At 41.0% G+C, this 144,179-nt stretch overlaps 1 protein-coding gene and 2 long non-coding RNA genes across 9 annotated transcripts; 1 reads left to right on the top strand and 2 right to left on the bottom strand.

The window, feature by feature from the left end:
* Positions 1-24,425: 24,425 nt before the first annotated feature.
* Positions 24,426-32,042, bottom strand: LOC132398054 (uncharacterized). The gene is made up of 2 exons (XR_009513532.1): positions 31,898-32,042; positions 24,426-28,192 (listed from the first exon to the last, which is right to left on the bottom strand). It is a non-coding gene; the product is annotated as an uncharacterized LOC132398054 (long non-coding RNA).
* On the top strand, positions 30,126-35,115 carry LOC132398053 (uncharacterized). 4 transcript variants are annotated; one of them, XR_009513529.1, is made up of 4 exons: positions 30,126-31,260; positions 31,352-31,481; positions 32,034-32,278; positions 34,768-35,115. It is a non-coding gene; the product is annotated as an uncharacterized LOC132398053 (long non-coding RNA). The 4 variants fall into 4 exon arrangements; XR_009513530.1 differs by lacking the exon at positions 31,352-31,481 and having other exon boundaries at positions 30,850-31,260; XR_009513528.1 differs by having other exon boundaries at positions 30,854-31,481.
* Positions 35,116-44,575: 9,460 nt separating this feature from the next.
* LOC132398052 (uncharacterized protein C8orf48-like) lies at positions 44,576-123,302 on the bottom strand. Of its 4 annotated transcripts, none has more exons than XM_059976975.1 (6): positions 123,221-123,302; positions 116,131-116,422; positions 104,094-104,243; positions 78,111-78,343; positions 51,555-51,707; positions 44,576-47,011 (listed from the first exon to the last, which is right to left on the bottom strand). In XM_059976975.1, exons 2-6 carry the CDS (start codon positions 116,387-116,389, stop codon positions 46,907-46,909), a joined length of 900 nt encoding a protein of 299 aa, XP_059832958.1. In that variant the 5' UTR covers positions 116,390-116,422; positions 123,221-123,302; the 3' UTR covers positions 44,576-46,906. The 4 variants fall into 4 exon arrangements, with proteins under 4 accessions (XP_059832958.1, XP_059832959.1, XP_059832957.1 ...); XM_059976976.1 differs by lacking the exon at positions 123,221-123,302 and adding an exon at positions 122,817-123,094; XM_059976974.1 differs by lacking the exon at positions 123,221-123,302 and adding an exon at positions 122,869-123,093.
* Positions 123,303-144,179: the final 20,877 nt, after the last annotated feature.

The raw sequence follows: 144,179 nt of genomic DNA, 5'->3' as shown, positions 1-144,179 counted from the left end.
TCTTTCTCTTTTGGTTTAAGTTGTGGGCTTCATACGATATATACTGGATAATTAAACCTCAAGCTAAAACTTAGAGCTAAACGTGGCTGAAATTTCAAGTTAACACAGAATTGTCTTTGTGCACCAAAATCACAGTGAAATTGACAGAAGGAGTGTGAAATCAGGTCCCTCCCTGACTCACCAGTTCAGCGCAGCCAGCAAATGTGAGACCTTCAGTCCTTCCTGCCATTCAGAAAGCGAGTCAGACGTCAGGTAAATTTCATCTCCAGATTGATGTAAAAATCCATTCTAAAAGTGTCCAGTTGGATTAGCAAGAAAATTTTAAATGTTGTGTGCCATTTTTTAAAACTTAAGAAATGATATGCGCTTCTACAACACTCAAATAATAATAAAACTATAAATGTTAGCAAAACAAAGCTTTCATGTGTCAAAACAAATATATATACAGTACTTCAATGCAAGAATGCACTATGGGCATAATTCTCAACTCAGCCGAGTGACTGCCCTTCACACTAGCTGGATACCAATTTAAAACCAATAGTTCAATAGGAGTCCAAAGAGTTATGCAACTATTATTTGGATATGTTTTCTCTCTTTGACAAATAAAGCTGAGTAGAAAACCATTATTTAATGGAGTGTACTCCGTATAAGAAAGTGATACTATGTTGTTCTGAAGTGGGATGGCATATTGGTGGCTCCCATATGAAGTTCAAGTTCTCTCTTGAAAGGTGATTGGCTGACAATCAGCGTACTGGTTTGAATCTATTCCAAGAAGAGATGAAAGTATGCTCCCTTTCAATAAATTTGGCTAATGTTGACACAACTTTCTTCACAGTTTTTCAAATCCAGATTCAAAATGTTATATTAATTCTGTAGCTTTACTCTATGAGAACAGAAAGAAGATAAATGTAGAAAAATAAGAAATTACCCTGAAGCATTGAAATTTAGTCTTCAGAAACTGAAATTGAGGCATTCGGATACTCTGAGGGAATATTAATTTAACTTATGTTGTTCCAGTAGCAGAAGAATGTAAGAGTTCAGATAGCTTACAAATTCAAGAACACAATTGGATTTTCTGTCCGAACTGTCTTTCTGTTGGCATATTTAACCAAATTGCCACCTGCAAGCTCATTGAAAAGTATTTAAGAGCCTCAAAGGTAAGATTAATCAATATTTCTCCCTCAGACAAGTCAGATTTGATCATGCTGGTCATTCATTCATTCATTACATTTGTGGAGTCTTGCTGCATGTAAATCTGCTGCCTTTTTTCTTTCATAGCAATACAACTCTGGATATTAACATGAGATTATATGGTGAAATGTAGGAATCAAGCTTTGGAAAAAAAAAGTAGAAGCTGCATTAACAGCTTCCACTCAGAAGCAGGCAGTTAAAACAGATAGATCCAATCTGTAATCTAGGCTCATGCAGGAGGACTGAGAATTGTGAATTGATCCCAGAGGAACAGTCCACTTTGCAAATTCTAAACTCAGGAAAGCACTTCAGGCTGGAGAATCTTGGGGCTATTAGAATCAAAATCAGAATCAGGTTTATTATCACCGGCATGTGACATGAAATTTGTTAACTGAGCAGCAGCAGTTCAATGCAATACATAATATAGATGAAGAAGGGAAAATAATCATAATAATAAATAAATAAATTACAGTGCAATTACAGTATACGTATATTGAATTAGATTAAAGATTGTGCAAAAACAGAAATAATATATATTGAAAAGTGAGGTAGTGTTCACGGGATCAATGTCCATTTAGGAATCAGATGGCAGAGGGGCAGAAGCTGTTCCTGGATCACTGAGTGTGTGCCTTCAGGCTTCAGTACCTCTGACCTGATGGTAACAGTGAGAAAAGGCCATGCCCTGGGTACTGGAGGTCTTCAATAATGGATGCCGCTCCTTGAAGGTGTCCTGAGTACTTTGCAGGCTAGTACCCAAGATGGAAGCAACTAAATTTACGAACCTCTGCAGCTTCTTTCTGTCCTATGCAATAGTCTGAACCCCCACCCCTTACCAGACAATGATGCAGACTGTCAGAATGCTCTCCACAGTACATTAATAGAAGTTTTTGAGTGTATTTATTGACAAAACAAATCTCTTTAAACTCCTAATAAGGTATAGTTGCTGTCTTGCCTTCTTTATAGTTGCATCGGTATGTTGGAACCAGGTTAGGTCCTCAGAGATCTTGACTCCCTGGAACTTGAAACTACTCACCCTCTCCACTTCTGATCCCTCTCTGAGGATTGGTACATGTTCCTTTGTCATACCCTTCCTGAAATTGGCAATCAATTCTTTCATCTTACTGATGTTGAGTGCCAGGATGTTGCTGCGACGTCACTCCACTAGTTGGCATATCTTGCTCCTGTACGTCCTCTCATCACCACCTGAGATTCACAGACAATAGTTGCATCATCAGCAAGTTTATAGATTATATTTGTGCTATGCCTAGCCACACAGTCAAGGGTATCGAGAGACTAGGGCAGTGGGCTAAGCACACTCCCCTGAGGTGCACCAGTGTTGATCGTCTGCGAGGAGGAGATATTATCATCAATCTGCACAGATTGTGGTCTTCCGATTAGGAAGTCGAGGATCCAATTGCAGAGGGAGGTACAGAGACCTGGGTTCTGCAACTTCTCAATCAGGTTTCTGGGAATTATGGTGTTAAGTGCTGAGCTACAGTCGATGAACAGCATCCTGCCATAGGTGTTTGTATAGTCCAGGTGGTCTAAGGCCGTATGAACAGCCACTGAGATTGCATCTGCCATTGACCTATTATAACGATAGGCAAACTGCAATGGGTCTAGGTCCTTGCTGAGGCAGGAGTTCAGTCTCGTTATGACCACCCTCTCAAAGCATTTCATCACTGTAGATGTGAATGCTACCGGGCGATAGTCATTAAGGCAGCTTACATTATTCTTCTTAGGCACTGGTATAATTGTTAACTTTTTGAAGCAGGTGGGAACTTCCACCCGTAGCAGTGAGAGGTTCCAAATGTTCTTGAATACTCCTGCCAGTTGGTCGGCACAAGGTTTCAGAGACTTACCAGGTACTGCATCAGGGCCTTCCGCCTTGCAAGAGTTCACCCTCTTTAAAGACAGCCTAACATTGCCCTCTGAGACACAGGTCACAGTGTCACCAGATGCAGCAGGGATTTTCATGGCTGCAGTAATATTGTCCCTTTCAAAGCTGGCATAGAAGCCATTTAGTTCATCTGGTAGAGAAGCATTGCTGCCATTCATGCTATTGAGCTTCGCTTTGTAGGAAGAAATGTCTTGCAAACCCTGCCAGAGTTGTCGTACGTCCAATGTTGCCTCCATCTTCATTTGAAATTGTCTCTTCCCCTTTGAAATAGCCCTCTGCAAATCATCCCTAGTTTTCTGGTACACACCTGGGTCGCCAGACTTGAATGCCGCAGATCTAGTCTTCAGCAGATGACGTATCTGCTGGTTCATCCAAGGGAATGACCACCTCTTAATATTAAGGCACCATTTCAGGTCACACTTCCCAAGTCAGTCAGTAATTTACTGCATGGAAAGCTAAGAATTGCCACTCTCAACCTGATGCGGAGATAGATATTTGCAGAGTTGGAGTAAAGCAGTTGTGCTACTTCTGATCCATGCATAATAATAAACAGGACTTCCTTGTAAACCTTCTTTGAGCTGGGAGTTTGCTAGGCCTGAAAGCCCTCCTTCCAATTAGAAAGACTGTGATGTAGATTAAATGAGAAGTTACTGTCTTGCTTATTTATTTGAAATTACAATTAACTTAATTTAATGTTATTATTTAATAAATAATTAAATTTAAATACATTTAAATTTGTAACCACCTCCTGGACCAGATTTCTCACCAGACCTTCAGTATTGATGCTGAAGATAGGTTGTTCTGGGACTGAGTGTCTGACTTCTTAAAAAACTTGAATCACACAGCTAAAAAAAAAATTCAGCCCCATAATTCTGGCTTCAAAATTATCTGTTGGTTGTATAAAGAAGCTTGGTCACTTCTCAGAACATTAGATAGTTTGTGGTTACTGGGTCATTCTACCTCATCTCAGAATCAGATATATTATCACTGGCATATGTCATGAAATTTGTTTGTTTTGTGGCAGCAGGTCATTGCAATATGCAATAATAAAACATGGACCAAAGGGCTAAATACCAGAGGTGATGGGAGAGTGATAGCCCTTGACATCGAGGCAGCATTTGACTGAATATTGCATCAAGGTACCGTAGCTAAAAGGGAGTCTATGATTATTAGGGGGAAAACCCTCCACTGCTTGGAAACATACCTGACATAAGATGGTTGTGGTGGTTGGAGGTCAATCATCTCATCCTCAGGATGTCACTGCAGGATTTCCTCAGGGAAGTTTCCGAGGACCAACCATCTTCAGCCGCTTCATCAATGACCTTCCTTCCACCATAAGGTCAGAAGTGGATATGTTTGCAGATGTCTACGCAATGTTCTGCACCATTCGTGGCTCCATCCAATACAAGACAGCCAACATAATTGGTACCCTTTCCACAAGCCTCCAATCCCTCCACCACTGACGAACAGTTGCAGTAGTGTGTACTCTCTGTAAATGCACTGTAACAACACATGGAAGCTCCTAAGGCAGCACCTCCCTCCAAATCACTCACCATCCTGAATTGGAAACATATCGCTGTTCTTCATTGTGTTACATATCCCGTAACTGGATAACTCACCAGCAAAGATAGAGAGGTCCGTTGGAGTCTGATGGCACTATTTTCGAACTTTTATTCATAAAGGGGGCACAAAATTAAGGTTAAACCAAACATTCAGAACATATACATCGGCAAAACTTAATCTAAAGCGCGGGTATAGCAATAATCATCATTAAGAAATAATCTCGACTGTTGTCTAGGGGATAATATATTGTCCATTGGGACTATAAAAGTCACTCAGAAGTCTGCAGCCTTCAGTCTCTTGGGGAATCGCTGGGTTTCACGTGTTTCAGAGAGAGTGAGGAGAAAACGGGAAAACTTGCCCGGGTCTTTGACGAAGCAACTCCGTTGAATCAGGGGAGCGTTGTTTCCCTGTTATTAGTTTGAAGTCCTTCTCAGTATTATCAGCCACCCGCTCCCCAGGCAGAGAAGTTACGGAGCGCACGTGGCTTTTGACTGGCTTCCAGCTATCACGGGAGCGCTGAGTGATCGAGTCCTTCTGGTGCGTCTCTCTCTGGGGTACCGCCTTCTGCAGTCCCCTTTTATCTTGACTTGCAGAGTTGTAGATGTCCATCAAAGTAGGGTGATGCAATCCCCACCCCCACATTGCCCGAGGGAGTCCATATCCGTGGTAGCTGTCACGTAGCAGGGACATGCCCTTAGCACAGGTGTCTCTAAGAGCAATGGCCAAAACCGTTACATTGTCTCTCATTTTCCTGGGTCCGAGACCCGAATTAATAGTGCTCTTGCGATTCTCCGGAAGGAGGGGGCTGCTCCCGCCCCTTTGGCCCCTCAGAGCTGTGGTACATTCATAACAATTGTCACTGGGACAAAATCAGGAATTGCCCCCCCCCCCACCCCGAACAGCACTGCGAGTATACCTACACCTCAGGGACTGCAGCGGTTCAAGAAGGCAGCTCATCACCACCTTCTCAAGGGCAATTAGGGAGGGGCAATAAATACTGGCTTAGCCTGTAATGCCCACATCCTGTAAATGAACAAATAAAAAATTGATTAAATAAAATCTATAAATTACAATGAGTTATATATAGAAATTAAATAAGTAGTCCAAAAAAGAGGGAAAAAGTACTGAGGAAGGGTTCATGGGTTCATTGAAACTTTAGAAATGTCATGACAGAGGGGAAGAAACTGCTTCTGAAACACTGAGAGTGTGTCTTCAAGCTCCTGTACCTCCTCCTTGACAGTAGCAATAAGAAGAGGGCATGTTTTGGGTGATGGGGGTCCTTAATGATAGATGCTGCCATTTTGAGGTATTGCCTTTTGAAAGTGTCCTGGATGCTGAGGAGGTTAGTGTCCATGATGGAACTGATTGGGTTTATAACTTTCTGCAGCTTATTCCAATCCTGTGCAGTGTCCCGTATGAGCCAATTACGTTTTTTAAAATCTGTTTTAGCTCGATCATCTATTGAGGAGCGAGTCAGAACTGGCATTGGAAAGTTCCTGGGGGGGGGGGGGGGGGCGGGTGAATGTGTAAACTATGTATACCTGTCTGGACACGCCCCTCTGCTGACTGCTCCTGTGGCTCCTCCCACAGACCCCGGTATGAAGGCGATTGGAGGCACTGCTCCTCCCTCAGTCTGCAGAATGTTGTGGTCACGTTTGCAGCTAATAAAAGCCTATCTTTTGCCTCCCGTCTCCAAGAGTTATTGATGGTGCATCATGGTGAAACATTCAAAAGCAGCTTCACTTCAGGCTATCTGGGAGCATCAACAATTCAGAGATACAATGGTTACTCGTGATGAATCGTTGGCCCTGACTGGATGAGATCCTCAACAGTACAGCAAAGTTTTGGGCAGAAATCCCACTACAACACATCCTTGCCCTTCAAAACAATGTACAGAATAGTAGCAAGATGGTTCTATTTGAGCTCAGTAATGCAAATAACATCACACCTCATTTTTATTACATTTTCCAGTTTGCACAATTGCAATGATTGAAGCTTTACGATGTAAGTATTGTCCTGATTGGTAGAATGAACATAACCTGAGCTCTTTTTAAATTAAATATAAGGATAATGAGCTGACTGGAGCATAGTCTTTGGGTGGCTTTGCAATGTATCTAGTCACACCTCCAAAGACAATCTGAGCACATTAGGGAGCAGCTGAGGGCTATCCCTTTCTGAGGACAACTTAATTTAAATGTAGATAAATGTGAAGAGCATTTTGAAAACATAACAGGCTTACTGATCAAATGAACAGAATTCCTGATAGAAAATAACAAAGAACAAATAAAGGTGTGAAATTCTAAGTTGGTGGTGTGCTTGGTCATGGCAGCCTCTCTGGGTCCAACAAAGGTGCAAGTGTTTGTCTTAAATGTTTTTCTTGTGATTGCAAGGCCCTGATGGACACTGGTAATACAAAGTACTGCAAGACTGGTTCATTGGTGAGCTGGGTGGGTTTGGTTGTTGCACAGAATGGGTCGTCACTTGTTACAAGCACCCAGTGGAGGAGGCACTGGGGGCGCTGTGGGAGGGAACAAGGTCGCAGTAGGTGTGCTGGAACTTGTGCCCAGGGACCAGGCCCCTCATGCTGTGGCGTCAGCTGTTACAGCCACCCAAGGGAGGTGGCACTGGAGACGGTGTGGGTGCGGACAGAGGCCACGTTGGGATCCATGCTGGGCTGGGGGCTGGTCTCTGTCATCAGTGTTGCTCTCTGTCGGTTGCTGCTTGGAAGACAAGCTGGTTTACCTTCAGCTGCGGGAGTTCAGGAACTGCTTCATGCTTGCTCTTGCAGGAATGTGGCTCCAGGCCAAAATCCCAGGCACCATCCATCTTCAGGCCATGCCATCCAGGGACTTGTGCTAATATTGTTTAGTGACTGTGTGACTGTGTATACTGTGTTTTGCACCTTGGCCCTGGAGAAATGCTGTTTTATTTTGCTTTATACATGTGTATAATGAATGATAATGAAACGTGAACTTGACCTTCTTATATATAGAACAGGGAAAACAAAGACAAGGAGACAAAATGAATCTGTATAAAAGACTCGTTAGACTACATTTTGGAGCAGGTAGGTAACACAGCGTTAACGGGAATGCTCCCTCTAAAGTGTGAGCATGCACACATCTTCTGCTACTAGCGCACAAAGGAATTTAAACTGTGCACAGAAGGTTGTCACCCTCTACCTTGATGGCATGTTAATAAAATCTCAGGATGGTACACAATCACATTTCCCTTTCCGGTATCTATGCAGACTGTGCTGACAACGTGGAATTTGCGATGATTTGTCGTAAGGTTTTAGATCTGGATTATTCATACAGCTTTTATTAAAGAAGTTACTGATTCACTACGTCGAATTCCTAAGAAGCAAAGGGTGTGAAGTGCAAAAGAACTGCTTGTTCACTTAAAGCGGAATGAAGCAGTTGAAACTGCTACCCTGAAATCTCATGAGGTCAGGCATGTTCAGCTACAAGAAATATTTAGGTACAATACAGAAAATGGTGTTAGCCACACGTATTGTTGCAAAGAAAAAGTTGCTAGAGAATTTGCAAGTGGGAAGAAATGGGGTGATTTTTGGAAACTTGACTTTTTAAAGCATTATTTAGCAAGCAAATCACATATGGATGGTGTGCAAAAGCTCGGTCGACAAAATTCCTTATTTCCCACCACAGGCTTGCTACGTTTGTTTTATCAGAGTGCAGATGAACGAGAGTGAAAACGATTAAACCCAGAGGAGATCAAAGTTCTTTTTGACAGCGTTTTGTTAGCTGTTAAAATTAATACCCCTGTATATAAAATTCAGTGCGCACATGTTGTTGTCATTAAGCAAAAAACTGCACAGTGCAATATTTTTGGTCATTACAAACTAGAGGAAGCATTGGAAAACAGCAGGATCGGGATGATAAAACTCTGATGAGAATGTTGAAAATTGAGGGTGAAGTATCTGATGCAGAGAAGGCACTACAAACATAATTTAATATGAATGTTATGGAAATAACAGAAGTGTTTGTAAATGCGAAGAGTAAACGTTATTTAATGTGTTGTGGAACTGGTGACAAGGAAACAAAATGGTCTTACTGGTACTGAAAGCACCAAGAGGCAAATAAGTATTTTCTTTTTCATTTAGAAGGAAAAGATTTGAAGAGGAGGATGATGACTAGGAGGATGAGCAGGAAGAGGAGGAGGAGGAGGAGGAGGGGAGGGAGAGAGAGCTAGAGAGAGAGAAGCAGTAGATTTAGACTTCTTATTGCTTCGGCATTAGCTAGGATGGAGACATTAGTTCACAAGTGGGTTGCTTCCTTTTGTGCTTCTATTTTTAATGGATTACTAGAAATGGCATTTGAAGTTGAATCGATCACAAAGTTAAGAGGGAATTAGATAACCACTTGAAGAAAATAAATAATATAAGTAAGGCTAAAGAGCAGCAAACTTGAGTGGAATATAAAGTAACAAATCTATACGTTTGACTGATTGAATTTCCTTTGAGTTTAATTTCAAAAAAAGGGAAAGAAATTGAGATATCGACCATTAGTATACTTCATAGATTTGAGTTGAGCTGGAATCAGAAATCCATGAAGGCCACGCTGCTGAACTGATTAGTTGACATCAGGAAATCTCTGTTAAAATCCACCTAAAATGAAAGTCCTGGGAGTCTCTTCCTTGTGGGGCCCAGAGGGAAAAGCATTTTATCAGTCCAGTTCATGTAAATAAAGGACCATTGCACTAAAATATGGCAATCTTGGTTGAAGAGTCACAAAACGCCTACTGCTTAAAATGGAATGGTAATCTGATAAGACTATAAGACATCGGAGTAAAATTTGGCCATTCAGTTGGCTCTGCCTTTCCATCATAGCCGATTTCAAAGTACATTTATTATCGAAGTATTTATACAGTATACAACACTGAGATTCATCATCTTCAGAGACAGTCATAAAAGAAAGAAAATAAAGAAAACCAAGAAACCTATTCAAAGAAAAAAATATCAAACCAAATCACTCAAACGGCAAGAAGAACATCAAACCACCTGCACGCAATAAAACAAATTGTGCAAACAACAACAAAAACATCAACCACCCCCTCTCAAGCCCATTCTCATATAACCATATAACCATATAACAATCACAGCACGGAAACAGGCCATCTTGGCCCTCCTAGTCCGTGCCGAACCCTTAATCTCACCTAGTCCCACCTACCCGCACTCAGCCCATAACCCTCCACTCCTTTCCTGTCCATATACCTATCCAATTTTACCTTAAATGACACAACTGAACTGGCCTCTACTACTTCTACAGGAAGCTCATTCCACACAGCTATCACTCTCTGAGTAAAGAAATACCCCCTCGTGTTTCCCTTAAACTTCTGCCCCCTAACTCTCAAATCATGTCCTCTAGTTTGAATCTCCCCTACTCTCAATGGAAACAGCCTGTTCACGTCAACTCTATCTATCCCTCTCAAAATTTTAAATACCTCGATCAAATCCCCCCTCAACCTTCTACGCTCCAATGAATAGAGACCTAACTTGTTCAACCTTTCTCTGTAACTTAATTGCTGAAACCCAGGTAACATCCTAGTAAATTGTCTCTGCACTCTCTCTAATTTATTGATATCTTTCCTTTAATTCGGTGACCAGAACTGCACACAATATTCCAAATTTGGCCTTACCAATGCCTTGTACAACTTCTCCTATCTTCTTCATGTAGTGTTTGAAGCCCTGGCTAATCAGGAACCTATGAACCTCCACTTTCAATATATCCAATGACTTAGCCTCCACAAACACCTGTGACAATGAATTCCACAGATTCACTATCATCTGGCTAAAGAAATTCCTCATCATTTCTAATCTAAATGGACATGCTCTGGTCTGAGGCTGTTCTCTCTGGTCCTTTAGGAAACATCCCCTCCACATCCACTCTGTCTAGGCTTTTCAACATTTGATAGATTTCAATGAGATCCTCCCTCAGTCTTACAAACTACAGTGAGTACAGGCACATAGCCATCAAACTCTCCTCATGTGTTAACCCCTTAATTCCCAGAATCATTCTTGGACACCTCGTCTGAAACTTCTCCAATGCCAGCACGTCTTTTCTTACATAAAGGACCTAACACTGCTCACATACTCCAAGTGGGGTCTGACCAGTGCTTTATAAAGCCTCAGCATTTAATCTTTGCTCTTATATTCTAGTCCTTTCGAAATGAATGCTAACATTGCATTTGCTTTCCATACCGCCGACTCAACCTGCAATTTAACTTTTAGGGACTCCTGCATAAGGACTCCCAGGTCCCTTTGCAGCTCAGATTTTTGAATTTTCTCCCCACTTAGAAAAAAGTCTACACTTTTATTCTTTCTACTGTAACCCTCTACTGTATGATCATATACTTCCCGACACAGTATTCCATCTGCCAATTCTTTGCCCATTCTCCAAATCTGTCCAGGTCCTTCTGCAGGCACCCTGCTTCCTCAACACTGCATGTCCCTCCACTTATCTTTATGTCACCCACAAATGAGGCCACAAAGCCACCAATTCTGTCAGCCAAATTATTTCAACACCAACTCCCGCGGAACACCGGCAGCCAACCTAAAAAGGCCCCGTTTATTTCCACTCTTTGCCTTCAGCCAGTTTTTAAATCTTCAGTCCCTGCTAGTATCTTTCCTGTAATACCATGGGCTCTTACCCTGTAAAGCAGCCTCATGAGCGGCACCTTGTCAAAGGCCTTCTGGAAATCCAAGTGCACAGCATCTACTGACCTCCTTTGTCTATTCTGCCTGTTATTTCCTCAAAGAATTCCAACAGATCTGTCATCCAAGATTTCCAATCAAGGAAAGCCATGTTGACTTTGGCCTTTTTTTTATCATGTGTCTCCAAGAACCCCAAACCACCATGCTTAACAATGGACTGCAACATCTTCCCAGCCACTGAAGTCAGGACAACTGGCTTATAATTTCCTTTCATCTGCCTCCCTTCCTGCTTAAAGAATGGAATGACATTTGTAATTTTGCTGTCCTCTGGGATTACTTCAGAATCTAGTGATCCTTGAAAGTTCATAACTAATGCTGCCACAATTTCTTCAGCTGCTTCTTTCAGAACCCTGGGGTGTAGTCCATATGGTCCAGGTGATCAATCTACCTTCAGCCGTTTCACATTCCCATGCACCTTCTCTTTAGTAATAGCAACAACACTCACTTCTGCCTCTGACACACTTGAATTTCAGGCATACTGCTAATGTCTTCCACAGTGAAGCCTGTTACAAGATACTTATTAAGTTTCTCTGCCATTTCTTTGTTCCCTATTACTAGCTCTCCAGCATCATTTATCAGCAGGCCAAAATCCACTCTTGCCTCTCTTTTAATGTTTATATATTTGAAAAGAAAACTTATGGTATCCTCTTTTATATTATTGGCTAGCTTCTTTTTCATCTTTTCTCTCCTTATAGTTTTTTTTAGTTAGCTCCTGTTGGTTTTTAAAAGCTTCCCGATCTTCTAACATCTCATTAGTTTTTACTAGGTATCTGCCTCCTATGTTACAGGTGACAACCTCCCTGTAGCAGTCTGATGGTGCAGACTGGGGTGGTCTAAGAGGAGAGGCACGCAGCCATTTGGTGAGCTAAAAATTCAACATACATTTATTATCAAAGTACAGGGCCTATAAAATGTATTCACCCCCTCAAAAGTTTTAATGTAATATTGTTTTACAATATTGAATCACAGTTGATTTAACATGGCTTTTTTGACACTGATCAACAGAAAAAGACTGTTTCGGTCAAAATGAAAACAGATCTCTACAAGTGATCTAAATTAATTACAGACATAAATCGTTAAATATTTGATTGCTTAAGTATTCAATTCCCTTTAATATGACACATCAAATTATCACTGGTGCAGTCGATTGGTTTTAGATGTCACATTATTGGTTAGATGGAAATCCATGTAGTGTCCCCTGTTTTTAGAGACCTGTGTGCAGTCAAGGTGTTCAACTGACTGTAGTAAAAAATACACTTGTAGCTGTAGAAGGTCCAACTGCTGGTGAGTCAGTATCCTGGCAAAAACTACACCATGAAGGCAAAAGAACACTCCAACCAATTCCATGAAAATGTTATGGGAACTCACAAGTCGAGAGATAGATACAAGTAAATTCCCAAGTCACTGAATATCCCTTGGAGTACAGTTAAGTCAATTATCAAGGGATGGAAAGAATATGGCACAGCTGTAAATCTACCTAGAGCAGTCCCTCCTCAAAAACTGAGTGACTGTGCAAGAAGGGAACAAGTGAGGGAGGCCACCAAGAGACCTATGACAACTCTGCAGGAATTACAGGCTTCAGTGACTGAGGTGGGAGAGACTGTGCATACAACTTTTGCCTGGGTGCTTCACCAGTCACAGCTGTAAGGAATCGTGGCAAAGTGAAAGCCACTGTTCAAACAAAAAACCTCACATGACACCTCAGCTAGAATTTGCCATGAAGTCAGCTGGAAGAAGGTTTTATGGTCTGATGAAACAATTGAGCTTTTTGGCTTTCAGACTAAATGTTATGTTTGGCATAAGCTGAATACTGCACATCATCAAAAACACACCATTCTGCCCATGAAGTATGGTGGTGGCTGCATCATGCTGTGGGGGTACCTCACTGCAGCAGCCCCTGGAAGGTAGAGGGTAAAATGACAAGGAATACCTGGAGGGAAACCTGATGCCGTCGCAAGAGAACTGCGACTTGGGAGAAGATTTGTTTTCCAGCAAGACAGCAACACCAAGCATAAAGCCAAAGATACTCAGGTATGGCTTTAAAACAACAAAGCTAATGTCCTGGAGTGGTCAAGTCAGAATCCAGACCTCAATCTCATTGAGAATTTTGTGGCTGGATTTGAAAAGGGCTGTTTATTCATGATCCCCATGCAATCAGACAGAGCTTGAAAAATTGCAGTATCTGGACGTGCAAAGCTGATAGAGACCAATCCACACAGACTCAGGCTGTAATTACTGCCAAGATGAATCTACTAAATACTGACTTGAAGGAGGTAAATATTTATGCAATCAATTATTTTGTGTTTTATACTTGTAGTTAATTTAGATCACTTCGGTTTTCACTTTGACACGAAGATGTCTTTTTCTGTTGATCAGTGTCAAAAAAGCCAAATTAAATCCACTGTGATTCAACGTTGTAAAACAATAAAACATGAAAACTTCCAGGGAGAATGAATACTTTTTCTAGGCACTGTGTGCATACCACAAAACCTTAAGATTCATTTTCTTTCAGGCACACATAGGAAAATAAAGAAATTAATGAAAAGCCATACAAAACGAAGGCAGAGTTCCTGAAGGTGAATCTAGGCTGTGGATTCAGTTTGGTGCTCATGTGAGTGAAGCCATTCAGGCTCGAAGATCAATATCCTTCAGTATCTAATTGAACTATCCACATCCAGGACTGGGTGATTCTGATAGTGGGAATCTGACAAGGGCAGAGTTTTGCATCACAATTTTAGCACTCTCATTAAATGAGCACATTATGAATTTTAAACCTAACATTTGCAAAGTGAAAACTCTGCAGCTAAAACTACAGGAGAGAGATTACATATAATGTTAAATTCAAAGCTATATTGATCTCTTGATCTATGAGTTCATACCATTATCAGCACAATGATGAAAGGGTGATATATTTTATTGATTCAGATCAGTTATACATCACATAATTGTCAAGTATAATTGTTCCTCATTTACAGCTCCAATATTATCTGTGTTCGAATCTATATAGTGTCCTCAAGGCATCTTATATCTTTTTGAAGTTATAATCTGTCCATTGCCAAATTCTCCACTAAATTTTATTTTAATTAATTTGCACATAAAATTATATAGTAATTTACTTATTTAGTGGTGCATATAGTAGATTGACATTTTTTCTAGCTCTGTTTCATTAAAACATGGAATTTATAGAAAGGCAACACTAATGTAATACTTTTGAAGTGGATGATTAATATTAATCATTTATCTAGCTTAAGCTTTGGATGACAGCTTGTTAGCTGTCCTGATCTTTACAACATGGTAAAAAATTCAAATGTGACATTTTCTGCATGAGGTATTGAAACAAAGAGAATTGCTTCTATTTTGCTGATTTAAACCAGGGGAAAGAACTGCAGAAGGAGCAAAATATGAAAGAAAATAGAAAGTTGTTGTTGCAAGTTTTCTGAGTCTCAATTGCTCAACTGGTATAAGCATTATTTCAATGTTCTCTCTCCTTTCTCTTCCTATCTCCCCATTGCTAAAATTCCCCACGATTTTATTTTTGGCCATTTTGGCCTGCCATCATGGGCTCCTCATTACAGTTTGCATGAAGGGTATTTGAAATATTCTGAGTTTTCTATGATTTTCTCCTTTTTTATACATGTTTGTAAGCAATTTTGCTGTTTCAGTTATGATAACATGAACAAGCCTGGTACTTGTTCCCATGCAACAAACTATTTCTTGTATTCAGTTGAACACATCTGCCGTTTTGATACCTCTCAGCCTTTTAATGCAAGCTGCACAAAAGTGCTAAATGAATTCTTTCCTTCATTAAGGATTAGGAAATCATGATCAGCTCTGGATTCATCAAATTATTGCACCTTTCATTGAAGCAGCAATATACACTCAGTGGCCACTTTATTAGGTACAGGTGGTAGCTAATAAGTGAACATTGAGTGTATGTCCATGGCCTTCTGTTACTGTGGCCAATCCATTTCAAGGTCTGATGTCTTGTGCAGTCAAAGATGCTTTTCCGTACACCACTGTCCTGACACATGGTTATTAGATTTACTGTCTCCTCCCCACCAGTTCGAATCAATCCAGCCATTTTCCTCTGACCTCCCTCATTAACAATGCATTTGCACCCACAGAACTGCTGCTGCTCACTTGTTTTGCTTTTCTGTGAAGTCTTGAGACTATTCTGCAGGAAGAACTCAGGAGGTCTGCAGTTTTTGCGATACTCAAACCACACCATCTGGCATCAACAATCATTCCATGGTTGGAGTCACTTAGTCAGCATTTCTCCCCCATTCTGATGTTTGGTCTGAACAACTGGCCCTCTTGACCACGTCTTCATGCTGTTATGCAGTTGAGTTGCTGCCACATGGTTAACTGATTTGCATTTACAAGCAAGTGTACGAGTTTACCTAATAAAGTAGCCACTGAGTGTAGTTGCTCAGGTGAGTTCCACTCAGCCAGCTCATTGTCTTTTGCATTATCTTCAGAAAATTTACTCGTGTCCCTGGAATTTACTTTCATATCCTGGTAGGTTTGGAGCAATGAGATAGTCTTCCTTACCGAGTTTTGGCATATAGTTAGCTCACAGTACCAGACCAAAAAACACTTGTTAAGAATATGAAAAGTTGACCAAGAACCAATTAAACAATAGCTACAAAGTTCTTTCTGAATTCTGCTTGATGTCATCCCCCTATCATCGCTGCTCATCGGACCTATTCCAACAACCTTCAACTCATTTGCGCAGAACTCCAAGCCTTATCTACATTTTTGGGTACTTCCAAAGCCCTCACAGTACTGCCATGTTCTGATACTTGGCCATCTCTTTCTCAAAAAGGTGCCAGCTGTCAGTTGACATAAGGACACACGAACATGCTAAGCAAGGATCAAAAGGCAGTTTTCCAAAAATATTCAGGGAGATTGACATCATACACCATAAAGAGGCCTGAGCCCATTTCCTGTCATCAGACCGTAAACATCAGCCACATGTTATAGATTGTTACTTATTTTGTTGCAGTTTCAGAATTTGGCACTGGATTAACTTTTTAGACTTTGTGAAAAATGATTTCCTTTATTTTTATGAAGTATGACACAGAGCTTGTGCCAGAATACTTCAGATAAGAAATACTGCAAATGAGAAATGTGATATATAGGAATAAACACTAGTTACAGCCTTTCCTATCACAAGTCGATTTTCCAATATAGGGACTCAGAAAACAAAGCTTTACCCAGTTGCACTCCAAAAGCAAGCAACCATTCGAAAGAAGCATATTAACACACAGGTTGTGTCATTAGCAGCATCAGCTTTTCCACCCATTTGCACCCTGTTTCCCTTGGTACCAGTATGTGATTTCATATTAATGACTAATCTAATCCTAGCTGCTATTAGAGGGGGATCAGATTCTGCAGATTGTTATTGTTAACCATTTGGGCTTCAGTGGATGTTGCCACCTGGTCCTCAATTCTTGAGAAGGTGCCAAGCTGCATCTCCAGCACTGAAGCCAATTGTAGCCTGGTCCTCTTAATTTATTATCATCTGTGTGGGCATGACCTGTCGTTTGTGACTGGCGTCAGATCTTATGAACAGCCATCTGACAATGCAGAGATGTGTTACACAGGCTTCAGTAGAGCACTGATTTAAGGGAGCTAATCAAATGTAATAAAAATATACTTGAGAATCCCTGCTTTATGATTTTAAATAAACAACCCAAACCTGAAAAGATATATTTCGTTGAACTCTCACGTAAAGCCTCAATGCCATCAGTCCGAGTTGGCACTGAAGAAACTCATCTTGTAGCAGAGCTCTTTGTTGTGATTTCACTTGTTAATCCCTTCTGAAGCTGCTTTATGCTTAAAACAATCACAGAACAGTTATCACAGGATCGGGTAGCTGAGATATCAGGTACAAGTTATTCCTGCCTTTCTGAGCTGGATATCAAAGAAGCTTGTGAAGTGTTTGATTCAGATTTCTCCACCGAATTCCCCTGTTATAAGGGCAGCAATTAATATGGGACCACATATTAAATAGTGGCAAAGGCATAATTCTAACTATTGGAACTAGACAAATTATTCATCTGTGAATTGATATTGGGCTTTATATCATAAGTTTGTATTAAATCTAAACATACCCCATTTCCTAAACTATTACAGAACACTCTGATAAGAACACTCTGGTAGCTCTGAATTAAATTTCTTTGAAATCTACAATCCATCACACCATGAGACTTCTCAAGTAAGTTTTATGGTCGTATAACGTAATCAATACCTATTCTGCTTTTTTTTCATTTCTGCAGTCTCCTCATATTATCACCATATCTTCAAACCACCTTTCCATCTTATTTTCATTTAAACATGTGAGGTCTTTATTGTGTAATAATTTTATCCAAAAATTGAAAAGCTATGATTTCACCAAATGAACCTTAAATACTTTCCTTAGTTTATTTGGGTCTTATTTGCAGTTTCTGAAAATAATATTGTCCATTTTATATTCAAGGTGCCATTTTATATTCTGTCATGTCTGCTGTTTTTCCTGATTTTAAAGTCATACAGCACAGACACAGGCCTCTTGGCTTAACTTGTCTATGAACCAAAATGCCACCTCAATTATTAAACAAAATCCTATTTGCCTGTACTTAGCCTATATTCCTTTAAACCTTTCCTTTTCATGTACCTGTTCATTATTTTTAACATGGTAATTGTACCTGTGCTACCACTAGACTTTGCTATCATGACAATAAGATTGTGGCCATCCATCCTATCAAAAGCCATCAATATTTTATGAACATTTATTAGGTCACAACTCAATCTCGTTTGCTCCAGGGAAAACAGTTCCAGTCTACACTCATCACTCAAACCATCTGGCCCAGGCAACACACTTGTGGATCTTTACTGTACTCTCGAACTTAATCATCCCTTTCCTATCTGACCAGAACTGCACACAATACTCCAAGTCTAACCAAAATCTTTTACAAATGTAATGTGATGTCCCAATTCTTGTAGTCAATGCCATAGCCAGTGAAGGCAAGCATGCCCACTTGGCTTCTTCATTACAATGTCTACCTGTGCTGTCACACTTAGGGAACTATATACTTCTATGCCTAGGCTTCCTGCCATTCACTGTATATGTCCCGTCCTGGTTTAACTTCCCAAAATGCATTGCTTTGCATATGCCTGAGTTAAATACCATTAGTCAATCCTTTGCTCCTTTCTCAATTGACTATTGCCCCATTATAGCCTGAGACAACATTCTTCTTTGTCCACTATACCATCAATTTTGGCAACATCTGTGAAGGTACAGTACTAATCATGCCAGCTCCACTTCGTTCCATTCACTTTTTCTTGATGATTTGAGGAATGCGGCTAATGATTTAACAAAGTGCATTGCATGTTACTTACTGGGAGATCTCAGAGAGAGCCATACACAAACTACTTGAGTACTTTAAAGCAATGACATTACAGCTCATACCTTTTAACATTTTGTCGTGCAGTCGTCCTGTTTTCAGAAAGGATGGGACAGGTGCCATGCTGCGGGTGCCTCAAACCCCTTATACAAACAAAAGTGGCAAACTTTCTTTACGGAAGTGCAACGTGGATGTATATCCATGTGTACATGTGGATGTGGAAGCTTGGTAAAAGGTGCTGAAGACTTTTACTAGGATGCTCTTTGGATTGGAATATATGAGCTATAAGAACAAGTTGGACAGATTTGTGTTGCTTTCTCTGGAGTGTTGGATGAATTGGTTATTATTGTCACATGTACCAAGATACAGCAAAAAGCTTATCTTGCATCCTGTTCATGCAAATCAAATCATTACACAGTACTTTGAGGTAGTTGAAAACAAAACAGTAACAGAGTGCAGATTAAATGTAACAGCTACTAAGTATAGTGCAGGTGTACAATGAAGTGCAGAATCACAACAAGGTTGATTGTGGGGTCAAGAGACTATTGTAGGAAACCATATAATAATCTTATAATAGTTGGGTAGAGGGTGTCCTTGAACCTGGTGGCACATGCTCTCACGGTTTTGTATCTCCTGCCCAATGGAAGAGGGAAGAAGAGAGAAGAGAGCATAGACCCTGATTGAAGATAAGATTATGAGAAGCATAGATAGGGTATATAGACAGAATTTTTCTTCTTGGTAAAAATGCCAAGTACTAGATATGCACTTACAATGTGAAGCAGAAAGTTTAAAGGAGATGTGCCAGATAAGTTATTTTACTTTACAAAGTGTGGGAGCTGCCTGGAGCAGGCAATCAGAAAGAATAAAAGATGCAGATATGATATTCATGATTAAAAGGTGGACATAAATATGCAGGGAATGGAATATGCATCATGTACAAGCATAAGATATTCACTTTAAGTCAGCATCATGTTTGGAACAGACATTGTGGGCTAAAGGTGACTCAGAAGAAGGTTCACAGACCTGACTTTGGTCCTCTCCTTAGCCTAAATTTGCCTCGTGATAAATGGCTATGTTCCTCCTGAACTGAGTTTGCAAACCTTACATAAAGCTTAGTGTTGGATAGGGTATGAGTGGAATTTAGATCTAAGTATTCCATTAAATCATAAATAATGCAAGAGTGTAATGTGTTACGTTCCTTGTTCCTTGTGACAGTACTGCTGGAGCTTTGTGTGGATTTTGAACTTCAATTTACAGCAATATGGGCTGAAGCCACACTGGGGGCGACATAGTAGCTTAGTAACTAAGACGTTACACACAAGCAGTAGGGGTTCAATCCTTGATGCTGTCTGTAAGAAGCTTGTACATTCTACCCGTGACCGCATGGGTGTTCTCTTGCTGTTCTGCTTTCTTCCCATATAAATTGCAAAGAGGTTGTACCCATGCTATTTTGCACTGGAAGCATGGTGATCCTTGTGAGCTATTCTTCAACTGTGTTTGTCGTTGATGCAGACGATACATTTTATCATACTGTGCTTTGATGTAGATGTGACAGATAAAGCTAATCTAATCTGAACCTTATGTTGATGACAGGGTTCATCAGTTGAGTGCCTGACATTAGGAAAATATCAGATTCACAAACATGAGAAGTCACTAGAAATGATTAATCGACTTTTAGAATTTGTATGCTTTATTCAGAAATGATTGCTAGTACAAGTGTAACCCTCAGGTTTAGCCAGCATGCGTTTGTCTAGGGGAAGACAGCCTCTGGTCCAGCCAAACAGAGAAATCTCGTTTGTGTGGATGCTATGTGTGAAGTGTTGCCGGGTTACAAATCCAAACCACAAAACATCAGACAGTACACAATATGCAATTAAATGATTGAAATTTATAAATCTTAATCTGACTGTAGGATTAGTAAAGAAAAAGATAAAAAGCTGGTTTTAATGCAACAGTCTAGTGCGCATGTTGGAGCTCACGGAATCGTCCATTCGATCCCCATTGACCTCCTCCAAGCTCCAAGTCTACTCTGTCCAGCGGTCTACCAACTCTTTCCATTTGCGTCCTTTCTCTTCATCTCTCGCCGACAAAAGGCTATGAAATCCCTGCTTCCAGACTCACAAGAGAGATCAACATGCCTCTGATTGCCCAACATACATTCCATTGGTCCCGTTAGCTCTAGTCATAACCCAAACATTGCTGCTGCAGAGAACCCATTACTTTTGCAGTGGAACATTACAGAGTGTTACACAAGTTAGTCAAATTTAAACCTCTTTTGGAGTGTATAGTGTTTAAAAACATTTTGGCAGTCCAATGGATTGTTCCCATATAATTACTTAATTAGAGCAGGAACTATCTTTTAAAGCTTAAAATCACAATTATTGTTCTTTATTTTTGTTAGCAATTACAGTAAATTTGTAATGTTTCTAAAACAGAATATTCATACTACACATCTGATGGTAGTTTCAAATATATCTTTGAAAGAAAGGAACACACACAAAATGCTGGAGGAACTCAGCAGGCCAGGCAGCACCTATGGAAAAAAGTACAGTCGACGTTTCAGGTCGAGACCTGTTCCAAGAAAGGTTTCAACATTCGTTCAAAAATGAATTGTCACCTTCAAAAGGAGCAAGTTTGTATGAAGAAAAAGTGGAGAAAAGAGCAAATAATAACACAGATGTACCAGAAAGAAAGATTATGTTTTATTGCCTGGAGAGAAAATGTTAAATAAAGAATATCTCATTTAGTTGAATAAACCATTGGGTAATACAGATGAAGTAAAGCAATATCACTGAAATATTCAAGGATATCAGGAACAGAAATACTTAACAGAATGTATTAGCAAAAATGCACTACAAATCCATGACCCAGCTTTGCACCCCATCATATACCAATTGAAGAACGGGAATAGAATTGATAAGATCAGCAAGGGGGTGAAGGAATAGTGTTGAAGTTTAACGTAGCAGAAATCATAAGAAAAGAAAGAAAGTGAACAGAGAGTTCAAAATAAGAGTAAAATGACAAGGATTATCTGGAGATCAATGATCATTAGCAGAGTTTTGGGTATGAGGTTAGTGACTGTGGGAAGTGAGAGATTGCAGACGGAGAAAATCAGGGGGTTACAAATAATAATAATAAGAATGCCCTTAACTCCTGGTGGAGTCTTCGGGGCGCCATCATGACAAGCTTTATGCACCGATCTTTTGGGTGATAGCTCATCATCTGGCATTTCTGTAGCATTCTCCAGTTTTTTTTATGAGGTCGAGTTGCTAGCTCGACGCTCAACCCTGCATGGATGGAAAGCATGCAAGGGAGCCAGCTGCATTCGAACTTGGGACCATTCGTACTGGAGCCCAGTGCTGATGCTACTACACCACCAGGTGCCAGTTACAAATAATAGGGAAGGTATAATTGTGGAGAGGAAAGGATTGCAAGGTGGAAAGATCATATGTATAGTAGGCGAGAGAAATTAGCAAGGGAAAGACTGCAGAACATGATTCTGTGAAGAATAAAGTTCATGTTGGGAGAGAGATTAATAGAGTAATTGCAAAGGTTAGGAAGGAATCACCTGGAAGCAGCTTTAAGTTCTAGGGCATCAATATCTCAGAAGACATATCCTGGCCCAACAGATTGATGCAGTTAATGAAGAAGACATGTCAGCAGCTCTACTTCATTAGGAGTTTGAGGAGATTTGGTATATCACCAAAGAGGCTTGCGAATTTCTACAGGTGAACAGTGGAAGGCATTCTGACCGGATGTGTCACAGCCTGGTATGGAGCCTCCAATTCACAGGATTGCAAGAGGGTGCAGAGGATTGTAGACTTGGCTATCTCCATCATGGGCATAACACTCCTCACTATTATGGACATCCTCAAGCGGTGGTGCCTCAGAAAGGTAGCATCCACACTAAAGACCCTTCCTATCCAGGACATGCCCTCTCTTCATTACTATTATTAGGGAGGAGATACAGCAACCTGAAGACCAACACTCAGTAATTTAGAAACAGCTTCTTCCCCTGTGCAATCAGATTTCTGAACAATCCATGAGCCCATGAATGCTACCTAATTATTCAAACTATTTTTATACTGTTTATTTATTTTGTAGTTTATAGTAATTTTTTTGTCTTGCACTGTACAGCTGCCACAAAAACAACAAATTTCATGCCAGTGATAATAAACCTGATTCTATTCATTAAATCATTGGGAGAGAGAGATCTGAAACATCATAGAGAGAGATCATTTGAACTATAGAAAATACTGTGCAAAGGGATGCAGAAAGATTTAAGACTCAGCAACAGGGCAAGGAAGTGACCTTTCATGTAGAGGTAGTTCATGATAGGGATCCTCACCTTCACTGCCCACAAATAGAGCTTGAAATCCACTAAGCAATTGAATTTGGTAGCTCCAATCAACCATCAGTTTCCAGGTATTTTGATCACAAGGGAATTGAAAAAGCTAAACAGTCAAAGTTTCCAAAGCTCAGGGTCTTAAACTAGGATTAACTAGTCTCTGAGATTGTGTATAGGGATCCCAAGGAGTCAGCAGAGTCATGAGAATTATCTCTGATGCCAGAGCATATGCAGAGGCTTGAGAATTACATAGTCTATAAATGCTCATATTTTGTTGGTAGCAGCATTTTATGTTGATGTTGTTGGTAGTTAAATAAAAATGTCTCCAATAGTCTATTCCATTGCATAATTAAGAAATACTTCTTGCATGTTGGAAGAACTGTGGCAATATATCATTTTCTGGAAGGAAATTCCAAAGGACATTGTCAATATTTGCACTGGGTCCAAGGAATAAAATAAGGTGCAGTGGAGGTGGTGCTGGGAGGGGTGCTTCTGGGAGCAATCCACATGCCTAAGTGGCCTGTTCCTGCATCAGTAATATTTGTCAGGATTGTTAGAGCATGTGCAATGTGCTTCTCATGTGGAAAAATTTAATTAGTTGGTCAAAGGCTCTGCAGCAAGTGGAATGCTGCAAATAGGCGTTCAGCAGTCCAGGGCCAGTGAGTGAAACTGTAGCCAACTATTAGCAATTACACACATTGGTATACTAGATCAGGTAGTCCATTGTTATAGATCACACATGCAGGGCTACCTAGATGAGTTTCAAGAATGGTAGTGGTATCTAGAACTCCATGGAAAAGAAAAAAAATCATATTGAAGAATGATTATTGAACACTTCCACATTGTTCTTTAAAGAGCCAACATATCCTTATCATCTGTCTAGATTTGTAAGGAGTTAGGTGTATTTTTGTCATTTTCTATAACACAAAACATGCAGTGCCCAAACTCATTTGTGAATCTGCTTATACAGTTCCTGTAAACCGCTCGCAAAATAATTTTCTTTTGTTCCTTTGATGAATAAATTATTTTGAACTCTCACAGATGTTAGTGCAGTCATTTTGTATCAGAAACTTACCATTAGTTCAGAGAAAATGAATGAAATAAATAATTTACATGCCTCAGAATCCCGTTACAAGTTATTTTGCACCTGGATCCCACCAATGTTAGAAACTTGGTCTCAAACTCAAAGACATTGAATTTCATTGGTCCTGTACATTAACTTTCAATATCAAACCAATTTACTTGCAGGGCTGAAATCTGCAACTGCATTGATTATTTTATATCTAAAAAATGTAGAAAAACAAGTTGAATTTAATCTTGTTTAATGTACATTATTAATTTACATTATGTATCTAGGTCTTCCTTAAATCTTGCCTTTCTTGACTGTAAGATTTCTGCTTTTCCTATCTTTTATTATGGCTCAACCTCTTTACAATTATGGTTAGTCTTGTGAAAAGGAAACAAAAAACAGAAATCAGAAACAAAGTGGAAATTTTTCAAGAACAAGGCATCAGGAACAGTGCTGCACTGAGCAAATTCCTCTCATCATTTTCTTTGAAGTAGAACAGACAATCCAATGCTTCTGCAACAAGAGAACACAACATATAAACCGTAATAAAGTCAAGGTCAGCATCCTTGCCAGACTCTCACAAAATGCTGGATAATTGACATAATGATGTACAATGACAACAGTTGAGAAATCAAGCTTGCTAAACCACTGAGTTCCTGAGTGTGAACAGTGAAGAGTCTCTTTCACAGTTTCTGGATGTAACTTTTCAGACTTGCAAAGCACAGCAATGAGAACAGTAAAAAAATGGAGAGCGCAGAGATTTATAGACAGTTCATAACGTGACAAATCACTTACCATTACATGAACTGGATGAATAAATAAATCAGTCACAATCACTTCAAAATCACCCAAAGAAAGCTTTCTTCTCTGTGGGAAATGAATTTCATTGTTGTATTCTCAAGTCTGGTGCAATGTGGATGAGGCCCATCACAGAAAATTGCACCTAATTTTAGACTAAATTAGTAACCTCATTCAGAGGGACCAAGTGATAGTTGCTTGTACACTTCAGTGCTCATCTCCTGAGTGCTACAATTGACCAAATTTTCAAATAGTAAACAAAAGATTTTCACCATCTATAAACTAACCCATTCTTAAAATTTAGATTTATGCTTCATTTTGGCATATTTGTAATGTTTGTATAAATTTCTGCCTGTTAACAATTTAATTGCCAGCTGAGTGGTACCAACCGTATCGGTCTCTGCCAGTCCTTTCGGTTTATCAAATGCATGGAGAGGCGGAGCTTGCTACAGGGGCAACAGCTTGTTTTCCATATCGTACTGCCCAGGCTTGCGTATCTAAACAGCTGGGACGCAACATCCATGGTCAACACTGTCTGACTCACTCACTCACTGGTTCTAAGAAACCTAAAACAGTGTTAAGGCAGAACAGATACACATTTACCTGCATATTGGGGGGCAGCACTTAAAATGATGAATTGACTGAAATGAAATTAAGTCTTGTTTGAACACATTACAGGAAGATGTGATTTTAGCCCACACGAAACTATTATTTCTGAAGACCATTCTGGATTAGTTTTCTGTGGATTTTATGGTACAATGACTCAGTCAGGGATGTGACACAGTCCCAAAATGCTAACATTAGGTGAACAGCTTTAGATTATCATTGTGGAACAGCTATCAATTGTATGGACATGCAAGGGTAAATTTGCATTATTCATCAGATTGTTAGATCTGTTTTTCCTCTGTGGTCATACTTGTAATCCACACATGGTCTAAATGATATGCTGTCAACCGTTCTGTGTTCATTTTCTATGTATTTATTCAGTTAGAAGGACCTAATTGACTACTGATAACAGCTGTGCACTTTGGCTGAAGGATTACCAGTGAGATTCTACATTATTTTTCTACAAACTGGAATGCGTAATGCACTGTTCTTGATGTCAGAGTAAGCTTTCTCTGGAGAGCGTCAACTCATCATAATAGTCTGGTCTTCAAGATTGCAATGAAAACTGACAAAATGAATCTGGGTAAATTTGTTTTTATTTAGTTATTTTGGGATACCGCACGGAGTAAGCCCCTCTGGTCCTTTGAGACATGCCGTCTCCGCAACCCCCGACAAACCAATTAATCCTAACCTAATCACGAGACAATTCACAATGGCTAATTAACCTACCTGGTACCTCTTTGACTGCGAGAGGAAACTAGAGCATCTGGAAAAAACCGATTTTGAAGTGTTTTGAACCAAAGGATCAAAAAGCCACCCCATTATCAATTTCACAAGAATTCAAATATAAATGCATACACATGCACATAAACTTCTGATGGAAACTTTGCAAAAGCTTGATAAGTTTGGTTAGGCATGGACAGGAGTGGATATCCAAAATTTCCTAATGTAGCTCTGGATATTTTGGTTCACAGCATTGAGGGGAGAAATACCCTTATGAAGCCCTCCTAATCCACTATAAAGCAGCAATGAGAGAAGATTATGTTCATCTGGACCCAAACTCAGTACAGTTGGCTCCAAATCTTTGTTGCCATTATTAACACTACTACACTCGTACACACAAACTCCGTGCAACATGTCCTTATTACTCAGGTGAGAATAACCTATCAGTTAGGGTTTTTACCCAAATCTCTTGATTCCATATTCCTCTCCAATCTGATTCCATCATCTTTGACCCTATGTTACTTTTAATTATTTCTTCCCAGCTTCCTCCACTCTCCCCTATCTGCCTATCACCCCTCCTCACTTGGATCCACCCATCCCTTGCTAGCTCTTGCTCTACCCTTCCCCTTCACATTTTTATACTGGCTATATATATCTTGGTCCAGAATAATAGCTATTCATTTCTCACAACAGGTGCTGCCCAAAGACTTCCATCACCTTGTTTTTCACTCCAGTTTTTAGCATCAGCAGTTTGTGTCTTCTTTTTACCAATATCATTCACCATTGCTCCATAATTGCATCCACATCTGATAACTATCGCATTTCACCTGCTATTTAAATATAATCTGTATTTCATCGAGGCAGACTGCAGGACATTGAACACCCTCTTTCTTGTAGAAGAGGATGCTTAACTGATACTACAAACAGAAGAATGATGGGGAACAAGCTGGGATGAATCAGCTCAGAAGACTTTTTGAGCAGAACTTCTGGGTAACATAAACCATAAGACAAGGGGTAATGAATACACAGAATGGTTTGTGTGTTTATGAAGTTAACTTTCCACATTTCTGTTGTAGTTCCACATTCTTGACTGACTATACCTTGAATTAACCACACTAACCATGATGAAGCCTGAAATATCTCTTTGAGGAAGTATCAAACTGTAAGACTGTGTGATTTTATCAAATACACAGCAGCTATGGTCCACAGTGATTTTAGCTGAAGATGTTCCAATGACTTCTACTAAATCTAGCACACACTAGGCTTTCCCTGTGTTAGACACACAAAGACGTGCATCTCAAACAAAATAACACACCTCATGCTGTTGTTGGCCTGGGGATAATTCCTCTCCATTTTGAAGAGTGAAGTGATAATTCTGTTAACCAATTAATTAAATTAACAGCCTCTGGTGTGACCTTTATGTGGGCTGCACTTTGAATTCCATGAGAATGGTAACGGAAACAACTCCACCTCTAAACTTTCTGTCCAAGTTACAAACTATCCTGACTTGGAAATAGAATAGCATTCATTCATTGTCACTGGATCAAAATCCTATTACTCCTCAACCAATAATAACATGGGAAGATATTCACCACGCTGCTCTTAAGAATGCAGTTCAATATCAAATTTCAAGGGTTATTAGAGATCACTTCAGATGTATGAATACAAGAAAACCCAGTACACTTTGCTGCTCTGACTAGACCATTCAAGCAGTTACTGGAATGAATCTTGGTCATGGGCATAGTGCTACAACAATTAACCAGCTCGTTCCAAAAGTACCGTGGACTATACTTAACCACTTGAAGCATTAGCTGAGAAGGGCACTAACTCCTTTTTTTCTCTTTCACTTTTTCCACCAGCACTTCAACAACTGCACCTGTGACACAAGATAAAACAGAGAGGGCTTGAAATAGTCTCTCGTCAGGCAGCATTTGGAGAGCAAGAGAAAAAGTGAGAATTAGCATTTAGTTTACTCTAGCATGTATCAGAATACCATAAATGAATCTTTTGGATAAAGTAATTTGGAGTTACCAACAACATGAATGCAACCTCCCTTTAAGAAGTGCAAGTCACACTATAAATAGTGAGTGGGCAGTCCTCAGGAAATCTTGGATTCCAAGTGTGTAGGCTGCCTGTACTCAATTCAATTGTGTGGGTAGTTCACCAGTCATATTAAAATAATGTCTGGCTTTCTACCTACCAGAAATCATAATGGTTTAGATTCTCCACCTTTGCTTTCACTCTCATTCCTACTTGTTCACATGTTCATTAAATGCACCTGATGAACAAAGTACTTTGCTATAGCTATCATAGATACTGTACAATAGATGGAATTTGCTCCACAGAAACAGGTTATTCATACTAAAAGGTGTGTGTGACTGCTTATGCTCCATGAAGACCTTTTTCCTCTTCCTTTTCATCGTCCTAATAAAATACCCTCCCATTCCTTTCTTCTTCACTTACTTATCTGATGAAATTAAATGTACGCTAATTCATTTCAACTACTTCTTGTGCTACCAATTTACATAACCATTCTGCAAAATTAAGTATTGTTTATTTCTATTTGGATTTATTTTGAATTCTTTATTTTCCCTTCTCAGTTCTCAATGTAAAGGTGAATCCCTGATCATGCCACTTCTGGTACTGTATTAACAAATTTCACATTCCATTGCCCACATCAATAGAGTTGAATCTTAATTTACCAGGATCTGCCCTAATTGACCCAAAGAGTAGCCATTGGCTCCAAAGTTTGTAGCCTGTAGCAAAGGGAAAAGAAAAAAATGTCTTCTTCTATGCCCTTGTTGAATATTTTCAAATCAGTATCACTTTAGTAGTAGGAGTAAATGTACAGACTATTTTCTAAATGGGGAGAAAATCTAAAACTCTGAGATGCGAAGGGACTTGTGAGTCCTTATGCAGAACCCCCTAAAGGTTAACTTGTAGGAAGAGTCAGTGGTGAGGAAAACAAATGCAATGTTAGCAGTCATTTCAAGACGTCTAGAAAACGACAGCAGGGATATGCTGTTGAGGCTTTACAGGGCACCGGTGAGGCCTCACCTTAAGAACTGTGAACAGTTTTGGGCTCCTCATGTAAGGAAATGTGCTGGCATTCAAGAGGACTCAGAGGAGGTTCACGGGAATGAAAGTGTTGTCATACAAGGAACATTTAACGGTTCATGGCCTGACTCGCTGGAATTTAGAAAGGTGAGGGGGGATCTCATTGAAATCTTCAAATGTTGAAAGGCCTAGACAGAATAGGTGTAGAAAGGATGTTTTGCTGAGTGGGGGAGTTTAGGACAAGAGGCCACAGCCTAGGATAGAGGGGTGTCCATTTAAAACAGAGATGCAGCCAAATTTATTTATTTAGTGGTGAATTTGTGGAATTTATTACCACAGGCAGGTGTGGAGGCCAGGTCTTTGGGTGTATTTAAGGCAGAGATTTATAGGTTCTTGATTGGGCACATTATCAAAGGTTATGGGGAAAAGATTGGGGCATGGGATAGAGGAGGGGAGATAGGATCAGCCACGATTGAATGGTGGAACTGACTTGATGTGCCAAAATGGCTTAATTCTGCATATGTCTTATGGACATTTTGTCACAAAAGTGCCATTCTCAAAGCTGATTAACTAATCAATTGTTCTCTCTTTTAAGATCAAGACTTTGAGGGATGCTTCTTTGTCAAATTCTGTAGTCCCACAAATCATAGTTGAGATCTCCCTCTTTGGGCATTTTCTCTATACACAGGCAGCATTCAGAAAAGAAGGAAGAACTGGCTGTAATACACTCAGCACAAAGTTAGCTCTACTTTCCTTGTACAGATGTGTTGGTCTAAAAAGATGAACATTTTTTCCCAGCAGATTTAGATATGAAAAATGTTCTGTGCTCTATGAAGCCCTGCAGATCAGCGTTAATTGGCTACAGAAGCAAAAGGAATTTTACAAACAAGAGAAAAATCTGCAGATGTTGGAAATCCAAGCAACGCACGCAAAAGGGTCTTGCTGAAGGACCTCAGCCCGAAACATCGACTGTACTTTTTCTCCATAGATGCTGCCTGGCCTGTTGAGTTGCTTCAGCGTTTTGTGTGTGTTGAAAAGGAACTTTATTATGTTCTCAACATAATAGGATTAAGATTTTATTTCTTTTATCTCTACTTAGATTACATGCCTCTAGATGGGCAGGTAGAATTTATATTGCTTTGAATAAGAGATTATGACAGAATTAGGGATTTTTTGTTGTATATTTTCATATGTTCATTTTTGCCACGCGCAGTCACACCATTTAGTAACTCCCGAGAACGGCCAATCATACCGATGTTAACTGTATATTTTCTCTCAGATATTCTGGGCGGCTTTGTACCTCGGCTGTAGTTTTGACCGGCTCGGCGGCACCGGCATTCTGACTGTACTCAGGTTATTGGAACGCTAATCAGATTAGCAGTGACTAAATACTTGCTCAACCTTTCCTGTCTAACGCACCACTCCGCCTCTCTTGCGCAATAGTGTGCTCAGAATATAAATGCTATCTAAATATCATTCTTCTTGTGGACTTTTGAGGGCATCTCGCTGATAGTGAATACTAGTGGGGAGCAGAATCCTTTGTATTTTAGCACCCCGTGATGGAATCAAGTATCCCTGGTCGGGTATAATCTACCCCGGCGTAAATAAAACCCGTTTGCATTGAACAGTAATTTATCCCGGTACTAACTAAAGAAGAGCACCCCCATTCATACCAAATAGCGCAACGTAATAGTAACTCTGGTCTCGTAATTAATTTTATCCCAAAAGCATTACGACACATCTATGTGAAGTGTCACCGTACGCTGATGAGGATTCTGTTCACATCGCCAGCTCTGAACTGACTGGAACAAGACAAAAGCTCCGACGTCCTAACGAGAACCGCGCTGGAGGGAGGCTGCGGCGACCAGATTAGCAACACTTCTCAGGGTTCATGAATTACTATCTTCTACTAGACAATTTAATCGGTTGTATGTTCAAGTGGGGGATTGATTACCCAGGTTCTATTTTTATCCCCCAGTTTACAGCGTGTTGCGTTACCGCAGAATGGGCCATTAAAGAACAGTGTAAAACAGGATCAGTCTCCTTAATGATGTTCCCGATGACTGAGCAGCCAACACCCACTGCCACTACTAGCATATCAAAAGCAGGTACTTCTGGGGGCACAGACATGGTAGAGACTGAGTCAATATCTTTAGAAAGGGGGTGGGTAGAAATACTCAAGATTTCTCAAAGCAAAGTGTGTACTGACATGTTCGATTGACCGGCTTTTGTCATAGAATGCTGGGTTTACTTAATACTTCAAGGGTTTCCCACCAAGCTCTTCTTAAACCTTCCTGCCAGGGCTTGATTTGCAAAACAATTATTGTGTGGTGCATATTTAGCTAAAGTATGCTGCTCTCGCATATTTATGTCAGTTATCCAAATTCACGATCACAGAGAAGTGTAGAGGAGCTCCGTAACCTTGGCATTTCCTCGGGGCTTGTCCTAACAGCCTTTGAATTAAAAAAACACGTAAATCCTGGAAATATACTTTACTGTTTAGTTTGAGTTAATTAAACTTTACCCTCCTCTCAATGTGAGTACCGTTTGGCATCGACGAATAAATAGTCCTGGTTCGTGGCGTTTCTCACCGCATCCCTATTTTTCTGAGCTCTGTCTCCACCTCCCTTGTTTTCTGAATCGTATCATTTCTTCCCAAGATCTCGTATTGGACCGTACCATTCCGTTCACGTGACGTGATTCTGAATAAAGTAAAGTAAAGTTGAAGAGAGAAGGGAGATACCGGCAGGGTTCATCGCTGAATGTTGATCAAACTGGAATAATGCTGGGTCATTTTAACGCCAGCGCGGAAACCTGTGATACTGCAGCAAGGGAGAGCGCCCGTTCGGCACTGGCTCCCCATTATTAAACATTCTTCCATCTGCGGCAGATCTTTCAAAAACAGGTAACGGTTTTAACCATTCCGAGGCTATCACATTAAATAAAGAAATCAGGCATCATTACTGTTTTTACATAGAATTCTGTAAAAGAATAAGCCGGAGTTTACAATATAAAAATGCGATGATTTCTAATTTTATGAAATGAAAAACTATGCTTAAGGAAAGATGGTATTGCAGTTTGCGATTTGCGAATCCCGCTTTTGTACATAAAACGACAGATTCCAGTTCAAATATGTCGAGGCTTCTGTAAATCCTCAGTAATCACTTAAAAGCATCATCGTTGCCCCTGGGATTAACTACCTCTACAATTCAGTCAATGCATAGCTTTAAATTATCTTCCTAATATTTAAGTTCCTGCAGGGCTTCGGTCATTTTATTTCCTATTATGTATTCATCGCCAGCCTATATATAAATGTAGATTTGCCTTGGTTTTTTTAAAACGTGATATAGAACTGCTAAATGTATCGACACATATCTATAAGTCTGAATAAGTTTGTTTCAGTATATATATCCATGTGCATATGCTATTTTGTTTCCCATGCAATCATGAGTTAGTTTCCATAGATATCTAATGGCCATATATTAATAAATAGATTCAGTAATTAAAAGGTTAATATATGGCCCACTAAATGATTTCTGTCTGGGAGAATAGTTTAGCTATGTCTCACTAGACACTGGGTATTTGTAAATGTACTGAAATAAATGCATTTGCACCACAGTTGTTCACTCCACTCATCTATTCCCTTAGTGCTACCAACGAAACCAGACTGTACAAAACTGCAATAGAATTTATTCTGCATAACTATCTGAGCAAATAAGGTCACATAGGAATTACCAGTACAGTCATTATGTAAATAAAAATGTAATGGATTTTTACAAGAATATACCCCATGAATTTAAGATGATCAAACCATGATTTTCTATGCAATAAATGTTTAAAGGGAAAATAGTTCCTTTCCTATCCTTGTGGAGATGCTCCTTTCCAAAAATGTTATTTGGTTCATTGACTTCAAATTTGACTTAACTAGGTTTCAAACTTTTCAGTCAGTGCTTTCAATACCAACTGGTTAAATAATTGAATGCCCGCATTTGTAGTGAAAGGAGAGCCTGATTTTCAATATTTATCAAAAAATTAAAAGCCAGCATTTAGAAAAAGAACATCCCAATGTAGCATTGGGTTATAATACACTGACACTACATAACTGAACATGGTCCATATCGGTGCCATATATATAATGATAGTCTTAAAATAACCTTTCCAAACTGTCTATTCATAATATTTGGCTGTGTATACCATACCACTACATTTACAATTCAACCATTTAGAGTGAAGTAATCACAATTTCTATTAAACTACTTCCTAATAACTGTCTTGAAATTTAAGTAAAATTTGTGCATAAACTTAACTCAGGGTAAAAGATTGTTTTTAGAAAAAGGTATAACAATGTAGTATATTCTAAGTGTTGTCCTCCGTTCAAACATTTTGTCAAAATGTTGTTACACAGAAGAATACTGGCAAAACAGGATGTTTTGTCTTTGTATTGCTTCGCGTAGAGACTCTTTCAATCAAACATGGGCCAAAGTAATAACTTGGGTTTATTCAAAAACAACCTTTTACAGTAAAACAATGTTTTGTGCAAAACAAAACAATCACAAGTTTATCTCATAATTTTAAGCCTAATCCCAATTTCCTTATTCTGTACTTTATTTACAGATGTAATTTTTGCTTGAAATTCTTACATTTCCATATCTTTTTCCTGTACTGCACCAGTATATAATTCACCCTAAAGCAACTGTACACAGCAGAATCTATATTTTAAAAATCAGTAAATACATAAAATCATTAATGCTGTGAAAGATTTTCATATATGATTACATAAATGTTTACTGTTAAAATAATTCAACTGTCCAACAAAAATAAACATCCAAAAGTACAGATATATGAAATTAATTACAACTTCCATGAATCTAGATTGATCAAGCTGGTTTGTTATTAGTAATATACTGTATATTACGTCAATTTTCTTCGACTTGATTAAACCTATTGAGCCTCTGATACTTGTCTTAATTGGAGCATCTTTATAGTTTACCAGTGCACCATTAAGTGTCAATTCCCACATTCTCTACCCTGGGACTTTACTGATTGCAATGCCAAGATGATTTCATTTAGATTGTATGCACAACTACCAGAAAATGCATTGAAACTATGCAAAATCATTGTGTTAAATCAGAAGTAATCATTTGAGGAATAGACAACAATGGAAGTAATTTTATTTTGGACATTATTAATGACTCTTTTCAGATGTCTGCAACATGAAATAATATGGTTGATATAAATGCCAATAGAATTTTACAAATAAATTACTCAGCATTGCTATTAAGATATTCCACCTGTCAGCTTCCCATTCCATCAAAGAAAGACATTAATGATTTTATCTATGCTTGAAATACAGAATTAAGCCTATGCTTTAAATAGAAATGTTTCTTTCTCTAGACTGCCTCCTGATGCACCATATTTGAAATACAGCAGTTTTCCTAAAAAGGGCTTTGAAACTACGTGTGAACCTAACTGCAAGATCACTTAAAACCAACTAGAAAATAACTGAAGATACCAGCACTTTGACAAAGCTAGCTTGTGAGACAATGGATGTTCATGTTTGCTGACCATATCATCCTATCATGAACAGTTCTTGATCTCTTAACGTTATCTATGTTAATTCTTTAACATTAAATATAACCTTACACTATGTTAATGGAGACCCATTTTTGAAATTAGAATTTCATGGTAAATCCCAAGCTCATGTTCATGCTTCATGAAGAATCGGTGAAATAGATATTTTGAGCTTTAATTTCAAAATGAATTCTAAGTTTCATAAAGTTTTAATGCCAACATTGCTGCCAAGTAATCAGAATGAAAACATTTCAAAATTTAACTCAACTAATGAAGGGGACCCAAAACGTCTGGAGGAAAGTATCTCTTCATTTGTGGCACTGCTTATCCTGCTGGCTTTAATAATTACCTTGTTATCTACATCTCTTGCAACCTTTCACTTCCATAAATGGAAACTGAAAAGCAAAAAAATTCAACGAGCCCAGGAGGAATATGAAAGAGACCAAGGGAATTCCAAGCTACACCATTCCACCTGAATAATCCTAAAACTCGGTCAATGGAAATTCTAGAAGACTCTTTTTTTCCACCAGGAATAGTTGAAGACAAAACTGGCCTGTTTACAATAAAGACATTTAAGATTATAAACTCTTTTGAAAATAAACCATTTAGTCTTAAGCTTGCCTGCACAGACATAGTAAGGGTAACCTATTTTTACAGATGGAGGGGAGAAAATATAAGTACTGACAAGTGGTAAGATGAAAAAAATATTTACTGCATTTACATTGTTTTGCCTTGCATAATCTGTAACTTTTTGCATGAATGTAAGTTTATAGTCCTTAGTTCTTGTTTCTATATTGGACTGGTCACTTGAAAAGTCCACAGAGCTGATCAACTCCTGTCAACAATGATATCAATCTAACTTACAGAGTACATCTATTTTCATGAGGCAAACATTTTCCAGGATAGAACTCCATTAAACCCACCATCATCCATGAAAAGAACAATTTTATTTTGCAGGCAATTTTTGGTCAATATTTTTTGTTTCATTAATGACAATTTTCAGTAAGAGAAGCTGCAATACAAACAAAACTATCTGTAAATTTCCTTTTTTTGCTCTAGTGGGTTATTTTACTTATGGTCTAATGATAGAGATAAGAATGTAAAATTATCATATATAAATATATATCTATATATAAACAATAGTACTTTTGCACACAACATTGTTTATACGGAGGTAGTATTGAATTACTTTTTCCTCAATTACCTTAACAATACTTAACATTTGTTATGATTTTAAAGAATATATGCTTCTTGCAAACGCAAAATAACAGATATTATCTACTTTGCTACAAGACATACTGTTCTTTGATTAAAATGTGAATATTTCTCTTTATTGAAAGCTTAAGCAATAAGATCAAATGATAATTTAAGTGATAATAGATCATGGTTTCTTGAATCTGCTTATACAAGGTCATAAAAGGTGTATGGAACATATGAATGTACTTATCCCTAAAGAAAATTAAATTGATCTTAAAATGTCCTCTGTGAATTCTTGTGAGGTGATGGTCAGTGTTTCAATTCCAATACTTTTTTCAAAAGTTATATTCAGTATATATCTTTCTGAAGTAACTACATAGCGAATAGTGCAGAGGTGTAGTATTCAATTTAACTTAAGTGTATTATATTTAAATAAAATTATTACAATTTTTAGCCTTTAGCTTCTTCTCATTGCTATTTGTCTGCTATGTATTTGTGGTATTAAATGCTAATATTTGGCACCACTATCCATTTTCTGTAATTGAAAGCCAGAATTAAACAAAGATCTAAGAATTACACAGTAGTTCCAGAAATGGCTGGAGAGGAAAAAAATAATGCCTGCTTAATATTTTTCCATCATCTAAATGATCTCACTTTAGGTGTGTCCATTTTGAGATACTGACCTAAACAACATCCAGGAAACTCCATTTTGAATGGAAGCCAGATTTGAGTGGTCAGAAAATAAAACTAACAGTTCCTAATTGGCTTTACTCTGACCTTTCACAACCCAAATGCTTTCTCCCAATTACTGTCAATCCACCTTCAACAATCATTGTCTCAATCTTTTCTCTCTGCTAACTACAGCTTCCCATATTCTCTCCCCACCCACCCAACCACCACCCCAACCCTACCTCCCAAAGCTGTTTTCCTGGAATATCCATGAGAAACCACCATTGATGAAATGAAGCCTTAAGTTTACATCTATTCCAATGGTAAACTACCTGGATACAACAGTTCTACACATTTTGTCAGCCTGGTTTAAAATAAAAGTTAAGTGTGCCCAAGTTTGGACTACTACCTTCAATACTCCCACCAGAATGACACTATTTAGCTTCAACTTCATAGTTTTCTGATAATTATTGCAAAGTTACAAATTATCCTGCCATATGAACAAAAGAACATAAAGAAAAAAAGCAAGACTAGGTAAATTAGTCCCATATGCCTGCTCCACATTCAGTAAGATCATAAACTGATCTTTAGTTTCACTCTGCCACTAACCTGTGCAAACTCCATAACCTTTGGGTCTCTGAATATCTAAACATTTATAAATTACTATCATGAATAAACTTGGCAGCTGAGGCTCCACAGTCCTTTTGGTCAGAGAATTCCAAAGATTCACAGTTTACCGGGTGAAGAAATTTCTTCTGAACTCTTGAATAATATTTCTTCTTGAATAACTAATCATTACTTTTAGATTGCATATACTCCAACCAGGGGAAACATTACACATCTACACTGGAAAACCCTTAAACAACTTCTGATACTTCAATGAGATGAACGCTCATTGTTCTAAGACAAAAAGCATGCAGCTCCAGTCTGCTTAATCTCTCCTCATATGTTGTACCCATCGTACCAGGAAACAAACTGGTGGCACTTCACTGCAATCCTTATATGGTAAATGTGTATATCCTTCTTCAGGCCGGGAGACCAGACCTCTATATAAACTCCAAGATGCTGTCTCACTAGGACTCTCCAGAACTGGATCACAGCATCTCTATTTTCTAGTTATTTTCTCTTTTAATTGTTTACTTAATCCGTATGTTAAACTTCAATTAGTCACATACAAGAACACCCATGAGTTCTTTTGAACTCCAATATCTATCACATTTAAATAAAGTACGCTGTTTCCCTATTTTCAATATCACATTGTCCAGATTATATGCTCTGTAATACCTTTTGTCATTTACTTGGCTTATTCATATAACCATAGTGTCATAGATTACTACAGCACAGAAACAGGCCTTTCAGCCTATCTAGTCTGTGCCAAACAATTATTCTGCCTAGTACCATCCATCATCATCAGGGCCATAGCCCTTAAAACCCATCCCATCCACGTACTTATCCAAACTTCTCTTAAATAGTGAAATCGAACCCACATCCACCATTTCTACAGGCAACTTTTCCACATTCTCATCACCCTCTGAGTGAGGAAGTTTCCCCTCATGTTCCCCTTAAACATTCCACCTTTTACCCATAAACCCTCTAGTTCTAGTCCTACACAACTTAAAAGGAAAAAAAAACAGCTTGAATTTACCCTATTTACACTCTTCATAACTGTGTTTCCTCCTAAAACCTCTGTATCCTTCCTGCAGCCCACATTACCATCTAAATTTATATCATCTACAAATTTATATATTGTCCTTGATTTTCTCATCTAAATCATAAACACGAAATGTGAACAGATTGGGAATCGGCACCAATCCCTGCAGTACTCCAATGGTTACACCCTCCTAACCATTCAAGACAATTATATTCACTATGCATTGTCCATCCACTAACCTATCCTCAATGTACACCAGTATATTATTTTTAATATTGCACACTCCAATTTTGTTTAATAACTTCATGTGGCATCTCATCAAAGGGCTTTGACAAACCCAAATACAACTCATGAACTGGTTTAGCCTTAAACTAAAGAATCAAAAAATTCCAAAAGGTTTGTCAAACACAATTTCCCCCTCAGTAAATCCATGTTGATTCTGTTCAATCTTACTAGTATTCTCCATGTCCTATTGATTACTTATGGATTCCAACATTTTCCCTACTATGATGTCAGGCTAGTTATTCTACACATTATCTCAATTTGGAAATATATTAGAAATACATTGTGTTGTATCAAAAAGCTGCTATGTCCAATGTAGCAGCTTTATGGGAGCATGATCAGTCGAGGGACTGCAGGAAATTAAACAGGCAACACTCCATTATTTTATCAGGCATATTCAGAGGTGGGCATTAAATGGTGGTCTTACCAACATGAAACATACTGGACAAATAAAGGACAATAGAACAACACTGACTTGATAAAGAGCTTGGCAACAATAGCACCAGACATTCTCAATACTGGCAGGTCCCAAATTAAGCTAATGAGTCTGCAAACAACTTCACTCAAAAGTGCTTTGTGGATAATTCATCGCTACTTTGTCTTCAGACATCCCTCAATCACAGAAAAGTTCAGAGCACTTAATAGGATACCAAGAACAACGGATAGAGGAAACAAATCAGAGATATTAATCCGAAGAACTATCAGTGCATTGAGCCAGTGGTATATATTTGGCAACATGGCAAAATCCTAGGTGTGTCTTGTAGACAATAACAACACATAAGTGCAATCCAGCTAATTATGTACTTTCCATCAGGCTACTGTCCGTTATCAAGTGATGGAAGGTATCATGAGCATTGGAAACAAACATCACTTAATTACCTGCTCACAAATGTCCGAGCTTCAATTGCAACAGAGCCACGAAACTCCAGACCTCATTGGAGCTTTTGTGAATTTCAGCCATGAACTGAAGTAAAAATAACTGCTCTTGGCGTCAAAGATCCTTGTTGAAAATGAAGTCAATGGGCATTAGTGGGAAACTCTTACCTTGATGGAGTCGTTCCAATTACAGGGGAAAGATGGTTCCGATTGTTTAAGAATACATCTAAATTGAAGAAGATCTTCATGATAGCTTCCTGCCCACAACCATGTTCAGTTGTTACATTAATCACCCTAACTCGGTCATAAGGCGTGCTCCTTTCCCATTCTTACTGGTCCACCTAATTTCTCTCTTCCTTTGTTCACAATTTCCGCCTCCACCCTCTAACCTAGATTCAATTCCCACCTGATTCCATCTGCACTATCCACCTGATGTTCTTCTCCTTTAGTCTTACTTTCCTTCCCCCTCTCCCATGTGGCTCCACCTGTCCATAATCTTCCCTCTAACCCCTGCCACATCATGTTCTACATAACACCTTCCCAACTTTGTCTGAAACTTTTCCTTAGTTTCCCTCACCAGATCCATCTGCCTGATTCGATTGCCCTATCTGTTTCCATCTATCTCCTACCAGCCTCTGTCTTGAAATAGCTTCCTGAAATTGATACCATAGGTTGGGACAGTAGTCATAAAAATATTTGGAATCTGTTTTTCATAAATCCAAGAGTAAAAAAGACATGATAAATATTTATAAAACATTAGTTCAGACTTTGTTGGGGTACCATGCCTGTTTTTGGGTACCACTCTTTCATAAGATGTGAATTATTCCAGGACTGAGAAATTCTAGTTATGTAGATAAACTGCAGAAAGATGGGATAATTCTAACCTAGAATGGAGAAAGTTGTAAGAAGTTATAATATATGTATTTAAATCACAATGGGTATTTACAGAGCTAATAAAGCGAAACTAGTGGAGAAGCCAAAAGCTAGGAGACACAGGAAGAAAATGCTTGGCAAAAGAACCAAATAGAAACATGAGGAAAAATAATGTACTGAGAAATTAGTTAGTGTCATGGGGTTGTGAAAGCAGAGGCAACTGCAGTATTAAAAAAAAGGAACAAAACCATAAAAGAGTATATGAACATGCCATATGGCTCGCAATTTTGTGCTGATCTTAACACCTATTTATACTAAATGACCTTCTCCTTTAAATTATCCAAATCCATTCTATTTACTTCATATTCATGTGTCTATTTAAAAGCCTCTTAAACTCCACCGAACTGCCTGCTTCCATTGATACCTCTGAACAAATACAGTACAAAGTACAAATAAACTACAAAGCTTGGGCACAAAGCAGGAGGCGGGACTCAGTTGGATGAATAGCTGGAACCACTCTGAAGTTATGAGATTCTGAGCAGCAATACATCTCTCCTTAGAGTTATTCTGAAACAATTTGTTAATTTTTCTGACAACTTTTTCATTACCCTGTCAAATGTGCTACCTGTTGAGTTCTTTAATTCAGCATGTCATGGGGCCAATATTATATTCAAATTCACGGAGATGGTACTGACAAAAATACAAGTCTCTGACCTTGAGTGTCTGTACCCACAGCCCCACACAGTATTCTTGCCCTTCTCATATATTCAGGAGCGCAGTGTTTACACGTAACAGTTTAGAACTTGAAACATAATTAAATTTGACTGGATCATCCTTCAGCAACAGGCTAAAATTATGTTTTCAAAACACTGGCATGACAGATTCACTTCAATGTCAAAATTTATGAACCAGCAATTGCTTTGATCAAATGTGCCTTGATGCATGGGATACAATTTTCTGTATGGCGGTAAGCCAGCAATGGAAACGAGTGACCTGCAAAATATAGTCCAATGGAAAGCTTGATTGACTTTTTACTTGCAGCAGACCGGTTTCTAAACCTGGCAAAAATAATATGAGTTTTATAATATAAGGTTTCACGCAATGGTTTTAACACGAAGAGGGATCTTATGCTTCAGTCCTACAGAGAAAGCACTTTTTGACTGTAGAGAGAGGTCTACTTTCATTGGCAAGTTCAATCTTCATTTCATTGATAAAGAAAGCACTTTGTAAATAAGACATTCAATGACCCTAACATATCCTACTGTACATGCTTGTACTTACTGAGGGTTTTTGGTCAGGCACTAAACAGGTCATGTCTTCAAATAAATGTGCTTCAAGCCATCAGCTGAGCTATTGTACAGATACAGTATTGGACATAATCATTGCATTTAATAAGAGGCCTAAGGGAAAAACAGGTAAGGTTACATTCTGAAAGTAGCCTTAAAACTCTTAAACAGGTCATGTGGTGTAGCAAATTGACTGAAAGGGAGAAGTGTAAATTAATCAAATATAATTAAGTTAAATCATAGACATAAGAGATTCGGCAGATGCTGGAAATCTTGAGCAACACACACAACATGCTCAAGTGACTCAGGCATCTAAGGAGGGGAATGAATAGTTGACAATTTTGGCCAGGATCCTTCATCAGGACTGCTAAATCAAGCTTAATGAAGCAGCCATAATGGTTAAATGCTCTAATCCTATTCCTAAATGTCTTCTTGCTATGTTTTAAAATGTTAACACACATTACACAATCCAAATTCTACAGTACTTTGGAGATCTTTTTTGACAAATATGTTTTATCCTAGAATCATTTCTGAATTTGTGTTAACCCTTCATTGTTTCCTCAACAAGCTTGTTCCAATATTCAAAGGACATTATATCTAACCTGCAGTTCTGTTCGCTATCATCCAGGTTTTAAAATAACTCTAAAATGCAAGGCAAATACGCTTCTTATAGAACAGAAATAATGTGAAGACATCAGTTGCTATAATTAATAAAAAGCTTCAACATATATTCATTAGCAGCAACGAAAAAGACACAAGTGTGATTGCACCTCCTCCTTCGTGTAGGGATTGGAGTTATCAAAATGTAGTAAATCAATCTATAATTGCCATCAATACACAGCTACAAAAAACTTGCAAGCGTCTGAAATTGTAGAACGCCGGGACAGTTCTTTTAAAGTAAGGCCATATTCAATGACATTCAAACCAAGTCCCTACAGTTCAATAGATGCATGAAGCTCTTCCCAAATGCACGAAACTCATGTGACATCTCTTTTATGGATAATGATTATAAGAACCTTTATAATATAAGAACGTTAGCCTGCAATTAGATACTATTCCATTCAGGCTTGTCCAACCTGATCAAACAGATTTGGCACAGAAACAGCACTTAGATTGTATTATAAACTCTTTGTTAAGTACTGGAGACTGTTAGTCCTCTGTTAGCTCTTATAGCTGCTCAAGACAAGTGATTGGATGAAATTGAAATGCCTTTATCGGTTTCAACTACCCTAATGTCTGCCAAATCCATTAAGCTGGATATAGGCTCTTAATTATAATAAGCTGTCCTTGGTCTGCCTAACATAAAAATATTAAATTAAATTTGGCTATTACCCAAGAAGTCAAAACAGCAAGAGTCGCATTAGGTCATGGAACACTGAAGAATCTTGGGGGTGGTTCTTCATTATAACTAATAATGGTAACCATCTTAACTGAAAGTGAAAATTAAAATGCTCATGAGTTCTCCGATGAGCCCAACATGTAGCCGTTCTGTGCACGATCAAGTTCCATCTAGTCATATTGAAGATTAATGCTTGCAGTTAATTTGTACTTTTCTTCCACTGTTTGCTTTTTAATTGTTTTATTATACATAGTTCAAATTTTGTACACACTTTGTCTGCACTTCCCTTATAAATCTACCATACTTTTGTATGTAAACAGCTTGCAAAGTACATTGTGTTCAGATTATTACAAAAAAAGGCGAACAATCCCAGTACTGCCAGTAAGAAGACTTTCTCTACCCACATATTTACCTTTAGAAAAACAGTGCATGGGTGTAATTCTCTGTTCTAAATGTCAAATAGTTCCACTTTTATAGCTGTGATATATTTTTAAACTAATTGTAGGGATTTACATATAAACTCCTCTTGGCTAATATTCTACCACAGCGTCTTACCCAAATTTCATCAGTTCAAACCATTAGCTAAGTTACAGTAATTCACATGTACAGTAGGTATTTTCAGTGGATAATTGACAGTATTTTTAATCACAGTGGAGTTCAAATATGACAACAAAATTTTTTTTGAAAATTGCAGATGCTGGAAATCTAAAATAAAAATAGAAAATATTCAGCAGGTCAACTTGCACCTGTGGGAAGAGAAAGATAATTATTTCTTCAGATGTTAAGACACATTGTCATTACCCTAGCCCATAAAAACATTTATTTTGCATCTTAAGCAGTTCTAGAATGAAGATCATTTGCTTCCACGCCATTTTGTTTGCTCTGAGAGGACCGACGAAGTTAACATGGGAACTGCAGACTCTTCACCAGATAGGACAGGTGAACAAGTAGGCACGTGGAGAGCTTGAGGGGTGTTCTGTTTGTTCCATTGTTTGAACATGGGTTTCATGTTCTTAATACCATTGTCCATGCTCTTACTCCATTTGAAAAGGTCATAAGCTCGAGATTCCCAGAAGTCCTTGTACTTCTTCAAGGAAACTTTGAGCATATCCTTGAATCTTCTCCTGTCTACAGGGTCATCACTTTGTGTGACAGAGCCAGAATAGAGTGCAAACTGGTGTGCAAACATCAATTCTTGCCCAGCATAAATAGAACCTCCACTGGGGTGCTGGCCTAGGAGAAGACAGTGAATTTGGAGGAATTTGCAGAAATAGCATTGGTGGTATCTTTCCATTGCCCTGATTAGCTCAAATCTAAAGTATAGGATAAAGGATCATTGTTGGCCAGCAAGTCATATATTTTGAAACAGGTATAACATTCCAACTGCTGCCCTGTTAATTTGCTGGCTTTGGTATCCAGTAGCTGCATCCAGCAGAGGAGATATTAGAGACCCTAACCCTCACTGATTTCACCTTGTCCACGAGACTCATCTTCTGCTCTCTTGACCCCATTTCCAGAAAAATACTAGCAATTTAATTAACCTTCCTGGGACCAATGCCAACTGAATTTCTTTGGACTGTTTCAGTCCCTATACCCTTGTCCTTTAGTTTCTCACAAATAAATACTAAGTTCAGTTAAGTTCTTTCCTCAAGTATCATTTTCTGAATCTTTTCTACTAGTTAAAGGAAAATTTGGTCACTTTTAGAACTAAGGGATATTTATAGTCAGTGTCATGCAGCATAAAAACAGGTCCTGTGGCCCAACTGGTCCATGCAGACCAAGATTCCCAACTAAGCTCGTCCTGTTTGTCCGCATTTAGCCAATTTCCCTCTAAGCCTGTCCAAGAACTTTTCCAAATACCAGCTCTTATAGTGTAACACTCATTAGTTTCCACCTCTGTGGCCTTTTCACACAGGTATCCACATTATTCTAAACAAAAGCGCAGTGTAATGCTGGTCCTCACTTCCATCCATTTTCCTACTAGATTGGAGCTAACTTACAGGAAGAATATGAAAATATGAAAAAGTGTGGCTCTGATAGTCCAGAACAAAGGTCAGTGTAATCTCAGCATTCAAGCTACAATTTTAAAAAAGCAAATGCATTTGGAGACTAAACTACAAATTCTTGACTCATCTGCTGAAGAATACAAGAGGATTGGCCTATCTTTTAATATCTTCAAGACAAAGGTTTCTTATTAACTTGCACTCCAACAATAAGGATTCAGGAAAAATGTGAACCACTTCTCACAGAAAACATAGAACAGTACATCGCAGGAACAGGCCCCCTCAGCCCACTACACCTGCATTGACCACAATGCCAATCTACACCAATCCTATCTGCCTGCACATGATCCATATCCCTCTATTCCTTGCCTGTTCATGTGTCCATTTAATGCCCCTTGAAAGCATTGTTGTATTTCTGCCAGCTCCTCCTATATATCATGTCCTGTATTTTAAAAAATTGTCTCACAACTCTCCTTTAAATGTTTCCTCTCACATTAAAACTATGCCTTTTAGAATTTGGTATTTCCACACTGAGAAAATAATATAATTATCAACCTCACATAATTTTATATACTTCTATCAGATTACCTTTCAGACTCTGAAATTTTAATCCAGGCAATATACCAGTGAATTCATTGGTGTAATGGTGATCAGAACTGCGTACAATAAGCTATTTTAGCCTAATAGTTTTTATACAGTTGCAGCAGGACTTTCACTCATACTCACTTCCTCAACCAATGAAGGCAAGTATGCCAAACACCTTCTTCACCACCCTACCTACATGTGTTCTCACTTTCAGAAAACTACTCTTGCACCGCAAGATCCCTCATTAATGATTCACTTGCACGACCTCCCAAATGCATCATGACAAGAGTAACCTCTCAGCAAGGGCACATACCAATGGAAATTTAACCAACTGAGTAAAATATTGCTTGAAGATTAAGGTCTCAAACCTAGCACAAATCTCTTCTTCCACTGGCTTCCAATAATCCCTGATCTCCTATATGTTTCATGAGATTTAGATTGCCTACAGCAGGCACCTCAAAACAAGGGAAGTCCCAATAAAATCTTCTGGATCTACTGGAAGAGTAAACAAACTATCACCGGTGTCCTCTCTCAGGCCAACTCTAACACTGCGATCCTAATTACATTTAGTCATCTCTGTTGGGCTGTAGCATATTCAGAAAACAAAGGCTCTGGTCAAAATCATCAATGGACATGAATGATTCAAGAATGTTTGGAAATTCTCCTGAGAAAACACAACACTTCAACAGTCACCTCAGAATGCAATGAACTGGAGTGGAAGCAAGTTAAAGCAAGTTATCTTCAGGATGCCAAAAAAACTAAAAAAGATGAAATAGACATTGCAAAACCTTTCTACCTGAAGGGACAGATGGAGAAATAGCACAGGGTGGGAGGAAAAATAAATTGGCAATGTGAACTTGAAGCAGTGAGAGCATATGTAATAATATGCTGTGAGATGTTGTTGTGAGATGCTTTGAAGTATAAATAGTGTGAAGTAGAAGATAAAACATTCTAATGAAATACAATTTCTAATGAAGAAACTGAAATTCAATTTCATCACTTGTTTATAAATATGACTTCTCTGCTGTTTATTCACCATCTAGACTATGTGGCAAGTGATGTTGTTGTCTGATGCAGGATTAGTTCAACAACCTTTATTTAAGTGTTTGGAAAAGATGACTTTGGTTCAGTAACCATTTCTTATTATACTTTGACCGTTTTCAAAGGTCTTCTTGCTTTGACAGGTTCAATCATTACATCATTATTTTAGATTTATTTTATCAAATAATCTCTTCCAGACCAAAGAAGCAGCATCGGAATACTTTGGAAGGCTGCTGTGTATTTCTCCAATCAATGTAATTCCATCCTACAAAAGAAACAAATGAAAGCAAAATTAAGGAAAACTTACAAATGATGAAAACGTAATGCAGATCAGCCAGCATAATTATATGAAAAAGGAAATATTATGACATTGCAGCTACATCTTTCCTTTGAACTTAGGCAGGCCTGGACAAAAACCAGAATCCTAATAAGAACAGCAGTTTGTTCACATGATACAATGATAAAATCGCTCGTACCTTAAATTCTGATACAGAGGTATATCTAAAATATTAGTCTGTCACAGAGATACATACATATCATACCTGTTTTAAACATATAAAGTATGCCAGAGTCCCTAAAACACTGAAGGTTTCCCTTTACCTGCTGCAGAACAAAGCAAGTGACTGATTGATAATGGCCATCCTTTACTGGATTCATTTTCTGCCCTGGATGTGCCACTGGAGTCACAGCTGGCACTAATATTATATAAATGAAACTGACAGACCAATTTTGCAATCTCCATCAGACAACTTTAATGCATATTCTTTCGGGATATTTACTTTACATACAGTATGCTAACAACATATAGTAAAACAACCAGGTTTTCCTTACAAATGCTGCAAAGGCAAGAATTTAAAGATAAGTAATTCTTCATATTATTGAATCAAAACAAGTACTCTCTCTCATGGGAAGACAAATGGAGCAACAGGTTTGGGCTTCATGCAGCTTATGAGACTAGAGCATAGAATTCAACAGAATGCCTAAATCAGTTTAATTTACCACTCTTATCATTAAGCTTTAGAACCCTACAAAACTGTAGTGACTTAGAATCACCAACGATTGAAGGGATGAAATTTCATGTTCTGGAAAATAATGAATCTATGATTTGCAACACGAGTGAATCTGCAGATGCTGGAAATAAATAAAAAACACTAAATGCTGGCAGAACTCAGCAGGCCAGACAGCATCTATGGGAGGAGGTGGTGACGGCATTTCGGGCTGAAGCAATTGCTATTATTTCATATTGATCTGTTGCAGGTTTCGCCTGCAATATAATGCTTATTGATCAACCTTTGGCTGTGGTGAAGGCGGGATCCAGCTTGGTTTACTCTCTGTGCCTCCATTCAGTTGGAATTAAAAAACAGTACAGACACTAATTTATGGGCATGCAGAGGCAAGGGTGTTTCTGCAGAGGTATTTTTGGATAGGCATCCGAATAACTTAGCCTTATATTTCCCCAACTATTCCCTCTTGAACCAACACTGAAAAAAACCACTGAAAGAAAATACTGGAAATAGAATATCAAATAACATTGAAAATATAAGGTACAGCTTTTACCAAAGACAATTCTTAAAATCAACTGAGAAATCAAGAATTTTCTGTTTCATCAAAATAAGAAAAAATATTTTTGTTTCTGTTAGGCTATTGCTAGCTAGCCGTTGGGGATTGGAGCTGTGTTGTTTGGAGGTGGGCATCACATTTTTCTGAAATAACAAATCGGGAGTATTGAAGCAGATCTCCCTTCATATATGGTGTGAATCATCATTCACTTTTGAACACTTTCAACATTTTGTAAGGGAAGGAACATGGCATGGATACCAAGGAGAAAGAAATAACAGAAAATGTGATACATCAGCTCACAGCATTTGGGCTGCTTCAAGTCTATATAACCACTTCAAACGACTGAGTTTGCTACAACCAAAAGAAATTCAGTTAGTCGTATACACATCACTCGAGTAAGATTTTGCTGCAGAAGAATGTGAAAAGGTGTGAATCAGAAGTTACAGAATGAATTGGACAGTCTAAATAGTCAGTAATTTAGCACAGACAATGTAAACAATCCAGGTGGTCACTTTTGCCTTTGAAATAATTGAGGATGACTTTGGAAAGGCCCAAGAATTTTCAGTGCTAAATAATTAAATCCAAAACAGACCATTAAACTAGCAAATGATAAAATATGCAGCTCAAACCATAGAACATAAGCCAGAGGAATTTGTACTTTGACTGCTGCATCCAATTCAGAATACTTAAGAGAAAATTGAATCACTCAGTTCAGATAGTAGTATAGAGAAACAGAACTGCTCCTTAGTTTGAGATGTCTATGTTAAGAGGTAAGACTTTGGCTTTGCAAAGTGGAAAGGTGACACTTCAAAGGTAATTTCAGAGTTGGTTAAGGAACATAAAATGTGTAACTGATTAGGGATAGAATTCAAATTAGCGAAAAACAAATATTTGATTTGTGTTCTGAAACTTTAAAGTGTAATCAACACATGAAGCAGTGAGTGAGAAAACCTTTGAATTCCATAAGAACCAATTATTTGTAGACATGGAGAATGTCAGGACTGTTTTGAATGGATGAACTAAAATGGATTGAAGATTCCAATATTTCTTTACTTTCCACTGAAATTGTGATGATGAATGACTTTTGCTATCCTTTCCTGGTCACTCATTTTATATATTTTTTGTAAATAGGAGATGGGCATTACTGACAATTCAGAATTCATTCCCCATTCCTAACTGCCCTTGAGAAAGTGGTAGCAATCCACATTCCTGAACTACTGCAGTACTTCTGATAAAGGTACTTTCAGAATGTTCGGGGCAAGAGACTATCATTATTTAAAACCAGTGATGATAAAGAGGTGGCAATATACTTCCACATCAAGATTCAAGTTTCAAAATTGTTTAATGTCATTTCCAGAACACAAATGTAAAGGAGAACAAAATAATTGTTACTCCAAATCTGATGCAGCACAAAAAGAAACACGATAAGATAAAGAAGACAATAATAAAAAACACAATAAATATAAATACATAAGATAGCTTATATATAGAGGCTGATTGTATATTCATAAATTAACACTAGGCTCAGAAATATCGTACATACAAGGGGACTCTGACAGGAAATAATAAATTAGTGGTGGTGGGGTGGAGGGATGGTTAAGTGGGTGGAGATGTTGATTAGCCTTACTGCTTGGGGGAAAGTAAGTGTTTTTGAGACTGATAGTCCCGGTGTGGATGCTACAAAGCATCCTCCCTGATAGGAGTGGGACAAACATTCCATCAGCAAGGTCAACAAGATTCTTCAAGGTTGTTACTAGTGCCTTTCTGTATACTTGTTCTTGATTACTTGTAGGTTGGTGCAGGTGATGCATTGAGCTGTTTAGACTACCCATTGTAGAGCCTCCCTGTCTGATACTGTGCAGTTTCCATGACGTGCGGTGATACAGCTTGTTAGGATGCTTTTCTCTACACATCTGTCAAAGAACATGGTCACTGATGTCAGCCTCCTCAGAAAGCAAATGCGTGGGTGAGCTTTCCTGATTGTGCAAGATGAGTTCTGGAACCATGGGAGGTTATGTGGGATGTGCTCTCCCAAGAGTTTGAAACGGCTTGCAGTCTCCACTGCTGTGCTGCCGATGTAAAGAGGGGATATGAGTGGTGTGAGTTCTCCTGCAGTTAATAACCGTCTCCTTTATCATGTTGACAAAGAGGAAGAGCTTATTTGTCTGATACCAGTGAGTAACTTGGAGGGGAAGGTGGAGATACAAGTATTTCTGAAATCTGGTGCTCCTACCCTTTTTGTTGGCAAAACTTGTAGATTTGTGAGGTATTATTGGATTAACCTTGCAAAGTAACTGAAATATATGTGCTGGGTGAACAGATTACAGCCAGTGATATAGAGAATGAAGATACTGGATGGGAATGCATATCAAATGGGCAGCTTTGGATTGAGTGACAATGATTTTATTCAGAGTTGTTAGAACTGCATTAATCAGGCTCTGTAGGAAAGGACAAAATCTAGATCTAAATCACAGAACATCAGTGGGTAGTTCCAACAAGTAGTTCATAAGGTAAAGGGAATGTAAGCCTTTATGGCAAAGGGGTTGGAGTTTAAGAATAGAGATGATTTGTAACTTTTGTGCAGTATGCTAGTGAGGTCACATCTAGAATATTGTGCACAGTTTTGGTACTCTGACCAAAATGGGATGAATAAGGTAGCATTGGAAACATTCCATAGGAGTTTAACCAGACTAATTCCTGGATGAGAGGGTTGTCCTGTTTAGAGAGGCTAGACAGTTTGAATCAGTATTCTTTGGAGGTTAGAAGTATGATGAGTGACCTTATTTAAGGATATAAGATCCTAAGGGAGCTTGACAGGATTGATATTGGGATGTTTTCACTAGTGGGAAAGTCACAAACAAGGATAACTGGCAATAAGGTAAAAGGGCTAGTCATTTAGAACAGGCATTTTGAAACTTCGCTCAATGGATGGCCAATGTTGGGAATTTTCTGCCTTCAAGAGATATGGAGGCCAGATTATTAGATATACTTAAGGTGGAGACAGATAAATATTTAAACGATCTAAGAACTAAGGGTCATGAGGAACTGGCTCTAAAGCAGAGTTGTGGCCAGCATAGATCAGGTATATTCATAATAAATGGTGGGGCTGAGTGGCGTACTCCTGTTCCTCTTTTCTCATGAATCAAACCTGGGATTTTCTGATCATCTAATGATAGAAGAAAGAAAACTGTTCTTAAAAGACAGAAATTGATGAGAATATGCAAAAAAGCAAACAAAATACTGTGTACCTTGGTATAAATATGTTCTTCTATTTTCTCCTGTAGAGAAGCTTCTTCCAATTGTATCTGCTTGACACGGAAAAAATTGTGTTCTGCCAGTTTACTGATCTCTTTCAAACAAGCAGCACATCTGGAGGGTTGGTGCACATTTGTCTGAACAATCTATGATCAACATAATAGGCAATTAAGTAAGTAGGCAAGATCTTCTACCACCTTCTTCTTTACTGATTCACTGTTTCACAAGCACCACTGAACTTCTAACTGTACAAACAAGTACAGTTCAGTGTGCAAGGGCAGTCAGTAAACTATTCAACCACCAGAGGTATTGCTAGCCAACTGTCCACATATGCATTCACCTACCAGTAGGTCCCAATAAATAAACTTGTAAATCTGGTAAATTGGTTTATCATTGTCACGTGTACCAAGGTATAGTGAAAAACTTTGTTTTGTATGCCATCCATACAGATCATTTCACGTTAATACACTTAGGTAGTACAAGAACTAATGAAATGCAGAATGGAGACACAAGACAGACTGCAGATGGTGGAAATCTGGATCAATGCACACAAGATGCTGAAGGAACCCAACAGGACAGGCAGCATTTATGGAAAGAAATGAACAGTCAATGTTTCAAGCTGAGACCTTCAGAAGAGGGCAGAAGTCAGAACAAAAGGGTAGGGGAAGGGGAAGGGGAAGGAGTGCATGCTGGCAGACAAGTGAATTCAGGTGAGAGGGTGGGAGGGGGACCAGGAGTAATGCGAGTTGGGAGATGACAGGGAGGAGAGGCAAAGCACTGGAGGAGGAGGAATCTGATGCAAGAGGCATTGAAGTGGGAGTGATGTAAATGTAGCTAGATACAATTAGAATATAAAATCTTGGCTGATTACCTTTTATCTCAATGGTGCTCCTTTGCATATGTTTTAATTGTTAAATCATATGAGAATGACATGTGGAAATCACAGGTGGAAGGAGAAACTGAATATATATCCAGCAAGCCTTATAATCTATGAAATATGCTATGTGACAGCAATATGAAAAACATGCTGTTAAGGTGAAACTAATGGGCCTAAAAACAAATCAGATGGCCCAACAAGCCAAAGCTCAAAGCACATTTATGATCAAAGTGCGTACGCCTGAAATTCGTCTTCTTGCCGGCAGCTGCTAAACAAAGAAACATAATCGAATTCACAAAAAAACCCACAAAGCAAAGATGGTCACACATCCAAAGTGCAAACAGAACAAGTCATACAAACAATAAATAAACAAATAACACAGAACCTCATCTGCAGAGTCCTTGAAAGTGAGTCCACAGTAACAGAGCCAGTTCAATGCCGAGGTGAGTGCCGTCGTTAGTTCAGCTCTGAGGTGAGTAAAGCCTCACAGAGTAGTGAGCTGAACACTGATTTGTCCTTCGCCCTTGGTCTCAATGCTTTTAATGTTTTAATCAGGCTCAGCGTTTTTAGTTTTCTGCTCTCAGGCCGTGCCACGTCAATCCAGCCTGGAATCCGCTCCCGCGATGGCCACCGCGACCGTACCTGCATTCTCAAAAGACCAATTCGCCAAATCCTTCAGGATACAGCAAAACGCCAGGTCGCACAAACGAATCAAAAGCACAACTTGCAAAGGGCAATTATAGGCTGAGGATTAGTGACTATAGTCCAGGAAAAATATATTTAATGGAATAGTCAATAGTGTCTTGACAGCACCATCTTGAGAGGCCCTTGGGAGGTATCGTGGGATTCAGCATCTCTGATCCATCTCAGCTCATGTACTCTTGTTGAGAAGAAGTTACAACGTGTTTAAGTTATCTTGTATGTAATACCCCAGTTAACTTAAATGGGTTGAAACTTTAGTTAATATATTGGTCCAATTTTTAATATAATTATTAAACACAAAAGTAAACATTGTGGCAACCCACTTTCTGTGCAGGCGAACCGGCTCACAAATAGCCAGCATGCGGGGAGAGACTTTGGTAATGCAGCTCTGATGTTGTTTCCGCTCGGAGAGGGCGGACGCTAGGGATTAAATTCCAGTGCCGCGAAGTTTGAATAAACTAGTCTCTAAACGGCTTACCGACTGCGTGTCGTTATTACAGCGCTGTTTGTAGAACATCGCTACATTGGTGACCCCGATGGTCCAAACGGGATTTGGACCAATGATGACTGACTCTTCATCTGTTCATGCAGTTTCACTAAAACTGCTGACTTTCTGGACGCTGCGACCACGCGTGTGGTTTAGCCAAGCAGAAGCCCAGTTCCAGTTTCAGCAGATATCCCTGATTCCACGCATTACTATCACGTGGTGAGCGCCCTTGACCAGGAGACGGCCACCCAGGTTGAGGATTTCATACAGTCGCCCCCGGAAGAAGGCAAATATGAAGCATTCAAAGCGCTGCTCATTGGGACCTTTGGCCTCTCACGGCGTGAGCGGGGTGCCCGCCTACTTCACCTGGACGGTTTGGGAGACAGGCTGCTGTCAGCATTGATGAACGAGATGCTGGCCCTGGCTGACAAACACAAGCTCTGCCTCATGTTCGAGCAAGTGTTCCTAGAGCAACTGCCCGAGGACATACATCTGCTGCTGGCCGATGCAGATTTCAGCGACCCCCAGAAGGTGGCGGCCTGGGCAGACATGCTGTGGAAAGCCAAGAGGGAGAGTGTGGTGTCCGTCGGTCAGATTACCAGGCCATGCGCCCAACAGCAGACCAGACCAGGTCCGGCAGGGGGGCGCACACAACACAGAGGCAGGAGTGAGGAGGACAGTGAATAGTGGTGTTTCTACCACTAGCGGTGGGGCACAAAAGCCCGCCATTGTCGCCCACCCTGCAAGGGCCAGGGCCAGCTGCCGCTAATGACTATGGCGGCTGGCCACCAGGACAGCCTCTTGTACGTCTGGGATAAACAGTCGGGACGCCGCTTCTTGGTTGACGCCAGAGCGGAAATCAGCGTCTTGCCCCCGACGGGGTACAACACCCGCAACAGGAAGCCAGGACCCACCCTGAGGGCAGCAAATGGCAGCACGATATGGACCTAAGGCACCCGCACAGTGCAGCTGCAGTTCGGCACCAGCGGTTCACATGGGACTTCACACTGACCTCCATGGCCCAACCACTCCTGGGGGCGGACTTATTGCGAGCTCACAGCCTGCTGGTCGACTTGCAAGGGTAAAGACTGGTACATGCCGAGACTTTCCAGACGTTCTCCCTGGGTGAAGCCAAGTTGTCGGCCCCACACCTGGATGCCATCACGCTGATGGACAACGAATTCACCAGAACCCTGGCGGACTTTCCATCGATTCTGGCACTGCAGTTCATGGCAGCCATGCCCAGACAAGGAGTACAGCACCACATTCCGACCCAGGGACCACTCCTCCACACCCGTGCACGAAGGCTCCCCCTGGAAAAGCTCTGCCTGGTGAAGGAGGAGTTCAAGAGGATGGAGGAATTGGGGATCGTACGGAGGTCCATCAACCCATGGGCCTCCCCCCTGCACATGGTGCCCAAAGCAGCCGGGGGTTGGAGACCATGCGGCGACTACCGCAGACTGAACGAGGCTACCACTCCAGACTGCTACCCCGTGCCACCCATACAGGACTTTGCAGCAAACCTGCACGGTGCAAGAATCTTTTCCAAAGTAGACCTCGTCCGGGGATATCATCAAATCCCGGTGCACCCTGAAAACATCCCCAAAATAGCACTCATCACCCCGTTCAGCCTGTTCGAGTTCCTCTGAATGCCGTTCGGCCTGAAGAATGCCACACAGATGTTCCAGCGGCTAATGGATGTGGTGGGATGTGACCTGGACTTTGCCTTCATCTATTTGGACGACATCCTTATAGCCAGCAGTAGTCGTCAGGAGCATCTGTCCCACCTCCGCCAGCTCTACTCCCGCCTGAGTGATTTTGGCCTCACAATCAACCCGGCCAAATGCCAGTTTGGTCTCGATACCATCGACTTCCTGGGCCACAGGATTACCAAAGACGGAGCAATACCTCTGCCTGCCAAGGTAGATGCGATCCACCATTTTGCCCGGCCCAACACGGTCAAAGGCCTGCAGGAGTTCCTTGGTATGGTGAACTTCTACCACCATTTCCTCCCCTCAGCAGCCCGTATCATGCGCCCTTTGTACACCCTGATGTTGGGTAAAGGCAAGGACATTACTTGGGACGAGGAGGCCGCTGCCACTTTGGTTAAAGCCATGGACGCCTTGGCAGATGCCGCGATGCTGGTGCACCCCAGAACGGACGTTCCGACCGCCCTCACGGTGGACGCATCTGACACAGCAGTCGGTGGGGTGCTGGAGCAGCTCATCGAGGGGCGCTGGCACCCCTGGCGTTCTTCAGCAAGCATGTATGACCACCGGAACTCAAGTACAATGCTTTCGACCGGGAGCTGTTGGCACTCTATCTGGCAATCCCGCATTTCAGGTACTTCTTAGAAGGCAGGCCGTTCACCGCGTTCATGGACCACAAACCGTTGACTTTCACATTCACGAAGGTGTCTGATCCCTGGTCGGCTCGCCAGCAGTGACATCTGTCCTACATCTCCGAGTACACGTCATGGCAGACGCACTCTCCAGACCAGCTGTCTACCCTGTCCCTGGGGGTGGACTATGCAGCACTGGCAGAGACGCAGCAGGCAGACGACGAGATGCCCAGCTACAGGACTGCAGTCTCGGGTTTGCAGCTGCAGGACTTTCTCGTAGGCCCAGGTGAGAGGACCCTCCTGTGCGACGTGGCTACCGGCCAACCTCGCCCCATCGTCCCAGCAGCCTGGAGGCGGCGAGTTTTAGACTCCATACACGGTTTGGTGCACCCATCTAACACAACAACCGTCCGGCTGGTCTCCAGCAAGTTCGCGTGGCACGGACTTCGCAAACAGGTAAGTGAATGGGCCAGAACATGTGTGCAGTGCCAAATAGCCAAGGTGCAGCGGCACACTAAAGCCCCACCGCAGCAGTTCGACCACATTCATGTGGATATCGTGGGCCCCTACCAGTGTCCCAAGGAGCACGGTACCTCCTAACTATGGTAGACTGATTCATGAGGTGGCCAGAGGTGGTCCCGCTCACCGACACATCTGCCGATTCCTGCGCCCGAGCACTGATCGCAACCTGGGTAGCACGCTTCGGGGTACTGGCCCACATTACCTCCGACAGAGGCACCCAGTTCACCTCCAGCCTGTGGTCGGCTGTGGCCAGCCTGTTGGGAACGCAGCTATACCACACAACTGCCTAACACCCACAGTTGAACGGACTAGTGGTACGCTTCCACCGTCACTTGAAGTCGGCTCTCATGGCCCACCTGAGAGGACCTAACTGGGTGGACGAGCTTCCCTGGGTCCTGCTTGGAATTCGCACAGCGTCCAAAGAGGATCTGCACACCTCGTCAGCCGAGTTGGTGTACGGCGGGCCCCTGGCCGTCCCAGGAGAGTTCATACCAGCCCCAAGGGGGCAAGAGGAAGAACCCGCAGCAGTCCTGGACAGGCTAAGCAAAAGGCTCGGCAACCTGGCCCCCATACCGACTTCACAGCACAGATGGACCCCGACCCATGTACCCAAAGACCTGCAGACCTGTAAGTTTGTGTTTGTACGAAGGGGTGGACACCGGGCACCGCTACAGCAACCGTACGAGGGGCCGTTCAAGGTGATCAACAACAACAGGTCCACGTACGTTCTGGACATTGGGGGGAAAGAGGAGGTTTTCATGGTGAGCCGACTCAAACCAGCCCATGTGGACTTGGCGCAGCTGGTCGAGGTTCAGGCACCGCAGCACAGAGGCAGACCTCCCAAAAACAGAGGCTGATCCAGACTGTGGACATTGGGGGGTGTATCGCCAGATCTGGGGGGGGGGGGGGGGTTATGTGGCAACCCACTTTCTGCGCAGGCGAACCGGCCCACAAATAGCCAGCATGTGGGGGAGACTTTGGTAATGCACCTCTGACGTCATTTCTGCCAGGAGAAGGCGGGCGCTAGGGATTAAATGCCAGCGCCATGAAGTTTGAATAAATTAGTCTCGAAACGGCTTACCGACTGCGTGTCGTTATTTCAGCGCTGTGTGTAGCACATCGCTACAGTATTTGAAACTTTTCACTTAGTAATATTTCTATGTCTATGAGGATAAGTCATAATTCTTCAAACATCTTCATTTCAAGAAAAAGAATTGTGATAAAGAGAACCATAACTCAATAAAAAAATTTTAAAAATAGCATAGATTCCAACATTTTCATTATGGTAAAGATACAACAACTTAAAAATGAAAAATTGTAGATACAGTAAGGCAGAACACTAAATTTTGATCTTGCTTTGTTTTAACCTGTTCTTTCCTATTTCAACAGCAAGATCCTTGACACAAGAAAGAGTATGGGCAAACAAAGCAGAGGACAGGTTCCAAGAACAATTATTCATGGAATGTCATGTCAGCTTAAACAAGATGGAAGATGATTGGTGTTACATAGAGCCTACAGCACAAAAAGATATCAGTTGGCACAATGAGCTAGCACGGGCATGGGCAAACTACGGCCCGCGGGCCATATGCGGCCCGTTAAGCTTTTTAATCCGGCCCGCAGAACTTGATGAAATTATATTAATAAACCTTGTTAACGTTTTTTCCCCGCAATTCTGGCGTTTTCCCAATAGATGACGCACTCTATATACATTGACCTTTGTTGAGGTGCAGCGTATTACTCCACATTTGCGCTTTACTCTTTGTTAGGCACGACCTATTTGTGTGAACAGGCATTCAGTGTCATGAACATCAACAAAGCCAGCCACAAATCCAAGTTAACTGACCAACACCTCAGATCCATCCTGAGAATCGCCACAACAAAACTAAATCCAGACTTTGATGCGCTGGCTAAAAAGGGAGACCAACAACACTGTTCCCACTGAAATTAAAAATAAGTTTCTTCGTTGTGTTATGTAAAAAATGCATTTGAAAATATTTTTTTCAATAAGCCTTACATGTTACATGTCATTTCTGTTAAGTGATGGTCATGAGTAGTGCACAGGTGCACGTACGTTCTCAAAATAAAAAATGCGCTCCAGATCAAATAACGCGCTCCGCATACTGGCGTGCTGTCAGTGTTCTGTCTTTGTGCTGGTCATTGTTGAGTTTTGGCACAGGGGACAATTGAATAAGAAAGAGCAGGACAAGTAGACCTGCATCTCCTACCGTTTTTGAAATAAAGACAAGTCAGGAGGAGAGTGATGATGATAATATCTTGAAGGATAACAGAATTTTCAGTGCTTTTAAATAATAACTGTTACTATTAAAAAAAGCTGTATTTTATTCGTTTAATTTTCAGTGTTTTAAAAGTCATTTCAATAAATAGCTAAATACCATGGGACTTCAAAGACAGATATTTTGTTGTAATGCATTTGTTCATTTTCAATTGAAATTAAAGCACATGTTTTCTACATATCCCATGATATTTTATTTTCTCTTATGAGGTGTATTATCAAAACACTCCGTCCATCTGCTCCTGGTCCGGCCCCCCTGTCAAATTTTAGAACCCTTTGTGGCCCACAAGTCAAAAAGTTTGCCCACCCCTGAGCTACCATCTCTATTCCAGATCAGCACAAAAGCATTAGAGAAATGATGTGTAGGTTACAACGTGATTCACTACTTTTGTACTGGCAGCAAAGTGACTGTTAGTGTTTTGAATCTATAGTTCTTTCATATGGCTTTAGATACTTCAAAAAGCATGTTACAAATCAAAACAAGCTTTTTTCAGTCTGGCTCTGAACTTGATTCAAAGTTAGACATCAAGATCAATTTTCAAGATGTTAACCCATGAAACTTTGCCCATCTCTGGTAACTTTCATGGAATTCTGCCCACGCCCCCCCCCCCCCCGCAACTTGTCTTTTAACCTATTCTTTCCTATCCTTCTATCCTTTGTTTCCTTCAATCGATATTTTCAGCCTCACTGTAAATCCAGTTCTAAACACTCAGAACTATGGTGTAAATTTAACTGTTTACACATCAGGAGCTGGCATCACATACTGAGGCTTCATATAAGTGACCTTCACATACTTAAATAGAAACTTTGTGGAGATATCTTGTGCATTAAGAGCAATAATTATGCCCGTTTTTAAGCAATCACAGAACACTATTGTAACAAAGATTTTAAAGTTGGAGAGGGTGAACAAAATGAAGCAAGTTCACTGAAACAATAATTGTGAAAAGTACTTTGAGAACTTTCCACTGGAACAGGAAAAACTGAAAGCAGAGCTAAATGGAGCATTTTAAAATTGGAGAAATCTTTGACAAATTGATAGAAATTTAACCAGTACATACCCATTGTTGGGAATAAACAGTATTTATTGTTCTTCAGATTTTCCCTTAATTTCCATGAGACATGGCCATCAAGTTGGTGTTAGTGAAAATTGGAAAATGTGTACTAGTCCCTCTGAGGCATCGGTAATCGTGTATACAAGGAAAACAATTACTTTCTAGAAATAAAATGATGAAGCAGTACTTCTGAGGGATCTATACAACTCCATTTCAATAAAACTAAAACATAATTGATAATGGGATCTTTCCATGTGGATTGTAAAGTCAGTTTTTGTTCTATAGTAATGCTGATGTATTAAAGAATGGAGACGCACAAGCAGGCACAAGAGTTCAGTGACACACCCCAACACCATCGCAACAATTTTCATTGATGTATGGATGACCCTCATCATCCAATGACCACTCCTACAGAAGCCAGCTGCAATGTCATGAGGCATCTGTTACACATCTGAACATTCCTTTGGCACATTTCTCATCTTCATACCCACCATTGAAATTCTCACAAGTACTACTCCCTCCATCCCTAAACCAGAACCATCCTCTTTTAACTATTCACCCTGTACCACAATTGCTACTCATCTAATCCCTAGCCCTAATTTTTCTTATCAGTTGTCACACCTAATATTAACTTCCTCCACCATTTATAACTGCACCAATCCCCCAATTAACTGCTGACCCCATACAACTGTACACATTGGCAATAAGAGCCTCCTTGACTACCCTTTCTATCCGTCAACTATCACCCTATAATCAATCCTTACCCCTCTGATTCTTAACCCGCTGGCCCAAATTATGATCTTCCCGTGCACCTGCAAGCTCTTGTCCTTCATGGTGGCAGAGGTTATGGGCTTAGAAGTTACTGTCAGAATAGCCTCGGTGAGCAACTGCAGTTCATTTTGCACATGGCACACATTACAACTACTTCGGCCTTTTTTCCTTGGAGTGATGGAGGAAGAGAAGTGACCTGATAAAGGTTTTATAAGATGACGAAAGGCACTGATCATGTGGATAGTCAGAGGCTTTTTCCCAGGGCTGAAATGGCCAGCATGAGAGGGCACAGTTTTAGGGTGCTTGGAAGTAGGTACAGAGGAGATGTAAGTTTTTTTACGCAGAGTGTTGAGTGTGTGGAATGGGCTGCCAGCAACGATAGTGGAGGCGGATATGATAGAGTCTTTTAAGAGACTCCTGGACATGTTCATGGAGCTCAGAAAAATAGAAAGCTATGGGTAAGCCTAGGTAGTTCTAAGGTAAGGACATGTTCGGCACAGCTTTGTGGACCAAAGGGACTGTACTGTGCTGTAGGTTTTCTATGTTTCTACTTCACAGCTGTAATGAAGGGAATGATTATTTAGCATGGTTGATAGGATGCTGATTAAATAGGCTACTTGGTTCCAGACGGTGGTTAGATTCTTGTGAGTTATTGGGGCAAGTGGAGAGTATTTTAATCACCCTCTAGATTAGTGGTTGCCAACTCATCAATTGCGATCGACTGGTCGATTTTGGAGACTTTCCCAGTAGATCCGAAAAAAAGTTCCATCAGTTCCATTCTTTCTGCCCAGAGCGCATGTGTGCAGCTCCCCCGCACTACACAGTGTAATTCAGTGGTCCCCAACCACCAGGCCATGAGGAAATTATATGAGTCAGCTGCACTTTTCTTCAATCCCTGTCATGCCCACTGTTGAACTTGAACCCACGCGAGGTCATCAGTCGCCTAAACGCCGTGATACCCTCGCGCCAGGGATCACTGCCCGCCTCGTGCGGCCGGTGGGAAATGCCGTTGCCAGTGGCCTGGAGTGTGGATAGATGGGCGCTGCCCCTAAACCTGTTTAGCACACTAACTGTTCGTGGGGAACTCGGTGCTAAAACATTCGCAGACGACCTAATTCGGGCTCAGGGTTTCGTAAGTAGCAGAGCAGCTACCTTGCTGTGATCTACTGAAAGTCATCCCTCGAGCCAAACTTTTGTCAGCTGTTAGATCCTACCTACCTACAAGGAGGGGCGGGCACACGTCGTGTCGTGCTCCTCGCTCGGTCGCTCTCTCTGGACTGTGACCGCCACAGCCCCGGTATGGGGATCTCCAGCCCTGACCTTGTTCTCACCCCACCCATGACCAGATGCACCTGGCCAAGGTGGTTGGTGGCGGGTGGGTGGGAGAATGGAGTTCGGGCCCAGAGGCTGTCTAATGAGGCAATGAAGCCCTCAAAACTGCTTCGGCACCCTGAGTCCAAGCACCCTGCACTTAAAGACAAACCCACTGAGTTTTTTGAGCGGAAAAAACGTGAGCAGCGTGGGACAGAAGCTAAGTGCCGAGAGCCGTGAAAACTAAATTGCGGAATAGACTGGACATAAGGAACCTGCTTCGAGTATCACTGTATTCCAGCCGTGTTTAACACCACCCCCCCCCACCCGCCTTGGCTGCTCCGCAAGAATATTGTCAATATTAAACCAGTCTGCGGTGCAAAAAAAAGGTGGGTACCCCTGGTGTTTATACATTATTTCTACTTCCGGGTTGCAGGGTTTTACTTCTGGTCTTTTCTGCCCCAGTGTGCATGCTTGTAACTAATCAATCTGGGGTCGATCTTGCCTTTCACTAAGGCTGAGGTAGGGGATCTTGGGCTTCAAAAGGTTGGTGACCACTACTCTAGATGATGGAAAGGGCTTAGGGTGCTAGAAGGCAAGTTATTCACTATAGGATGCTCACCTTCTGACCTTCTGTTGTGGATGCAGTATTCATGTAGCTGGGCCAGGTGAGTTTCTGGTCAATGGACTGCAAAAAGTGCCTTCAGAAGTAGCAAACATTTTCTAGAATTTATTTCTGTGATCTGTTCATTTCATGAACTCAGGATTAACCAATGCAGACTTTGAAACAAGCATTGCAAGACAAAATGAATCAACAAAACAAAAAAGGTAAAGAAAAAAATGATTGAGAGAAAATATTAAGAGAAAAAAGTAAAATAAAATTGAAGTCATGATGCTTTGCCACAGAAACCTTAGTTGAACAAAACAAGTTGAAAATAGTCTTTGGCTTTGAGCACTAAATGAAAATAAATCTCCAACATCCATTAAAATTTTAAGGATTGAGCAAGAATCAACATTTTAACATAATGATTCATTGTTGGTGCCCAAGAGGTTGATTGTTAGCAATTAACATATAATCACTTTAAAGCAAGTATTTAGAGTGTCAAGGTTTGACTTTCACTTGTGACTTTAATGCTATTTTCTACAGCACAGGGACAGCATACTTGTTGAGCTCATAAACAAGAGAAAATCCACAGATGCTGGAATTCCAAACAACATCACACAAAATGCTGGAGGAACTCAGCAGGCCAGGCAGCATCTATGGGAAAAAAGTACAGTCGACGTTTTGGGCCGAAACCCTTAAGCAGGACTGGAGAAAAAGGCTGAGGAATAGATTTGAAAGGTGGTGGGAGTGGAGAGAGAAACACCAGGCGAAAGGTGAAGCTTGGAGGAGGAGGGATGAAGCAAAGAATTAGAAAGTTGATTGGTGAGACGAAAGGCCATGGAAAAAATAAAAGGTGGGGGGGTGGGGGGTAAGGAACACAAGAGGGAGGCGATGGATGGGCAAGGGACTACAACAGAATAAGCAGGATCTCCCAGTAACCACCCATTTTAATTCTACTTCCCAGTCCCATCCGACATGTCCATCCATGGCCTTGTCCATTATCAAGATAAAGTCACAGTTACGTCAGAGGAACAACATCTTATATTCCATTTGGGTAGCCTCCAACCTGATGGCATGAACATCAATTTCTCAAACTTCCAATCATGCTTCCCCCCCACCCCTTCTCCATTTCCCACCCCCTTTCCTTCTCTCACCTTATCTCCTTGCCTGCCCATCACCTCCCTCTGGTGCTCCTCTCCCCTTTTTTTCTTTCTTCCATGGCCTTCTGTCCCCTTCACCAATCAACTTCCTAGCTCTTTGCTTCATCCCTCCCCCTCCAAGTGTCACCTATCACTTGGCGTTTTTCTCTCTCACTCCCCCCCACCCCCCGCAACCTTTCAAATCTACTCTGCAGCCTTTGTTCTCCAGTCCTGCCGAAGGGTTTCGGCCCGAAATGTCAACTGTACATTTTTCCATAAATGCTGCCTGGCCTGCCAAGTTCCTCCATCATTTTGTGTGTGATACTTTTTGAGCTACTACCCATCCCAGAAAGCAACTTCCAGATCTTCACATTTAACCGTATATCTGCACTCACTTGTGATTTTGATCTGAATTCTGCATAGTTAACAAGGAATATTATTTTCATTCATATTTCTACAACAAATTCAGTTCCAATTATTTTCTGTTGTGGAGTTGCCATTGAGGAACCATTATATGAAAACTTATTTATTTAAAAGTTAAGAGATTTTTAAAACAATCCTTCTTACTTAAACATGGAATGCTTTCCTGCAGAGATGATTAAAGACCCAATTGAATTGATATTTATCCTTGGCTCTGAGCACTGAATGCCAGAGCATCAGTCACTAGTTGTACCCACCTCCATATATTTGGTTCCAAGTTTTAATAGATCTAATGTATGTGAGATAATTGATATTATCACACACGTTGAATGCTAATGACTAGAGGAAACTTCACAAAAGTTCAGAGGAAAATTCATCAGATAATTTTAAAGCAAGAGCGATATTTGAATCATTTTAGAATTACTGTAGCAAAGAGTCGGGGAAATAGCACGATGAATGACCTGTTTTGAAGCTATAATCTGCTGTAGAATTGCGAAAGACCTTATTCAATCAACATTAGAGGGGATTGTAAAAGTACAAATAATGAAGGTTACACTTATCATTCTTCATTTAACATAATTTTTGAATATTTCTAAACACTAGCTCCAACAAAATAACTATCAATTGATTGTTGAGGTTTTAGTTATTTATGGCTTGAGTAGCATTTCACCAGTAGATTTTAGTTATTAAGCTACACAGCGTTTAAAATTATATTACATTTTTCTTTCTGAGTATCATTGCTAGTCATCAAGAATGCTCTCAAAAATAATCAAAAATAAATCTTCTCTTGCCTCATCTTAAATGAAGTAGCAGCGGTCAGCAATGTGAGAAACTCCAGACCAGGGTTTCTCAACTGGGGTTCCGCGAGAGTTCATGATTAAAAATAAACATTGTTTTTTTGAACTTTGCCCAATACTTACGCTTGCAATGGTGTGCAGTAACTGAACAGTTTTGTTAGAGGTCTCTCAGTTCAGTATGGCACTGTGCAGTAGGACCATGCTTGTTTGGTTGAGTCCATTCTCAGTTTTTGACACAAGATAGGGGAGGCTTTTGATAGTTGGTGAGTGCTATACTGCACAGAGGGCACGATATAGGTTGATAATTGGTGAGCGCTGTATTGCACAGAGGGGAAGATGGTGGGTTGTTGAGGAGCGTGAAGTGTGTTTTCCAAGCATTGAGTGGACTCGCCCAACTTGGGCTGTGACATCAGCTTCTCCTTCCTGAATTATCTCCCCCAACTTACACTGGCATGCTGCCAACTGACTTATGGGAGCATACAAACTACCAATATAGTAGAAAATTAAGGGAAATTTTCATTTTAATGAAGGTTCAGTGTAGCGATTTGTGAAGAGTAGGTGTGAGATGGAAAAGGATGATTCCAGGCCTAGGCCTACAGACAATACTGATAAGGTTAATGATGAAGAATTACAATTTTCTTAGTCATTTCACTGCACTAGTGCAACAATGGACACACAAGGAAGTCCGTCTTTATAATGAAAGCTACTTATCAATGGGTTTTATATGGACTGGTGATCCAAGGTGTCCTATTCCATTGAGCCTAGTCTGTAGCAACAACTGGAGCAATGGCTCCAGTGAAACTGAAAACACACTTAACTACAAATCACAGCCATATGACACGTAAAAGTGCTGATTATTTTAAACTACTATTGGAACCTCAAAATAAACAGATTAAAGCTTTTTAAAATAAAATTAGAGTCAGTAAAAAAAACCTCAGGAAGCAAGTTATTTTGTAGCTTTAAGACCAGTTCACTTGAGAATGTTTAAAAAACTGAAAACCTGGACAGAGAGCACACCATTCTCCTGCTACTTACAGAAATCCAGTGGCTTAGCAGAGGAAGAGTTCTAAATAGGGTGTGTTACGTCCGTGGCCCCCTCCTTTTTGAGAATCGCAAGATCACTATTAAGTCTGTTCAGGAGACCCAGGAAATGAGAGAAAAACATGCAGAATCCACAAAGATTTTGAAATGTGTCCTGGCCTCTGAAAGGCGGAACCATTGATAACAGTTATTGTCTTTTGGAGATGGAATTGTGTATTGAATACTGTACGATGCATCGAAGCCCCAGGCAATGAACCGAGGGGGGGTTGGTGGAGGGATTGCATCATCCAAACCTGATTGACATCTGAGACCCTGTGAGTCAGGATAAAAGAGGGTCTGGGGAACAGCCCCTTCAGACGCACCAGAAGAAATGCTAAAACTCCTGTAACAGCGTAATAGCGAAAGCCGGTGGAAAGCTCACGTGTGTCCTTTTCCATTTGCCTTGGAATCGGTGGGTCTTGCCACGGAAACACGGCTTTAGCTAACAACAAAGGGGAAATCAGCCCCCAACGACTCTCGAAGGATTGACATCATAAAAGGAATGAGCAAGTTAAACATCCGTCTTTCTCTCCAACCAAAAAGCTGCAGCTTGAATGAACTTGAGTGACTTTTATATTTCCATTGGACAATACATTATCCCCTAGACAACGATAGAGCTATTTCTTATTGATTATTATTATACCCGCGCTTTTAGATTTAGTATTGACGACGTATATTATCTGTATGTTTGCATTGATGTTATTTTTGTGTATTTTTATCAATAAATACTGTTAAAAATAGTACCATCAGACTTCAATGGACTTCTCTATCTTTGCTGGTAAGTGACCCAGTTACAGGGTATGTAACAATTGGGGTTCTCGTCTCGGGATTTGACACCAAATTAGGAGGCCAGTGAATTAGGCTTGTAAGTCCAAACTTGAATCTGGTTACGCAGGTAGCCAGACGGGAAACCAGCAAAGATGGACGTGGATGAATTTATAGAAAACCCGACTCTAGAGGCGCTAGAGGCGGCCACCAAAGCGGACTTGATAAATCTGGCGAAAGGGCTAAACCTCGCAGAGGTGAGGTTTTCCATGAAAAAGCAGGAGGTGCGAAGGGCAATAACTCAGTATTATATTGGGAAAAATATGTTTGCAGCTGAGGTATTGGAAAATATCCCTGAAAAGGTACCAGCTAGTGGGACGGCTCAGTTAGAGTTGGAGAAATTAAGGTTGGAACATGCAATTAAGTTAGTGCAGCTGGAAGCAGCTGAGAGAGAGAAAGACAGGGCCGACAAACAAAGGGAGCATGAGCTCCAGCTAAAGGCGTTAGAGGTGAAAAGGGAGCAGGACAGGGCTGAGAAACAAAGAGAGCATGAAATTCAGTTAAAACAGCTGGAAGCAGCTGAGAAGGAGAAAGAAAGAGCCGAGAAGGAGAGAGAGTATGGGGAGGCAGAGAAACAGAGGAAAATGACTTGGAGAAGGAGAAGTTAAGGCAAGGGCGAAGAGATCAAGGGTCAGACCGAGAGGAGTGGTTTAATGTTAGTCGGGAGTTGAGGTTAGTACCTCCGTTCGAGGAGGCGGATGTTGATAGTTATTTCTTGCTTTTTGAAAAGGTGGCAGTGAATCAGAAGTGGCCCAAAGAGCAGTGGGTGGCGTTGTTACAAAGTGTGTTAAAAGGGAAGGCACAATGGGCATATACAGCGTTGTCCATGGAGGAGGAAGAGGAGGAGAGTTATGACAAAGTAAAGGCGGCCATTTTCCGGAGTTATGAGTTAGTACCTGAAGCGTATAGACAAAAGTTCAGAAATTTAAAGAAAGGGTGGAATCAGACGTATACCGAGTTTGCCTATGAGAAGGGTGTGCTCTTGGACCGTTGGTGTACAGCAGAAATAGTGGACAAGGATTATTGGCGTCTCAGGGAGTTAATTCTGATTGAGGAATTTAAAGGTTGTGTTTCGGAGGATATCCAGATGTATTTGAATGAGAAGCCGAATGAGTCCATCTCAGAATTTGCTAGGTTTGCAGATGAATACGCCCTAACCCACAAGACAAAGTTTTCCTCGAATAAAAGTTCCCAGAGAGACCATGGGAATGATCGAGAAAGCCCACCGGCTGAGGCAGAGGTCCCGCCGGGAGCTAGTGGTAAGATTGAGGGGGAAAGGCCAGACAGCCAGAGATTTCCGGGCTTGACCTGTTTTAATTGTGGAAAGGGGGGGCATATTGCATCTAGGTGCTTTGCTCCAAGGAAAGAGACAGGAAAAAGGAAAGCAGCGGTCCCTATCGGATGTGCCGTGGTAATCAGTAAATCAACAAGAGATCCCCAGGTAGACAGAGTACGAGAAGGGTCTGAGACTTGTATATCAAACGGAACCATGTCTGTGAGGGAGGGAGGCACACCAGTTCCAGTATGGATCTGGAGAGACACGGAGGCTGAACTATCATTGATCAGCAGTAAGGTACTACATTTTGGTCGCAAGACGGGAATGGTAGCTGTGAAAGGAATAGAAAAAGGGATGGAAATGGTGTCCTTGCATAGGATCATTCTGAATTGTGAGCTCATTTCTGGACCAGTTGAAATAGGGGTGCGATCAGAATTCCCGAGAACTGACGCGGACGTCCTTCTGGGTAATGATTTAGCTGGTGGTAAGGTTTGGTCAGCAATGATGATGACAAGACAGCCGGTGGAGGCTCCGCCCCTAGATTCCAAGATCTATCCCGCATGCGTGGTCACTCGCAGCATGTCGAGAAAGGCAGCTGAGAACGAGAGCAGTTTAAATCCGGCCAGTATCGACTTGGCCGAGACGTTTTTACCGACCCTGTAACACGAGGATTTAGAGGGTGGTAAAATGAAGAGTAGTAAAGTGAAAGAGGGTAAGGGAGAGGGGGTAGACCTGCCCTTATTGAGGAGAAAAGTTCTGGAGGCACGAAATAAAAATGAGAAACAGATAGAGCTGTTAAAAGGTCCAGAGTTGGACAGGGATGATCTGTCTGGTTTGGCAGAACTGTTTGAAGAAGTTGAAAATTCTAAAGGTGTTCCCGATAATGAAATGAGGGCAGTCCTAGATGAAAAGGATGCCATTACCTTGAAGAAGTCTGCTGGGTTGGCAGATGAGGTTGTTTCAGCCCGCGGGGTTGAGTTTACTCCGGAAGGGAGTTGCCCAGAGAGTAGCTGGGAGAATCAGGGGAATTTAGAATTTGGACCGGGTACGGGTATTGAAAGCCTGGAAGAGGCAAATGTCCCATTTGAGTGTGTCCAAGATGTGGATTCACATGGTACTGAACCTAGTAATGGAGCTCAGAAAAAGTCTGAGGTATTTCATTCAGTTGAAAAGGAATGCAGTCCTTGTGGGTCAGATAGACTTGGTTCAGGGAAGAAAGGGTTAACCTTGGTAATAGTAAGAAGTGAGAGTTCCCAGGTGTTGGTGCTTGAAGGTGTGTTAAAAATTAATGCGGAGATCAAAAGTGGGAAGATGAATATTATTATTGAAGGAAAAGGGAAATATGTAGTTCCCAAATTGAATGAAGAAAATTTAAAGGTTGGATTGATATCAGAGGCAGCAGCCAGGCTACAGAGACAATGGCGTGGTACCACAAAGCCTGCGAATCAATAACAGATTGAGTTGGAAGGTAACAGGGCCCCACACGCTATTGTTATTCCAGAGTGTGGTGTGAAAAGGCAGAATTTGAAATGCTGTTTGAACAAAGAGTTTGAACTGAAAATTAATAGCCTGAAGGGTCCTGAAGAGAAAACTAGCAACTTATGTAAAATTAAAGAATGGGGTGGAAATTCAGAAGATGGTCTAAGTTTGGGACACATTGTTGATAAAATAACTCCTATGGAAGGAGCGGATGAAAGCCTATTTCACCAGGGTGCCCAAGCTCCCCACATGGGAATTAATCGGAAAAGAGGCGAGGGTTAATGGGGACGCCCTTTTTAAATAGCAAAAGCTGGTTTTACGGGATTTCGACAAAGCATGTGAATAATAAAGACAACCCCATGGAAGCCTGCCTGTTAAGTTTGAAAGCAACATCAAGATTAGTATTTGCATGAACTTTTGTAGTATACCCGTAAGCTAAGATCACAACTCTTTAGTTTTTGTTGGCTAAAGAAAAATAAGACCTACAAATAATTGGTTACTAAATTGGAGTCTGATGCTGCAAGACTTTAGTATGGTACAAGATGTTAAGGTATTAAAGGAAGTCACAATGCAATCGGTAACCATCTAGATACTGAATTGAATGTATAAATGTATTACTCTGCAGAAAAGATTCTAAAATCCTGTAAGATTCTATATTACTTTGTTTTTTTCCGATGGTAAAAAACGTGTTGAAGAAAGGGGGTGTTACGTCCGTGGCCCCCTCCTTTTTGAGAATTGCAAGATCACTATTAAGTCAGTTCAGGAGACCCAGGAAATGAGAGAAAGACATGCAGAATCCACAAAGAGTTTGGAATGTGTCCTGTCCTCCGAAAGGCAGAACCATTGATAACAGTTATTGTCTTTTGGAGATGGAATTGTGTATTGAATACTGTACGATGCATCGAAGCCCCGGGCAATGAACCGGGGGGGGTTGGTGGAGGGATTGCATCATCCCAACCTGATTGACATCTGAGACCCTGTGAGTCAGGATAAAAGAGGGTCTGGGGAACAGCCCCTTCAGACGCACCAGAAGAAATGCTAGAACTCCTGTAACAGCATAATAGCGAAAGCCGGTGGAAAGCTCACGTGCGTCCTTTTCCATTTGCCTCGGAATTGGTGGGCCTTTACCACGGAAGCACGGCTTTAGCTAACCACAAAGGGGAAACCAGTCCCCAACGACTCTCGAAGGATTGACATCATAAAAGGAATGGGCAAGTTAAACCTCCGTCTTTCTCTCCAACCAAAAAGCTGCAGCTTGAATGATCTTGAGTGACTTTTATATTTCCATTGGACAATACATTATCCCCTAGACAACGATAGATCTATTTCTTATTGATTATTATTATACCCGCGCTTTTAGATTTAGTATTGACGACGTATATTATCTGTATTATTTTTGTGTATTTTTATCAATAAATACTGTTAAAAATAGTACCATCAGACTTCAACGGACCTCTCTATCTTTGCTGGTAAGTGACCCAGTTACGGGGTACGTAACAGGTGTTTGAGCTGAAAGATGAATTGCAGGAGTACTTTCAAGAAAATAGTAGGCCAGATTTTGTTAAGTGTTTTGAAGATGAAGAATGACTGCAGAAACTAGCCTACTTATCAGACATTTTTCATCATATGAACCAGGTGAACAAGTCTCTGCAAGGCCTGAAGAAAGTGTTTTGACTTCAAGTGACAATATTTTTAGATTTAAGAGGGAACTGAATCTTTGGAAATACTTGAGAGTGAGGAAGGATATCAGAAAGCTTAGAGTCTTACTGAAAACCAACTGGAAAAACTGTAGAACAAAACTGAACAGGATTTTTCATCCCTTTCAACACAAGTGTATGGCTGGGTGAGGGGCCCTTCTCTGAATTTCCGCTCAGCCTGAGAACTTGACTTTGAGAGAAGAGGAAGAACTTTGTGACCTGCACTCATTCAAGATGAGGTTTATTCAACTGCCCCTGGGCAAGATCTGGATTTCTTTAAAACAGTATTCTGCCATTCATAGGAAAGCAATGAAAATTTTGCTGCAGTTTTCAACTTCTTACATACGTGAACAAGCATTTTCTTGTTTAACAAGTAACAAGAGCAAGGATAGAAATCTTCTCATTTCATTTGGAGCTGAAATTCATGTGTGCTTATCTCAAGTTGGACCCAGAATTGAGAAATTTATTATGTTTGCATTATCAGTTTTTAAAATTTTATGTAAGGGAAAGAAAGAAATTAATTTCAAGACAGATAAACTAAGCTTAACTGTTTTTTCCCCCAAGAAAGGTTGGCTAAAGGTTCATTCTCTACTCAAAAGAACAGTGACAATCATTTTTGGATTATTATGTCTACAATGTACTGATCACTCCAATGTACTGTAAGCTCTAGATGCAATAATTTTTATGCAGAAGTTCACTAAGACCTGAAAACTATTTCAAGGGTTCCTCCAGGGTAAAAAGGTTGAGAAAGGCTGCTCCAGACAGTAAAAGGATAGCAACTTACGATTCTTAATCTTGAAAGTTAACTTGGGCCTTCAGAAAAGAAACACAGAAATGGCTAACAGCTGTAGCACAGCCAATGATCCCATTCATTGTTGAAAAACTTGCAAAAACTAACAGTTAAATTTTGTTCCTGCTACTGTTCATCAGTATATGATACACTGAAACAAAATCAGATTTATTATCACTGACATATGTCATATACTGCAACAATACAATGCAAAGCAAAAAAATTACAAGTTACAATAAAGAGGTTGGTAGGTAAAGGTAAAGAGAGGTAGCAAGTTTATGTGTTCTAGTGAGGAAAAATAATTACGCACTGATGTCTCCCCCTAAAGACAGCCAAATCTATTAAAGAGAGGTACATTATAGTTGCAATCATTAACAATGGCTAAAAAATCTTGTCAGCCACATACAAAGTGGCATTGCTTCAAAGGATGCCTGGAAAAGACTGGTAAGAGGGAGGAAACACGAGGAAATCTGCAGATGCTGGAAATTCAAACAACAACACACACAAAATGCTGGTGGAACACAGCAGGCCAGGCAGCATCTATAGGGAGAAGCGCTGCTGACGTTTCGGGCTGAGACCCTTCATCAGGAGGGAGGAAGCTGCTTTTCCCAATCAGTAAACAACACATTCTCCAAACTGATTGTGCATCATATTTGAATGGATCTGTTTAAAAGATTCTGTTCAGTATTATGCTAGCTATGAAGGAAAAAGTTTAATAAGACAATGTTCTGCTCACAAATCACCTAGTTTCAACTTCCTTTTGCTTTCCTGCATTCAGAGCAGCATATTTTACATTTTCTTAGCTGCTTCCACTAAGAACATAGGAATGGGAACAGCTATTCAACTGCTAATTTATTCAACCTTTAGATTGTGGCTGATCTCTTTGTTGCCTCCAGTTTCTACTGCACGATCTATTAATTCATATCAATAATCTATCAAAATTGTTAAACTGGTTCATTTTGCTTATCTCACAATCACTTGTCTCCTTTTCCTATATACCTCACATCTGTTAACAGGTTCTGAAAATGACTCACCAAGCTACCACTAAAACTCCCCCTTCTTTCTTGTAGGAAATACTAGATAACAAAGCAGGAGTCTGGTGTAATTTAAAGTTGCAGACATAAATATGATGTAATTATTGGAACTGTCATGTCATAGAGAAACTTCCACTTATTCATGTAATGTGGGTATCACTGACAATAGTGAAAGTTATTTTTCTGTTTTCTTGAGCTGAGAAGCTATTAATGTATGAATAGAACTCTGTACCTGTAAACTCAGCTATTACTTTGCCATTAGTGATACATTTTCATTAATACTGCATCTATGGTGATAAAATTGTTAAATTACTTTATTGTCACATGCTGTACTGAGGTATAGTGAAAAACTTGTCTCGCATACTGCCCACCACACAGATCAAATCATTACACAGTACACGGTAAAACAATAACAGAGTGGAGAATGTAGTGTTATAGTACAGAGAATATGCAGTGCAGGTAGACAACAAGGTCACAAAGAAATAGATGTGAGGATGTGTCCATCTTATTGGAAACGTTCAGTAGTCTTATAGCAGCAGAATCAAAGCTGTACTTGACCTTAGTGGTACATGCCTTCATGTACATACTTTATCAATGAATAGGGTATCATCATTATGTGTCATGTCGTTTGACGTAGTCAATCATCTCATGACCATGATTGTTCTTTGCAAATTTTTCTACATAAGTGGTTTGCCATTGCCTTCTTCTGGGAGGTGTCTTGGCTGGGTGACCCCAGCCATTATCAACACTGTTCAGAAATTGTCTGTCTGGTGTCAGTGGTCACATAACCAGGACTTGTGATGTACACCAGCTGCTCATATGACCTTCCAGCACCTGCTCCCATGGATTCATGCGACCCTGATCGGGGAGCTAAGCAGGTGCTACACTTTGACCTGCAGGCTAGTAAAGGAAAGAAGCACCTTACACCTCCCTTTGCTACAGACGTATCTCCACCTTGCCACCCATATAGGGTATGTACAAGTAGTAATCCTCAAATGCTTTGCCTTATGATAATATGAACTGCATTTCCATTGACGTCGTTAACAAAAATGTAGCACAATTAACAGGCCTTGCAATCCAATATCTTTTTTGGTAAAACTATTTCCACTGAATTCAGCACAATGATTGGAAAAGCAGATTACGATTTGGAATGACAGCAAAAGGAAAAAAGTTCCATATTTTATGACAACTGATTTTAGTTCACAACTGACCCGCACTAACAGTGAACTTCGAGTAAATTGGTATGATGTTCAAATAATGTTGCATTCATATAAAGACCCGAGGAATACATTGCAGGGTGCGTTATTATGAAGTTGTTTGAATATTCTGATGTTTCAAGCAATAGCCTACCCCTGGGTCCAACAAAATGAACATTATTGATCTCTGGCTTTTCTCCCTAGTTGTGTGTTGCTGCATGTGGATAAGGGAGTCATGAAAATCAGTCTCTCTGTCAGCTAAGCCTTTCTCCAATAACAGTTCTGAAGGCAAAGAGAAAATGAAACATGAAATTTTGGACATGGAAGTGGTGCAGTTCTTAGTGCTGCTGTTTCACAGCTCCAGAAATCTGGCTTTAATCCTGTCCTTCTTGTGTGGAGATTGCATATTTCCCAAAGGGATCCAGTGTCCTCCCACATGGTAGGTTGATTGCTAAGTGTAAATTACCCCTTATGTACATGAGTGGCAGTAGAATTAGATGGGGTGGGAAAAGGAATTGATCAAGAATGTGAGAGGGAAATGGGAATAGTGTGCCTATGTGTGCTTGAAGGCCTGTTTCTGTGTTATATAGAACTGAGTTCAATGGTCAATTATGACATCATTAATACGTTATACATCTCCAATATCATATATGTGTCTGTGGATGAAAATTGCTCCTTACTGGCTTTACAAAACACTTTGTGACAAAAATTCCAGAAGAGAACTGCTGAAATGAAATAGTTTTTAAGGCTGTTTTGTGGATGTGGTAAACCTTCACTTATAGTTAAAATCCCAAAATTTACCAGCATCAGCGAGAGAATAAGGGAAACATTAAGACCAAGTACTGGTAAGTGATCATACCTCTCATGATCTTATGCTGTGATTTAGCAAATAATAGTTGGCAACTTATTAATTTTGGCACTCAATGGTTGAATATCCAGATCTGTATATTATTTTTTATTTATATACTTAATGTTATTAAAACTAATGTTAGTTTATATCTTAATTCACATGCTACTAGAACACTTATTATATTGTTTTGTAAAGTCAAGAAATTTGTGGAAGGACATAAAATGTTCATTAAACCAAATACACTGACAAAGACCTCTATTCAGCCCCATGTATTTGCAAAAATGAACTGAATGTCTAACAGGTAAAGACTTCCTCTATTCATGGAAGAATGAAGGCTTGTTTATTGAAATGATTTGCAACACAGACACAAGAAAATAATCAGAGGGAAGTCTAACAGATCAAAACAAATATCACTAGCTTTTCAGAGTTGCAAACAGAAATTGTTTTCTTGGCTGGCACACGCTAGGTTCTGAATTTTCTGTGATGCATTAAGGAAAATTTCTCTGAATTTCATCAGATTTTACTGATCTGGATTTGCTTCTTGGAATTCTGATCATTGACTTAACAGCAATCTCTATAAATAGACAGCCACTTCAGTTGCTTTTCTAAGCTGCATTGCAAATTTAATTGTTTTAAATCCCCACAAGAATGGTTCTGCAAGAGTGCCAAGGATGGAATGTAGGTATGATTTGCAATAATGTTTAATTACACTTTAGTAGATAATCCCACAAGAAAGGTGCATCGCAGCTGCACAGCATGGTTTCCAATTTCAGTATTCCATTTATTGCAATGCACTAGGGCAAATTTAATCGTATGTAATTGCAAGATTGCTAAATACCAGTTTCATTTTTCTTTCCACCGAGATCTTCTTATAGCGGAAGTGCTTGTGATACTTGGCTGCCAGCTGATGAAGTGACAAAGAGGTTTGATTAAGGCTGATTATGTGGAATGCATAGTGAAACTAAAGAATCAAAACCAATTAGAGTCAAGTTGGAAAGTGCCTATCACTATACTGCCATTTGCCACAGGGCAACCTTTAAAATTTAGCTAGAAAAATATCTACTTAGAGGTAACTTGCAGGGCTTATCCTGACCTAATGAAATGTCATATGCTGGATAAGTTCCACATTTGAATCTGTTTAGTTAATTTACTTAATCTTTGCCGAGGCAGCATGAAGTTGTCCTTGCCCTGATTACTAACTTGTGATTGTGGCTGAAAAATGGGCATTGTTGAATTTAGTGGCCTAATGTTAACTTTTTCCCTCTCTCCCAAGAGTGTGGGCAATGCAGTTGCCTTGGTGCCTTTTTCCCTCTCTCCCAATAGTGTGGCCTTGGTGATTGGACATCATAACTTTCTTAATTTCAGGTACAGGAACAAACAACGGGAGTAAACTAAAGAGGAAAAGATAAGCCACAATAACAGAACGTACACTCAATGGCCACACCTGACCATCAGATATACCTGTTTGTTAATGCAAACATCCAATCAGCCAATCATGTGGCAGCGACTCAATACATAAACACTTGCAGATATGGTCAAGATACTTATTTGACATTCAGACCAAACATCAGAATGGGGAAGAAATGTGATCTAGGTTACTTTGACTGTGGAATGATTGTTGGTGCCAGACTGAGTGATTTGAGTATCTCAGAAACTGCTGAACTTCTGGAGTTTTCATGCACAACAATTTCCAGAGAATGGTGCAAAAAACAAAAAACATCTAGTGAGTGACGGTCCTGTGGGCAATATTGCCTTGTTATTGAGAGAGGTCAGAGGAGAATGGCCAGACTAATTCAAGCTGACAGGAAGGCGACGGTAACACAAATAACCATGTGTTACAACAGTTGTGTGCAAAAGAGCATCTGCAAAGCACAAAGAAGCTTGAAGTGGATGGGCTACAGCAGCAGAAGACCACCCTGGGTTCAATTCTATACCTCAGAAAGTAGCCACTAAGTATATAAACCATTTTGAATACAGGCTCGGGAAGTGCTGCAATTATGCTCCCTTGGGTACCAAGCTGTAAAATCTGGCACTAGTTAAGTTCCTGCCTGAAAATGCTTAGGGAAGCATGTTTCTGCTAGTCCCAGAAGGAAATCTCGGGCCTTTGTAACTTTGGTTTTATCACTTTCCTTCTGTCATGCAGCTTTACAGTTCCTCATCCCACTAGAAGTCTGTTTACTTTGTCTAAAAGGATTTTTGTGGGACCCCTGTGTCAACTTGATCACACAATATTACATTTCAACTCCCACTTAGTGATAATAACATTGCTGTTGCCAGCTTTTGTTGGGTGTCAGATTAGTAATGAAAGCTAAAGCCGCTCCAGGTCATCCTGTGGTAGTTAAAACTTCTCCAGGTCACTCTCTGAAAGCCAAATGTTTCACTGCCTATTCCTGCTATTGAAATCCGTCATCGGAGCTCAGTGATGGTCAGAAATGAACCAGATATTTGACCCCTTTCCCAGAACAGATGAAATAATACCACTGATTACTTCTCCCTTGAACTCTCTTCACATTGTTGACACCAGCTCAAGCACTTCAATTGCAGCCACAGTTGAAGCTATCTAAAACAAATGAACTTAATTTTGTAAACAGAAGAGATTCTGCAGATGCTGGAAATCCAGAGCAACACAGAGAAAATGCTGAAGGAAGTAAGCAAGTCAGGCAGCATCTATAGATATGAATAAATTGAAGTTTACATTCTGACTTCTCCCTTCCTTTCCAGTCTTGATGAAGGGTCTTGGCCTGAAACGTCAACTGTTTATTTATTTCAATAGATGCTTCTTGACCTAACGAGTTCCTCCAGCATTTTATGTGTGTTGCACTGAATGTGATTTTGTGCAAGATATGGAGAATCCCTATTGTTGCAACAAGAGAGGAACAATGTCAATTATAACTAAATCAACTTGCTTAATGCATTTTAGCCCTAAATCCAATGGCTTCTATTCTTAACTCACTGCAACCAATACATGAACACACAATGGGTTGAAATAATAAATAGCACTAATACCTGCTTGACCGTCTCTGTGATGTACTTGAGCCTTACTCGATTTATCAGATGCTGGGGCACTATGCAGTTTTGCTGAGGAGCAGTTTCTCTTCCCAATGGCTTGGTCAAATGTTGCATTCCATACTTATTAGGCTCTGATTGCTCCTGTTGAATGCGCTGTTGAATCTGATCAATTTTCATGCTGCAGTATTTCTGCACAGGTGCTGACTCTATTAGGATTGGCTGAATAGACTCTGTAGAAAAAAGTAGTTCAAAATAAATTGTACATGGAGAGAAAATTCACGGGTAAAAAGTTCACAAAATCAAAAGCCACTGTGGTGAGGAAATTAGTTTTGCTTCACATAAATTTACCTACTCCTCCTACGCAAATGCAGTATAACATCCTTTATTGAAACTAGCCACAGTTCTAAGTGCCTCGGTTGGCTTAAGTTATTCTCCCAAATTACAGTCCATGAATCTTGTGAGCATAATGCTTTACAGAATCCTACTACATTCATTACTATTCCATATTGTAAGAACTTACATTTATCATTAGAGCTACATTAATGCATAACATAAAACATCTCTAAATAATCCATCATTTGCCAAAGATGATTATATTCTGGAACACAATAGGATCTCTCGAGTAGGTGAGCATCCTCCATAGTTTGAACTCTTGTGCTAATTTTTGGATTATCCACAAACTTCTGTTTCATTTCTTGGAAGTGTCTAAATCATTAATAAGAATAATATTACAGCCCTTAATATTGATTTTTCAAGAAAGCACTGAAACCTGGTTTACAAGTTGATCAAAATTCACTGACTGAATGATGAAGGATAGCAAATAGTTACCAATCTCAATTTAGATTATCACTATACTTCCAATGTTTTATTTTATAGAAAAGCCTATTGTTAGGTCACCTAAATAAATATCCACATCCAGTACCCTATGTTGAAGGAAATTGGTTAAACATTACTTTTTGCATGAAACCTTGTTGAACACCATTGATTTGTTTGTATGTAATCATACATGGCATCCATAATTATACAATTGAGCTTTTCACCTAGGCCCAAGTGAGTGAGTGAGTGGGCCAACAATTACTTGTTTTTTTTAAACCTTAAATTAAATGTGCCACAGTATCTTCTTTAGAATGTTCCTTAATTTAACAAACACAATATTCTTATCTATAGTAATGTCAATAATTACATTACTAACATCATCATAAAATGCTGTCAAGTTGAACACCATGTTTTGGAGAGAAGGCCAATATAAACTTATATGACAATCATGATGCCATACATTTGGGAATCATTTGTAACTTGTCCTTCTTTATTATTCAATAACCCAGTATGATTTTGATGGTACTTCAGTTCTTGGATTAGCAGATTATCCTATTAATCTCATTTGAATGTCCATTTCCCAGCCTTTAGCCATATGAATGCAACTATAACACTAAAAAGTAACTCATTCTATATAAAACACTTTAGGATATAATTTAAAAATAGCATAAGTCAGTTATCAAGATTTTTTAAAAAGCTGCATCACCTTCAAGTCAATAAATTAAACTTTGAAATTTATATTAAACTAAGAAAAAGCTTATGTGTTTATATTGCACCCTTCATAATCTAGGAAATCCCAAAACACTAGAGAAATTACACACTTTTAACTTGTCAGTATTGTAATTCATGGAAACACAATAATTTATACACAGCAACATGCACAAACTGCCAGAGGAACTCAGCAGGCCAGGCAGCAGCTATGGAAAAAAGTATAGTCTACATTTATACACAGCAAGGTCTGACTAACAGCAAAGAGATAAATGACTGGAGCTTGAGCTGCATTTTTTTTTACATGTTGTATTTTTCAATTTTTCCATCAAAATGTTTTATCAGCAAGAGCCATGATCATTTTTATATGATCTTATGAAGAATTAAAATAGCTTATGTTTAGGGTGGCAGGGTGGAGATACCAGAGGAGCTGTAAAGGTCTCCTTCCTTCTGCTAGCTAACACATCACCTTTGGGAAAGGAGTTGCACCTGCTTAGTCCATATCCACCCCCCCACCCCACTTGATCAGGGTCATGTGAAGTCATGGGAGAAAGTGGTTGATGGTCATATGAGCAGTTGGTGTATATCACAAGTCCTGGTTATTTGACCACTGACGACATACAGCCAATCTCCGAAAAATATATTTATAATGGCTGGGGTCACCCATCTTGTAAAGACACTGCCCAAAAGGAGGCAATGGGAAACCTCTTCCGTAGAAAAATTTGCCAAGAACAATCATGATCATGGAAAGACCATGATCGCCCACGTTATACAACACATTACATAACAAACAAATTAATGATGTTTTGGAATTAAAATCTTTTCTTTTTTTATATTGTTACTTTCTGTGTTTTGATAATTAGGTTTCATTTGAAAAATTAAAACCATGTCCTTAGAAGCAATATTTCTTAATGGTTGACAGCAGAGATTTTGCAGATGCTGGAAATTCAGAGTAACACATACAAAATGCTCAAGGAACTCAGAAGATTGGGCAGCACCTCTGGAAAGGAATAAATAGTCAGTGTTTCAGGCCAGGAGCCTTCACCAGTCTTGATGAAGGGTCTCAGGTCGAAACAGCGACTGTTTATTCCTATCCATAGATGCTGCCTGACCCACTGAGTTCCTCCAACATTTTGCATGTGTTATTTCTTAACGGTTGATTCTGGATACATTGCATCAGTTTACGTTACTGATGGAAAAGTCTGCTGGTTTGTTAGTCCCATTATAAAGATCCTGTAGAGATCTTGAACAAGTTAACAACTGATGCCTATAGCTATAGAGCAGGGGTTCCCAACCTTTTTTATGCCATGAACCCCTACCATTAACCGCGGGGTCCATAGACCCCAGGTTGGGAACCTCTGCGAGGGTGAAAGAAATAGATGGGAATCACACACTACTCTGCAGTGACATCTGCTGGAAAGTTCAGGTGCAATCATTGGCCTCGATTTTGTTGGTGCATGCCAGTAACACCATTCAGAAACGTAGATATTTGCCCATTTCAATGACAGCAATTCATATGAAGATAAGCAAGAGTAGGTCAATTAGCCTGTCAAGGTTGCTCCACGATTCAATAAGATATTAACTGTTCCAATCTTCACCTCTATACCACTCTCTCCATCGACTCCCTTGTTCAACTGTGTTAATTTCTGCCTTAAATATATTCACTACCTCTGTATCCGCTGCTTACTGAGAGGAGAAATCCCTCTTCATCATCTTAAATGGGCAACACCTTACTCTGCAACTATGCTCCTTTTCCAGATACACCCTAAAAGAAATATCATTTCGGTCTCTACTCTTATCAAGCCCTCTCATGGGCACCACAATGGTATAGTGGTTAGCACGAAGCTTCTACAGCTCAGAGCAGCGGAGTTCAGAGTTCAATGCCAGCAGCTGTACTCCCTGTGTATGTCCTCCCTGTGGAATGCAAGGGCTTTCTCCAGTTTCCTCCCATAGTCCATGACGTACCAGGTAGATCACCTAAGCTGAGGTGGGGCTTTGCTTGCTTTCAAAGTTGACATGGGGAATTTCAGAATAGGTGAATTAGTTCAGTGCACCACTCAAGGTTGTGAAGGGTACAGATAGGGTAAATGCAAGCAGGCTTTTTCCACTGAGGTTGGGTAAGACCAGAACTAGAGGTCATGGGTTAATGGGAGGTAAAATGCTTAAGGGGAACGTGAGGCAAGAAGTCTTTAGAGGGAGGTGAGATTGGAAGTGATGAATGCAGGTTCAATTTCTGCATTTAAGAGAAGTTTGGATGAGTACTTGGATGGGAGGGAAATGGAGGGCAATAGTCCAGGTGCAGGTGAATAGGACTAGGCAAAATAACAGTTCACAAGGACTAGACGGGTGAAACAGCCTGATTCTTTGCTGTAGTTCTCTATGACTCTAAGTTTTATGATTTCAATGGAATCTGGGATACATCAGGCTCATATAAAAGGAGAAATGCAGGGAGCCTTCATATGACTAAAATGATATCCCAAAGTACTTTAGAACTAATAAAGTATTGTTGGGATGTAGTTGCTATGGGAAGCACCACAGCCATTTATAGAAAAAATATCTCACAAACAGCAACATGATAATAACTGGATACTTTTTTCCGTTAAGATTGTTATTTTTTCAGGACATAAGGCATAACTCACAACTCTGACATAGAGTCAGAGAGTTTCAAATCTTTGTGGGTGGAGTTAAGAAACTGCAAGGATAGATAAAAATCATTATGGGAATCATATATAGACCTCCAAATAGTAGCCAAGATGTGGGGTTGAAAATGCAAAGGGAGCTGGAAAGGCCATGTAATAAGGGTAATGTCACATTTGTAATGGGGGGCTTCAATATGCGAGAGGATTGGGAAAATCAGGTTGGTGTTGGATTGCAAGAGAAGGAATTTGTTGAATGCCTACGAGATGGCTTTTCAGAGCAGCATGTACTTGAGCCTACTCGGGGAAAAGCTATCTTAGATTGGGTGTAGTGGAATAACCCAGATTTTGTTAGTCAGCTTAACGTAAAGGAACCTTAGGAGGCAGTGATAATAATATGATTGAATTCATATTGCAATTTGAGAGGGAGAAGCACAACTCACATGTATTAGTATCGCAATGGAATACAGAGGCATGAGAGAGGAGCTGGCCCAGGTGATTGGAAAGGGATACTGGCGGGGATAACAGCAGAACAGAGGTAGCTGAAGTTTCTGGGAATAGTTCACAAGGCACAGGATAGATATGTCCCAGAAAGAAGTTTTCAAACGGCAGGGCTAGGCAACCGTGGCTGACAAGGGAAGTTAAGGACTGCATAAAAGCCAAGGAAAGGGCATATAAGGTAACAAAAATGAATGGGAATTTGGATGATTGGGAAGTTTTAAAAATCCAACAAAAGGCAACTAAAAAAGCTATAAGGGAAAGGATGAAATATGAGGGCAAACTAGCCGATAATATAAAGCAGGATACTGTTTTTCAGTTATATAAAGAATAAAAGGAAGGTGAGAGTTGATTTTGTACCACTGGGAAATGATGCTGGTCAGGTAGTAATGGGGGATAAAGAAATGGCAGATGAACTTAATAGGTATTTTGCTTCAGTCTCTACTGTGGAAGACACTAGCTACATGCCAGAAGTCTGTGAGTTTCAGGGTGCAGGAGTGAGTGCCATTGCCATTTCACAGGAAAAAGTCCTGGGCAAATTGAAAAGTCTTAAGGTGGATAAGTCACCTGGACCAGATGGACTACATTCCAGAGTACTGAAAAGAGGTTGCTGAAGAGATAATGGGTGCATTGGTCATGGTCTTTCAAGAAATCACTTGATTCTGGCGTGGTTCCAGAAGACTGGAAAATTGCAAGTATCACCACACTCTTTAAGAAGGGGGGAAAACAAAAGAGAGGAAATTATAGGCAGTTAGCCAAATCTCAGTGACTGGGAAAGTGTTGGGAGTTCAGTATTAAGGACGAGGTTTCAGGATACTTGGAAACTAATGATAAAATAAGTCAAAGTCAGCATGCTTTCTGTAAAGGGAAATCTTGCCTGACAAATCTGTTCGAATTCTTCAAGGAAATATCAAGCAGGGTGGACAAAGGAGAGGCAGTGAATGTCAATTACCTAGATTTTCAGAAGGCATTTGATAAGATGCCTCACATGAGGCTACTTAACAAGATAAAATCCTACGGTGTCGCAGGAAATATACTGCCATGGATAGAGGAGTGGCTGACAAGCAGGAGGAGGCAAGTGGGAATAGAGAGGGCCTTTTCTGGTTGGCTGCCAGTGACTAGTGGTGTTTCTCAGGGGTCAATATTGGGGCCGCTACTTTTCACATTATTTGTCTGTGATTTAAATATTGTAATTGACAACTTTGTGACAAAGTTTGCGGATGGTACGAAGATAGGTGGAAGGTAGTACTGAGGAAGCAATGTGATTGCAGAAGGACTTAGACAAATTGGAAGAATGGGCAAAAAAGTGGCAGGTGGAATGCAGTGTTGGGGAATGTATGATAATGCATTTTAGTAAAAGGAACAATAGTGAACAACTATTATATAAATGAGGAGAAGATTCAAACATCACTGGTGCAAAGGGATTTAGGAGTCCTTGTGCAAGACTCCCAGAAGGTTAATCCACAGGTTAAGTCTGTGGCAAAGAAGGCAAATGCAATGTTGGCATTTATTTCAAGAGGAACAGAATATAAAAACAAGGAGATCATGCTGAAGCTTTATAAGACAATAATCATACCACATTTGGAGTATTGTCAACAATTTTGTGCCTCCTATATACAGAATACATACAGAAAGGATGTATTGTCATCAGAGAGAGTCCAGAGGAGATTCACGAGGATTATTCTGGAAATGAAGGGGTTAACATTTGAGGAGTGTGGGCAGCTTTGGGCATGTACTCACTGGAATTTAGAAGAATGCTTGGGGATCTCATTGAAACCCACCAAATGTTGAAAGGACCAGATAAGCTGGATATGGAGAGGATTTTCCCTCTGGTGGGGATATCCAGAACTAGAGGGCACAGTCTCAAAATTGAAGGGCAGACTTTTAAAACAGAAGTAAAGAGGTATTTTTTTTAGCAGAGAATGATGAATCTGTGGAATGCTGTGCCATAGACTATGGTGCAGGCCAAATCCGTGGGTATACTTAAAGCAGAACTTGATAGATTTCTGTTTGGTTGGGTCATCAAGGGATATAGTGAGAGGGCAGGTGTATGGGGTTGAATGGGATCTGGGATCAGCCAAGATGAAATGGCGAAGCGGACTCAATAGACTGAATGGCCTAATTTTGCTACTGTGTCTTATGGTCATCTGGTCTAACTCTTTGAAATGCTTCAGTATTCTTGAGAGAGTGCAAAAAATCAATTTAACCAGTTAACTCCAAGTGTGCTTACTTCCTTAGAAATGAACAGGAGTATCAACCCATATTTTAAAATTCAGGTCTCTGGAATGATGCAACTGTTGTATTCCTTGCACAAATATATTCCTGTCAAAAATAAGTGATATTACATAGAAAAACTGTTTATGGTAAGTGTAGAACAAAAATCAATGTGAAAGGATTTCATAGTATAATCACATCTGAAATGAAACCCAGTCCTAGCTAAAGCAGAAATAAAGTAACTGATAAGAGCAAATGAGATCCTACCATAAACTTTGTAATAGCTTGTGAATTAATCTTTATTCATAGCCTGTCAAATCTTAATGATATGAAGCAAGTCCCACTCATTTTGGTTTAATGATCTAAACAATTTCAATTCATCTCACATACTCCAAAAATTAAACATACAGTGACTCCATATGGACATCCTTTAGAAATGATCATTAAAGAATCCCTTATTTTGACTACTATCAAGCACTCAAACTACATCTAGGTTTCTTCCAGTTAGAAATGAGCCAAGCAAGTTTCATAATGGCACCAAACAAAAGCAAGTCATCAGTCTTTTCTCTGCTGATCAAAACTTTTCAACCAGTTGACAAGCTACTTTCCTAAATGAGAAGTAGAAACATTTCTGAATTTATTTAGATGCAAAATATGAGGACAGAACCCTTTGAAATTTTTACAAAATCTTGCATTTATAAAACACTTCACAGTGCAAATGAATGATTCAAAATGGTTTACTCTCTAGGTTTGTAAAAGATAAATTCAGATGATAAAAAATACTAGAAACAGGCCTTATTTAAATTGAAATGTTGACTGCCTCCCATCTTAGGTACTCACTTTTTTTCAACACCATTTCAGATAGTCTCTATATGTATGCTCTCTGGTTCATTCAAAGAACTTTCACATACGAGTCTTCAATTTGCTTTTTTTTTTGCTCATTTAAGCTTGAGTCCCTTTAACATTGGGTGGCGGGGTAGAGGTAAGTTTCTACCAAAGGAGGCGTAAGGCACTCCTTTCCGCTGGCCTGCAGGTTACTTTCATGCAAGACAGATATATTCCAAATGAGAAGAAATTTTTGAATGGAAGGGGGACTCTACCGTGGATGACAAGTCAGAGCCAAAGTAAAAGCAAAAGAGAGGGCATATAAGGAAGCCAAAGCTAGTGTGAAGATAGAGGATTGGGAGTTTTTTAAAACTTGCAAAAGGAAACTGTGAAGGTCATTAGGAAGGAAAAGATGAATTATGAAAGGAAGCTGGTGATTATATCAAAGAAGATACTAAAAGCTTTTTAAAGGAAACAAAGGGTAAATGAGAGTCAAAGGTAAATATAGGACTGATAAAAAATGATGCTGAAGGTATTGTAATGAGAGACACAAAGATGGCAGAGGAATTTAATGTGTATTTTGCATCAGTCTTCACAATGGAAGACATCTGCAGTGTACCGAACATGCAAGAGTGTCAGGGAAATTAAGGATGTGCAGTGAAAATTATGACTGAGAAGGTGCTCAGGAAGCTTAATGGTCTGAGGGTAGATAAATCTCCTGGATCTGATGGAGTGCACCCTTGGGTTCTGAAAGAACTGGAGAGTTTGTGGAGGCATTAACAATGATCTTTCAAGAACTGATACATTCTGGCATTGTACCGGATGACTGGAAAACTGCAAATGTTATTCCGTAATTTAAGACGGGTGGGTGGCAGAAGAAAGGAAACTACGGACCAGTTAGCCTAACATCAATGGTTGGGAAGTTGTTGGAATCAATTATTAGGGGTGAAATTACAGAGCACCTGGAGGCACATGACAACATGATTTCCTGAAAGCCAACATGATTTCCTGAAAGGAAAATCCTGCCTGACTAACCTATTGCAATTTTTTGAGGAAATTAGAAGTAGGGTAGACAAAGGAGATGCAGTGGATGTGGTGTACTTGGATTTCAGAAGGCCTTTGACAAGGTGCTGCATGTGAGGCTGCTTAGCAAGATAAGATCCCACGGATTTACACGAAAGTTACTAGCATGGCTGGAGCATTGGCTGATCGGCAGAAAGCAGAGAGTGGGAATAAAGGGATCTTATTCTGGCTGGCTGCCAGTTACCAGGGGTTGGTGTTGGAACCATTGTATTTTACGATGTATATCAACGAACTGGAGCATGTGGTTAATGGATTTGTGGGTAAATTTGCCAATGATACAATGATAGGTGGAGGAGCGGGTAGTGTTGAGGAAACAGAGATCCTGCAGAGAGACTTAGATGGTTTAGGGGAAGTGGCAAATTAAATACAATGTTGGAAAGTGTATGGTCATTCACTTTGGTGGAAGAAATAAACAGACAATTATCTAGATGTGGAGAGAATTCAAAATGCAAAGATGCAAAGGGACTCCAGTTTGAGTCAATGGTGAAGGTGGCGAATGCAATGTTGGCATTCACTTCTAAAGGTACAGAATGTAAGAGCAGGGATGTGAAATTGAGTCTCTATAAGGCACTCGTGAGACCACAGTTGGAGTATTCTGTGCAGTTTTGAGCTCCTTATTTTAGAAAGGATATTCTGACATTGGAGAGGGTTCAGATAAGATTCATGAGAATGATTCCAGGAATGAAAGAGTTACCGTATGAGGAACATCTGGAAGCTCTTGGGCTGTATTCCCTGAAGTTCAGGAGAATGATGGGGGAATCTCAAGGAAACTTTCTGAATTTTAAAAGGCCTAAACAGATTAGATATGGCAAAGTTAAATCCCATGGTAGGGAAGTCTAGGACAACAGGGCATGACTTCAGGATTGAAGTGTGTCCATTTAGAACAAAGATACAGAAAAATTACTTCAGTCAGAGGGAGGCCAAGTCATTGGGTGTACTTAAGGCAAAGATAAATAGCTTCTTGATTAGCTGGAGCATCAAAGAGTATGAGGAGAGGGCAGGGGAGTGGGGATGACTGGAAGAAGTGGATCACCCATGATTGAATGGCGGAGCAGACTCGATGGGTCGAATGACCTACTTGTGCTCCTATATCTTATGGTCTTATAATATTTTAGAAAAAACTGTCAATTCAGATCAACCACGTCATTCACATGGAGCCAGACTGAAATGTATCCAACAACCTGAAAACACACTTTCTCTCATCCTCCTCCAATTGGTTTGACCTGATACAATGATCAACTGATCTACAGAGCTTTACATCTTTCTCTTTTTAATTGCTTGGGGATCAAACTGTTCTAGCTAGTTCAGAACTTATTGCTTTATCTTTGAGATAATGGTGACAAGTGCCTACCTGGTGGAAGTCCTTCCTCAGTGCTACTAGGAGGAAAGTTCCAGGTTTATTCACCCAACACCGTCAAAGGATTAGCAATACATTCCCAAATTAGGACAATGTTCAATTTGCAGGCAACAGTGTTCCCACATGCCTGCTGTGAATGTTCTTTGTAGTCTAGGTCATGGGTTTAGAATAGCTTAGGCAAGTGACTTTAGTCCGTTTTGTAGATGGTACACACTATGCACTCATAGTGAAAAAGATGAATGTTTAGGATGATGGATGTGATATGAATCAAGCAGGCTGCTTTGTCCCAGGCTGTATCAAGCTACTTGAGAGTTGTTGCTGTTACATTGCTCTAGGCAAGTACTGTGTATTCTACCGCAATCCCAACTTATGCCTTGTAGATGGTAGTTTAGTTGGGGTATCAAGAGGCAATTCAGTTGCTGCTGGATACCCAGTCTCTGGTCATGCCTTTATGGCCACATCTGTTGTATGCTGGCCCAGCTGATCTTTGAGTCAATGGTGGCCTTCAGGCTACTGATGCCTTTTGTAATGTCAAAGGTAGGTGAAACACATTCATCCTGGCAATGGTTATTGCTTGGCTGTTTTTGACATGAATACCATCAGCTACTTATCAACTCATAGCTGGATGTCACCTAGGTTGTGCTGCTTACAGGTACGGACTGGTTCATTTGTAGAGGACATACAGAAGTAATAAAATAATCAATAACCATCTCCACTTTTGAACTTATGATGGAAGGAAGGCCACTGATGAACCACCTGAAGATGGCTAAGCCAAGAAAACTGCTCCATTAAACTCTTGGCAGTAGGATGCCAAGCCTGAGATGACTGCCTTCTAATCAACATAACAATTGTCCTTTGAAAAGAGTGTGACCCCCAATATTGGAATGTGGATCCTTTTTTGCCTACTGACTGGTTTTACCAGGACTCCTCGGTGCAGAAAAAAATGATGCCTTTATTTCAGGGGTAGTCAATCTCACTTAACTTTATGAATTCAGCTCCTTGGAGCCTGTTTGGATAGAGTGGTTCAGCAAAAGCCTGTTTAGGCATCAGTAAGGTTATTTTCCTTTATTCTGCTGATGACTGAAAGCAAACTGATTAGGCAGATTGTATTGTTCACACTTTTTGAGAACAGGACACACTTAGACTATTTTCCACGTTGTTGGGAAGAATTCATTGCTGTACTTGTACTGGAACAGCTTGGCTGGAGGTGCAGGTTGTTCTGGAGATGAGATTTTCATTACCTTAGCTGGAATGTTTTCCTGTCCCATGGCCTTTGCTGTATCCAATCCTTTCAACAGTTTCTTCCATATGAAGTAAATCTAATTGGCTCCAGAATGATTTCTGTAATGGTAGGGACCCAAGAGGACGATGAGATGGATCATTGACTCAACTGTTCTAACTGAATGAGGTTGCAAATGCTTCAGCTTTACCTTTAACACATTGTGTCCTGCTATCAAGAAGTTCTTGAAACTTCCTCCTCCTATTAGTTTTTAACTGTTCAGCACCATTCACCTGGATTTGACAGGAGTGCAATGTTTAATCTGATCTGTTGGCTGTGAGATCTGTTGATTGCATGCCAGAAACAAGCGGTGTCTTTATACAAGTTGTTTCAGTGCAGTTGCAACATTGACAGTGTATTTTAAGTGTGTATTTTAATCGATCAATTATTATAATTCTGTTTTCAACTTGTCTGACTAATCGTAACTTGGCAATACAAGGGAATTAATTTCAAGCTCCTTCAACTTAATCCTCAGTTAACTTTCCATGCACTTAGTATTAAGTCATAGTTTCCAAAGGCAATATTTTACATTCATCAGCAAATTGTCCACTATTTTGACTACCAAAAATGAAAGGTACCTGGCCATTCACCCAACATGAGCACCAAACTTTAGATAATTGTGCAATTTCATTGTTCAGACCATCCAGCTATGAACAAAAGTTCATCCCACATACCCTTATCTTTTCTTGTCAAGTCTAAGATAATATTACACATGGAGTTATAGAGCAATACAGCACAGATCACCATCAGTACCACCAATTCAGGCTCTTTGACCCGACAAATACATGCCTCCCTTGTTGCCCAAATTCCTGCTTTTGGCCCATTTCCCTCTAAACCTCTCCTCTCTTCTGAAATTTCCTCCCACCAGTACAAATAAGTGAAGCAAATGTAGGTGTTTCACCACTATCTTCACGAAGGCATCAGAGGGAGAAATGCTCATCTTGCTAGTAACACCATATCTCATGAATGGATTTCTAAAAGCATATACTGCTATTCAACCAAGGTTGAATTGGCTTAGTACCAGGAGCTAACAAGGACTATTATCCCAGTGAGATGAGTTATGGTGGCAGTGCGATATGAAGTTTTCTGTGTTGGCTGTACAACTGCTACTAGCAGTGTTATGCTGATATTGGCAGGTCCAACATTTTCATTCAAGCAGCAGGTGCAAGTTAATGAGAATATCATCAAATTACTTCTGCACGGAGAAAAGCAACAACTTCAACATGCTCATGGAGAACATTTTAAAAAATCAATCAATAAACTCCTCATATCCTCTGGCTGCTTTTGTTATTTATACTGTCAGTGGATTACAAGCAGGTAGTAATTAAATTTAGCACAAAGAAGACTATCATATTTCAGACCAGTTAATGCACATAGTTCATAGGCGAGAAATAGCAAAAGAAATCAGAGTCTTGAAACCAAAATGGTTTGGTTTGAACCAGAATGGAATGAATATCAAACAAGTCTCATAAGCTGTTTAGACTAATCCACTGAAAGAAACATAAAATAAAGAATTTAAAGATTCAGAATGGTCATAAACTGTAGTATAGCATATTAATTGAAATCATTGCCATTTTTCTCTACTTTAATTTAATATTTTGAGATTTCATCGCTTTTAAATTGTTCTCTCAAAGTAACTTGTAGTTTAGGGTGAAAAGAAGAACAATTGTATGGATCTTTAGTTGAAAGACCCTAAGACCATAAGACATAGGAGTAGAATTAGGCCATTTGGCCGATCGAGTCTGCTCTGCTGTTCAATCATGGCTGATGCTTCACCACTCCCCGGCTTTCTCCCCGTAACCTTTGATAACATGCCCAATCAAGAACTTAACAAGCTCTGCCTTAAATATACCCAATCCCCTGGCCTCCACAGCTGCCTGTAGTAATAAGTTCCACAAATTCACCACCCTCTGACTAAAGAAATTTCTCCACATCTCTGTTTTAAATGGAAGTCCCTCTATCCTGAGGCTGTACCTTCTTGTCCTAGACTCCCCCATGCAAGACATCCTTTCCACATCTACTCTGTCTAGGCCGGGGGTCGGCAACCCACGGCTCTGGAGTCACATGTGGCTCTTTTACGTCTGTGCTGCGGCTCCCTGTTGCTTTGGGAAATAATTGGTTGTGGCGACCCTTTTCCTGGCACATCCGAACCGACTCACAATTAGATAGCCTACGGGGGTTTGCGAGCACAGAGCTTTGGAGCCTCTGTGCCATGGGGGGCAGGTTGAGGGAGGCTTAAAAGTGAGGCTGAAGATTTCGAATAAAGTTTTATCCTTCGACTGGAGTTACCGACTCCGTGTCGTAATTTTAGCGTTGCGTGTAGCACACCGCTACATGGTCAGTATTTAATTAAAATGTATTTTATGTTAGTTTGTTAGTTTTTGAAATGTAATTCTAAATTTGAAGATTATGGTGATCTTGTACAATCTAAATAAGACGTTGTGGCGACCCATTTCCTGACACATCCGAACCGGCTCACCATTAGCCAGCGTTCAGGCTAAGGGAGATAGCCTACGGGGGTTTGTGAGTACGTGTCTTTTGCAGCATCCGCGCCCATGGGGGGCGGGTTGAGGGAGGCTTAAAAGCAAGGCTGTTTAGTTCGAATAAAGCTATCTTTGACTGCAGTTTACTGACTGCGTGTAGCACACCGCTACAACGTGTTTTTATCGCTGGCTGTCCAGAGGGGAGGTGCTGAAACGGTTTGTCGCGTGTCTGGAAGAAGTGAAAACTTTCCTGGGCAGTAAAGGGCTCAACTTTCCTGAGTTGGAACAGCCTGAGTGGCTGGAAAAGCTACACTTCATGGTAGACATGACAGCGCACCTGAACACGCTGAACACAGCTCTTCAACGGGGTAAGGACGTACCGCCCTGCACATGTTGGAGGATGTTTTGGCATTCGAGCGCAAGTTGACGTTGCTTGCCAGAGATTTACAGAAAGGCACATTGTCTCACTTCCCCAACTTGAGAGAGTTCAAACAAGGTCACGACATGATAAATTCGGAGTATTTACATTCTGCAATCATCGCAATGCAAACATCGTTTGGGAAACGCTTCTGTGAGTTCAGAGAGGAAAAAAACACATTATCCTTCCCGGTCACTCCCCTAAGCATCGATCCATCCCTACTGAATACGACTGCATTGTCAGGTGAGAGTCAACCTGACCAAGTATGATAAATATTTTAATTGCCTATTATTTTACGTATATTCATATGTTTTCATTGTTCAGTGAAATAGTCCTTTTATTTTTCAGGTTGACAGCTAGCTGACGTTATTTTTGGTTTGCTGCTGGCGGCAAATTTAAGTTTGGCGTTTTTTATAAATACAAGAAGGACTCAAATAGACGTTGAGTATTTTACTTAAAAGTAACCTTCAACCCAACGTCTTTTTTTCGGAGTTCAAAATGTTTTTGTTGCATGCAGAAAAGTAATTTCGTTTTCTCTGCAGGAGTTCATCAATTTCATAAATGCAACACATTATAGTTTGTTTATACATAGCATAAAGGCAAAACAAAACATTATATGCAGTGTTATTTCATTTTAAATGTCAAACGGGTTTTGCGGCTCCCAGTGTTTTCTTTTCTGTGGGAAACTGGTCCAAGTGGCTCTTTCAGTGGTAAAGGTTGCTGACCCCTGGTCTAGGCCTTTCAACATTCAAAAGGTTTCAGCGAGCTCCCCTTCATCTTTCTAAATTCCAGCAAGTATAGAGTCGGAGCTATCAAACGTTCCTCATGTGATAACCCTTTCATTCCCAGAATCATTCTTGTGAACCTCCTCTGAACTCTCTTCATCATTTCTTAGATGAGGAGCCCAGAAATGTTCACAATACTCAAGGAGAGGCCTCACCAATACCTTATAAAGCCTCAGCATTTCATCCCTGCTCTTGTATTCTAGACCCCTTGAAATGAATACTAACATGGTATTTACTTTCATCACCGTCGACTCAACCTGCAAGTTAACCTTTAAGGTGTTCTGCACAAAGAGTCCCAAGTCCCTTTGCATCTCAGATTTCTTGATTTTCTCCCCATCTAGAAAATAATCTGCACATTTATTTCTTCTACCAAAGTGCATGACCATGCATTTTCCAATGATAATATTTCATTTGCCACTTTCTTACCCATTCTCCTAATCTAGGTCCTTCTGCAGCCTATTTGTTCCCTCAGCACTACCTGTTCTTCCATCAATCTTTGTAGCATCTGCAAATTTGCCAAAAAAAAGCCATCTATTCCATCATTTAAATCATTGATGTACAGCATAAAAAGAAGTGAGCCCAACATCGACCCTGTGGAACACCACTAGCAACTGGCAGACAGCCAGAAAAGGATCCTTTTATTCCCACTCGCTGTCTCCTAACAATCAGCCATGCTCTAACCATGCCGGCAACTTTCCTGGTAATACCATGGGCTCTGAATTTGGTATGCAGCCTCATGTGTGGCACTTTGTCATAGGCCTTTTGAAAGTCCAAATATACAACATCCACTGTATCCCTGTATCAATCTTAATTGTAAACTCCTCAAATAATTCCAACAGATTCATCAGGCAAGAGTTTTCCTTAAGGAAACCATGCTGACTTTGTCCTACCTTGTCCTGTGTCACCAAGTGCTCCATACATCATCCTTAACAAAAATCTTGCAAACAGGAAATGGGAGATAGTTGTGCCCAGAATTCTGGATAGGATATTACAAGTTCTGCTTTTTATCATTGACAAATTCTCTGCCCAGAAGTCCTCATGAGGTCTGCCATCCATTTAGGTAGGGAGGCTGCTGAATTATGTTTTTTGCAACATTGCTTGTGGCCCATGAGGGGCAGGAGGGTTTCTTTATGGTCTCAAGTATACATCATCTATTGGATCTCTCTCCCATATCAATTATGTTGATGTTGATCTACCTTTCTTCACTTCAGGCCCAACCTGCCAACTCAACCAGGCTAGGTTATTGCAAGCATTTAAAACTACAGAAGTGTTTGAAGAGGATAAGGTAAATTCCTGGAAGATTCTAGTATGGATATGGCCTGATATGGAAACACCAATGCCCTTAAAACACAAAAGGGCTCCAAAATGTAACAGATACAGTCCAGTCCATCATGGGTAAGATGGACCTGTTTTGAGCAGTGGCCAAACAGTAATTGAAAGCACTAGAAGGCGTAGCTCATTCAAACTTGCCAACTGACTACAAAAGGCATCAATTCAAAGTGGTTTGGTGTTTTGAGCGGTGGCCAATTAAGGTCAGGATTGATTGGCATGAACAAATTAAATTAAGGCAGGGCAAGTGGAGCAGCTGAGTGGACAGACAAGGCTAAGGACAGTGCTAGAGTGCTGCTTCAGCTCTTTAAGGCTTCAGTGAGGAGAGGCTTGTGTGAGAGAAAGTGAAAAAGTTGTAGATGCATTATTTTTCCCCCAGTTTATTTATTGTTTTCCTTCTTTATAATTGCACAGTTTGAACAGCAGGGATTCCAGGCAGGGTAGTTGAATGCTCCTCTTGCGGGATGTGGGAAGACAGGGAAACCTCCTGTGTCAGTGACTTCACCTGCAAGATATACATCCAGCTGCAGCTTCTAAAACTCTGCGTTAAAGAAATGGCGTTGGAACTGGATGAACTACAGATCATTCATGAGGTTGACGGGGTGATAATTAGATATATAGAGAAGCAGTTACACCCACAGTGCAGGAACCGGGAGACTGGGTGACAGTCAGGAAGGGGAAAAGAGTTAAACAGACAGTGCAGTGTATCCCTCAACAAGTATACCACTTTGGATATTGTTGTGGGGGATGACCGAGCAGAGGAAAATCACAGCGGTCAGGCCTCTGGCACTGAGTCTGGCTCTGTGACTCATAAGGGAAGGGGTAAGAAGAAATGAGCTGTGATGGGACGGGATCCGTTAGTTAGAGGAACGGAGGCTCTATGGACAAGAATGAGATTTCAGGATGGTATGTTGCTTCTTGGGCGCCAAGGACATCTCGGATTGAGTCTTCAGCATTCTTAAGTGGGAGAGTGAGGTAAGAAGAATGACAAAATTCTGCAAAGCAAGTCAGGAAGGTAGGTGCTAAGTTAAAGGACAGGCCCTCCAGGGTTGTGATCTCAGGACTGCTACCAATGCCATGTGCTAATGAGGCTAGAAACAGGAAGATCATACAGTTTAACGCATGGCTAAGGAGTCGGTGTAGGTACGAGAGGGCATCAGATTTTTGGATCATTGGGCTCGCTTCCAGGGAAGGTGGGACCTGTACTATGGAGGACTAATATCCTGGTGGGAAGGTTTGCTAGTGCTGCACGGGGATTAAACTAAAGTTGCAGGGCGACGAGAACCAGAGTACCAGAACAGACAGTGGAGAGGTTTTGGAGACCAATGTTGTTAAGACCTCAGACAAAGTCCAGAGCAAAAAGCTTGAGCATGGTGCGACTAACGTTCTGAGCTGCATATATTCCAATGCAAAAATTATTGTAGGAAAGGCAGAGGAGCTCAGGAGATAGATCAATTTTAGAAATTATGTATTGTAGCCAGTTGTGAGATTTAGTTGCAAGGGGAACAGGACTGGCAACTCAATATTCTGGGGTTCTGTTGTTTTAGATGCAATAGAGTGGGAAGGATTAAAGGGGGAGGGGTGTCATGACTAGTCAGGGAAAATGTCATGACAGTGCTCAGTCAGGACAGACTAGAAGACTCATCTTGTGAGGCCTTACGCATGGAACTGAGGAATAAGAAAAGTGTGGCCAAGTTAAAGGGGCAATATTATAGACTACCCTACAGTCTACAGGTTTTAGAAGAATAAATTTGAAGAAAGATCGCAGACTGTCACAAGAAACATAAGGTTATTACAGTAGCTTATTTTAACTTTCCACATATTGACCAGGATTCCCAAACTGTAAAAGGACTAGATGGGAAAGAGTTCATCATGTGTTCAGGAAAGTTTCCTTAATCAGTACGTAGAAGGCCCAACAGAAGAGTATGCAATACTTGATCTCCTATTATGGAATAAGACAGGGCAGGTGACAGAAGTTTGTGAGGAGGAACACTTCACTTGTAGTGATTACAATGCCATTAGTTTTAAAGCAAATATGGAAAAAGATAGATCTGGTCTGCAGGGTGAGGCTCTAAATTGGAGTCAGGCCAATTTTGATGGTATCAGAAAGTATCAGGCAAGTGTAGATTGGGACAGGCTGTTCTCTGGCAAAGGTATACTCGATAAGTAGGGGGCTTTCAAACTTGAAATTTTGCGAGTACAAAGTTTGTTTGTGCCTGTCAGGATAAAAGGTGATGATAACAGGTTTAGGGAACTTTGGTTTTCCAAGAAATATTGAGGCCCTGGTTAAGAAACAAAAAGAGGTGCATAAGTGACTCCCTTGACCATTCATCCCTCCTCACTGATCTCCTTCCTGGCACTTACCTTTGCAAGCGGAGCAAGTGCCATACACCTCCTCCCTGACTACCATTTACGGCCTCAAACAATCCTTCCAACTGAGGCGACACTTCACCTGTGAGTCTGTTGGTGTCATCTATTACATCTGGTGCTCCTGATGTGGCCTCCTGTATATCCGTGAGACCCCGATGTAGACTGGGAGACCGTTTTGCTGAGCACCTCTTCCAGAAAAAGCAGGATCTCCCAGTGGCCACCCACTTCAATTCTACATCCCATTCCCATTCTGACGTGTCAGTCGAAGGATTCCTCTACTGTCGCGATGAGGCCAAGCTCAGGTTGGAGGAACAACATCTTATATTCTGTCTCAGTAGCCTCCAATCTAATTGCATGAACATCTCAAACTTCTGGTAAATGTCCTTCCCCCCTTCACCATTCCCATTTCCCTCTCTCACCTCATCTCCTTATCTGTTCATCACCGCCCTGTGGTGCTTTTCCCCTTCCTTTTTTCCATGATCATCTATCCTCTCTTATCAGATTCCCCCTTCTCCAGCTTGTTAACTCTTTCACCTATCAGCTTCTCAGCTCTTTACTTCAACCCTCCCCCTCTCATGGTTTCACCTATCACCTACCACCTTGTATTTTTTCCTCTCCTCCCTCCACCTTCTTGTTCTAACCTCATCCTATCTTCCCAGTCCTGGTGAAGGGCCTCGACCCGAAACATCGCCTATTTACTCTTTTCCATAGATACTGCCTGGCCTGGTGAGTCACTCCAGCATTTTGTGTGTTGTTTATTGAATACTGGAGCTGGGATGTTATGTTGAAGTTGCATAAGACATTGGTGAACCCCAATTTGGAGTACTGTGTGCAGTTTTGTTCACCTATCTACAGGAAAGATGTAAATAAGGTTGAAGAAGTATAGAGTGCTCTTTCTGCCAGGACGCCTTCAGGGCAAACTCATTGCGGTGAAGCTCAATGGAGACCATTAAATATTCCCACTTCAGCCTGTTACGGCTGAGAATCAGAACTGCATCCAAGGTCCGTACAGTTAATAAAGATGTTTTAATCTGATTGATTAACCAATCGCTGCTTAAAACCAATGGAAATAATGCTGATTGTGGCCATACTTCTCATCAGACTCCTCGAAGGAAACGTGGCTGTCACTCGGGGCTACAAGTCCATTTTTAAAAAAAAGAGATTTTCAACTCCCAATATTGACTATATTGCTGGCAAACAGAATCTCTAGTAAATAAAATTGACAAACTCAGAGCAAGGGAGCTGCACTGGAGTGACATCAGGACGGTATGTGTCTCCTTCTGTACCAGGCGCAGCAATTCAGATTGATGGGTTCACTATGCTCCGTCAGGATAGGACTGTGGAGTCTCTCAAAAGCCAAGGTGGAGGTGTATGCCTCATGATCAACTCCTCTCAGTGCACATATGTGTCAATGATGTCCCAATTCTGCTCACCAGACCCAGAATACCTTGCAATGAAGTGTCGGCCATTTTACCTGCCACGGGAGATTTTAACGGTCATTTTGGTAATGGTATACATTCCACCTCAGGCCAATATCAAGCAGGCTCTAGAAAATCTGAGCAATGTGATCAACATGTACAAAACAGCACACCCTGACATCTTCACCATCATTTTGGGGGATTTTAACCAGGCCTGCTTCAAAAATCACAAAATAATTATCATCAACAAGTCACGTGGTAGCAGAGGAACCAACACACTGGACCATTTTACGCCACCATTAAGAATGCTTACCATGCTGTTCCACACCCAGACATTGAAAAGTCTGACCACCTGGCTGCAGTCCTACTCCCCGAGTATAGGCAGAGATTGAAGACTGCAGCACCAGCAGTGGGGACCAAAAAGACTTGGACAAGGGAAGCACAGGAGTGCTTACAAGACAGCTTTGAATTGGTGGTCTGGACTACATTCAGGGATTCATCTTCAAATGTGGATGAGTATGTCGCAGTTGTTACCAACTTCGTCAAGACCTGTGTGGATGAGTGTGTGCCTACAAAAACTTGCTGTACATTCTCAAACCAAAAGCCGTGGATGAACTAGGAAGTCCGTCATCTGCAGAGGGCTAGTTCTGTGGCATTGAAGTCTGGTGATACAGGTCTGTACAAGAAAACCAGGTATGATTTCAAGAGCAAAGAAACAATTTGAAGAGAAATAGGAGGCGACATCGAATGCGCGTCAACTCTGGCAGGGTTTGCAGGACATTACTTCCTACAAAGCAAAACCCAATCGCGTGAATGGCAGCGATGCTTCACTACCAGTTGAGCTCAATGCCTTCTATGCACACTTTGAAAGGGAGATTATAACTACAGCTGTGAAGATCCCTGCTGCACCCAGTGACCTTGTGATCTCTGACTCAGAGGCCAATATCTGGCTGTCCTTTAGGAGGTTGTACCCCTGCAAGGTGGGAGTACATGGTAAGGCTCTGAAAACTTGTGCCAACCAACTGGTGGGAGTATTCAAGGATATTTTCAACATCCCAATGCTATTGTCAGAAGATCCCAACTGCTTCTAAAAGGCAACAATAATACCAGTGCCCAAGAAGAGTAGTGTGAGATGTCTTAATGACTATTGTCCAGTATGGCGATGAAATGTTTTTAGAGGTTTATCGTGACTATAATCAACTCCTGCTTCAGCAAGGACCTGGACCCAGTGTGATTTGCCTATCACCACAATAGATCTATGGCAGACACTATCTCAATGGCTCTTCACATGACCTTAGATCACCTGGACAATACAAACAACCATGTCAGGATGCTACTCATTGACTATAGTTCAGTATTTAATACCATCATTCCTACAATCCTGATTGAGAAGTTCCATAACCTGGGCCTCTGTGCTTTCCTCTGCAATTGGACATTCGACTTCCTAACCAGAAGACTACAATCTGTGCAATATCTCCTCCACACTTTCGATCGGCACTGGTACACCTCAGGGACGTGGGCTTAGCCCACTGCTCTACTCTCTCCATACACAAGAGCGTGTGGCTAAGTATAGCAGAAATGCCATCTATAAATTTGCTGATGATACAACCATTGTTGGCAGAATCTCAGATGGAAACAAGAGGGTGTACAGGAGCGAGAAACTAGCTAGTTGAGTCGTGTTGCAGCAAGAACCTTGCACTCAACATCAGTAAGACCAAAGAGTTGATCGTGGACTTCAGGAAGGGTAAGATGAGGGAACACAAACCAGTCCTCTTAGTGGAATCAGAAGTGGAGAGAGTGAGCAATTTCAAGTTCCTGGGTGTCAAGATCTTGGAGGATCTAACCTGGTTCCAACATATTGATGCAGCTATAAAGAAGGCAAGACAGCGGCTGTATTTCATTAGGAGTTTGAGGAGATCTGGTTTGTCACCTAAAACACTCGAAAACTTCTACAGATGTATTGTGGAGAGCATTCTGACTGATTGCATCACTGTCTGGCATGGGGTGTGTGGGTGTGGGGAGAGGGCTAATGTACAGGATCGAAAGAAGCTACAGTAAATTGTAAAATTAGTCAGCTCAATCATGGGTACTAGCCTCCGTTGTATCCAAGACATTTTCAAGGAGCAGTGCCTCAGAAAGGGAGCATCCATTATTAAGGACCCCCATCACACAGGACATGCCCTCTTCTCATCAGGAAGGAGGAAGAAGCCTGAAGGCACACACTCAGTGATTCAGGAGCTGCTTCTTCCCCTCAGCCATTCGATTCTTAAATGGACAGTGTATCTACAAATACTATCTCACTTTTTATATATTATATCTGTTCTGCACTATTTAAATAAATAAAACACTTACTGTAATTGTTTTTATTATTTTTTTCTATATTATTATGTATTGCATTGTACTGCTGCTGCTTAAGATAACAAATTTCACAACATATGCCAATGATATTAAACCTGACTGATTCTAATTCTGATTCTGATAAAATTTACAGGAATGTTTTCAGGACTAGAGGACCTGAATTATAAGGAAAGACTGTATAGGTTAGTACTTTTTTTCCTTGGAATGTATAAGATTAATATATACAAAATTATGTGGGATATAGATAGGGTAAATGCAAGCAGGCTTTTTCCATTGAGGTTGAGTGGGACTAATGAGAGGTCATGGGTTAAGGGTGAAAACTTTAAGGGGAACATGAGGAGAAACTTCTTAATTCAGAGGGTGGTGAGAGTGTGGAACAAGCTGCCAGCACAAGTGATACTTGCACGATCAATTTCAACAGTTAAGAGAAGTTTGGATAGATACATGGATGGCAGGGGCACGGGGAGGGCTATCGTCTGAGAAAAGGTTGACGGAAGAAGGCAGTTTAAATGGTTCAGCAAAGACTAGATGGGCTGAACGGCCTGCTTATATGCTGTTCTTTTGTGTTACACTATGATTCTACACCACTGAGCATATCTACAAGGAGTATTGTCACAGAAAACTAGCATCCACCATCAAGGACACCCACCATCTAAGCCATGCTGTCTCCTCACTGCTGCCATCAGGAAGGAGGTACAGGAGCATTTATTACCCTTCAACCATCAGGAACTTGAACCAGAGGGAATAACTTCACTCAACTTCACCCACCCAACAATGAACTATTCCCACAACCTCATTTTCAAGGACACTTCATCTTATGCCCTCAATATTTAATGATTGATTGATTGATTGATTTATTGTTATTTTCTTTTGTATTTGCGCAGTTTGTTGTCTTTTGCACATTGGTTCATGTTAGTCTTGTGTGCAGTTTTTCATTGATTCTATTTGTGTTTCTTTGTATTTACTGTGAATTGCCCACAAGAAAAAAATCTCGGCTTAGTATATGGTGACATACACTATATGTACTTCCACAATAAATTTACTTTCAACATTTAACTTTGAACTTCAATCTTTCAAAGTTCTTGAAAAGACCCTTCCTTATCCTCAAAGCTACCATCATCGCCTTTCAGTTGCATGCTCCCACAAAACATTATTAGATTTTAGTTGGGTTAGTGGCATTTCAACTTATTCGTCAAGATAGACCAAGAGAACTTGTTGTGGAATGAAGTTAAATTGACGTAAAGGGCAGAGTTTGGGCTGAAGATATTTTAAAAGTATTACTAACAATGGGTCTTGACTGCCTTTCTGTTCCTAATGAGTTCACCCTGGTCCTGCCTCTAGGTGAGGTGGAGCCTTAGTTTGTGGAGCCACTTGTGGCTTTTACACGACTAAAGAGATGTCATGCCTCTCTAAAAATTGCTGAGTCTCCTGTGCTCTCACCGTCCACCATCAGTTCTTTAAGTCCCCCTTTGTCATCTGGACCTCTGCCTTCTGGTGCCTGTAAAGCTATTTCCTTTTCCTTGAGGAAACAAGAAATTAGCATTCCAGGACAGAGTTCAGTCTTATCTGCCCAACATCAGAGTCCTAAAACAGACATTCTGTTTCAGGCTGTGCCACTGAGACGATATTCAAGGCCTTCCAACAATGCAACATCTTCAATGACTCCAGCAATCTTTATAACTAGACTGCTCAAAGCACAGTGGAAACATTTGGGATGAATTGAGAACATCAACACAACGAATTAAGAGCACAAGAGGCCCATCATGAGCAATGGAAAGAACTCAGTACCTCACAAGCTACACGTCTCCATTGGCCTCCATCTGCCCCTTCTGCAAAACAGCTCGTGGTTCGAACATTCAACTCATGAATTACCACCTAACCCACAAAACCAGAGTGGAACTAAGTCAAACTATCTCAAGAGACAGCTTAAAAATAAATAAAACTTCAAGACACTTTCTCCAGTGATGCTTAGTGTTCTGAAAGATACAGCAGGTACTGTTTTGGCTAGAAGAGATAACTGATATGGTTTGGACAATATGTGTTTATCACTTTTACAGAATTATCAAGTTTGCAGATGACAGACAAAAATTGGTGGTGTTGGGAACAGTGAAGTTGGTTGTCTAAAGATGCATCAGAATATAGATCATCTAGGAAAGTGAGCTAAGGAATGACAAATGGAATTTAAATATGAGAAGTGCTAAGCGATGCATTTTGGGAATTTAAACCAGGCCAGTTCATACACTGTGAATGACAGGGCCTGGGGAGTGTTGTAAAATAGAGACCTGGGGAGTACAGGTACATAGTTCCCTGAAAGAGCTGACAGAACACGTGGTGATATGTGAAGGCATGTAGCATTTTTCCTTTCATTGGATAAGCAACAAGAGTTGGGACGTCATGTTACAGAAGTAGAAGACATTGGTGAGACCACACTTGGAATATCATGTACCATTCTGGTCACCATACTGTAGGAAGGATGTGAATAAGCATGCAAGGATGCAGAAAAGATCATATATATGTTGCAGGGAATGGAGGGCTTAAGTTAAAGGGGAAAGGTGGATAGACAGGTAGTGTTTTCAATAGAGCAGACTACTGGTGGGTGACCTTATCGAGGCTTATAAAATCATAAGATAGATTGTTATAATCTTTTCGCTAGGTTAAGAGAGACTTAAAATTTGAGGGCTTAAGATTAAGATGAAAGGGTAAAGATTTAGAGAGGTAATTTCTCCACACAAAGGATAATGGAACAAGCTGCCATAAATGATAGAGATGAGCACAATTATAATGTTAAGAGTCATTTGAACAGGAAAGATTTAGATGGACAACACAAGTAAATCTGCAAATGCTGGAAATAAATAAAAACACAAAATGCTGGCAGAACTCAGCAAGCCAGACAGCATCTATGGGAGCAGGTAGTGACGACATTTCGGGCCGAAATGTCGTCACTACCTGCTCCCATAGATGCTGTCCGGCCTGCTGAGTTCTGCCAGCATTTTGTGTTTTTAAGGTTTAGATGGGTATGGTTTAAATGCAGGCAAATGGGTCTAGCTCAGAAAGACTCCTAGTCTGCATGGATGAGTTGACCAAAGGCTTGTTTCTATGCTGTGAAATCTATGAGAATGGGATGGGTTAATTCTTCATCTGTTGCCCATGATATATGTTTAGGTCCAATATTCATTTGTTTGTGAGAAGTTTTTATGCAGATGTCTATTTTTCTTAAACAATATGAATTTCTTCTAATAATTGACAGCTTTTACTGCCATGAGAACAAAAATCCAATAATATATCAAAAGTAAAACCATCCTTATCAATACAGAATTCACTTGGCAGATAATGTGCTGTTTAAATTAGTATTACCAAAGCAACGTAAAATTATAGATTTGAACACTTTTCCCAGCCAGCTTACCACCGCAGGACTCTGTGCATTTTTTCTTTTGATAATAGGAAGTAGAAACAAATCTGTTACTGTTTAATACACCAAGGAGCTTTTCTATGAATTTTTCTTTCGCCAGAAGGTCTTCAGAGTCCTCATAGCAGACAAGTTCTTCTTTTATTTCTAAGGATATTAAAAATAATTAATTTTTTAAAAAGTTGACACAGAAACACAAGTTTACATCATGATAAACAAATTGCTAGTGTTTCACACAAACTATTTCTTCTCTATCCGGACATTCTTAACATAGAGAAATGTTTCAAGCTATTCCACAAAAGGTGATCCAAAATTTGGGTTGATGAAATAGATAAAGCTATGGTGCGGGGGGGAAAATAGAATAAGACAGAGGAATTTACAAATCAGTTCCAAAGGATAAAATGAAAATGGCTAGAGACATATGTGTACATAAGCAAGTGGATTTGAAGTCACTGAATGGGATTCACAGTTGAAGGTGGCTGCAGAGAATTTTTTTAAAAATCACACTACTGTTTTCATGTGAAAATTGGCTGCAAAGTTCATGACATTACAGCAGTAACTACATTTGTGAAATACAGTATGCACTTGTAAAGAACATTAAAATGCATCCTATAAATGCAAGTCATTCTTTCAGGCTAGAAATAACCAAACCAATCAGTTGATGAAAAAAAAACTCAAGAAAATCTGTAGATACTGGAATTCTAAAGCAACACACTCAAGATGTTGGAGGAACTCAGGAGGCCAGGCAGCATCTATGGAAAAGAGTGAAGAGTCGACATTCTGGGCTCAGCCCGAAACATCGGCTATTTACTCTTTCCATAGATGCTGGCTGGCCTGCTGAGTTCCTCCAGCATTTTGTGTGTGTTACAGTTAATGAAGAACCGTCTTACAGGTGCTAGGTGTAGATCCACCCTCCATATGCTTTTATGAATGAGTCAATGGTAGCTTGCAATACATACTCCATACAGAGAGTCAAAGATCCATACAACAAAGAAATAGGTCCTTCCACCCACCAGATCTATGGCATTCTTTCAGGTTAGAAATAACCAAACCACACAACATTATGTACCAAACAAAACTGATTCCCATTTATCAGCACTTGGTCAGTAGCCCATTATGCCTTGGTGATTCAAATGCTTGGCAAATATTACAAGAGTATGTGCCTTCGCTATCTTCTCCATCAGTGCATTCCAGACTTGAACCATCTTCTGGAAGAAAAACAAAACTTCTGCCCTCTTTGCTCAGGATTATAGCTGACATGTCATTGTGAAGCCAGTATAAAGTCAAGTTTCGCAGGTAGCCAAATTAGAAAGTGGGGCTCCGCAGTCACTCCCAGTTGATAAGAGTCAAAAATTAAGGTGAGGCCATAGGAGACCATGTACAGCAATTATTGAAGCTGCCTGCAAAATATAGAAAGTGCATAGAAAACTACAGCACAATAAAGGCCCTTTGGCCCACAACGTTATGCCGAACATGTCCCTACCTTAGAAATTACTAGGCTTACCCATAGCCCTCTATTTTTCTAAGCTCCATGTACCTATCCAAAAGTCTTTTAAAAGACCCTATCGTATCCACCTCCACCGCCATTGCTGGCAGCCCATTCCACGCACTCACTACTCTGAGTAAAACTCACTACCCTGATATCTCCTCTGTACCTACTCCCCTGCACCTTAAATCTGTGTCCTCTTGTGGCAACCATTTCAGCCCTAAGAAAAAGCCTCTGACTATCCACACCTATAACCTATACAGAACCTATACAACATTCAGACAAGCAACATATATGCCACCAAAGCTCCAGGCAGTGACCATTCCAACAAAAGAGTATTCAATGGCATTACCGTTGTCATTTCCCCACCATTAATATGTGTTGTCTTCATTGAATATACTGGGGCTGACCAGAAGCTTGACTGGACCAGCCACATGTAGATCAGGCCAAGGGCTTAATACTGTGTGGCAAATAACCCAACCCTGACAAAACAGGAGCATGATAGAATAAGCAACACACACAAAATGCTGGTGGAACACAGCAGGCTAGGCAGCATCTATAGGAAGTAGATGTTTCGGGCCGAGACCCTTCGTCAGGACTATCTGAAAGAAGAGATAGTGAGAGATTTGGAAGTGGGGGGGGGGGGATCCGAAATGATAGGAGAAGATGGGAGGGAGAGGGATGAAGCTAAGAGCTGGAAAGTTGATTGGCAAAAGGGATACACAGCTGGAGAAGGGGAGGATCATGGGACGGGAGGCCTAGGGAGAAAGAAAGGGGGAGGGGAGCACCAGAGGGAGATGGAGAGCAGGCAAGGGGTGATTGTGAGAGGGGCAGAGAGAGAAAAAAGAAAGTGTTATCTTTTTTTCAAGGTTCTTTTGAAGACTCTAACCTGAAGTTACACACTAACTTCGGTTCTTTGCAGAAATGGGACCCGCTCTCAGGGCTTTTCGATGTGCCAAGGACGTGGCCTGGGAGACTAGCGTGCCCTCAGGGTGCTAGATATTCATGGCTCTGCAGAAAGGATGACTCAAGGCCAGTGCCACTGCCTGATGTATCGTGGGAGTACATGGAAAATCAGAAGCAGTGAGCTGGCTGCTGGCTATGTGCCCAGAAACTCAAGTTCTTTGGGCACAGAGCTTGGAAAAAGCGGTGCAACTAACTTTTAACACCATAAACCAGCGAGTTGTTTTGTTATGTCTTCCCTCTCACTGTAAAACATGGACACTTCTTTTTCCCTTATTAGGGAAAGAGGGGAGCCTGTGGTATGTCAAATTACTGGGTGAACAAGTTGTCTTTGGGTATTGCAAGTCTGTGTCTTTATTGATGCTTTGCTGCATGCTTGAGTGCTCAGTGCGGGGGGGGCACCAATGCTTTTTTGCTGGTGGGGAGGGGGGTCGTCACTTTGCTGCTGCTTATGTGTGGGGGGGAGCCGGGGGGGGGGGGGGTTGGGGTTCTAACATTTAGCTGTCATTCATTCTTTGGGGCACTCCTCTATTTTTGTGGACGTTGGCAAAGAAAAAGAATTTCAGGATGTATATTGTATACATTTCTCTGACATTAGATGCACCTATTGAAATTCAAGCAGTGACAAATAACTGCAAAAATTATCCAAATCTATTTAAAGCTACAAATAAAATTATCTCTTTAACTACACTATAAACAATTTTCACCAACATTAGTAATAAACATTCCATTAGTAGGTCAACTATTCACTATTCCATTGCGTTTTCACCTTTCAATGAGACGGATGGGTTTGGTGCAGTAATATCAGCTTCTCAACATCAGGCTAAATATCACCCAGGAGTCTCTGATCCCCACTTCAATAATTTGCAGTCTGTTTCATTGCTTTGAAAGAAGTTGGGCAGCCATACTGTAAGTTCGTACCACTAAATATGATGCTGGGAAGGCAATAAAGAACATTTTGATCTTTTTCCACAGCAGAGGGTAGCATGGACATGATTTTTTTGAACCTCGACTTCAGCTCAGAGTCATTTCTTCCTCCATCCTTCTTGTTAATTAATCATTACAAACGTTCAGGAATGGATTTATACCCCCACCTAGAATCTGGATCGAGAGAAGATTCTGAAATCGCTCTGACGTGTCTTTCTGCAGCTCACCCAGGACACAGTATTCCTGAAGATCATCATCTGGTAACATTGTACAGCATTCCTTAATTCACAAGAATTGCATCACTGCATGATTAGGGTATTAGAATCATACTACCTAACACTGTACTACAATAGTGAACAGCCAGAAATAACATGAGTTTAGTCCAGATTTCTCATGGCATGCCAAGTACAGAAGTGTTACGTTCCTTTTCAACAACTATAACATGCTTCAAGCAAAGTCTAAGAGAATGGTGGCTTAGCAAGAGATGAAGTAATTACATGATCATTTAATCAATTATAAGGCTTTGAGGATCAATTGCTTATAAGTAACTAATTTCTTAAATTAAGCCTGTAATCCCTCAGCTGTCCCTTTTACTAATGAGTACCACTCTACTATCTTTATCTTTATCATCCACCACCCACAGTGGGGTAAGTATCTCTCAGTTTGGGAATACAGATCTAGAACATGTAGCCTGTTAACCACTCTAAATATTCATTTCCTCCAGCACTGGTGCACAGTATTTGCACAACCCCTTGGTTATGAATCTATCTAACTTTTGCTTTTACAAAACATTCAATGATTCTGAGTCCATGGCTCTTTGAGGAAAAGAGTCCCAAATGCGTGACTCCAGAGTAAAAAAAACTTCATCTTTCTTTTAAGGTATTAAATATAAACCTGTCATGTGATCAGTGCTGAAGATTAGAGTACCCTGTACTTCTCAGCCACACTACCTAGTTAAAAAATGGATCAGACAGACAGCTCCTGGTTTTTGCACTTCATGCCAAGGGTCCCAATGGTCAAAACAATATAAAGCTTTCAGGTCAGAAGACTGCAGTATTGATCTCTCTGTCTAGACTCCTGCAGAGAGAATAGTCGCATAGCACAGAGGTTTGCTGACCTATAAAACCATGCCCCAGGAGGAGACCATGCCTTTGGGTGAATAGAGAAGGAAATTAGAAAAAGAATTAATGTAGTTCACTTCTGTACATACTTGATTGATATTTCTTAAGTGCTAATAATATAGGAAACTGACTCACAAGAATTCATAAGCCTGAGGAAATCAGGATGGAGAATTAACATTCATAGCTCAATCATCTGTTCCAATGACCATCTCAGTTATTGAGAATTTGCTTTTTAAAACAGACACTCTCAGTACTCTGAGAAATGTTCAGAAATGTTTGAAAATAATAGTAAACAATGTTTAAACCTTTTGTTCATGCCCACCGGAGCTTCACTCAGGTTTTATTTCCATTGTGTCGGCAACTCTCCAGTGTCTACTCAAATTATTCTTAGACCGAAACTGCTGACTCCCAATTCAGTGCTGATGGTGATTTAGGTGGGTTTGATCTTATATTCACCCAATGAGTGCATTCCAGCAAGACTCACTAGATAATGATCTTTAGTTCCGATCTCAGTCTATGCCAGACAGGATGATTTCAACCATACAACAGTAAAGAGCAGTACAAATGTTCTCAGCACGTGGACCGGCAAGTGTGAAGTCATCTAATGTTCATCTGTGAATATTGGCTAAAGGTATTCACTGTATCAGTTCTATTTCAAACTATTGTTGAAAGATCTTTTAAATGTTTTTAAATGAGCTCTTTTACCTAAGAGCCCTTGACATGTATGTAATCATGCGTTAAATAGAAAGTGATACCTCTGTAGAGTAAATGCAATAAAAAAAAGAGAAAAGGTACTTTTGGAAGCAGTTATCTTATACCATGAATTCCCCTTCACACCCCCAACCATCACTTCATTATTTCATGTCAGTTATGTACAAACACTCCTCTGCCTAGCGTTACTTTATGGACATGCGTTATATATGAAACAACTATCTTATATATTTATATTTATTATGTTTTTATTATTATTGTTGTTATTGTGTTTTTCTGTGCTAAATTGGAACCAGAAAATCAATTTTCATTCTCCTTTGTGTACAGGAAATGATATTAAACGACCTTGAATTAAAATAAACTTCTTTTCCACCCTAGATAATCCTCAGAATTTACAGTTCAACAGCCTCCAAGCCAACAAGTGATATTGATCTTCTACACCTTTTTCAAAAGGACCTCAGTTGTTACTTTTATTCTGAATTGCAAGAATGATAGCTAACCCACCACTGTGGTTTATGCCCATAAAAACTATGTTTGAATGCAGAAAGGTTGGAATTAATGGGTAAATTAGACTATTGAGTGAACTGCACAAAAGATAAAAAACCACTGAATAAATAACTCAGCAGGTTGAAAGCAGCATTTCAAAGATTAGTAACTGCAAATGTGGACGCTAGTTGATAAGAATCATATTAGCATGTTTTATCCTAGTACTGACAGTGCATAGATTACGCCATTATCATTATCAATTGGGCATAAACTGCTAGGCACATACTTAATTGGAAAACTGAAGGGCCTGTGTCCACTTCTTCTAGAATGGAGATAATAGAGGAATTACCTTTTTAAAATTATGAAGGGTAAATTGATGTAGATGACATGCTTCCACTTGAGAGGGATTCTGAAATCAGAAACTATTAAAAGAGAAGCTAATAAGGTATTCAAGAGAAACTTTTTAACCCAGAAAATTATTACAACATGAAACTTGATATAAAATTTGGTCATGTTTTTTGAGAAGAATTTGATAAGCATGAGTGAAAATGCAATAAGAGGACATGCAAAAAGGATTAGGTGAATTTGAGTGGGAGCTGCCATAATCACCTAGACAGACAGCTTACATCAAATGGTTTGTTTCAACGTTGTATGTCTATTAATTTTATTTAATTCTCTCTGTTGCTCCCTTATTTTTTGAGACAAATCTCATTCTCTCCACTCCCCACAAATAAAAGAGAGTATTAATACCATCAAAGCATTACTACCCTACTACTCTATCCTCAGGCAAACTACATCTGAAACCATTGCAACGTTCATAATACACTAGTTCGTCCACAAGACAGACTTAATTCCTGAAAACCTGCAGTTCTCTCTCTCTCTCTCCCTCTTTCGGTGCTATGATTCTTTATCTTGCTGCCTTAATGTATAATTGTAGACCTGTGTCATTCTTTCTTAATATATTTGTTCGATTTATATTTGTGCTCCTCCATTTAATGCCAGAATACATTTCTTCTGTTCCCCTCTAGCTTATAGCATGACCTCTCGTGCACAATACTATTGATACAACTGAACCAATTGCTACGTATGGATACAAGTGCCAATTGCTTTTAACTGGTAGAAATACTAATCTACATCAGTTGTAGTTACCAACTATACTCACCTAACCAGCTTCATAAAAAGTGAATAGTAATACCACAAAATTCTTCTTTAACCAGCTCCATTGACCCTCTCCTGTGCTGTTCCCTTAGAATTCCACCTATTTTTAAAAAATTAACATAATGTGTAAACTGAACATGTGCTGAATACAGTTGCTTGTGATCTGTTGGTTTCTGTATCATAAATGGTAACATGTAAAAATTGAGAAATAACTATGAAGTCTAGTCACAAACCCCATATTATGGGGAGTGGATTCTAGTCCAAGGAAACAGTTAATTAAGGGCAAGACCATTAAGTGTTGATGAGCAGAAGGATCTTGGGGTCCAAGTTCATAGCTCCCTCAAAATAGCTATGCAAATTGATGGGGGGTGGGGTTAAGAAGGCACATGGCATGCTTTCTTATTGAATTCTTATTGAATGAGGTATTGAATTCAAAAGCTAGGAAGTAATGTTACAGCTTTATAAAACTCCAGTCAGGCCACATCTGGAGTATTGCATACAGTTCCACTCGCCCCATTATAGGAAGGATGTCAGGGCTTTGGAAAGGGTGCAGAAAAGGTTTATCATGATGCTGCTTGGATTAGAGAGTATCTGGATTAACGAGAGGTTGGACAAACTTGGGTTGTTTTCTCTAGAGTGGCAGAGGCTGAGGGGAGATCTGATACAGGTTTAAAAGATGAGAGGCATCGATATAGTAGACAGTATCTTCTTCCTAAGGTTGAAATGTCTAATACCAGAGGCTGTATATTTAAGGTGCGAGGGGGTCATTTTAAATGAGATGTGAGAGGCAAGCTTTTTACACAGAGTAGTGGGTGCCTGTCAGGCACTGCCCGCAGAGGTGGTACAAGCAGATACATTAGGAGCTTTTAAGAGACATTTAGAAATACACATGTATGTGAGGAAAGTGGAAGGATATGGACATAGTGTAAGCATTAGTTTAGTTGGCCATTTGACTACTAATTCATTTGCTTCAGTGCAACATTGTGGGCCAAGGACATGTTCCTATGCTGTACTGTTCTATAGCCTTATTTTTTGTAATGCAAACCCATGATGCCTACTCATGCATCAAGAAACACATTCAACATGCTGTTGGAACTCTGCAGGCCAGGCAGATTCTATGGAAAAAAGTACAGTTGATATTTCGGGCTGAAACCCTTCAGCAGGACTGGAGGAGTAGATTTGAAAGGTGGGGAGGACGGGAGTGAGAAACATCAGGTGATAGGTGAAACTTCGAGGGGGATGGGCAAAGTGAAGAGCTGGGAAGTTGATTGGTGAAAGAGACAGAAGGCCAGGGAAGAAAGAAAAAGGGGAGAGGACCACCAGAGGGAGACGATGGGTGGGCAAGGAGATAACATAAGAGAGGGAAAAGGGGATGGGAAATAGTGAAGGAGGGTGGGTGCGGGGTGGGAAGTTTGAGAAATCGATGTTCATGCCATCAGGTTGGAGGCTACCTAAACAAAATATAAGGTGTTGTTCCTCCAACCTAAGTGTGGCCTTATCATGATAGTTGAGGAGGCCATTGATGGACATAGCGAAATGGGAAGTGGAATTAAAATGGGTGGCCACTAGGAAATCCCACTTGTTGAGGCGGATGGAGCATAGATGCTCAGCGAAGCAGTCTCCCAATATACAGGAGGCCACACTAGAAGCACCAAACACAGTATATGACAACAACAGATTCATAGATGAAGTGTTGCCTCACCCGGAAGGATTGCTTTGGGCCCTAAATGGTAGTGAGGGAGGTGGTGTTGCACTTGTTTCGCTTGCCAGGAGTGAAATCAGTGGGGAGGGACGAATGGACAAGGGAGTCGTGTAGGGAGTAATTCCTGCGGAAAGCAGTAAGTGGGGAGGAAGGAAAGATGTGTTTGGTGGTGGGATCCAGTTGAAGGTGGCAAAAGTCTCAGAGAATTATGTACTGGACGTAGATTGGGAGACCGCTTCGCTGAACAGACTCAGATTGGGAGACCGCTTCGTAAAGCATCTATGCTTCCTCCGCCAGAACAAGCGGGATCTCCCTGTGGCCACCCATTTTAATTCCACTTTCCATTCCGATATGTTCATCCATGGCCTCCTCCACTGTTGTGATAACGCCACACTTAGTTTGGAAGAACACCTTTCAGAGCATAGAACATAGAAAACCTACAGCACAATACAGGTCCTTCAGCCCACAAAGCTGTGCCGAACATGTCCTTACCTTAGAACTTACCAAGGGTTATCCATAGCCCTCTATTTTTCTAAGCTCCATGTACCTATCCAGGTGTCTCTTAAAAAACCCTATCGTATCCGCCATCGCCGGCAGCCCATTCCACATACTCACCACTCTGCATTTAAAAAAAACTTACCCCTGAATCTCCTCTCTACCTACTTCCAAGCACCTTAAAACTGTGCCCTCTCATGCTAGCCATTTCAGCCCTTGGGGAAAAGCCTCTGACTATCCACACGATCAATGACTCTCAATATCTTATACACCTCTATCAGGTCACCTCTCAGCTTCTGTCGCTCCAAGGAAAAAAGGCTGAGTTCACTCAATCTATTCTCATAAAGCATGCTCCCCAATCCAGGCAACATCCTTATAAATCTCCTCTGCACCCTTTCTATGGTTTCCACATCAGTGAAGCAACCAGAACTGAGACTCCAAGTGGGGTCTGACCAGGATCCTATATAGCTGCAACATTACCTTTCGGCTCCTAAACGCAATCCGATGATTGATGAAGGCGAATGCACCATATGCCTTCTTAACCACAGAATCAACCTGCGCAGCAGCTTTGAGTGTTTGTGTGTGTGGTTTGGATTTCCAGCATCTACAGATTTTCTCTTGTTCATGCGTCAAGAAATGTGTGTTTGAAAAAGATCTAAATTTTGTATATATTTTTCCTAATAAATTTTATAAGAACAAATATTTATTCCATATCTCCAAGTTTTCAGTGATGATTTGTGAATTCTGTTATGAGTGCTGAGCAAACCTGATGGAAATGGGGTGCAGAGTTAATTATTTCCCCCCCCCCCACTTTGAGAACTATGAACTATTGCTATTGCCATGCTAATGAGAGAGAGAGATGAAGCACAGAGTCAGGAAAATCTGCTACAGATAAGACAGAGAGGGAGACATTTGATTTATGTATAATGACTTCTTCCTGGATTGTTTACCTTTCACTGCAAGGACGTTACTTTGCTCATTAACATTCCTAAGGGGACAGCAGGAGCGGCCTGATTTGATGGACATGGTCATTTTGAGTTGATGGATGGCTGATACCCTGTCAGTGGGGATAAAAGACAGGTGTGGGGAGACACCCCTCAGGCACACCAGTGGACACTGACCGAGTGTTGTGCACCCACAGGAAGGTGGGGGCTTTGAGGACCGAATCAGGAGATCGGTCAGTAAACCTCACAGTGTGACGGCAGGGCCGGTGGGGACTTGTGTGTGTGTCCACTCATGCTAGAGTGACGAGTCCACCACAGAACAACAGTCTAGCTGGAGAACGGAGGGGTCATAACCGAATTACCACAACCGTACGACGGAATCAGAATACAACAGAAGGTTTGCTGGCTGCAGCTGTTCAATCTCTTGCTCGCTCTCTCTCTCTCTCTCTCTCCAACGACAGCAACACAACCATAACTACTTCAGCACACATGAACTGAACTGAACTTTTTATTCTTCAGTGACAATTCACTTACCCCTAGACATTGATAGAGCTTGTTTATTATTGTTGATTATTATTCCTATACTTCTATGTTTACTATTGCTGACCTGTTTTATATGTATATTTGCATTTTTGATACTGTATTGTGTAGTTTACTAATAAACACCTTTAGTTTTCGGTACCACCAGACTCCAACAGATTTTTCTATTTCTGCTGGTCTGTAAACCCAGTTATGGGGTATGTAACAATTCTAAAAAGGCAGGTTTCCATTTACCAAACTGCCATAATGTGGGGGTTGCCCATATGCCGACCATTTTTAGATAATTATACACAACATAATTAATATTACAGTTAAAAACTAGCATTTGTTCAATTAACAATAATGTATTATTAGGTTCAAAATTCAATTGATGCATGTACATTATGAATGCATTCAAACTTATACCATGGGTGAAAAATGAGGAAAACAGCCAGAAAAATGCATTCCCTAGTGCTGCTGCAAATTTACAAGTTAATTGCTGCACAATTTCACTGATATTTTAACAGGGTATTCTAAAGGTGGCTCAACTAAACGATCTCAATGTCTGTTGGGAAGGACTGGGTTTCAAGTTGGGGACATCTGGCAATAACAATGATTGATAATTTGAAGGTGAAGTTGACACTCTGATGCTGACTGAATAATTGGTTTTCACTATAGAAACTGGAAGGTTGAAGTCAGAAATGGTCAGGAGTGAAGGCTCCTGGAACTTATTAGTATGTAAATATTCTGATTATCATCATATATAATAAGATGCCATTCAACTTTTGGGGAAGCTTGAGTGAACTGTGTTAAAGCTGGGAAATAAACTGTTCTAAGCATTCATTCATACACCATTGGTTTTTCAGATATGATGGATTAAAACTAGAAATTGCAGCACCAAACATATTGATATCAAGAATAAATAAAAAACCCCAACCCTGAAACAGGAAAAGCTGAGTTGCCCCAAATCTGGTGGCATCTAGTGACTGTGCCAAAATGTCCAATTCTGTGTCAGATCTTACCTCGTGATCAGATGTAGGAAAGTCTGAAGTACTCCAACACACCTAACAGCCTGGCCAATTCATTACTTGAAACTAGAAGACTAAGCCTGCATCTAATGTCTAGGATTTCATCCATTCAGCTACTGAGCAAAGTGTGAGCCCAGACAATAATTTAGGTTAGTTCAACCAGGAGAGGTATCATGCCAAAGCTAAATCCTCTCTACGTCCATAAAGAATATTTTTGCAGAGGTTACTGGGTAAAGTATGAGAGGTGGTGGTAGAGACAGACACATTAGGAACATTTAAGATAGGCATATGAATGAAAGGAAAAAAAATGGTGATGCAGGAGGGAGGCTTCAGATTGATCTGGGAGTAGGAAAAATGGTTGGCACACATTGTGGGCCAAGGGCGCAGTACTTTGCTGTGCTATTCTATGTTCTGTGAAATAAACTGAAGAAGGAAAAATACTTAACAATGAAATATCCAAGCATCTTGGCCGGTACTTGATTGCTCCTCCTCACCTTCTTTGAAACTCTGAGGTGACATAAATTCCAATTCAGATTTGATTGCAGAGATTTCTGATTCTGTTTCTTGCTCAAAGTCCTCATGGAAAGACTGATAGGATTCAAATGACTGACTGTAGGATTCAAGACTCTCCTCATTCTCACCACTGTAGGTCGCAAGAGATTCATCAGAGTACTGCAGTACACCGTTCATGCAGCTGCTGCAGGTTTCAGAGGAGTCGGAAGGATTTTGGACTACAGCTTGTCCTTTACTCATAACTGTTTTGCCTGTGATGTGTAAGTGATGTACCTAAAATAAAAAGTATAGAGGTTTCTGATAAGTGATGGCAGAGCATTCTCCCTTTGGGATTGCACATTTAAATTCATCATGAACGCTAACCCCTACAGAATATGCACTCAAATTCTTTGCATGTGCAAATTCAGTTGATCATTCAGAGATTTTTATAACCAGAGGGTAGTGAAACTGCGGAATACATTGTCATAGACAGCTGTGGAGACCAAGTCATTGGGTATATTTAAAGTGGAGGTTAATTGGTTCTTGATTGGTATGGTTGGCAAGGGTTACAGAGATTAGGCAGGAAAATAGGGTGGAAGGGATAATAAATCAGGCATGATGAAATGCCAGAGCAGACTCGATGGCCAAATGGCCTAATTCTGATCCTGTGTCTTATGTCTCAACTCAATTGGGATAGTAAGCAGCTAAATTTCAATGTCACCATATACTACCCGGTGATTCATTTACTTGTGGGCCTTCACAGTATGCAGTTGCACAAGAGGTATTGAGGCCTAGATCTTGGAGCTATATAATCAGTTTTGAGGAGATGTGTGTTTAATAGAGATGTAGTCAATGAAGAGCATCCTGTTGTGTGCACCTTCAGTGTCCAAATATTCCAAGATTGAGTGAAGAGCCAATGAAATGACATTTCTGTTAGCCTGTTGTGGTGGTAGGCAAATTGGAGTGGATCCAAGTCACTACTTAGTATCCACTCTAGGAGTAGTATTCAGACTAACACATTATCTAGACTAGGAAAAAACAACTGGGTTCATGTCCCTGGGCACTCTTGTTGGTATATCAATATCAGGATCAGCTTTGATTGTGGTCTCATTCTGTTGTTAGATGGCCTGCCAGTGCTTGCTGTCAAGACATAACTGTAAATAGTTCAACACGACCAATGGCTTTAAGTGAAGATGCAGAGAAAACTGAGGGACTAGGGTTGTTAGTGGCTTACTGAGCATGCTAGAGACTGTACTGATTTCAATTTACAAAACACACTAAATTTTTACGAGTGCAGGAAGCTGTCCAACATAGTTGATGAGAAATACTAATCTTAGATCTCTGCCCTCTATCTTCGTTTAGCTCTGTGGAGCGAAATGAAGTTTAGAAAAAGGCTCAGCTGGTAAGTTCTTCTTGTCAGATAACTGAAAATTGTGATGCTGGTATAGGGAACATTTTGTTTTGCTTTCTAACTCCAAAACATTAAAAACTACTTAAAAGGAAAACAAGGGAACAGGGAGATAACTCGTACACATTCATTTTTACTTTAAGAGAAGTGCACATATGACATGGTGGCGTGAGGATGTATGCCATCCACATCCTATTCCACCTAACCCGTAATTAACTTTTGTAACGATGAATGCTTAATCAAACAATACATTTATAAAATTACTCAAATTTCACTGAAATATTAAATACACAGAATACAAATATAACATACACATTCACAGCACAGTAAAGTTTAAATTGCCCCATTCAGGTCTAAAGATTTGATCACTGAGGAGGATTTCTTACTCTTGTGGGATAACCTCATTCTTGATGGGGGTGGGGGGTGGGGAGGTGGTTACTGCTTGACAGTTGAGACTTGTGGTTGTGAAACAATCTCAGGTTCAAAGGCCTCCTCCACGGTAGTTGTTGGAGTTGACTTTGGGACTGCACAAAGTGGTTCTGATAGCCATGGGCACCTTTCCTGTGGATGTATTGGCATTCCGAACACTGCGTGACACACCTCACTGGACGATGTGGATCATGCTTGAATACAGTGTCTGAATCCACCACTTCCCTACCTTTTGGAAAGCCACCTCAAGGTCTGCAAAAATATCCTCTGCCCTGGGCAAACGGTATTGATCTACTTTCAGTATTAGGTTGATGGTGACCTTAAAATCACCAGATTCTGACAGACCCATTTTTCTTGGTTACTGGAACCACTGATGTTGTCCATGGGCTCCACTCAACGTTGGAAAAAAATTCCTTCAGTTTTCATACAATCCAGCTCACTGGCTACTTGATCGCATACAGAATCTGGAGGGCTTTGCAAAACTTGGGTGAGGTGTTTTCATTGAGCACTATTTTACCCTTGATATGTTTTGAGTTTTCCAATACCATCCTTGTACACTGCTGTGGCATCATCCAGTACTTTTCTTCATTTGTTTTTAGTTGACTATCGCAAGGGATGTGGCATGCAAATTGTGAATGTATCTCAAATCAAGTTGTAGACACCTCAGCCGCTTATACCCCCACATTGCTGGTCCTTTTGTTTTTAATCACATAAGAGCCCTGCTCTGCTGGGTGAGTAGCTTGACAGTGATGCAGGTGGATGCTTCCCTGGTGTCATGGATTATTGATTACCTGACTGGCAGACCACAGTACATGTGCTTGCAACACTATGTGTCAGACAGAGTGGTCAGCAGCACTGGGGCTCCACAGGGGACTGTCCTGTCTCCCTTTCTCTTCACCATCTACACCTCGGACTTCAACTATAACACAGAGTCTTGCCATCTTCAGAAGTTTTCTGATGACTCTGCCATAGTTGGATGCATCAGCAAGGGAGATGTGGCTGAGTACAGGGCTATGGTGGGAAACTTTGTCACATGGTGTGAGCAGAATCATCTGCAGCTTAATGTGAAAAAGACTAAGGAGCTGGTGGTGTACCTGAGGAGGGCTAAGGCACCAGTGACCCGTTTCCATCCAAGGAGTCAGTGTGGGCATGGTGGAGGATTACACATACCTGGGGATATGAATTGACAATAAACTGGACTGGTCAAAGAGCACTGAGGCTGTTTACAAGAAGGATCAGAGCCACCTCTACTTCCTGAGAAGACTGAGGTCCTTTAACATCTGCCGGATGATGCTGAGGATGTTCTACGAGTCCATGGTGACCAGTGCTATCATGTTTGCTATCATGTTTGCAGCAGGCTGAGGGTAGCAGACACCAACAGAATCAACAAACTCATTTGTAAGGTCAGTGATGTTGTGGAGGTGGAACTGGACTCTCTGACAGTGGTATCTGAAAAGAGGATGCCGTCCAAGTTGCATGCCATCTTGGACAATGTCTCCCATCCACTCCATAGTGTACTGGTTAGGCACAGGAGTACATTCAGCCAGAGACTCATTCCACCGAGATGCAACACTGAGCGTCACAGGAAGTCATTCCTACCTGTGGCCATCAAACTTTACAACTCCTCCCTTGGAGTGTCAGACACTCTGAGCTAATAGGTTGGTCCTGGAATTATTTCCACTTGGCATAATTTACTTATTATTATTTAATTATTTATGGTTTTATATTGCTATATTTCTACACTATTCTTGTTTGGTGCGACTGTAATGAAACCCAACTTCCCTCGGGATCAATAAAGTATGTCTGTCTGTCTGTATATAGCTTGTTGGTTGTTGTATTTCACTATTACAAACATCATTCCCACAGGAGCTATCTTTTCTCTAGTTTAAGTTCTTAGTTGGATACCTGCAGGCTTCAGTAGCTTTGAAATGCTGTTCAAACTCAATTTGTGGAATGATTGAAACAACTGAGCTAGTGCCCAATTCCACTTTAATTCATTTGACACTCTCTTCTGCTGTAAGCCATATTGCTTGTTTATTGGAGCTCAGCAGGTCAGCCAGCATCCATGGAGTGAAATAAACAGTTGCCATTTCAGACCAGGACCCTTCATCAGGCCTCAGCCCAAAACATCAATTGTTTATTCCCATCCATTGATGCTACTTGACCTCCTCCATCACATTGTGTGTATTGCTCTAGATCTCCAGCAGCCCGTGTCCTTGCTAGTACTGATATTTTAAATATCAAGACTACACAGTCCTATGTCACACTCATCATTACAGATTTTTCATCAACAGCATGCAGATTAGTGCCCTTTTTGAAACTGCAACTTCACTTCTTAATCCTTTTGTCTTCCCTGTGCAGTCCATTTATTTTTGTGTGCCAGCATGCTCTTTGTATGTGTCCTACTTTGTTGCATTTTCTGCAAGTTTCACCTTTAAGCCTGCATTGGTCTGGTGTACGTCAGCCCCGGCACAATGGTAACACAATTGGTAACAAGCAACAAGCAGGTTTCTGTTTAGATGTTGCAATTTTGTTCACGCTTACTTTCATTCCTGACTGCAACTCAACTGCGGCTCTGCTATTTCCATTGATATGGCAATTACAACTGCTCTTTTAATTGTAAGTTGTGCTTCAGTTAGGAGCCATTTTTGAATGTTGTCTTGTAGAATTCTACAAACTAAACAATTGCTCTGTGCATTATTAAACCCATTACCTAACCGACAATACTCGACACGCTCTTCAATTTAGCCACATATGCTGAAATGGGCTCCCCTTCCCTTTGATTCCACTAATGAAACCTAAAGTATTCTACAATCAACAATTTCAGTTTCTGCATTACTTCACAAAGCTTATTTCAGCTGGTATAATTGAAGCAGTTAAACTTCAAAGCAAACTGTATGCCTTTAAACCCAATACACCCAGTAAAAATTGGAACTTGTTTCTCATTGTCTGTTTCATTTGCTTCAAAATACTGCTCAATCTGTTTAGTCTGTAAAATCCAGGTATCACTTGTGGAATCAAACGCATCTACCTTTCCAATCTAGCCAGCCATTTCCGATTTTCTAAAATTTTTTATTATTATCCGATACTCATTGGTTATGAACCTGTAAACGGGATCCCACTACCAAACACATTTTCCCTCCCCCCCCATTCTGCTTTTTGCAGGGATCGCTCCCTACGTGACTCCCTTGTCCACTCATTCCCCCCCCCCCATCCCTTCCCACCGATCTCCCTCCTGGCACTTATCCTTGTAAACGGAACAAGTGCTACACCTGCCCTTACACATCCTCCCTCACCACCATTCACGGCCCCAGACAGTCCTTCCAGGTGAGGCGACACTTCACCTGTGAGTCAGCTGGTGTGGTGTACTGCGTCCGGTGCTCCTGGTGTGGCCTTTTATATATTGGTGAGACCTGACGCAGACTGGGAGACCATTTTGCTGAACACCTACGCTCGGTCCGCCAGAAAAAGCAGGATCTCCCAGTGGCCACACATTTTAATTCCACGTCCCATTCCCATTCTGATATGTCTATCCATGGCCTCCTCTATTGTCAAAATGAATCCAAACTCAGGTTGGAGGTACAGCACCTTATATACTGGCTGGGTAGCCTCCAACCTGATGGCATGAACATTGACTTCTCTAACTTCCGTTAATGCCCCTCCTCCCCTTCTTACCCCATCCCTGATATTTAGTTATTTTTTCTCTCTCTCTGCCCATCACTCTGCCTGTTCTCCATCTCCCTCTGGTGCTTCCCCCCCCCCCTTTCTTTCTCCTGAGGCCTCCTGTCCCATGATCCTTTCCCTTCTCCAGCTCTGTATCACTTTCGCCAATCACTTTTCCAGCTCTTAGCTTCATCCCACCCCCTCCGGTCTTCTCTTATCATTTCGCATTTCCCCCTCCCTCCACTACTTTCAAATCTCTTACTGTCTTTCCTTTCGATTAGTCCTGATAAAGGATCTCGGCCTGAAACATCGACAGCGCTTCTCCCTATAGATGCTGCCTGGCCTGCTGTGTTCCACCAGCATTTTGTGTGTGTTGTTAATTTATCCATTTTCTGCCTTTTTAAAAAAAAATTGACTAGGCCTGTGCTTCTTTTTTTAACTCAACAGTTTCTCTCTGCGCTTTTTAAAAAATTCGAACGTTTTGCTCGACTTCACAAGTCTGCTCTGATTCCTTTAATACCTCCTTGGCACCACTGTTGTGTTTTGTAACTGCAAAACATAAAATTGGAAGAAAAACAAGAGGAGCCAGGGAGAACTTGTAGGTTTAGTTGTTTTTTACTTCAACAGAGACAAGAACATATTGATTTGAATTATTTTTTAAAAATGCTTAGTCAAACAATATATCAACATTACAAATATATTATTAAAATATTAATTACACAACACATTTTCTTTAAATGATGAGTTAGGGGAATTAATTTAGTTATTCATCACTGCTTCAAGTTACCACAAGTAGGAGAATTTAGATAAGAGTATGGTAAAATCGACTCACTAGAGAACACACAAAATACTGGAGAAACTCAGCAGGTCGGGCAGCATTTATAAAAAGGAATAAATAGTCAATGTTTCGGCCCGAGATTGGCTCATTCTTCAAACTTTCCAAAAAGAGTTTGGAACTGTGATATTAGCCAACGTGTTACGAGAGAGAACAATCAACTGTTAAATCTACAAATTAACGAAATCAATTAAGCCTGGATTACAGGCCTGAAAGCACAATTAGAGAAAATACAGTTTGCTTTTAACCGTGATAATTTGTTCTCTCTCCCTCTTCCTCCCACACACGCACTTTAGACACAAATACAAACAAGAGAAGAGATTGCTGCTGCCCCCGTTCCCTTCAGTCCAAACCTCTGCGGGCTGAAACCGTTGCCTTGGTAACAGACATGTTATCGCTCCTCACCTCAGGCTCAGCTCGGTGAACAGCGACCCTAGGCCGCTCGCAGACAGGAGGGCGGCTTTGGTTCACCTCCACTGGAGGATTGTGCACTGCCTACACAAAGCTCGTAAAAACATCAAATTCAAACTTAAGTGTCGGTGTACGAGTGCGAGCAGCTGCTCTCCCTCCCCAGCCTCACACCGGCACAAAGTTGCACTAACAATGGGAATGTTCCATTCTTTACTTCTTCCAAGGGGAAGAATCTTCCCCCTGCTCTCAACCGAGCCATTTGCTTTTACAATCAGCTGAATAGAGAACAGTTTGAAATGGATGCTGTGCATAATTGCTTAATATTAATACAGAAAATCTTTCCTACCGAGTAAAACAAAAGTTCTCATTCGCTGTATCAAAGCATGGGAACGATTAGACTCCCACATGACTCGAGAATGTAAACAAATACCTTCTACTAATCACTGTGTGAGATGTGGCTGCAAAATCCTCTTTGCAATTATGCTGTGTGTTGTTTTAGAATTTATTTAATGCTGGTACAGCACGCTTGTAGATTTTGCTGGGCTATAATGATCTGTTCCAAATGGCCCCGAAAGTACTTAGAACTTTGCTAATGTAATGGAAAAGTAATATTTTGGAACATTCTCAGATTATCATATTCTCTCAGAACTCAGTGTTTCCTTTCACTACAATATTACTCAAATATCATTGGAAGATTAATTACACAACACATTAAACTCTCTCTGCGATATAGATTGTTTAATGTTACTGTCCATCGATGGATTTAAAAGCAGATAACAGTAAAATCTTAGTAGTGAATTCTTGAGGAGAGTCCACATTGCAGAAGAGGAAGTGCTGGAGGCCTTAAAGTATATAAAGGTAGATAAATCTTTATCAGGTTGCGCCTGAACCTGAAGGAGACCAATATCCTTGCAGGCAGGTTTACTATAGCTATTGATAAGGGTTTAAACTAATTTAGCAGGGGGATGGGAACCAAAGTGATAGGCCGGAGGATCGGGCAGTTGGTATGCAAGTAAATGCAGTGTGTAGTGAGACTGTGAGGAAGGACAACTCTACTATAGTGCTGGAGAGGGATAGGAGCAGACAATTTGGGAAAACATTTAATTGGGGTAGGGGGAAATATGATGCTATTAGGCAGGAACTTGGAAACCTAAATTGGGAGCAGATGTTCTCATGGAAATGCACAGCAGAAATGTGGTAAATGGGATGATAGGGTAAATGAACCATGGTGCAGAAAGGATGTAGAAAATCCAGTTAAAAAGAAAAGAAAAGCTTATGAAAGGTTCAAGAGTACTATTTGAGCTCCAGAAAATTACAAGGGTGCCAGGAAGGAGCTCAAGAATGAAATTAGGAGAGCTAGAAAGGGCCATGAGAAGGCCTTGGAGAGCAGGATTAAGGAAAACCCCAAGGCGTTCTACAAGTATGTGAAGAGCAAGAGGATGAGCCGTGTGAGAATAGAACCAATCAGGAGTGATAGTGGAAACATATGCATGGAGCCGGAGGTGGTAGCGGAGGTACTTAATGAATACTTTGCTTTAGTATTCACCAATTGAAAGGTCCTTGGCAATTAGGAGGATGACTTACAGCAGACTGAAATGCTTGAGTGTATAGATATTAAGAAAGAGGATGGACTGGAGCTTTTGAAAGGATTTAAGTTAGATAAGTCTCTGGGATTGGATGAGATATAGCCCAGGCTACTATGGGAAGCAAGGAAGAAGATTGCTGAGCCTCTGGTAATGATCTTTGTATCATTAATAAGGATAGGAGAAGTACCAGAGGATTGGAAGGTTGTAAACATTGTTCAAGAAAGGGAGTAGAGATAACCCAGGAAATTTTAGACCAGTGAGTGTTGCTTCAGTGGTAGGCACGTTGCTGGAGAAGATCCTGAGAGGCTTGGATATGAGCATTTGGATAGATATAATCCGATTAGGGATAGTCAGCATGGCTTTGTCAATGGCAGATCATGCCTTACGAACCTGATTGAATTCTTTGAGGATGCAACAAAACACATTTTTGGAGGTAGAGCAGTGGATGTAGTGTATATGGATTTCAGCAAGGCATTTGATAAGGTTCCCCATGCAAGGCTCATTCAGAAAGTAACGAGGCATGGGATCGAAGGAGACCTTGCTTTGTGGATCCAGAAATGGCTAACCCACAGAAGGCAAAGGGTGGTTGTAGATGGTTCATATTCTGCATGGAGGTTGGTGACCAGAGGTGTTCTGCAGGGATCTGTTCTGGGAGCCTTCCTCTTTTGATTTTTATAATTGACCAGGATGAGGAAGTAGAAGGGTGGGTTAATAAAGATTGTTGATGACACAAAAGTTGGGGGTCTTGTGGATAGTCCAGAGGGTTGTCCGAGGTGAAAGAGCAACATCTATAGGATGCAGAACTGGGCTGAGAAGTGGCAGATTGAGTTCAACCCAGGTAAGTCTGAAGTGGTTCATTTGGTAGATCAAATTTGAATACAGAATATAATAGTAATGGTAAGGCTCTTGGCAGTGTGGGGGATCAGCAAGATCTTGGGGTCCATGTCCACAGGGCACTCAAAGCTGCTGCAGAGGATGACAGTGTTGTTAAAAAGGCATATGGTGTGTTGGCCTTCATCAACTGCGTGATTAAGTTCAAGAGCTGTGAAGAAATGTTACAGCTACATAAGACTTTAGTTAGACCCCACTAGGAGTAACATATTTAGTTCTGGTCACCTCATTACAGGAAGGATGTGGATACTATAGAGAGAGTGCAGATGAGATTTACAAGGATGTTGCCTGAATTGGAAAACATGCTTTATGAGAATAGGTTGAGTGAACTTAGCTTTTTTCCCTTGAAGTGACAGAGCATAAGAAATGACCTGATAGTATATAATTTGATGAAAGGCATTGATTGTGTGGATTGTCAGAGGCTTTATCCCAGGGCTGAAATGGCTAGCATGAGGGGGAATAGTTTTAAGGTGCTTGGAAGTAAGTACAAGGGTAATGTTAGCAGTAAGATTTTGAGTGGTAAGACTGGAGGGTGTGTGGAATGCACTACCAGGGAAGGTGGTAGTGGCAGAGAAAATAGGTCTTTTTAAGAGACTCTTAGATGGGCACATGGAGTTTAGAAAAATAGAGGGCTATGTGGTAGGGTAATTGAAACTTATCAAATATTGAAAGCCCTATATAGAATGAATGTGGAGAGGATATTTCCCATAGGGTATTCTAGGACTAGAGGACACAGCCTCAGAATAGAGGGACATGCACTTTGAACAGCGATAAGGAAAAATTTCTTCAGCCAGAGAGTGGTGTATCTGTGGAATTCATTGCCACAGATGGCTGTACAGTCCAAGACATTGGGTATATTCAAAGTGGAGTTTAATAGGAACTTAATTAATCAGGGCATCAAACGTTACAAGGAGAATGTAGGAGAATGGGGTTGAGAGGGTTAATAAATTGGCCAGGATGGAATGGTGGAGCAGACTCAATGGGCCAAATGGCTGCTATCAAGCTGCTATCCCTACAATTTAATCCGGAGGTATAGGTGTCATTGATAGACACAGGTGATGTGCCGGAATGCTGGTTTGTGGTGTGCCTTTACGTGAGAAAGGCTGCCGTGAAAAGCTTGGGAACTGCAGACTGGTGAATGTAACAATAATGGTGGGGTAGTTATTGGAGGGGATTCTGTGTGTCTAATGCCATCAGAAGGGCGAGGACTGATCAGGGATTGTCAGTATGGTTTGGATGTTGGAAATCATGTCTCGCAAATTTCGATGAATTTTTTGAAGTTATGACCAAGAAGATAGATGAGGGCAAACACAAGGAAATCTGCAGATGCTGGATATTCAAGCAACACACACAAAATGCTGATGGTACGCAGCAGGCCAGGCAGCATCCATAGGGAGAAGCACTGTCGACGCTCCGGGCCAAGACCTGACGAAGGTTCTCGGCCCGAAACATCGACAGTGCTTCTCCCTATGGATGCTGCCTGGCCTGCTGTGTTCCAGATAGATGAGGGCAGTGTAATTGACATTTTCAACATAGACTTTAGCTAGGCCTTTGATATGCCGCTTGATTGGCTAGTCTGGAAGGTTAGTTTTCATTGGATCCAAGGTAGGCAAGCCAATTAGATACGATATTAGCTGGATGGTAGGAAACAGAGGGTGGTGGTATAGGGTTGTTTGGGACTCTTGACCTGTGAGTCTAAAACCAGAGGGCATAGTTTTAAAGTAAGAGGAGATAGATTTAAAAGGGACCTGAGGAGCAAAACTTTCACACAGAGACTGGTGTGCATATATAGAGAAAAGCTGCCAGAGGAAGTGGTAGAAGCAGGTACAATCATGACATTTAAAAGATAATTGTATCGGTATAAAGAAAGGCAACATGGGTCAAATGCAGACAAATAGGAATAGCTCAGTTAGACAACTTGGTCTGCGTTAGAGCAACACTCGCAAAATGCTGGAGGAACTCAGCAGGCCAGGCAGCACCTATGGAAAAAAGTGCAGTCAACATTTCAGGCCAAAACTTTCAGATAGAACTCATAGAGTCTATGAACATTGAAAGGATCACCCATTTATAAGTTTAGAAGGCTATGTGCAGTGCCTTGATGAGGTGAGCCACCTTCATGAGCAGGTTATGGCCTTATCCGCTGATGAACATATGACCTCTCAAGAGCTTGCAACCCTCGCCTTTACAAACAAAATGTGGACCATAAAACATAGGAGTGGAATTAGGCCATTCGGCCCTTTGAGATCACCGACAGTTCCACCATCCGAGTGGTAAACAGTGGTGGAAGGCTGCTGCCCTCCACCTTGCAATGGGGAAAATGGTAACAGCCGAGGGGGAAGAAGGATCCAGCTGGCTAGTAGAGCACGTGGCCATAACCCTGACTCTACATGAGGTGACAGGACTGGTGTATAAAAAGACTGATAACTGGGCCGTGGCAAATGGTATCACCATATGATGCCTCAGTGGCATGGGCAGAACTGGAAGATACTTTACATGGTCCTGCCCCCTCTGGCGCTGCTGCTACTGGGAAAACATGTGAGATGACACCCAGCCGTGACAGATCAGTCTAGCATTGTAGATGCCCACACTTCTCATGACATGGTAGATGCGGCACACATTGCTGCTGTTGACAGGACTACCCAGGAAATGAAGGTCACAGCCACCCCAGGGGAGGAAGATCGGGATCGTTTGGCCATGTGGGCGCGTCTGAAGAGCGGACTTCTGGGGTGGAAGGAGTAAGGAAATGGACAGACGCTTGAGGAGTAGCTCTGACATACGGTGAGGCCAAAACAGCACCAGCAGATTGCAGATGCCAGCAGGGGAGGCCAAGGGGATAGCCAGTGTGCCCAGGGGACAAATCCATAGAGACATGAGGACGGTCAGATTTGGCAAGTGGACTACAGTAACAAGTCAGGAAAAGTGAAGGATATTTGACCCAAATGCAGAGCATTGAAGAGGATTTAGCAATGAATGATTACTTTAATGATAATCTGCAAAATAACAAGCCATGAGGGTCCACAAAACAAGAAAGAATGAATACATAACAAGACAAGGCAACAAGATATCTGAAGGGGGCCCCTGCCCCCTCCCTCTTCAGTCCTGATGAAGGGTCTCGGCCCAAAACGTTGACTGTTCGTTTCCACGGATGCTGCCCGACCTGCTGAGTTCCTCCAGCTTGTTGTACGTTTTGCTTTGACCCCAGCATTTGCAGTGTACTTTATGTTCAAGATATCTGAAGGCTGGGAGCAACCAGTTGAGGCAGGCTGTTTCAATGGGTGAAGGAGAACTATGGATGAAAGCAGGATTTAAATAGGCTGCAGGTGATGACTTGGAAATAAGTGATGGATGACTCCTGTTAGCTGGGTGGAGACTGGGAGGAACCTACCTGTGAAGAACTGACAGGATCTTCCCCACACTTTCCTTTCCCCCCATCTCAGCTGACATCCCATGTCCCAGGACGATCTGGGTGGACCTGGTGGAACTCCTCAATTAGCAATGAATCCAAGATAAACTGGATGGCACCCATGACCTCTTCTCTGGGCCATAGCATTCTCAGTTGACCAGACACTGCACACCCCGTCCACAACAACATGAATGCATCAACCAGCGAACTGTGTACATTGGACCACCTTCCACCATCCTAGGTTCCGAAGGTGCAGGCTCAGGTGGGTTGAGTGGTCCTTGGACAACAGACTTAAGAAGGACATGTGTAAGGTAGGTGTGATCCTGAAGGATGGTGGTAGCTGGAGACATTAGTGACTGGATTGATGTGGTGGATAATCTTCAAGGGACCGTTGAACTGGAGTGAGAACTTGCAGGAGCTGGTGCACAGTGGCAGATCTCGGGGGGACAGCCAGACATGGATATGAGGTTGGAGGGCTCTGCTTACTCCATCAGCCAATGTCTCCATTTCTCCAAATTCCATTTAATGGCGAGTAGATACATGTCTCACACTCCACAACAGTGCTGTGGGAGTTGGGAGTTAAATGGGAGTTGGAGGAATGGAGACATTGGCTGATGGGGTATGCAGAGCCCTCCAACCTCATTGAATTGAACTTGCATGAGAAGAAGGCACAGGGATGTTTTCCCATCCTGTCCTTACTGGGATTGGATGGCTCCCAGCAACTACACCTGCCACAAAAGGTCTGGAGAGGCAGACAATAGGAGCGATGGTGAAGAGCCTCTTGATCTCCTTGAAAGTGTATCCCTTGGCAGTAGAGCAGGTTATCCATGAGGTAGGTGACTTGCTGAGGGAGATGAGAGGAAGGGCAATTTAGCTGTAGGTCTTGATGAAATTATGGTAGAAGTTGGAGAAACCCAGGAAGCATTGTAGCTGTTTTAGGGAGGGCGGTCAGAGCCATTCAATGTTGGCATGCACTTTCTCTGGGTCCATAGCTTTGTCTTTAGGAAGTAACCCGGGAAAGAAATGACTGGGGTGTGAAACAGGCATTTCTCTAACTTGCAGTACAGTTGGTTTTCAAGGTGATGCTGAAGGACTGAACAGGGGTCTTTGGAGAAGCTGAAGATGTCATTGAAGTAGACTAACACGTAACTGCATAGCATCTCACATCAATGTTCAGAAAGCTTGCCACATGACTCGGAGGAGCTTGTTGATAAATGCTAGGAAAACAGCTAGACTGTTAAAATGTCGGAGTGGCATCACCAGGTATTTGTAGTGGCCACTGGGTGTTATGAACACCATATTCCACTCACCCCCTAGGCAGCTGGGAAAAAGGTTGCATGCACTCCATGGATCCAGTTTGGTGAATATCTGGGCATCATGGAGTGTTTTGAATATGCTACCATTAAGGAGAGAGGGTAGCAGTTCTTAAAGATAATTTTCTTGAGTCCATGGTTGTTGATGCAGGGTCAGAGATCCACATCTTTCTTTTTGTCAAAGAAGAATCATGCAATGGCTGGGGTCTTAGCTGGTTGAAGAACGCCATGCCATAGTGCTTCAACAACGTAATTATTCATGGCGAGCAACGATCCCTCCCCCTCCCCACACCAGCAAAAACAAAACACTGGCACCCACCTCTGAGCACTCAAGCGTGCAGCAAAGCAACAGCAAAGGCACAGACTGGCAGCACCCCAAAGATTACTTGTTCACCCGGTATCCGACATACCACAGGCTCTCTCTCTCCCTAACAAAGGAGAAAGAGGTGTCTCTGATTCACAATAGGGGAGACATAACAAACAACTCTGGTTTACGATGTTAAAAGTCCGTTGCATCGCTTTTTTCAAGCAAGTGCCCAAAGATGTCAGATCTCTGGGCACACAACCGTAGATCTTCCGACTCCCACGACACACCGATCTCCTGCCGGGCCATCGACTTTCAATCCAACCGTCTCCAGAGCCGCAAGATCTCAGACCTCCGGAGGCGAGTGAAGCTCTTAGGCCGTGCCCTTAGCACGTCGAGTAACGGTCAGTCGTGAAACCCCAAGAGCGGGTCCCATCCCCGCAAAGAACCAAAGTCAGCGTGTAACTCCAGGTCAGGGTCTTCAAAAGAGCCCCGAACAGGAAAAATGGAGACATTAAAGATAGAAATAGAGCTGTTTCCAAATATGCAAGCAAAGGAGTCACCGTTAGACGCCATTGACTCTCCTAAGGATTTTCTTCACGGATTTACAGGGTGAAGTCAACTGAGATTGCAGGCAAGTGGTATGGCAGGTGAGTTCCCCAACTCAGTAGTGTACCGCATGTCCAGGCACGATGTGGAGAGCCAGAGGCATCCAACATAAGATGAGTGTGGGTGAGTCGATCAAGAGGAATTGAATGAACTCGTGGTGTGCTCCGCTGCCCGCGTGCATAGCTGTGCCTGTGCTCTGACCATTCTAAACCCCAAGGGATCTTTAAATGGCCTGGATGCAGAAGGGGAGAGATAGGCTCAGTAGGAAGTCTGAGCTACACACAGAGTCCTGACCAGAAAGTTGTTTGCTCCACTGAAATCCACCAAAGTCTCCTGTGTGTATGCAGAGCCATCGGCGTGTGGAAGATGACAGAGAGCTTGAGTTGGACAGTGGTGCTGGAACGAGGGGCCAGGGGAAGCTCACCAGAAATAAATTCCCTCATCTCTGCCTGGTGATGCCATTTTCCTGGATGCAGTGGGCATTTTAAACTGGCTCTGTAGCGGAGTTAGTTAGGGAGAGTTCCCTTAAGCCCCACAAGAGCATGATGGAGAAACAAGGACTAGATGGGAAAACACATCCCTGTGCCTTCTTCGCATGCAAGTTCAATTCTACACAGCACTGTCGTGGATCTACTCGCCATTAAATGGGCGTTGGAGGAATGGAGACATTGGCTGATGGAGTAAGCAGAGTCCTTCAACCTCATATCCATGTCTGGCTGTCCCCCCGAGATCTGCCACTGTGCACCGGCTCCTGCAAGTTCCCACTCCAGTTCAACGGTCTCTTTTAAGATTATCTACCACATCAATCCAGTCACTAATATCTCCAGCTACCATCATCCTTCAGGATCACACCTACCTTCCACAGAGTCACACAGAGCATTACAGTGCAATCCTATATCCAGCATGATCCTTGATGTAGGAGGAGTATGCAATCCACTGGCTCCTTCCACTTTCAATAACCCACTGCATCTAGGCAGTGAATTCCTCTTACTTATTGCTAATGATGGTTTTATCGTCCCGGTTAGCGGTGGCCCAGGAGAGCTCACCCAGTCAAGAGAGAGATGATTAAGGCAATTTTGGCTCAGTCCATACCATACAGAGAAGGCTGGAGCTCGAAGTGAAAGATGCACTGGGACAGGAAGTTGTGGCATCGGGTTGGCAAGCTCTCAAAGTATTCAGGCACTGGAATCTGGGCTCCGAGGGAGGATGTTGACTAGTGCGAGGTTGCTATAAAGAGACAGAGAGTTGGTTCAGAGTGGTGAGCAGATGGTCAATAGTTTCCTGCTGCTTCTGGATTGCATATTCTTGCCAGTGGCTGACTTCCTTTAGGTGAGCAAACCCTGCTGGTTCAATCGTACTGTTAGTAAACACAGAGGAGACCAGAGAAGATGACATTGCAATGAGTGATCACTTTAATAATAAACTGCAAAATTACAAGCCATGAGGGGCCACAACACAAGAGAGAATGAATAATTATGAGACATTAAGATAACTGAAGGCGAGGAGCAACTGGTTGAGGCTGGCGAGTTTTGATAGGTGAACGGGGTCTGTGGCTAACAGTTGGGTTTAATTAGGCTGGAAACAAGTGGCAGGTGACCACTGTTAGCTAGGTGGAGACTGAGAGGTGCCTGCCTGTGCACTACATTGGGCCTTCATATTTGCATAATAAGATGTAATATTTTATTTATAAAATTGTAGGCCCATCCAGCCGTTTGAGCCACGCTCCCCCAGCAAAGCTACAACCTCGATTACCCTAACCTAATCACGGGACAATTTAAAATGTCTAATTAACATTGGTGGTCCTTGGGAGGAGGGGCTGGAGTACTCCGGAAAAACCAAAGCATCCCATGGGAAGTTCATATGAAGCCTCCTTATGGAACTGTGCTAGAATTGAACTCCAGACTGCTTCGAGCTAGAATAGCGTCACGCTAAGTGCTACGGGTATGTGTTGACTAAGGTGGGTACTTACTCTTGGATACTGGTGGCATGCTGTCATGTTGATCAGGAGCAGGCAATCCAGCACCCACAAACACTTGTCCTCTATGTCTGGAACCCCCCCTGCGAAACGCTGTCAGCAAACAGCTCACCTTTCACAGGAGCTAATGGGCTACAGAGTCCAGAATACTACAGGTATTCCACACTGACTAAATTACCTTCAGGATGCAGGATTAATCAAGTGGATGAATGAGCTGCTGAAACAGCAGATTAAATTGTTAACACCTACGAGTACTCCGCAGGGCTGATTGGGTGTCTTACAGCAGGAAATGGACAACTTGAGCTCTAGTCCTGCAGGTCAGGGAGGGCCTCTGGTGTCCCGACTTCTGGCAGTGACTGGCAAACACTCCCTCTCCCCAAAAGGAGAGGAGGTGTAATTGGAAGAGGAGCTGGGGAAAGTATGGGCAGAACAACCAATCAGACTGCCGGAGAGGGGGGAGATTGTGGCACAGGTGCCAGGCAACATGAGGTGGTGGCCCTTCAAGGAGAACAAGTTGCAGAAATGGCCATGATATCGCTGCTGCTCCTTGCTATGACAGCGCCAGTGATCTGTAACACATCATCGACTAATGCCTTTTTCTGAATGTCATACGAATATGCTTAGCTTTTGAATATATCAAGATGTTGTGTGCGCATCCAGATTCCAAAACACTCGGGTTTGGGAGCATTGATCACTCTCCTTCTGAATGACATCAAATACAGGGCATGGAATGAATCTGTCATGAATGTGTCAGGTAAGACTGCTAATGGGTCAGTCAAAGGGATGGTATGTGTCAGCATATAATGCTGTAAAACCATAGGACATAGGAGCATAATTAGGCCATTCAGCCTATCGAGTCTGCTCCGCCATTCCATCATGGCTGATCCCGGATCCCACTCAACCCGTATACATGCCTTCTCATCATAATCCTTCAATGCCCTGATTGATCAGAAAACTATCAACATCTGCCTTAAATATACCCACACTCGGCCTCCACTGCAGTCAGTGGCAGAGCATTCCACAGATTCACCACTCTTTGGCTAAAAAATATTCACTCTTACTTCTGAACTAAAAGGTCACCCCTCATTTTGAGGCTGTTCCCTCCAGTTCTGGATACCCCCACCATAGGGAACATCCTCTCCGTGTCCACCCTATCTAGTCCATTCAACATTCGGTAGGTGTCAATAAGATTCCCCTCAATTCTTCTAACTTCCAGTGAGTACAGACCCAAAGCTGCCAAACACTTCTCATATGTTAACTCCTTCATTCCCAGATCATCCTTGTGAACCTCCTCTGGACTCTCTCCAATGACAACGTATTCTTTCTGAGATATGGGGTCTAAAACTGTTGACAATACTTAAAGTGTGGCCTGACCAGTGTCTTATAAAGGCTCAGCATTATTTCCTTGCTTTTATATTTTATTTTTATTTGTTCATTTACGGGATGTGGGCATTGCAGGCTAAGCCAGCATTTATTGCCCCTCCCTAGTTGCCCTTGAGAAGGTGGTGACGAGCTGCCTCCTTGGACCGCTGCGGTCCCTGAGGTGTAGGTACACTCACAGTGCTGTTCGGGGGGGAATTCCTGATTTTGACCCAGCGACAATGAAGGAACAGCGATATGTTTCCAAGTCAGGGTAGTGAGTGGCTTGGAGGGAGATTTCCAAGTAGTGGTGTTCCTAGGTATTTGTTGTTCTCATCCTTCTAGATGGTAGTGATCTGGAAGGTGCTGCCTTAGAAACACTGGTGTATTGTTGCAGTCCATCTTGTAGATAGCACACACAACTGCAACTGTTCGTCGATGGTGGAGGGATTGGGTGCTTGTGGAAGGGGTACCAATCAAGTGGGCTGCCTTGTACTGAATGGTGTCAAGCTTCTTGAGCATTGATGGAGCTGCACTCATCCAGGCGAGTGGTGAGTATTCCATTACACTCCTGAACTGAGCCTTGCAGATGATGGACAGGCATTGGGGAGTCAAGAGGTGAGTTACACGCCAGAGGATTCCTGGCCTTTGACCTGCTCTGGTAGTCACAATGTTTATATGGTTAGGCCAGTTCAGTTTCCTGTCAATGGTAACCCCCATGATGTTGATAGTAGGGGATTCAGTAATGGTGATGCCACTGAACATCAAGGGATGATGGTTAGAGCCTCTCTTGTTGGAGATGGTCATTGCCTGGCACTTGTGTGGCTCAAATATTATTTGCCACTTGTCAGCCCAAGCCTGAATATTGACCAGATCCTGTTGCATTTGGGTATAAACTATTCCACTATCTGAGGAGTCATGAATGGTGCAGAACATTGTGCGGTCATCTGCGAACATCCCCTCTTTTGACCTTATGATGGAAGGAAGATCATTGATGAAGCAACTGAAGATGTTTGGTCCTAGCACATTTCCTTGAGGAAGTCCTATGTGCGGTCCCGAGAATGAGATGATTGACCTCCAACCACCACAACCAACATCCCCTTGAAATAAATGCCAACATTCCATTTCCCTTCTTTACCACAGACTGAACCCGTAAATTAACCTTCTGGGAGTATTGCACAAGGACTCCTAAGTCCCTCTGCACCTCTGATGTTTGAACCTTCTCCCCATTTAGATGACAGTCCGTGCTATGGTTACTTTTACTAAATGCATTATCGTATATTTCCCAACACTGTATTCCATTTGCCACTTTTTTGCCCGTTCTTCCAACTTGTCCCAGTCCTACTGCAATAGCATTGCTTCCTCAGCACTACCTACCCCTCCACCTATCTTTGTATCATCTGCAAACTTTGCCACAAAGTCATCAATTCCATTATCCAAATCATTGACAATTAATGTGAAAAGCAGAGGTCCCGATACTGATCCTTGAGGGACTCCACTAGTCACTCGCAGCCAGCCAGAGAAGGCCCTCTTTATTCCCACTCACAGCCTCTTGCCTGTCGTCTATTCTGATAACCATGCCAGTAGCTTTCCTGTAATATCATAGGATTTTATCTTGTTAAGCAGCCTCATGTATGGCACTTTATCAAATGCCTTCTGAAAATCCAAGTAAATGACATCTTCTGCCTCTCCTTTGTCCACCCTGTTTGTTACTTCCTCAAACAACTCTAACAGATTTGTCAGGCAAAATTTCCCTTTACAGAAACCATGCTGAATTTGATTTATTTTATCATTAGTCTCCAAGTACCCCAGAAACTCATCCTTAATAATAGACTCCAACACATTTCCCACCGCTGAGGTTAGGCTAAGTGGCCTATAATTTCCTTTCTTTTGCTTCCACCCTTCTTAAAGGGTGGAGAGACAGTTGCAATCTTCCATTCCACTGGAACCATACCAGAATCAAGTGATTCTTGAAAGATCATGACCAATGCAACCATTACCTCTTAAGCATCCTCTCTCAGGATTCTGGAACATAGTCCATCTGGTCCAGGTGACTTATCCACCTTAGGTCCTTTGAGTTTATCTGACACTTTTTCCTTTGTATTAGCAATGGCACTCACTCCTGCTCCCTGACACTCCTCTGGCACACTGCTAGTGTTTTCCACAGTGAAGACTGATGCAAAGCACTTGTTAAATTCATCTGCCATTTCTTTGTCCCCCATTACTACCTTGCCAGCATCATTTTCCAGTGGTCCAATATCAATTTTCAACTCACTTTTACTCTTTATATAACGGAAAAACCTTCTAGCATCCTGCTTTATATTATTGGCTAGTTTGCCCTCATATTTAATCTTTTCCCTTAATCTCAATTCTTAGTTGCCTTTTGTTGGATTTTAAAAACTTCCCAATCATCCAACCTCCCACTCATTTTTGTAACCTTATATGCCCTTTCCTTGGCTTTTATGCAATCCTCAACTTCCCTTGTCAGCCATGATTACCTAACCCTGCTAGTTGTCTTCTTCTATGGGACATATCAATCTTGCACCTTCTGAACTATTCCCAGAAACTTCAGTCATCTCTGCTCTGCAGACATCCTCGCCAGTGTCCTCCTCCAATCCACCTGGGCAAGCTCCTCTCTCATGCCTCTGTAATTCCCTTTATTCCATTGTGATAATGATATAGTTATGTTTCTCCCTCTCAAATGTCAGTATGAATTCAATCATATTGTGATCACTGGCTCCTAAGGGTTCCTTTACATTAAGCTCCCTAATAAGATCTGGGTCATTACACAACACCCGATCTAAGATGGCCTTTCCTTGAGTAGGCTCAGGCGCAAGCTGCTCTAAAAAGCCATCTCGTAGACATTCAACAAGGTCCCCCTCTTGTGATCTGACACCAACCTAATTTTCCCAATCCCTTTACATATTGAAATTCCCTATTACAAATGTGTCATTACCCTTATTACATGCCTTTTCAAGCTGCCTGTGAAAAACTGAAGACCCAACGATGAATGTAATACTGCAATTTGGGAATAATTTCCATTGCCATTATGATGGACAGTTTCCAATGGGCAATAGCTTGTGTACCTCAATGCACCTTAATAGTACAAAGCAGAGCAACATTACTTTGGAGACTGCTTTGAGACAGGTTTGTTTTCCACTTTGAATGGCACATCCTGGGTGTACGGCTCTCAGGCCTATCCTCGGCTTCCCACAGGCTGATCCAGCAGCTGCTACCTGGGATATGCTGTGCCACGTGTGTATCATATTGAGAATTTGGTTGATCACCTGACTCAAGTCGAAATATCAGAAGATGGGCAACAGGGAGGCTGATCAATACTGGGTAATAGCTTTTATGATACTGCCTGGTTATCAAGAAAGGTTATCCTGATGGCCTCAACCATGGAGGTGTTAGGCAATGAGACTGCGCTGGGTCTTGAGCAAGCAAAATGGGTCCTGATGGGGCTTTTGAACAAAATAGTAGCCAGAAGGACAGTGGCCCTTCTGAACAGAAAGGCGTTGAATTATATTCTGGCAGAGAAAGGAGGCACCTGCGCCACAAGTTGTACATCTGATGAATCAGAAAATATAACAAATTTGGCTGACCATATCCAACAGTAGATAGATCAGATATGATTCATCAGGGTAGGAGATCAGATCCATAACTATTATTATAATGCACTGGAGTGTTGCCATAGGCATTGTGTTTTTATGCTTCGTGGTTTTACTCCGCTCTCTCCACACCCACAACTATGTGGCTAGGCACAGCTCAAATGCCATCTACAAATTTGCTGATGATGCAACTATTGTTGGCAGAATTTCAGATAGATCAGCTAGTTGAGTGGTGTCGCAACAACAAGCTTGCGCTCAATGTCCGTTTGACCAAGGAACTGATTGTGGACTTCAGGAAGAAAACATCAAGGGAACATACACCAGTCCTTTGAAGAATCAGCAGTGGAAAGGATGAGCAGTTTTAAATTCCCGGATGTCAGCATCTCTGAAGATCTGTCCTGGGCCCAACATTTTGATGCAATTACAAAGAACGCATGACATCAGCTATATTTCCTTAGGAGTTTGAGAAGACGATATGTCATCAAAGACTCTGGCAAGCTTCTACAGATATACTGTAGAGAGCATTCTAACTGGTTGTATCACTGTCTGGTATGGAAGGCCACTGCTCAAGATCAGAAAAGCAGCGGAAAGTTGTAAACTCAGCCAGCTCCATCATGGGCATTAGCCTCACCAGATGGAGGACACCTTCAAAAGCTGATGTCTCAAAAAGACGCAGCCCATCATTAAGGACTTCCCTCATCAGAGAGGAGGTACAGAAGCTTGAAGACACACTCAACATTTCAGGAACAGCTTCTGCCCCTCCACCATCAGATTTTTGAATGGACAATGAACTCATGAATACTACCTCAATATTTTTTTTTGCTCTCTTTTTGCACTGCTTACTTAATTTATTTCTTGTGCACAGTAGATTCTGGTTAATTGGGAGACATCAGGACCAATACATTTTAGCCCAGTTAAGCAGCTGCCCCAATTAGCCAAAATTTCAAGAAAATAATTAAAAAGGTATAAAAAAGACAAATTACCATTTAACTGAGTAACATATTATGTATTTAAATTATATACAGAAAAAATAGAACACAAGATATACTAAGGTTCAAAGTAAATTCTATTACCAAAATATACGTATTTCATCATACTCAACCCTGAAATTAATTTTCTTCTGGGCATGGTCAGCAAATCTACAGAATAGTAACTATAACAGGATCGATGAAAGATCAACCAGAGCGCAAAAGACAAGAAACTGTGCAAATACAAATATAAATAAAACAATAAATAGTAAGAACATGAGATAACAAGATAAAGAATCCTTAAGGTAAGATCATTGGCTGCGGGAACCTCTCAATGGATGGGCAAGTGAGAGTGGTTAACCCCTTTTGTTCAGGAGTCCAATGGTTGCGGAGTAGTAACTGTTCTTGAACCTGGTGGTGTGAGTCCTGAGGCTCTTGTACCTTCTACCTGATGGCAATATGACTTATAGTACTGTTAAACTGTGTACTAATTCCTAAAATTTGTTGACTGAGAGATTCATCTGGTGTATGCCGCCATGCTTTTTGATTAATTGTAAATAAACAAACTCAGTGCAGATACCAAGTGCGGATCATTGATCCATTGCTTTCTTTGAACCTGAGATTGTTGCGTGTTTGTAGCCAAGGGATCAGTTCAGCGTGGCAGGATTTTAAAAAACCTGTTCATCGGCTTTGTTGATATCATCTGCATGCACAAAGCTTTGAAGCGAGTCAGGGAGCTTTGGAGACTTCCGTGTTTCTGCACTTACAGCATCAGCACCATCTTTCTCACTGTGTGCTTTCTTGAATTTAATTTGATGCCAACATCTCCATCAAGCATCTGTTGCTTTAAAACCTTTGTGACCCAGCTTCTTAGCTAGCTCCTCTGGACTGATTCTTTCTAAACATTGGTCCATTGACACACACACCTCATCTAGTTACAATGGAAAACCATCGATTAAGGGCCTCTTCAACATCCGGATCCTTCCCCTCCCACCTTCATTTTTGGAATGTTCCCTGTTGTCCCATTCCTTCTGCAGTCTATTATGCTGATGTATTGTAGATATTGGCACTTCAATGTGTTGTGTTAGGCAGTTAAGCTTTAATTTGGCCCAGTAGGGTAATTTTTCTCAGCTAGTGTCAAATCCTTTCATGGCATCTTGACAGGAGTCAGAAATTTTTTTAAGTCAAAATAAACAAAATTATCAAGTCACTGCTTTTTGAATTGGCATACACTAGCCTAAATGGATTACATAACACAAACATATTTTAAAACTGTTTGCTCTAAGCGCTGCGTAGTGTCCAACAGCCTCACAAGTGCACGTGACTGTTGTTAGGTAGAAACTGTTTGCCACAGAGTCCTGTCCCAATTAAGCGACATGGTGTTGCAAATAACCAAAAGGAATCTCAGGTATTTTCTCAATTAGTTTTTGTTCTTAATGGAGAACAACAAGTAGCTGCCCCAATTAAGCAATGGCCCAATTAAGAGGAATCCAATGCATGTACTTGTTTTTGTAATTAATTTTTTTTACTATTATGTATTGAAATGTACTGCTGCTGCAAACAACAAATATACAAGTGATATTAAATCTGACTCTGATTTTGATTGTAATTTGTTTGTGACATGGTGGGACTTCCATGGAGGTTGTACCCTATCATACTCTCTTCTCGCTGTTGCCAAGAGGAAGAAGGTACAGGAGCTTCAGGATCCGCACCTTCAAGTTCAGGAACAGTTATTACCCCTCAACCATCAAGCCTTTCAACCAGAGGGAAAGACTTCACTCGCCCTATCACTGAGCTGTTCCCACAACGTATGGACTCACTCTAAAAGACTTTTCATCTCATGTTCTTGATATTATAACCATATAACCATATAACAATTACAGCACGGAAACAGGCCATCTCGGCCCTTCTAGTCCATGCTGAACGCTTACTCTCACCGAGTCCCACTGGCCTGCAATCAGCCCATAGCCTTCCATTCTTTTCCTCTCCATATACCTATCCAATTTTAGTTTAAATGACAATACCGAACCTACCTCTACCACTTCTACTGGAAGCTCGTTCCACACAGCTACCACTCTCCAAGTAAAGAAATTCCCCCTCGTGTTACCCTTAAACCTTTGCCCCCAACTCTCAATATTTATTGCTTATTTATTTTTTCTCTTTTGTATTTGCACATTTTATTGTCTTTTGCATATTAGTTGTTTGTCCGTCTTGTTGGGTGCAGTCTTTCATTTATTCTATTGTGTTTCTTGGATTTACTGTGTATATCCACAAAAAAAATGAATCTCAGGGTTATATTTGGTGATATATATATATATATATATATATACTGTGATAATAAATTTATTTTGAACTTTGATTTAGCTGCAGAAGCTTCAATGGTGTCTGCAAGAACATGGAAGTCTCATGAACAGGGGGAGAACTGATGAAGTGTGGTGGCAAATGATAATTGGTTTGGTGGTTTGAGCAAGTGTTGATATATTGGTCCATTTACTGCTCCATTTTATATCATTGGGTTAAAGGTAGAACAATTTGAGCCTCAGGAGGGAGTCTACTGCGGCCTCACTGATGGGCTGGATGCAAACTATCAGGCAAAGCAATTGGTGTGCTGCAGTGAGAGGGGTCTGTGCACATCTGGATAAGTATTTGAATGCTTAAGTAACTTTGCCTTATTGAACCAGACCTCAAACCCTTTGTGTTACACTATGACTCTATGATAAAAGGATCACCCATTTCTAAGCTCAATAATTGAGCATTTAGTAAGTTCAGATCAATGGATTTCTGTATGCTAGAAGAATCAAAGATTATAAAAAATCATTGTATCAGTATCATTCTTGATTCAGACATTGGGAATAATTTGCAGATTTTGAGAAATAGTTAATCTTATATTTGTACTGATGTCCAGAGTGTTTTCCCAGTAAAGTAGATGACATATCAATAAGTCCAATGCATATTGGGAATCTATCAAATGGGGAAGTATTATCAAATTCTTAAGCACCAACAGGAAACAAAGCAAGTGTGTGAAAATTTCAATAGAGTCATAGAGCCCTACTGCACAGAAACTATTATTCTGCCTAGTCACATTGACCTGCCCTCCATACTCCTCCCATTCATGTATTTATCAAAACTCCGTTTAAGTGTTGTAATCACACAACCACCACTTCTGCTGGCAGCTTTTTCACACACTCACCACCAAATGATGGTCTAAGTTCCCTCTCATGTTCCTCTTAAAACTTTCACCATTCATCTTTAACTATGACTTCCAGTTCCAGTCTCTCCAAACCTCAGTGGAAAAAGCCTGCTTGCTTTTACCCTATTTATGTCCTCATAATATTGTATATCTCTTTCAAACCTCTGTTCAGTCTTTGACGTTCAAAAGAATAAGGTTCTAACCTATTTAAACTTATCCTATATCTCAGGTCCTAAAGTCCTGGCAACATCTTTGCAACCTTTCTCTGCACTCTTTCAAAACCTATTGATACCTTTCCTGTTGGTAAGTGATCAGAAGTGCACACAATACTCCAAATTGGGCTTCACCAATGTCTTATGCAACTTCAACATATCATCCCATCTCCTGTACTCTGATTTATGAAGACCAATATGCCAAAAGCTCTCTTTACAACCTTACCTACCTATGATGCCATTTTCAAGGAATTACAGATCTGTTTTCCCACACCCCTGGGTTCTACTACACTCCTCAGTGCCCTACCATTCACTTTGTAAGTCCTACCCTGATTTATCCTCCCAAAGTGAAGCACCTCACACTTATCTGCATTAAACTTGGTAAACCATTTTCCAATCTGATCCAGATCCTGCATCAGGCTCTGATAGCATTCTTTGATGCCCACTATACCTCCAATCTTGATGTCATTTGATGTCAAATTTGCTGATCCAATATAAGTATCATCCAGACCATTGATGTAGATGACAAACAACAAAATACAAGTTTCAAGATTCGAGGTTGTTTAATGTCATTTCCAGTAATAGTGGTGTTCCACAGAGATCAGACCCAGCACTGAGAGTCATAGGCCTCCAGTCTGAGAGGCAACAACCTACTCCAATTCTCTGGCTTCTCCCACTGAGCTAATGCTGAATCCAATTTACCATCTCATTCTGAAGGCCAAGCAACTGAACTTTCTTGACCAACCTTGTCAATGAGGAACCTTGTCAAAGGCCCTGCTAAAGTTCATGTAGACAACAACACTGCCTTTCTATCACCAATGTTCCTGGTAACCTCCTTAAAAAACTCTGTAAGATTGGTTAGACACAAATACGGTCCTGATGAAGGGTCTTAGGGTGGAATGTCGACTGTTTTACTCTTTTCCATAGAGGCTGCCTGGCCTGCTGAGTTCCTCCAGCATTTTGTGTGTGTTGCTTGGTCAGATATGACCTACCATGCACAATCCATATTGTCTATCTCTCATCAGTCCTTGTCTATTCAATTATTCATATATTTGCTCCTAATAAGATATAATGTTACCTTTCAGTAGCTATCCATTACTGATGTCTAGCTCCCTGGCCTATAATTTCCTGGCTTATTCTTAGAGCCTTTTTTAAACAACAGAACATTAGTCATCCTGCAATCCTCCAGCACCTCACACATGGCTAAGAACGTTTTAAATACCTCTGCTAGTACCCTTGCAATTTCTGAATTAGCCTTCCACAAGGTCCAAGGAAACACCTTATCAGACCTTGGGATTTATCCGTCCTAATTTGTGTCAAGGGAGCAAGCAACTCCTCCATGTGGTGCGTGACCTTGCCTCTGTTTTGCCTCAGTTCTATATCGGTCAAATATGGAAAAAATGTGACCCCTGAAAACTAGGAAAGTTAACAATTGTTGATTTGACAACCTTGTGGTAGGAAACTGTTGTCATTGGCAACCCTAAACATATTTATTGCCAATGCAGGCTGAAGGTCTCTTCTTTGTGCCATTTCTGCAATTTGTCTGGTGACCAACAGATGGCAAACATGCTTCAAGTTTTAAGTAGCCTTATAGTCTTCTTGCTTGAACAACAGATACAAAGCAACTCTCCATAACAATACAAAAAACTACACCCAATGCCAGATAAATTTATTTTGTTTTATAAAAGTAATTAATTTTTGCTCAGGTTTCTCAAACAGTTAGGAGACACAAGGGACTGCAGATGCAGGTGTAGGTTTTTGAAAGTAAAACAAAGTGAGTTGTTTTATGTTTAAGGGAACCTGTAACATATTCTATTGAAAACCAAAACCTACATACAAAAGTGTGCTAAAAATCCTTATGTAACCACATCATCACATCAAACC

Source organism: Hypanus sabinus, chromosome 8 (genome assembly GCF_030144855.1).
Source record: "Hypanus sabinus isolate sHypSab1 chromosome 8, sHypSab1.hap1, whole genome shotgun sequence".
Lineage (NCBI taxonomy): Eukaryota > Metazoa > Chordata > Chondrichthyes > Myliobatiformes > Dasyatidae > Hypanus > Hypanus sabinus.
Note: the sequence above shows the minus strand (reverse complement) of the source record. Positions and strands in the feature narration are given on the sequence as shown.

Excerpts from the sequence above, each read along its gene's own strand:
- LOC132398052 (XM_059976975.1), bottom strand. The coding sequence starts at position 116,389 with ATGAGTAAAGGACAAGCTGTAGTCCAAAATCCTTCCGACTCCTCTGAA. Across the intron at positions 104,244-116,130 it reads ACCTCAGAGTTTCAAAGAAG|AAATAAAAGAAGAACTTGTC; the intron begins GTGAGGAGGAGC and ends TAATATCCTTAG. Across the intron at positions 51,708-78,110 it reads TCACAGAGACGGTCAAGCAG|ATTGTTCAGACAAATGTGCA; the intron begins GTATTAGTGCTA and ends TGTTGATCATAG.